Raw genomic sequence first — 118,199 nt, 5'->3', positions numbered from 1 at the left:
TCTACTTGTCCCCGACTCGCAGTGTTCTCACACATTCAGGACCAATAAACCCTAACTGGACTGCTGCTTCTGAAAGCCCGACAGGGGCCTTTGGCAGTACCCCGTGTGCACTTTTCAACTTAGTCGATGAGGGCTGAAAAGGGAAACAATTTTAAGTCAGCGATGGAACAATGTGAAGTGGAGGGCATTCATTTACAGAAGCATTCATTACAACAGCCCCTGAGATTTAGCCTCCATACACCCACTCCCCTGCATTGTATCACATAATAGGCCTTTCACTCAATTACTGTGGGGTCCAAATGAAAATGGCAATGAACAATTGGGTGTGCTTCCCAGTTAATAACCTAGTATTACAACACCACAGGGAGCTGGTGGATGGGTCCTGTGTGGACGCTGAAGTAGGTGGTAATATGAATTCTTTGGCAGTGGCAAATGTTCACCCTGAGAATTGCTAAGTGGGGAAAATAAGCTTATAAGAACTGCAGCATAATGAATTATGACATTTGAAAAAATCAGAGGGGAAGCATGGTTATCCTCATACACTGCCAGTTTCTGAAATGAGAACGAGGTGGCGTATAAAAGCAATTAGAAAGGGATTCAAATGGAATTCCTTCTTTAACAAATAAGTTCACTATAAGTTTTTTGCCATGTACTGTACCACCAAGGTCAAATCGTCTCTGAGGCACGTGGGTGTTTTTGGTCTGTTTGGGCACAGCCTTGCGCTACTAGTCCCTGCCAAGTCCAAGAAACCCAGATGAGGGCCAGCAACAACAAACACCTTCCTCATTCAATCACGGCCAGAACAATGGTCAGAAAGGACGCAGAGAATGGCTTGTCATCACAGCCTGGCCTCTACAGGGAACCTGCCGCTTGTTGTCGTCTAGAAGTTGTGGAATGTCTGGATCCTTTGCCAATTACATACCTCTACAGTTTATTTATTTTATTTTATATACCATGTACTATTTGCAAATAATAACTATTTTAAAGGTTTCTGTCACTCCCAACGTCTAACCAATGTTGGTTCCACATATTTTTGTTTGGCAGGCTATCAGGTCATCTCCCATGGCCGGAAATTGTCCTGGTATTCCTCTTTTACATCCTACTCTGTGTCATTTGGAATGACGACAGGAAGGGGGGAAAACTGTTATGATTCCTCTATCTCCCTGTAAGTTCATTGATAAGAGGTTATCTGTGTGCTTTCAGGGGACAGTGGAGACCTATGGTTGTTATCAGACGGTGTTTTTAGACTTCTGCTCATTGTTGCCAACATTACCAACAGGTAATGGATAAGGTTTTATTGAGCACAATAACAGTCTACAAGCTACAGTCACAACATTGAGGAATGTGAGTATTAATTCTGAGATATTTGAGAATGCCTCTCAATCAAAGCTTTGCCAAACATTGTTAGACCACAAAAATAGCCTTAGTCATATAAAGATAACCCTGTCAATGAACACAAGTGTGGCCTGAAAAGAACAACCTTTTTTTAACAAGGGGCAAAAAAGACCACAGTATCTAACTCCTGTTTAAATCCCTCCAGAGCAGGTAGTAGCTGGGTGAACAACAATTCAGTAAACCAATACGTTCAATTAGGGAACGTAAGGATACGCTGAATCTCTTTACCTTACTTTACCTAAACTCAGTGCCAGCTTGTAGTACGCTGAATCTCTTTACCTTACTTTACCTAAACTCAGTGCCAGCTTGTGGTACGCTGAATCTCTTTACCTTACTTTACCTAAACTCAGTGCCAGCTTGTGGTACGCTGAATCTCTTTACCTTACTTTACCTAAACTCAGTGCCAGCTTGTGGTACGCTGAATTTACATCCTCCCTTGAAAATGTTTCCCATTTTGACATTGTGAAATAAAGGAAATGATTTAATGAAATCTATCGGTAAACGATCATGGGAAAGCCATTCCTCAACCCTTTTATCAGTTATTTATTGCTCGTTGTTGGCATATTGATGATTTCACAAAATAATTCAGCGAACAGAGATGTAATAGCTGGACACAATATAAAGAATGATTCAGGAGCCACGGTCCAGTCAGCCTTTCTTAAGGTGAGTGAAATAGCAGGGACGGCAGGAAAACTCCATGATAACCTACCCTCTCTCGGTTCCTCTCTGTGGTCAAATTCCATCCCACGAATCATCTGTGGATGACAGAGTGCTGTACTGCTCTCATCTCCTCAACATGAACCTCTCCAAACGTAGGAGGGCTCTATTTTTCCCAGGCACACACCATACATTATACTGGGAATGGTTCCCAGTCTGCCTTTTCTTTTTAATCTTTGAAATCTCTTTTATGTATGTATTTTCCTTTTGACCTCAGGCCTTTTCATTTTGGTTATGAATTATAAGATAATAACTGGTCAAGCTCAGGCCCATGAATAGATTATTTTCAACCCTTATATTGGAACCCCTCCCTCCAGGTGAGCCATCATTGAGTAGCCCTTTCCTTTAAACAGAAGGCTCTGGCATGAAATCTCTAAACCACATCCAATATCCAACCTGAAACAAGCCCTGAAACCCAATAAATCAATCAATTGCATTTTATAAGATGGTGTGTTACCCATTCAGGAAATGGAGGATTCCTGCTGCTGCTTAGCCACCGTGTATCATGTTGAGTATGCGACTGACAGCACAATGAGTGTGTGTGTGTGCGCTGTGTGTGTGTTTACAATGAAAGTGTATGCGTGCAATTGTGCATGCATGTCTGTGTGTGGCACAGCTCCAGACAACAGAACCCTGTGTCTGAGTCAGTCTCCCATCCTCGCTGCTCTGGGGAGGCCCAGGCCAGGGCCAGTATCTTGGCAGAGGAATGTAAGGGAGTGGGCTTTTCCAATAAAGGCAACTCTCTTTCAGGGCCCTGTGACGGCCTGCGCTTTAGTTTTCATCCTCTCCCTCCCTGAACCCAAGTGGGCCGCTTCATCTCAGGCCGATCCTCAGCCCCTAATGGCTTTACCTTGAGGTACAGAGGCCTGGAGCTAAATGCAGCATTACTCATGTCCTGCCTGGCCATGTTAACTGCGCCACGCACTTCTATCATGTCATTCGGCCCTGCAGTCATTGGACTCAACAGAGCGCTCTGGCCTCTGTCTCTGACCAACCGGCATCATAATGTCAGAACTTTGTTGTTGTGGAGTCACTTCGGAATAGTTCATCTTGACATGAACACAATTTAAGCAGGGGAAGAAGAACTTTCAGTGATACATTGCTTGTTCAATTCAGCTTTTTGTATTTGTCATCCATTCTAACTATGTGTTAGCCTGCACTTTGTATGACATAGCATTTTAAAAACACACCAAAAATATCGGACCCTGGCAGCACTTGTTTCCAGGGTCGATTTTCTCTATAAATCTAAACTTACACTCAATACGATATACCCTGTTGTATTGTTGAGGGCTTACAAGCCTGTCAGCAGCAGTTGTGTGGGGCTGCAGCCGGCAGCAGGGCTGAGTCCTTTAGCAGGAGCATAGAGAGGGAGGTGGAGAGACGGCTGACCTTGGACCACATCAAAGGAGCCAGTGAGTAGTAGCCCTGAGCAGAGCCTCCCTCCCAGCACCTGTTCCTGCCCTGCCGGCCAAGTCAAACACATTATCCCACCAGCCACGCAGCTTAATGGCTTCTGTGGGGACCGCGCGAGTGGAGGGCAATCCAGGGCTGCCTGAACGCATGGTACCCAGGTACAGGACGTACACACACACACAGTACACACTTTCTTATAACACGCACACATAGAGACAAACACACATACAGTACACAACACACTTACACTCTTTCACATACAATAACATGCATGGACACACGGTCACACGCATAAACGCACCTGGTCTCAGCCTAAGAGGAAAGCCCTTGCTTTCCTATTCTGTTGCGCAGTGCTCTGGGGAGGAGAGTGTGGTTATGCTTGGACTGGGATCAATATTGAGCAGAGAACAAATCATCCTAAGAAAAACGGTAAACATCTGTTTTGAGACTTGGCCACCTCTCGTTGGCAATGTCAGGCTTACTTCAACAAGGCTGGGCCCTTTTTTCCATGAGCAAGTGACAACATCTGCAATTTATTTTTTAAAGGAAAATAAAAACAAACCTTGACGCAATGTAAGGCTTGCTTAAATGTCTTGCAGTATGTCTAAACAGAATCAAGGGTGGGGGCAATTTGGTTGTTTCTCTGGCTGGCAGGTGAATGTCAGTGATCATCATTACATTTACAGCACTCTGCCTATGATATATTGACTGTTGGAAGATGCCCTGAGACAGGACCATTTAGGTACAAGACCTTGTATCAGCTGCGTGATTGTACTCTGACAATGATATTTTGATAACCAGACCACACGCATTCAAATAAAAGTAGCTTCTTTTAAATAAAGTTGAGGACCTCCATGCCTCATGTATCTAATTATTGTTATGGCCTCTGTCTAAAAGTGGACCTTATGACACAGGTGGACACTTACCCTGTTACCATGGAGTCCTGGTTCAAGCCCTGTCCTGACTTTTGTCTCAATGGCCACAATAACATTGAATGTTTATCTCACCAAACAGCCTATGCCCCATCTGGCTGGGTTGCCATGATGGCCGGCTCCCTGCTGGCTGGGTTGCCATGATGGCCGGCTCCCTGCTGGCTGGGTTGCCATGATGGCCGGCTCCCTGCTGGCTGGGTTGCCATGATGGCCTGCTCCCTGCTGGCTGGGTTGCCATGATGGCCGGCTCCCTGCTGGCTGGGTTGCCATGATGGCCGGCTCCCTGCTGGCTGGGTTGCCATGATGGCCGGCTCCCTGCTGTGGCACCTATGGGCAGCGGTGTGGTGATAGACTTTGCAGCTTGGCCCCTCTGCTTGCTCAATCTCAGCATCCAGCCACAGGGGAGCCTGAGATCTGGCAACCACCAGAGTTCCTGCAGGTCTGTACTGGCCCCGACGCTCCTGATGGCTTTTCCAGCAGGAAGACGAGGCTTAACGTTTTTTTTTTGGGGGGACTATTGGCCGGCCAGCGTCTGTGAGAGGCAGCACCGGCAGAGGGTCCTGTCACCAGGGCTCAGAATGCGCCTCATATGATTGTTGAACAAGGAGCCGCGTCCATATTTTTTACAGATGTGGTGAGACATGGCAAGGCAGCAAGTGAAGGCCCATGGAATCAGCCAGGAGAGCTTGTTCTGTTCTGTTGCTTCCCCTCCGCAGTTAACCAAACCCTGTTACCACGGTTATACCCTGTGACCAAACCCTGTTACCACGGTTATAGCTGCAGAATGTTCCCACTGGGCACACACCGGTTGAATCAACATTGTTTCCACGTCATTTCAATGAACTTATGTTGAACCAATGCGGAATAGACGTTGAATTGACGTCTGTGCCCAGTGGGTTGTGATTACGCCAGGTCATCAAGTTGCAGTTTTCACAACAATTGATCATAAAAGATGTAAAAGCAACAGTGGCTGTCCTGAGTTGTCTGCATGTAGATTATTCTATATTGTGATCCCCTAACTGCAGGTCCCTCAACTGTCCTGTACACAACCTGCAGATTGCCATGTCCACCGGGGGAGTCACTGACCCGTTAACCCGACCCAACTACGAGGTTGGAAAAACTGTGATAATTTCAACAGATACCTCAGGAGACCTGCATTTGGATTAGCCATTGAGCAGAGGTAGAACATAAAAACACTGTGATACAATGGCCATCGCTATGGAGACCGACCTCAGCCGTGTGTGTCCATCCATCCCAGATTTCCAGATGAAAGGCTCGGCTGCATGGGATTTTTCCGTAACCGTTCTGTTGGTGTGGGAGGCCTTTTCCCATGGAAGGTGGCTGGTGTAGCGGCTAGCCTGTGAATGACATCCGTTCCTCTCGATTGATCGCTTCCTGTATCCCCAAACGCCATGTGAAATAGGCGGATATGATCGCTTCCTGTATCCCCAAACGCCATGTGAAATAGGCGGATATGATCGCTTCTTCATATTCTCAGAAAACATATGTAGACTTACTATTGTCTAACTTCCTCAGTGATTTGCTTTATATTCAAGTAATCCTCAAGAAGCTGTGCTGCGGGTTGAAATATATAAAACGACTGTGCCGCTTAAGTATTGTACCTTACCAACCAATTTGTTCAATGTAGTCCTGGTGTGGATTGAAAATTATTACAATATAATCAGGAAACAAATGTAACTGTTGAAGATGATCCTGACCTTATTATAGTGTTGTGTGAGGCTTAGCCCAGGGGAAAAAATGATATGCTAGTATTTTCTTTTTCTTACATGTTTCCAAAACCCAGTTACTGATTTTGATTTAATAAGGCCTGCTGTTCTCGTTGTGCATGTTGAATCTGAAACATTCTAAACATAGACTGGAACTTGAGAGTGAAACTCTAAAATGTAATCCACAGCTGTGAAGTAAGACGTCTACTGGGTTATGTAATGGGATCTTAAGCACTTACAAATTCATAACATATTATACGAATTGGAATTGGTAACATATCATACGAATTGCAAAATTGCAGGATGTACTGTAACGTATCATATGAAATGGATGACGTTGTGCACAATTTTCGTAGGCCCGTTTTGGCTCCTGAGCGCTACTTTCAAAACTACTGTCTGAAATTAGACCAAAATGCTGCTGCATCACTTTAACCTGGTTGTTTTGATCAAGATATAAATTCTAAGGTATGGTTTAGCAATTGTGGATGGGGGGAACATATCACAAAATAGCTAAAAGAGATCCAGATTATTCTACATTCTTACAACTACACTTAACTAAAATCTAAAAAGTCAAGGGGTCTGAATACTTTCCGAACCGTATACTGAACAAAAATAGAACCCAACATGGGACCAAAACACTTTACATATTTCATGAGCTGAAATAAAATATCCTAGAAATGTTCCATATGCACAAAAAGCTTATTTCTATAAAACAAAATCACAAATTTGTTTACATCCCTGTTAGTGAGCATTTCTCATTTGAAAAGATAATCCATCCACCTGACAGGTGTGGCATATCAAGAAGCTGATTAAACAGCCTGATCATTACACAGGTGCACCTTGTGCTGGGGGCAATAAAAGGCCACTCTAAAATGTGCAATTTTGTCACGCAACACAATGCCACAGATGTCTCAAGTGTTGAGGGAGCGTGCAATTGGCATGCTGACTGCAGGAATATCCACCAGAGCTATTGCCAGAGAATTCTCTACCATAAGCTGCCTCCAATGTTGTGTATGGCATCATGTGGGCGAGCGGTGTGCTGATGTCAATGTTGTGAACAGAGTACCCCATGGTGACGGTGGGGTTATGGTATGGACAGGCATAAGCTACGAACAACGAACACAATTGCATTTTATCGATGGCAATTTGAATGTACAGAGATACCGTGACAAGATCATGAGGCCCATTGTTGTGCGATTCATCCTCCGCCATCACCTTATGTTTCAGCAAGATAATGCACGGCCCCGTGTCGCAAGGATCTGTACACAATTCCTGAAAGCTGAAAATGTCCCAGTACTTCCATGGCCTGCATACTCACCAGACATGTCACCCATTGAGCATGTTTGGGATGCTCTGTACAACAGCGATTTCCAGTTCCCGCCAATATCCAGCAATTTAGTACAGCCTTTGAAAAGGAGGGGGACAACATTCCACAGGCCACAAATCAACAGCCTGATCAACAACCTGATCTGGTCACACCAGATCCTAAATGGTTTTCTGATCCACGCCCCTACATTTATTTTAAGGTATCTATCTGTATTCCCAGTCATGAAATCCATAGATTAGGGCCTAATGAATTTACTTGAATTGACTAATTTCCTTATATGAACTGTAACTCAGTAAAATCTTTGAAATTGTTGCATTAATATTTTTGGTTGGTATAGCTGAGTAGGCCTTTTTTGTTTGACTTATATTATTCAACCTTGGTAGACAGAAATCTGACTGCCATTAATTTGGTCCTCACTCTCCTCCTCTCTTTCAGTCTCCCACTCTGTCGCTCTACCACCTGCCGACTTCTGCACTCTCGAGCACTAACTTCAGGCAATTAAGAAAATAAACAGCACGTCCTAGGGTCCCTGTGGATCATTCATCTACTTTTGCTATTACAGCACATATAGTTGGCCTGGCAAGCTGCTGATTGTCAACAATGGGTAACCAGTAGACACTGGAACTATGTGGCCTCCGTTGTGAGAGGCATGCGTAAATGTGTCAGCTACAATTTAGTCACATTTACCCTCAGTATGGCATGTTGAGATGAAGCTGTTGGGATTAATTGTGAAATGTGGATACTGGTGACCATGGTAACAACAGAACACCCATGGTAGATTTGGCTCTAGATGTTATTTATCATGTGTGGAAATCAAAGAAAATATATCATATTATTTTGCACCTCCTGTTAGCTGTAAAGGCAGAGGTTTCAATGAGCAGGGAGGGATTGGAGTTTGATAGGATGGCGAGAGCTCTGAGCTAGTGCGTATATCCAGACCTTTTCTGATAAAAAAGATCTAATAAGCACTTCTGTGTGTAACATTTCAAAGAATACTGAAACCTGACAAATAATGATATGTAAGCACATTGGGCAAGATTAGAGGTAGACTTGGTGGTGATGGTGTGTGCGGGGGGGTATCACTCAGCCCTGTGATTTTGTTAGATCTTGCTCTCTGTCTGCACATCAACAAAGTTGTTCACCACCAAGCATTTTATGAAGCTGTTCTCTCTGAACGGGAGGGATGTTTGGGTTTGAGGGCAGAGGTTGACGTTCAACTCTAGTCAACCTTGAGGCCAAAGTGGCATCATGCATCTCTGTGGGAAGAGTCTGTTACGTTGCTGCCCCATAAACGGACCCAGTCCATGTCGAATGGTGGAATTTTAATGGTTGCCCTGAGAATGGCAGGTCACAGTCAATCCCTTGACACAGGTCACCTCCAACCAGTGACCCCCAGTTTAACCAAACCCAGAACACTTTCTAAACATTCTCCTCCAGTAACATGTCTGAAAGCAGACCTTGGCACCAGTATAAATATTGTTTCACTGTAGAACAGTGGTTCCTAAACATTTTTGGAGCTGTGATCCATCTAAAGCTTAAGGACTTTTCTTGTGACCTTCCTCCAGGAAAAAAAGGCCATTGTTTCTGACCAGGAACGAGTTGGAATCTGATACCAAAAAGTTGCTAGCAATGGTGATATACAGCACACCAGCATCTTAATAGAGACAAATATAAAACATTACAAAATACAGTATCTGTAACCTGGTTACAATAGCCAACTCTTATCATTGTCACAGCACTGAACCTCTAGGCTAGAGTATGTGCATCTGTTGTCTAGCTAAGAAACCAACCCTGGGGCCTGCACTGCTGCACTGTGAGTTGATGAAGTCTTTCTGTGACAGGGTGGAAATAGTTTGTCCAGCCAAAGACTTGTCAGTCCTGGGAGGCAGTGCACTAAATACCTTGGGAATGGAGCTCAGATTTATAGCTCTGTAACCATTGCACAGCACTACAGCCCCCAAGGGAGGGACCATATAGCCTAAGCAATAAAGTGGATTCATTAATAGGTCTAAATGTTCTCACTCTCAGGCATCATTTCCAGTGGTGATGAAGAGGTAGGCAACCTTTACTCATATCTGACCATCAGTTTGGGAGACCAACTGGCTATTACTCATCACAACCGAGTATGATCCAACACCTCCGTCTTAGATGTTTTATTTTGTGGAAAGCAAGCCGTAATGGTATATTCTCTCTGCCACAAATCCCTTTCCACAACATTGAGAATATTGTTCTTTTTTCACTGATTTCTTCAAGGATTTATGCAACTTGCACACCAAGGGTCCAAGCTTGTTCCAGGAGCAGGACAGAGCTAGGTGTGAGGGAAAGTTGTGCTGGCTGCCAAGGAGTTGCAGTCAACCGGAACATGCCAAAGACCATTTGAAAGTGACTAATTTGGTTTTTCTAAAGACCTGTTGGAAGTGAAATATGTGTCCCCTAATCTAAGCTACTGACAGCTGTCATGCTGAGGTTTCTACACATTTAATGGGACGATTTTGGATATTGTTGGTAAGGTTATTTGAAAACTATTGTACTGTATTTCATGAGCAAAACAATAGTTCTCACAAACAGAGTCCACTTCAAAGAGCTCTCACAATGGAAAACTATACAAAACAATAAATCTTATGGACATCCCTTTGTCTGAAAGACCTCAACTGTAATTTTGCAGGATAAAATGTAATTCTAACATTCTGAATTTGGGTGAAAGAGAGAACTTTGAAAGAACAACCTGTTTGTTACAAGTGACCTAGTTTAACAAACCAACATGTACCTCTAACATGTACCTCTGAATTATATGCATAGAACATCTATGTAGAAGGCGTATACCAAGTCACAAAAAAATTACCAATGTGACTAGGGAAACAAATGTGGTCCATTTCCTCAAAATGCTATTCCATTGTTCTATGTATCGAAATGGCTCAGGAGAGGAAGGCCTCTCATTTCATTTCCTGTTCTCACGTATAAATAATCCTCCTCAGAATGATTTTCACTTGCTTCCCATGACGGTATTAATAAATATAGCATGGCACAAACAGTGTAAAACAGTACCTGGGACAATTCTGTGAAATATTGGAATATTTGGACAAATTAGAACTTATCATTTACAATAAGTGTACAAAACATTAGCAACACCTGCTCTTTCCATGACAGACTGACCAGGTGAAAGCTATAATCCCTTATTGATGTCACCTGTTAAATCCACTTCAATCAGTGTAGATGAAGGCGAGACAACAGGTTAAAGAAGGATTCTTAAGCCTTGAGACATGGATTGTGTATTTGTGCCATTCAGACAGTGAGACAAAATATTTAAGTGCCTTTGAACGGGTTATTGTAGTAGTAGTTGCCAGGCGCACCGGTTTGTGTCAAGAACTGTAACGCTGCTGGGTTTTTCACGCTTAACAGTTTTCCGTGTGTATCAGGAATGGTCCACCACCCAAAAGACATCCAGCCAACTTGACACATCCGTGGGAAGCATTGGAGACAACATGGGCCAGCATCCCTGTGGAACGCTGTCGACACCGACAGCTTGTAGAATCCATGCCCCAACTAATTTAGACTGTTCCTAGTGCAAAAGGGGGTGCAACTCAATATTAAGGTGTTCCTAATGTTTAGTACACTGTGTATAGTCTTTTAGGCAACTTGTTCTAATACATGTTCCCCACACATACAATTATCTGTAAGGTTCCCCAGTCAAGCAGTGAATTTCAAACACAAAAACCAGGGAGGTTTTCAAATGCATTGCAAAGAAGGGCACGTATTTGTAGATGGGTAAAAATAAAAGAAACAAGACATTGACTATCCCTTTGAGCACGGTGAAGTTATTAATTACACTTTGGATGGTGTATCAATACACCCAGTCACTACAAAGACACAGGCGTCCTTCTTAATCTTAGTTGCCGGAGAGGAAGGAAACCGCTCAGGGATTTCACCATGAGGCCAGTGGGAACTTTAAAACAGTTACCTAGTTTATTGGCTGTGATAGGAGAAAGGATGGCTCAACATAATTGTAATTACTCCACAATACTAAATGACAGTGATACAAAATAAAAAATATTCCAAACATGCATCCTGTTTGCAATAAAGTAAAACTGCAAAAAAATATGCTAAGAAATTAACTTTATGTCCTGAATACAAAGGGTTACGTTTGGGGAAAATCCAACACACATCACTGAGTACCACTCTCCATATTTTCAAGCATGGTGGTGGCTGCATCATGTTATGGGTATGCTTGTCATCGGCAAGGACTACAGAGTTTTTTATGATAAAAAAGAAACAGAATAGAGTTAAGCACAGGCAAAATCCTAGAGGACAGCATGGTTCAATTTGCTTTCCAACAGACACTGGGAGACAAATTCACCTTTCAGCAGGACATTAACCTAAAATAAATAACCTAAAATACAAGGCCAAATGCACACTGGACTTGCTTACCAAGATGATATTGAATATTCCTGAGTGGCCTAGTTACCGTTTTTACTTAAATCGGCATGAAAATCTATGACAAGACTTGAGAATGGCTGTCTAGCAATGTCAACAAACAACTTGACAGAGCTTGAATAATAATGTGAAAATATTGTACAACAAAGGAGTGCAAACTCTCTTAAAAACGTATCCAGAAAGACTAATCGCTGCCAAAGAAGTTTCTAACATGTATTGACTCATATGTGAGTACTTATGTAAGTTAGATATTTCTGTCTATCATTTTTAATAAATTTCCTAACATTTCTCAAAACATATTTTCACTTTGTCATTATGGGGTATTGTGCGTAGATGGGTGAGAGAAGAAAAAAATATTTAATCTATTTTGAATTCAGGCTGTAACACAACAAAATGTGGAATAAATTAATACTTTCTGAATGCACTGTAGCTCATGGGAAAGCATGAAGATGCAATGCACAGACTTGATTATTCAACATGACAATATCTGTCCTTACTCAAATAAACTATTTAAAAGAATGTGTCTACCTAGCAACTAGGCTGGCTGACAGAAATAACGAATGAATGAATGAAATGTAACCAACACTGAAAAGTTGCAAACTTTGATACTAGCTGCTCTAATTGTGAAAGCATCTGGATTTAAACGTGTTAAGAGCTTGTTCAGGAGTGTTTGAAGTGCACCATTTTCGTGATGCCACAGATCTCTATCTAATCTGCTTTGCATCTCCACCTGTAAAACGCCAGCAACCATTGTTCAGAGCGTCTCGCTATACATTGGCTCTATCCAGATTCCCGAAAAGTCAGCAGTAGGGTTTAGGATTGTCCAAGTATTCACCGACGGGATCATGGCCTCCTCAGCACTGAATTGCACACCTTTTATGTTGTGTGTTATTTATTGTGCGTTACTTTTTGGTAATATATTTTGCAACGCTGATTTAGAAGAAGATGAACATGCCAAGCATACGTATACGGTGGATATGTTCAACGATGCTGTCCCCACAGCTCCACACTTTGTCATGTTCTTCGCCCCATGGTAAGCAAACGTTTTTTCAAGTTTTAACCTGAATGAATGGATTAGCCAACGTTAGCAGCTTGTAAAGTTATCGACAATGTTCAGATAACGTTACCATATGTCCTTAACAATTTAGCAAGCTGTCTCATTTTCAAATTGTCATGATGGGCAAGCTTCTAACTTTGATTGCTGCTGCTACTAGTAAACGTTACCTAGCTAATTTGCAGCTAACTAGCGTAGCTTTTTGCCGGCTAACTGGTTACCGATATAACTATTTATCTAAGTTAGTCAGCCAGCTTGTTTTTAGTTACACATATGATATGGATGTTGTATATAACATGTTAATCCGTCCTTGCATTTGATGAAAGATCAATGTAATCTGGCTAACGCGTTGGCTATTACTCGAGCGTTAGCTAACATTAGGTAGCATGCTGCTAAATTTTGGGATAGCTATTTAAACTAGCGAACCTTCTAAAGTCACGTTTCAACTTGAATTGTCCCGTACTTTACAATTGTAGTTGACAAAGTCGCTACATGCACAGCGCAGTGTTTTTTCAAAGTGTTCATTTTGCTGCTTAAATGTTTCTACTGTACTGCAGCTTTCTAGCTAACAGTACAGTAGAGGAATAGATAATTTCATGATTCGCTCCTGCTGTGACCGTTTACGTGGCAGGCACTGACTGACGTAAACACGCACGCACTAAAACTGTGCCTAAAAATGTCAGGTTTTTTTAACCCAACGACTAATCTACCTGCTGTAGTTAGGCCTAAATGGGATATAAAATATGTTGTTGTCTTTGCTGACATAAAGGCTTATAGAAAAACGTAGTCCATAATCATGGAAGTAAAACATATGTTTTATATTCTCAGATTCACCACCTCAAAAGTATTTCTGGTCTCCTCCCAATGGTTCCTTGATACTCATGTGAAGTGTCACAGCTCCCCATATACAGTTACAAGCATAGCTGTGGGAAGTAGGGGTGCTGAGGGTGCTGCAGCAACTAAAAAAAAATCTAGATAAAACAAATACATTTTTTTTTTTTTTTACAAAAGTACTGCACAGGGCCTTTACTAGTCGTGTATTAACGAACCGATATAGCCATCTGTAGCGCTGGCCAAAAAACAACAATTCTCTGCTGCATTGTCTTTTCAGGTGTGGTCACTGCCAGAGCCTACAAGGGACATGGAACGAGATGGCGGACAAATACAACAGCATGGAGTCCCCGCCCGCCTACGTTGTAAAGGTTGACTGCACTCAGGACGTCAAGTTCTGCTCCAACGTCCATGGCATCAGGGGGTACCCCACGTAAGTACAGGGGCGTATTCATTAGAGCCGGCGTTTTTCTTGCACAGGCACCCCCGTCATATGTTAGTGTAGCAAATGGGGGATGTGTGAAACTTAATCCTCAGCCTGAAGTGTCCCGCTTGCGTCGCCTCATAAGATAGCTTTTTAGGTGGCGCAATCAGCTAAGACGCTTGAGAGATGACGGTCACGTGTGTTTGTGATGCAGAGGTCTCGTGTTCGCGCCAGGTATGGGCTGAATTGGAGAGAAAGTGATACTCGCTAAGTAAGCAGTGTGACAACCTTTACATTAGCAAAAAATATATTATCATGTCTTGTCATCAGGTGAATGATAATGACAAGTAGAACTAATCAATATTTGACAATGAATAGATTTGGTGGACCGTTTCATTATTTTGTCCTCCCCACAGTTCATTGGAAAAGGAAGTGTAAACTCTTAAGTCTATTAGCTAGAAAGGTATCTTGGTGGTGTAGAGCAGTGGTTCCGAAACGTTTTATAGTCCCGTACACCGTCAAACATTCAACCTCTAGCTGCGTACCCCCTCTAGCACCAGGGTCAGCGCACTCTCAAATGTTGTTTTTTTGCCATCATTGTAAGCCTGCCACACACACACCATACGATATATTTATTAAACTTAAGAATGAGTGAGTTTTTGTCACACACATCCTGGCTCGTGGGAAGTGACAAAGAGCTCTTATAGGACCAGGGCACAAACAATAATATAATAATAATCAATAATTTAGCTCTTTATTTAGCCATCTTACATATATAACCTTATTTGTTCATCAAAAATTGTGAATAACTCACCACAGGTTAATGAGAAGGGTGTGCTTGAAAGGATGCACATAACTCTGCAGTGTTGGGTTGTATTGGAGAGAATCTGTCTCAAATCATTTTCAACGCACAGTCTGTGCTTGTATTTATTTTCATGTGAGTGAGGGCTGAGAATCCACTCTTACATAGGTACGTGGTTGCAAAGGGCATCAGTGGCAAATCGAGCTGTTAAGACAAGGCAGGATACTCTGAGCACAGCCCTATCCAGAAATCTGTCAGTGGCTTCTGATTAAATAACATTTTCACAGGACCGCTTGTTGCAATTTCGATGAGGTTCTCTTATTCAGATATCGGTAAGTGGACTGGAGGCAGGGCATGAAAGGGATAACGAATCCAGTCGTTTGTTTTGGGAAAGTAATTGCGCACCCAGCTCAATAAGGTGCTTTGCTATATCACATTTGACATTGTCCCTAAGTTTGAGTTAATTTACACATACAATGATGGAAATACCTGTGTGTTGTCCTTGTTATTGCAGACAGAGAAGAGCTCCAATTTCTTAATCATAGCCTCAATTTTGTCCCGCACATTGAATATTGTTGCGGAGAGTCCCTGTAATCCTAGATTCAGATCATTCAGGTGAGAATAAACATCACCCAGATAGGCCAGTCGTGTGAGAAACTTGTCATTATGCAAGCGGTCAGACAAGTGAAAATTATGGTCAGTAAAGAGAACTTTAAGCTCATCTCTCAATAATAAAAAACGTGTCAATACTTTGCCCCTTAATAACCAGCGCACTTCTTCTGTATGTTGTAAAAGCGTTATATGGTCGCTGCCCATATCATTGAATAATGCATCAAATACACAAGAGTTCAGGGGCCTTGCTTTAACAAAGTTAACCATTTTCACTGTAGTGTCCAAAACATCTTTCAAGCTGTCAGGCATTCCCTTGGCAGCAAGAGCCTCTCGGTGGATGCTGCAGTGTACTGTTTGCATGCGCGTTACCACTTCACTATGTCTCCCTGTCATGGCTTTTGCGCCATCAGTACAGATACAAACACATCTTGACCACCAAAGTCCATTTGATGTCACAAAGCTGTCCAGTACTTTAAAAAATGTCCTCTCCTCTTGTCATTGTTTCCAGTGGTTTGCAGAAGAGGATGTCTTCCTTAATTGACCCCCCATAAACGTAACGGTCATATGCCAGGCCCGCCAGTTGTGCCAGCCCCACCACGCCTGTTGACTCATCCAGCTGTAACGCATAGAATTCACTGGCTTGTATGCGAAGCAGTAATTGTTTCAAAACATCTCCTGCGTTGTCACTGATGCGTCGTGAAACAGTGTTGTTTGATGAAGCCGTATCTGTATAGTTTTTTTTGGCCTTTTCCCCAGCATTGTCCCAGCCATATCCGCGGCAGCAGGAAGAATTAAGTCCTCCACAATAGTATGGGGCTTGCCTGTACTTGCCACTCGGTAACATTGTGCAATAGAACAGTTTCTTCTTGGACATATAACACACTGTGGCTGAGGAAAGGCACTACTCCCAATATAAGTCATTACACTAACGCCAGTTAGTGTTGGCTTGTGAAACTACCTCTTAACTTCCTCCATACTGGACCCAGAGACATACAAATGGTATCCACAATGGACCCCCTGCAGTACCTCGGACCCCAGTTTGAATACCTCTGCACTAGGGCACACCCTAGCAAAACATTTAAAAAACCTTGCACAATAGAACAGTTTATTTTGCACATATAACACACTGTGGCTGAGGAAAGACACTACTCCCAATATACTGAGGGAACCCCAAATCAATGTAGTTATCATATTTGCGCCTCTTCGATGGTCCAACGTCCCTGTCTGTTGTTCGGTGCTTTCCCGGGTCAGGGGGCAGTAGCTCTTCGGCTGCATCAGATTCAGAACTGTCAGTGTCCATGCCAGCTGGGCTAACAACAAATGTTGAATTACTGATGCTAGCATTGGATGTGCTCGTGGAAGCCGAACAACTTGTGTCGTCAACAGGTGGCAGGTGTAGTACTGCTGGTAGTAGCAGTACTATCAGTAGAGCTGGTATATGTCTCTATGGACGCGGGCCTTACTTTTTTTTTTTTTTACTATCAATTTTCGTGCAAATGGAATGAGCAGCAGCTACATTTGGCTACCTACATACCCTTGCTGGCATTCCCGCGAGAGAGTAACAGTCAGTGCTGCCAACTAATTTTCAGGGTAAGTTGCTAGAGGCAGGTTGATTTGTTGCTAAAAGATGTTGTGATGTCATTGCGTGATAATGTAAAACACATAATAACTTTACTCAAATTGACTGCCATCTCGGCAAAAAATATGATTTGACATTTGTTCAGGTACAGACTCCCACTTTTTTTCTGTTCTTCTGGCTGTACAATTTTGACTGAGACATGTTGATTGATGTTGTAAATTCTGTTCAAGATCAAACATTCGTAACCAACTATATTCATTGGGTTTGGCTCGTCGAACCGCACTACTGCAGCACTGCTGCAGCCAGCCAACAATGATTTGCAATTTACTGAAATTGCTACTGGCCTGCTGCTGCCAGTGCACGAGCTGGGCGCCTGCTGCTGACGTCACGCACAATGCACTTTTGCAGCAGGTGTGTTGGCACTTGTGTTGTGACTGAATGTGTGACAAAGAAAATCGTTTTTGTGTAATTTTAGAGGGAAATGCGTGCATTTTAGCGTTCAAGTCACTTTTCAGAAGTTGCTAAAAGTTCCAAATACATTTTTAAAAGTAGCTAAATTTGTTGCTAGGTGCTGTCTGAAAAAAAAGTTGCTAAATCTAGCAACAAAATTGCTAAGTTGGCATCACTGGTAACAGTTAATGTAATTGGATGTTAATTATTTGACATGGTGTTATTTTGCTGAACACTAGATGGTTTAATTTATTGGGGGGCAGTGAAACGAGACTACTCATGCGAGAAAAAACATCACCCAAATGTATAGCCCTGCTGGAAAATCTAAATGGACTGTTTGAAAATGTGAATCACATTTTTATTTGGCGTACCCCAGTTTGGGAATAGTCGGTGAAGAGAATTTTGCTGTTGTAAAGCAAATTTTCTGCAATTCTACAAACTTTTGTATTGAGTTGAGAGAACATTTAGCAGTTTTTAAGCAAATTTCCTCCAATTCTATGCATTTTGCCAATGCTAATGCTGTGTACCTCTGCTCAAACATAACAAAATCAATGGGCATGTGCCCTCAATTCCCGTATTTAAAGAATAAAATTAAAAATCCCATTCTCAATTCTCCCCGACTGTCTAGTCGTTATTTTATTTGTATTTTTCAAAGATGGTATTATTGAAAAAAATATATAGTTCAATATCTTTTCTGCATGCTTTCATTCTGGTATTGGTCGTTTCAGTTGGCACCAAAACTGCTTTTCTATTCTGAAAATTACCACATAGATGGCACAACTAATAATTTTAGCCGAAACGCGTAGTTTAAAAAAATCTATTGAACATGCCATACAAATAAAGGCATTTTATTTAATTATATGAAGAGTGCCTTGGTCCTCCTTTCTTTTTGATGACCAATTCACCACCTTTTACCAAAGAGCACCTTCTGTCTACCAACATTTACTATTGTGTACCTTAGTACCGCTTCCTTTCCTCCTCTTTCTAATAATTTTCTATACAGAAAAAAACATGTAATTAGCTTGATTTTAGCAATGAAGTCATTTATCTACTTCCATAGAGTTTGATGAACAGTTAGCATGACTTCCAGTCATTATGCGAACGCTGGTTAGCGTTGGCAGCATGACTTCCAGTCATTATGCGAACGCTGGTTAGCGTTGGCAGCATGACTTCCAGTCATTATGCGAACGCTGGTTAGCGTTGGCAGCATGACTTCCAGTCATTATGCGAACGCTGGTTAGCGTTGGCAGCATGACTTCCAGTCATTATGCGAACGCTGGTTAGCGTTGGCAGCATGACTTCCAGTCATTATGCGAACGCTGGTTAGCGTTGGCAGCATGACTTCCAGTCATTATGCGAACGCTGGTTAGCGTTGGCAGCATGACTTCCAGTCATTATGCGAACGCTGGTTAGCGTTGGCTTGTGAAACTACCTCTTAACTTCCTCCATACTGGACCCAGAGACATACAAATGGTATCCAAAATTGACCCCAGTTTGAAAACCTCTGCATTAGGGAATACCGTAGCAAAACATTGTGCAATAGAACAGATTCTTCTTGGATTTCTTATTGGATAAGTTGAGTATACCTCACCATTTCGAGGCACTATTTTGCTACTGGTATAAACCACAAAGAGCAGTGAGCTTCAATGTAGATGGCAGTGAACATTGACATGCATTTAGACCCTAACATGCTTCTAAATGACTCTGTCGGGGGAAAAAAACAACTGTCACAAAGAAAAGTATTAACATTTTATTAGCCATGAACATGACATAAACGAGTTGCAATGTATGTAATGACAACGGAATTTACCAATTTGGTGTATTTTGAGTATGTTGATACAGCAGGGCAGTATGGCCAAGCCCTAGTCATTGAGTTGTATGATCCCATTGATCCCTGTCTTGTTTGCAGGTTGATGCTGTTCAAGCCTGAGCAGGAGGCGATGAAGTACCAAGGCCCCAGGGACCTGCAGTCTCTGGAGACCTGGATGCTCAACACTGTGCAGGAGGAGCCTGTGGTAAGGAGAGAGGTCACCCAAGTGATCTAAATAAAACATACAGTAGGTGATCCTGTATGGCTCAGTTGGTAGTATAGTATTGTAGGTTCGATTCCCGGGGCCACCCATATGTAAAATGTATGCACGCGTAACTAGGTCGCTTTGGATTAAAGCATCTGCTAAATGGCATATTCTTTTTTTTAATCATTATTATTATTATATATTGAAATGGAAACTATTTGAGACTAATGTGATGTGATGGTAGTCTTTATTTGACGTGTGGCATGATGTTCTGCAGCAGCCAGAGACTGAGCTGGAGCCTCCCAAAGCCCCAGAGCCAAAGCAGGGCCTGTATGACCTCACCGCCAGCAACTTCAAGGCCCACATCTCTAAAGGTAACGTGGGGGGAGGACTGGGATTGATCAATACCACAGACGTGGCAACGGTCTCTTTATAGCCTGGTCCCAGAACGGTTTCTGCTGTCTTGCCGACTTGCAATTGTCATGCGCCATAGGAGTTTGCAAGACGGCACACACAGACCTGGGACCAGGCTTGTCTCTTTAGACCTGAACGTTTTATGCAAGTTACATATATAAAGTTTCTACAAAGTTTAACATAATTTAGGTGCCGTCATTTCCTTGAAACCATGATGCAATCCACGCTACATTTATCTCAGGCAAACAGCATGTTTCCTGTCGCTGGACAAGCACAACAAAAGTAAATGGTCATGATAATTGTCCCAATGAAATTGCAGCTCTAAAAGGGATTTTCTATACTGAATAAAAATATAAACACAACATCCAACAATTTCAAAAATAGAAATACTCCTCAGTTTCATTAGTTGTCCGGGTGGCTGGTTTCAGTTGATCCCACAGGGGAAGAAGCCAGATGTTGAGGTCCTGGGCTGGCGTTGTTACGCGTGGTCTGTGGTTGTGACACCGGTTAGTTGTACTGCCAAATTGGAAGCGGCTTATGGTAGAGAAATTAACATTCAATTCTCAGGCAACAGCTCTGGTGGACATTGCTGCAGTCAGCATGCCAATTGCGTGCTCCCTCAACTTGAGACATCCATGGCATTGTGTTGTGTGACAAAACTTCACATTTTAAAGTGACCTTTTATTGTCCCCAGCACAAGGTGCATCTGTGTAATGACCATGATGTTTAATCAGCTTCTTGTTATGCCACGTCAGGTGGATCGATTATCTTGTCAAAGAAGAAATGCTCACTAACAGGGATGTAAACAAATTTGTGCACAAGTTTTGAGAGTTCAGTATTCTTCCCCCAGAATCAGACTTCCTCATTTTGATGTATCTGTGTCCAGTATGAAGGAAGTTGGAGGTAGTTTCACGAGCCAGTGCTAACTAGCATTAGCACAATGACTTGAAGTCTATGGGTGTCTGCTTGCATGCTAGCAGATACCCATAGACTTCCGGTCATTGTGCTAACGCTAGTTAGCAATTACTTCCTTCAAACCACACGCAGAGACATAAAAATGGTATCCATGAGTTCATCTGACTCTGGGGAAGTAGATAAAGGGCCTCATTGCCAAACTCCCCAAAGTATCCCTTTAAGTCTGGTTTTTAGTCTTATGTTAAGGTTGAGAAGAAAAATAAATTATTCCTGTTTTGGAGAAAAAATGCAGGATATGACAAGATCATTTGTAAGAGGAATGTTTATGGGTCTCACATTTAAATCTGGGCAAGATTAACTGACAATTGTGTAATCAGTAGCATTTAACCTCTGTGAGCTCCGTTTATTTTAGTCTCTAGGGCCGCATTGCATAGGCCATTTTTATAGTTGATGTAATTTCTCATGTTATTCCATCAACTCGTAACCCATCCTTAAGCTAAGACGCTCATACCCTATAACTTAAGCTATTATGTACCTCTGTAAAATGCTTTATAATTAGTTTGTTCAGATTGCAGCTATTCCTGGTGTACATTTATGTTTTCCAGTATTAAGTATAATCTCCTTTTCTTCTTTTTTTTCTCCTCTCCACAGGGTCCCACTTTGTCAAGTTCTTTGCCCCCTGGTGTGGTCACTGCAAGGCCATGGCCCCCACCTGGGAGCAGCTGGCCACCAGCTTTGAGCACTCCGACAACATCAAGATCGGCAAGGTTGGTGACAAGTTCCAACCCTGTCTGAGCAACAGCAGTGTACCGGAGTCACTTATCTATGTAACAAGACCAGGACACGGATCTTCTGACGAGTCATTTTGTTTGTACAATGAGATAATACAACCCACTGAACAAATGTTATTTATGGCTGTTGCCTGTTTGTATTGAATTGCATGTTGATATTTCCAAGTTAAAAGCACAACTAGCTATCTTTACCAGCTACAGGCGTTAAATGTAAAGTATGACATACTAGGCATGAGCTGGATATGCTGAATGAATTCTGAATAAACTGGTGTATTGTGTGATTGGCCAGGTGGACTGTACCCAGCACTACGAGGTGTGCTCTGAGAACGCTGTGCGTGGCTACCCCACCCTGCTCTTCTTCAAGGACGGAGAGAAGGTACGTAGTTTGGTTGGCTAGCACACTGAAGACCATGTGTCATTGTGTTCTGTAACACTTTTAAGGAGCTATTGCTTTATCATTAAAATGCTAGTCAATTTGTTAACCCTATCCATTGCTGCTGTTTGTCTGTCCAGGCGGATCAGTACAGAGGCAAGCGGGACCTGGAATCTCTGAAGGACTTTGTCGACAACCAGGTTAAGGCTGCAACTAAGGAGGATGATGTGCACCCACATGCTAACGAGATCCCAGTACCCAGCGCCGAACCTGCCAAAGAGGAGGTGTGTGTGTTTGATTGTTTCTCTCAGGTACCGTGAGGCCAAGCACATGTGCCTTCCAGACTTTAAATACTCCACATGCTATTTTAAAACTCTTAACATTGGTCACTGTTACGCCGAGATCTCATTTTGGGGGCGGGTACCCTGTTGTGTGTGGGCAGCAAGTTTCTTCTCCAGATACTTAATGAGTGAACAAGCTCTCGGGCAGATGTTTTAGCAGTGAGATTACCATCTAGCCCGCTCAGGCCTACGCTGTAGACTACAGTCTACAACAGGCATAGGCCTCTGCTGCACAACAGTCAACTAGACCTAGCAATTATGGGCAGGCTAGCTATTTCCTTCCGCCCATGCCAAGGCATCTCGGATATAGTGTTCAGTGTGAACAGTGACATCAACCTTGAATAAAGACATGGGACGAGTCGTTTAAGGAGAGATCCAAAGCTAATTCCAATACAACACGAGCTCGATTAGTCACGGATGTTCGGTGTAGGAATTTAGGCTACTGGTCTTGTGGACATACACTGCCTTCAGAAAGTATTCATACCCCTTTACTTATTCCACATTTAGTTATGTTACAGCCTAAATTAAAAATGGATTCAATATTTATTTTTTCTCTCTAACCCATCTACACACAATACCAAAGTGAAAACATGTTTTTAGATTTTTTTTGCGCAAAGAAATATAGCATTTAGATAAATATTCACACCCCTGAGTCAATACATGTAATCGCTGCCAAAGGTGATTCTAACATCTGTGAGTCTTTCTGGGTAAGTCTCTAAGAGCTTTGCAAACCTGGATCGTACAACATAAAAATTGTTAAAGTTCTGTCAAGTGGGTTGCTGATTATAGCTAGACAGCCATTTTCAGGTCTTTCCAGAGTTAAGACAATTTACAGTACCGGTCAAAAGTTTGGTCATACCTACTCATTCCACGGTTTGTCTTTATTTTGACTATTTTCTACATTGTAGAATAATAGTGAAGATGTCAAAACTATGAAATAACAAATCAAAATCTAATTTATTTATATAGCCCTTCGAACATCAGCTGATATCTCAAAGTGCAGTACAGAAACCCACCCTAAAACCCCAAACAGCAAGCAATGCAGGTGTAGAAGCACGGTGGCTAGGAAAAACTCCCTAGAAAGGCCAAAACCTAGGAAGAAACCTAGAGAGGCACCAGGCTGATCTGGCTGTGCCGGGTGGAGATTATAACAGAACATGGCCAAGATGTTCAAATGTTCATAAATGACCAGCTTGGACAAATAATAATAATCACAGTAGTTGTCAAGGGTGCAGCAAGTCAGCACCTCAGGAGTAAATGTCAGTTGGCTTTTCATAGCCGATCATTAAGAGTATCTCTACCACTCCTGCTGTCTCTAGAGAGTTGAAAACAGCAGCTCTGGGACAGGTAGCACGTCCGGTGAACAGGTCAGGATTCCATAGCCGCAGGCAGAACAGTTGAAACTGGAGCAGCAGCACGGCCAGGTGGACTGGGGACAACAAGGAGTCATCATGCCAGGTAGTCCTGAGGCATGGAATAACACAAATGGAATCATGTAGGTGTTAAACAAATCAAAATATATTTTATATTTGAGATTCTTCAAAGTAGCCACCCTTTGCCTTGATGACAGCTTTGCACACTCTTGGGATTCTGGCAACCAGCTTCATGAGGAATGCTTTTCCAATAGTCTTGAAGGAGTTCCCACATATGCTGAGCACTTGTTGGCTGCTTTTCCTTAACTTTTGTAGTCCAACTCATCCAAAACCATCTCAATTGGGTTGAGGGCGGGTGATTGTGGAGGCCAGGTCATCTGATGCAGCACTCCATCACTCTCCTTCTTGGTCAAAAAGCTCTTACACAGCCTGGAGGTGTGATTTTGGTCATTGTCCTGTTGAAAAACTAATTATAGTCCCACTAAGTGCAAACCAGGTGGGATGGCGTATCGCTGCAGAATGCTATGGTAGCCATGCTGGTTAAGTGTGCCTTAAATTCTAAATAAATCAGACAGTGTCACCAGCAAAGCACCCCCACACCATCACCTCCATGCTTCATGGTGGGAACCACACATGTGGAGATCAACCATTCACCTACTCTGCGTTTCACAAAGACATGGCGGTTGGAACCAAAAATCTCAACTTTGGACTCATCAGACCAAAGGACAGATTTCCACTGGTCTAATGTCCATTGCTCATGATTCCATATGTGCTATTTCATAGTTTTGTGTCTTCACTATTATTCCACAATGTAGAAAATAGTGACCAAAAAAAATCCCTGGAATGAGTAGGTGTGTCCAAACTTTTGACTGGTTCTGTAAGTCAAAACTGTAGCTAGGCCACTCAAGAACATTCAATGTCATCTTGGTAAGCAAGTCCAGTGTATATTTGGCCTTGTTTCAGGTTATTGTCCTACTGAAAGGTGAATTTGACTCCCAGTTTCTGTTGGAAAGCAAACTGAAGCAGGTTTTCTTCAAGATTTTGCCTGTGCTTAGGTATCTTCCATTTTTTTTTTAAATACTAAAATACCCCCTAGTCCTTTCCGATGACAAGCATACCCATAACATGATGCAGCCACCACCATGCTTGAAAATATGAAGTGGTACTCAGTGATTTTGTTGTTGGATTTGCCCCTAAACATAATGCTTTGTGTTAATTTCTTTGGCACATTTTTTGCAGTATTACTTTAGTGTCTTCACTCTGTCATTTTAGGTTAGTATTGGGTAGTAATTATATTTTTTATCCATCCTCAGTTTCTCCTACCACAGCCATTAAACTCTAACTGTTTAAACTCTGTAAATGGTAAAGTCACCCATTGGCCTCATGGTGAAATCCCTGAGTGGTTTCCTTCCTCTCCGGCACATGAGTTAGTAAGGACGTCTGTATATATGTAGTGACTGGGTGTATTGATACATTATTATTGATACACTATGCAGTGTAATGAATAACTTCACCATGCTCAAAGGGATATTTAATGTCAGCTTTTTTTTACCAATCTACCGATAGGTGCCCTGCCCTGATTTGCTGAGCATTGGAAAACCTCCCTGGTCTTTGTGGTTGAATCTGTTTGAAATTTACTGCTCTACTGAAGGACCTTACAGATAATTGTGTGTCGGGTACAGAGATGAGTTAGTCATTAAAACATTATATTAAACACTATTATTGCACACTGAGTCCATGTGACTTGTTAAGCAAATATTTACTCCTGAACTTATTTAAACTTACTTTAACAAAGGGGTTGAATACTTATTGACCCAAGACATTTCAGCTTTTCATTGTTCATTCATTTGTAAAAAATGTATAATTATGGGGTATTGTGTGTAGGCCAGTGACACAAAATCCCAATTTTAAATTCAGGCTGTAACACAACAAAATGTGGAAAAAGTCAAGGAGTGTGAACACTTTCTGAAGGGACTGTATTAACCAATACATGACCAGGAATGATCCAATCTGATATCACCTCTGTTTTTTTCCTGCAGTCTAGCGTTATTACACTCACAGAGAGCAACTTTGACGAGACAGTGGCCAAGGGGCTGACGTTCATCAAGTTCTACGCTCCATGGTAAGCGCTCTTATATACAGATAGTTAAAAAGAGTGTTACTACTATCTCCCGCCGTATGATCGTGGATATTTATTTGAGTCAGTGGTACTTGTAAGAAGTTGAGGCTAGTGCATTTCCCCTCAGGTAATGGAGCGGCACCCTCGCAGATTAAAGTTCCATCTAAATACTCTACTACTATCTGCCCTGATCTAGGCTAGGTGAAAATAATATCATGGATGCCCGTGTTTTGTCACAGCAGTGCACATGACTAAAAGTACACTAGATGAAAGTACCACTAGACTATTGAGATGCAGTCGCAGAGAAAGAGAACCTCGGTGGTCCACTGACTGGATAACCTGCATAATCATAACTGACTTGTCTCTCCCCCCCACTCCAGGTGTGGCCACTGTAAGAATCTGGCCCCTGCATGGGAGGACCTGTCCAAGAAGGAGTTCCCTGGCCTGACTGACGTGAAGATTGCCAAAGTGGACTGCACCGTGGAAAGGATGATCTGCAACAGGTTTTCAGTAGGTGTTCTACACTGAGTGTACTAAACATTAGGAACACCTTCCTAATATTGAGTTGCAGCCTCTTTTGCGCTCAGAACAGACTCAATTCGTCGGGACATGGACTCTACAAGATGTTGAAAGTGTTCCACAGGGATCCTGTCTCATGTCGACTCCAATGCTTTCCACAGTTGTGTCAAGTTGGCTGGATGTCCTTTGGGTGGTGGACCATTCTTGATACACACAGGAAACTGTTGAGTGTGAAAAACCCAGCAGCGTTGCAGTTCTTGACACAAACCGGTGCGACTGGCAACTACTAATACAATAGCCAGTTCAGACACTTACATTTTTTGTGGCACACAGACAATCCATGTCTCAATTGTCTCGAGGATTAAAAATCCTTCTTTAACCTGTCGTCTCCAATTTTTGTACACTGATTTTGAAGTGGATTTAACAGGTGACATCAATAAGGGATCATAACCTTCACCTTTCATGAAAATGTTTTGTACACTCAGTATAAATTGTAAATTGACTGTCAGTAGCTAAGATATTGCGCGGAAAGAGCAATACTGTAGTGTACTATACTCTGCGGTATAATTAGCAAGACCTTGATTATGTAACTTGACATTCCGTTCATAAACACACACAAGCAGCGCCACCCAGCGCCACAGGAAGTATACATGGTGGGTTAGCGGGGGTTGTGTACTATGGTTCAAAAAGCCATAAAACTGCACAGCCACCTCATCATGGGATTGGATAATCAGTGGTGGTCCGCTAATAGGAATGGTGGATCTCAAGACTCCCTCATGGCCCCTGACTCCCTCATGGCCCCCTGACTCCCTGAAGACAGTCCCTTATAACCATCGCAACCTTTATTAATGGGACGCTCTCTGGACTAGTAGTCTCTTCAGCTGCAACCTGTCTGGCTCTTAGAAGCTCACTGTTAGAATTGATTAAATTAGTGTTACGTTATGACTCACACTGCTAAACAATCTAGATGATTCATGCATAGTTTATAGTAAGAGAAACATTTGCAACCATTATTTCCTTCGGAGTTTGCTGATCTGAAGGAAAGGTGGACGTGATATGGTAAAGGCATTGCAGGGCTAGGTGAGGTAAAGACCATATTGTTTATACCTCTCCATTCCCTTCAAATCAGCAAACACTGAAGAGGTCGGGGCTAGCTAGGGGTTGTTACCTTACGGACTTTGTCTCCTTTCTCTTCTACAGGTACGTGGGTACCCCACCCTGCTGCTGTTCAGAGCTGGTGCTCAAGGTGAGGAGCATCACGGAGGGCGGGACTTGGAGAGCCTGCACAGTTTTGTGATGAAGCAGGCCCGAGACGAGCTGTAGCATTGTCCAAACAACATCCACCATTACTTCTCTCCTCCACCCAACACAGAATATCTGGCCAATGGGAGGAGTCCTCTCACCCACAACGACCAGCTCTTATCTCCCATCGTTTTCCTTTCAGAAAGGAGTAGCATCAACGCACTGCTTTTTAACCCCCTCTGTAATGTCTCATGAGCGAGGCCAGTCTGATTCTATAATAATCCAATAGTTTGTGTGAAATGTGAATATATTTTGTTTGGGCTGCCCAGTCCCACTGTTCCTCTAGAGAGCATTGGCTGGCTCTGCAAACCACTTTTTGCCAGCGGTACTTAAATCAGCCAAACCTTAAAATGCATACCGTTATAGTCATCCCGACACTTGACAACTCAAGCAGAGTCGTCTTAAATAGTGCCTGCTGGTTGTATCAAAAAAAACGTTGGATTAAGCTGACTGAGTTTGTATAGATATAAAATGTTAATGTTCATTTGGTGATTTAAGAAAATCATGTTGACGAACAATCATGAGCCGTTGATGTAATGTTACTGTTGCACAGGGGTCAAAGCCGCGTGACCTCCAGTGACGTTGATTGTTAAGTTGACGGTACTTTTTATCCATGCCAGTGACGGCCTAACTAACTTAACTCTCAGGGACCCCCAGTTGGAGTTCTTGGCCTATGCCATACTGCAATCTCTTATCGGCTATATTTTTCTGACGAATTCCCCCAACTGCTTTTTGGCTATGACAGGAAAGGCTGCATGAAAGTGTTTCATGTTAAACTGCCCATTGTGAGTGAGTGGTCTTCTGTGACATTGCAATTGTACTACAAAAAGTCTGAATGTAAAAGTATTTTTTGGGTTTTCCATTTTAGTGCTGTAAGAGGTTCAGTCCCACGGTCCAATGTCAGGCGCCTCGGGACAGTTTTGGCGTTCTCACTGTTTTATGAACAATGATTGTGATCGTCTGTTTGGCGCACTCGAGTCATGCCTTATGCATGGAATGTGCTAGTTTGTCATGAAAGGAAAACCATATGTCATTAATCCATGTTTGAAACATCCCTCACAAATGGTTTGAGGGATTGTGTCCAACATGGACGACTTAAAAAGAAATTGAACATTCAGAATGTTGCATAGAACAAACGTCTGCTGTAAATGTAATAGATTTTCCAAAGCGGATGAATATTCTGTTGTATTGAGTAAGCCCCATATCAGGCCCCGGGGTGTCACTCAAACACCCAGTGAAGCACAACAGTGACGAGGTAATTTTACTTTGGGGTTTTTGTTTGGTTTACCTCAGTTGCTTGGGATGTCAAAAAAACAAATACCCAAAATATATTATCCACCCATATAATGATCACTCATGACTTGTTTAGTCCATAAATTACGACGACAAAGTTTATTTTCTTTTCTCCATATATAGAATATATCAACCCACAATGTTAGTGGATCAGATTTTTTTTGTGTGTGCTATTCAGGGGCGGTTGAAATTTAAGTGGTCTGAGAATGTGTTCGCATGGAGTTGCTGTGTGAGACAGTTTACATTCAATGCTCAATTAAGGGAAACAAATGCATTCAGAGGCTAACCACTTATTGTCAGTAAAATCTTTATGGATAGTACATGGTCTAGGCAGACTCCAGTGAAGGAAAGCAGTATTTTGTTTTTGTGTGGGTTGTACACTGCCCATGAATTTTGTAAAAAATAAAATAAAATTTAAAAAAGGCAAGTTGTAACATGAGATTTTGTAATAAAATGTCTTTTTCCAAAAATACTATTTTTAATTTGTTTTTTCTCTGTAATATGGCATGTGATTAAGTGGTGCAATAAATAAGCTGAAAATGTACACGTATTTACACACAAAAGTAAGTCTAAACATGACCACAAGAAATGTAAACAGCAGCTTACTAGAGGTATATTTTGTGATTTCTGATTGGTTAGGCACAAAGTTGAATTCTTTTTTTCAGGATTGGGCTCAATTCAGGAAGTGATTACAGATTGTGCAATAGAAATGTAAAGGTAATTTTCAATTGAACCGACATTCAGCGTTTACCGTGAATGCAGAAATGTTGCCTTTGAAATTTCAATCACACTGTAATGCTGAACTTCCGCAATACGGATTGAATAGAGCCCCGATCCGTAAATGAATCGACAGTAGCAATTACTTTGAAATGAACCAAATCAAAATGTCAAACCCAAGCTAATTTCAGAAAGCTGGTTCAAAACATTTGTTGAGCTGGTTTGACCAACAAATAGATTTTCCCACAAATTTTGGGGATATGTTAACTCAGTGAGTGGAATAACATGGAAATGACAGTTTGCGGGATGAGGTGAATGTCATCCTCTTTAGAGCAGTCCATCACTTAAGCCACAACCTGCTACCTGTTGAACCAGCTTGGTGAACACCCAGCATGAGCTTGGCAAATATTGACCCAATGAAGATATTTTGAGGAGTTCACAACTAAAATAGTATGTGGTTGTTTCCGTTCGGCCCATATTATATTTTTGGAAGCCAGGTGAATATGGCGGAAGAACTGAGTACAATCCATAAAGAGGAGTAGGAAATATCTGGATCTTTTTACATTAACTGTAATGTATCGTGGCACACATTTCATGAATATTTCAGCAGATTGTTCATGTTAAAATCAGGCTTTGGTTAGTCAGACAATATACATACATCTCTATTAAAATTGGTGTAGTTAGGCTAATGCTTTTCCCCTGCGGTCCTATAAAAGGATTTCTACATGTTTTGTGTCATTTGACTACATCTGACATTATGTAACAGGTTGGCTGTTAGTATTGAGATAACAGAGTCAATTCCCCGACGCTGTCGAGTTGTTTCGCTGTAATGGGCCATTAGCCGTCTGAGAACTTGAACACCACTTAGTTTTGAAAGGAAGGGGGGAGCAGCACATTGGTCTGGTCCATTTATCAGTTCCTTCCTCGCCCTGAGTATGTGAGATGAGAGGGTAGTACACAACACACACTCACAAACAAGCAGACCCATGATGTCGTGTGCACACAGTCTCCGCTGCAGCCCATGGGCGGGTGACCATGATGACGCGGCAGTTTGGCGGTCGTCAGTGGCAGCCACAGGCCCTCACCACCATGTTCTTGTACTTCTTCAGGATGACATTGGAGTTGTCGTCGAAGTAGAGCACGGAGATGGCGTGCAGCTTGGTGGGGGCGCAGCAGGGCTTGGGCACGTTCTCCGGGTTCATGAGGTGGACCTAGGAGACAAGAGGTCAGAGGTCACATTCCTCTTCAAGCACAGCTTGAAGGATCCATGTCACTTTCCTAACGTGAAGTGCGCACTTGAAACATTTGTTTTACAAATCAAATATACATTTACATCAATGGGAGATTTGCATGAAAATTCAGGTTCCATGAAAATTAGGATATAGCTCTTTATTAGCAATGTATTAGCTCAATTCCTGGAGTGCTCACCAGTGTCTGCACAATGGCATGGTTGGTGGCATTCATATGGGCGTTGAGGGGGAAGGAGCACTCTCCGTCACAGTAGTTGGCTGCGTAGCCCTCAGGTGCAATGATCCAGTCCTGATACAATCACAAGAGGGATACATTTACTATGGCTAAATCCGGGTCTATAATGTGTTCTGAGGCGGCAGAGTAGCCTAGTGGTTAGAGCGTTGGACTAGTAACCGGAAGGTTGCAAGTTCAAACCCCCGAGCTGACAAGGTACAAACCTGTCGTTCTGCCCCTGAACAGGCAGTTAACCCACTGTTCCTAGGCCGTCATTGAAAATAAGAATTTGTTCTTAACTGACTTGCCTAGTTAAATAAAGGTAAAATAAAAACTCTGGAAACGGAATCCTGTGGCAAAAAGGTACTGTGTATTTTAATGGGTACAATATACAGTTCAGTAAAACAGTGCCAGTTCAGCCGCAGCATTGTCAGAGGACATTTATACTCGCATAAGGTCTAAACCCCTTTGGACTGTAGCGTCCTACTTCACAACCTTCAGTCTCAACTGGGTCTCCTAGGACAGATCAGTGCAGAAATGTACAAGTGCCTGTGGAATCACTCAGGCAGCAGGCTGTTTTGCTACAGTCTCTGACTCTCTCTGTGTGTGTGTATAGGCCTATGTGTGTGTGTGTGTGTTGGCATCTTCCCTCTAGATGTCAGTGCTGTCTTAACAGGGGGTTGATTGTTTTGCAGGACCTAGGTGGCTGCATGTTTTCCCCTCCATTAACTGTTCGCGGCCCCTGTTACCCAACACACCCAGTGACCTGACAGAGTTCACAGGCCACTTAAGCTCTTACCAAATGCCTATAAATGCTTCTTTAAAAGGTTATTCAATCGGTACAAAAGCCTGCTTGTTGGTTTGCTTTCACCTACCAAATGTCTTCACTAGGGTTGCAACAATCTGGTAAATTTCTCCAAATTCCCAGGTTTTCCCACAAATCATGATTGGAGGATTCCGGATAGCCTGTTTATTCCTTCCTGATGATTCCTTCTTTCCAGGTTTTCTGGAAAAACCAGGGAATTTTTGGGAAGTTACCATATTTTTGCAACCGTAGTCTTCAATGACCTTCTCCTTGACCTGTGATGTTTGACTCATGTCTGTATCGTTTTGAACTCTCTTTACTCTGAACAAACACATTGTGGGTAATGTAGTCTACCAGTGTGTCACTGCAATTACTGGGGGGGGGGTATTTGATCCTTACCTGCCAGCCCAGCTCCCGGAAGCTGACGTAGAGCTCATGTCTCCTACAGGCTGTCTTCTGGTCACTGCTGTTGTATTCTAAATGGGAAGAAAGAACTAGAAGTCAGGGTTGAATCATATGCCTCCGCTGTCATATATCGTATTGGGTAGTATGACACGTATGGGTGTTACACCAGTTCACAGTAACATGGGTTCATTTGTGTAATGGATTGTTTTATGTGCCTCACATTCACTCGAAGATAAATTCATTTGAAAGCTTGCCAAATTGAATTGGTCGGCTTTTGGGCACATTGGTCGGACGCCGATGACAAACATGTTTATAACTGCCCTCTTCTCTCCGCAGTTTGTTTGAATTATCTCGTCCCACCCAGCCGCAGAGTCACAGAGTTAGCGACTCAGCGGGTGTCAACCACAGGTATGGTGTTTCAGAGGGGAAGGTCATTGCTGGCACTGGCCGGCGTTCTGAAGTTAAAACGGGTGACTCAGACTTTCCACTGACGACGTTGAGAGTCCACCTGCTGATTTTTTGTTGTTGCGTTTGTCCCCCTCTCCTACTAAACAGAGAGAGTGTGAGGAGAGCTATGATATCGGCACAGAGTGGCATTACTTCCTGCTGTAGGAGCTCCCTTAAAGCCAACAGTGGGCAAACCATGCCAGGCTATATGCCATACAGTCAGGGGCCCAGGTGGGCATCAGGGGTGGCAGAGAGGACCATCTCTTTGTTCGTGTGTTTGTCAAAATAATGGGGGACAGGGACGAGTCACTCACAGACCCCTCCTGCCCTGTCTGTTCCCCCCTGGAGACCGGGACCCAGTCATTAAACCAGTTTATTTAGTTAGCTGGGTGTGGAGTGGTGAGTTGAACTAACTCATGGCCCTTACTGTACTGTGTTATGACCAAGTGGCTCCACTCTCCGATTTATCAATGCAAGCGAGCAATCTACACAGTGCAGGCTCCTAACAGGCCGCCAAAATGAACGCTTTTATTTGTTTTGTTTTCAGCCGACCCACTCAGCCGCTGTTATTAGAGAGCCATAATTTGGATTCATAGGCCTCCCGGGTGGCGCAGTGGTTAAGGGCGCTGTACTGCAGTGCCAGCTGTGCCACCAGAGATTCTGGGTTTGCGCCCAGGCTCTGCCGCAACCGGCCGCGACCGGGAGGTCCGTGGGGCGACGCACAATTGGCCTAGCGTCGTCCGAGTTAGGGAGGGCTTGGCCGATAGGGATATCCTTGTCTCATCGCGCACCAGCGACTCCTGTGGCGGGCCGGGCGCAGTGCACGCTAACCAAGGTTGCCAGGTGCACGGTGTTTCCTCCGACACATTGGTGCGGCTGGCTTCCGGGTTGGATGCGTGCTGTGTTAAGAAGCAGTGCGGCTTGGTTGGGTTGTGTGTCGGAGGACGCATGACTTTTAACCTTCGTCTCTCCCGAGCCCGTACGGGAGTTGTAGCGATGACACAAGATAGTAGCTACTAAACAATTGGATACCACGAAATTGGGGAGAAAAAAGGATGAAATTCAAAAAAAAAATATAAAAAAATAAATGTGGATTCATAACTGTAATGACATGATGTAATTACTAATTAGATTGAATTCACATAAACATAACAAGCCCAGACAAGTGTGCCTGCTCCCAATGACGACCCAAGGCGAGCAAAGAGAGAGAGTTGCCCTGAAACACGGTAATTAAAAATACCCGCCACTCGCTTCCCATTGGAACAGGAAACACTTCAACATAAGTGCAGCAGTCACCTGACTCGGGGGTTAACTCAAGCCAAGGTTGGAAAACAGAAAATGTGGCATCTGGTCATAAGGTCAGGGTTGAGAGGTCATCCTGGCTGTTACCGTCAGAGACACTCAGGTGTTTCCCGTGTTCTTTCCTGTGTGTGTGTGTGTGCATGTGTGCGTGTGCGTGTTCGCTGGGTGTCTACTGATGGTTTGTGTAGCTATGGGGGCGATAAAGGAGGGGTGTAGCTACAGTATCTGTCCTAATGCAGTGCAGGGCGGCCATAGGCTCTGGGTCAGCCTGCCTGCCTAGCCCGTCAGCCCCCGGGCCAGTCTGGGTTCCCCGCCACCTCGGCTGTGCCTCTGCAAGGTAAATATTTACAGAGATAAATCTGCCTCTCACTGAGGTCCTGGAGCCGGTTTCGAAAGGGTACTTAACCCCTGTCCCCTGGGGCTAGTGTTCCTCTCACATGGCATGGTGTGACCTAGCTACCTGCCTCCTCACACACAGGCCCCGATGGCCCTGTTTTACGGCCCAGACATTCAGCTCCCAGCCAAATCACAGGGTGGGGACCGTGTCGCGGGACCATGTCACTGAACCCCCGCCCCCTGCCCTGGGCAGCTGCTTTAACAAGCACCCTGGTACAGTTTGACATGTAACAGGACAATGTCTGAAAGGACTAAGGGGAACAGAGGACTTGGGTGACCAGGTGGAAGTTCTTCTGAAGGTTGAATACACACAATAAAGTAAATAAAAACACCATGCTCTGAAACATACTTTGTGTATGTGTATACGTGCATGCAGGCACACACACAGACACACTCTAACAGACAGGAATACACATACACCTTGTTTCCTTGCACCTCTCTGTCTTTATAACCATCCGTATTTACAGTCAAGCTGATATTTACTGTTGACTTTCATTGAGCGAGTGTAAAGGCCAGAGTTTTGGTACCCATAAACCACCTCTCCCCTTCCTGCCTGTAAAATGTAAATCCACCACAGTTACCGCTGAGCATGGATCCCAAGGGGCTTTCATACGCTTCTAACCTGAAAAACCTGGCTTCCTTATTACCATAGACGACAATTCAAAAGGGCCTTAAAACAGTGGAGCTAAAGGTGCTGACAAGGGAAAAGTCAATAAATAACATTTATCCCTTGTCATTCCATAAATATAGAAGTCAATGGAGCCAATTACAAAATGATCACTACACTGTTGCCGGGGGGGAGTGACGCATGTACAACATTAAATGGGTTCCTTCCACCAAAAGCCTCAATCTCCAGAACTGAACACAGTAATTTCCATGGTTTATTCCCAAAACTTTCTCAACAAACAAAAAAAAAACAGAGGCCATTTTCAAAACGGCCCCTTTTTACAGTAGCAATTACACAAGCTGTGCCTGTCGAGAGGTAGTGATGGAACGATGGGCTAATAGGCCGCGGCGTTCCCAAAAGAACAGGGTTTTCCTAAAGAGAGAGCGAGAGAAGGGGCTAGCTTCTTCAAACTCCCATGAAGACTTAAAAGAGAATGTGACTGTTGTCTGTCTGTGTCCATGCCGGGTTTTTTCTCCCTCCCTCCCTCCCTCTTCCACTGAAGTTTATCTTTCTTCCTGTCTTTCATCAGGGAGGTTATTAAACCCTCAGCAGAGCTCGCCAATGTCTAATTACACCAACAGTAAACAAAGGGAGACTGGAGGATGAGAGGCAGAGATGAAAACACACAGCTGGACAGCGTCGTGTTATTAGAATTCTTTAAGCAATACTGTTAACTTGGTCAGTCTTTTAGCGAGCGGCTAATGACTGGCCTGGGTAATGACAGGTCTGGGACAGGTCTGGGGCCACGACCGGCTAGGCTGCAGTGATACTCCTCCTGGATGGTCGTTAAAGGGCCAAGCCCGGCTTCCATTACCGCCCCAAACCCCAAATTACCTTTAAAAGTGTCGTACTGTTCTTTTTTTCTCTCTCTCTCTCTCTCTTTCATTTCCAAGCGTACAGTTACTGTACAAACTTCCCCTCTCAAAGGAACTCAGTATGTAGGTGTGATTTCATTTGTCGGATAGGGTTTTCTGCTTGTGTTATCGTAGGCTAACTAACACCAAGACACCTACATGATGAGCCCATGGCTATTTGCCAAAATCCATACTAGCATACCACTTAGAATGAAGCAATATATTGGGCATGTATTTTAAGTGGCATGCTAGTGTGGATGTTGGAACAGAGCTCATGACTTGGCTGTTGTGTTCTTAAGCATTAAGCATACTATTATTCTGGTGTGTAGCTACATTGATTTGTTAATATGAATCGGAAACTGTAAAGACGGGGCGATGGTGGTCCCATCAGATGCTAAACAATGCACTGTCCCTATTTGTTTCTCCCTCAGAGCAGCACAGAAGGATGCTCCCTTTATCCATCCATCCTTCCTCTCTTCCTCAGAGCCTGTGAAGTGAGTGAGTGATGCGGTATTGGAACCATATGCCTCACTAGTCTGCCTGATCATCGCCACTTGCTGTTGCAAGGGACTCGCAACTTCCTGCGCGGGATCTAAATATTTACGCTCCAGACATCCCAAGTGGCGAGGCCGAGGGATTGATGTTTTGGGTTACATAAAGTCCAATCCTTCAGGACACGTTGGTTCAACAGATTGTCCTCATTAGCTTGAGCACCAGCAGACTGGTCTGGGAGTCTGTTCTGTTCCGTTCTGGGAGCCTGTTCCGTTCTGGGAGCCTGTTCTGTTCTGGGAGCCTGTTCTGTTCCGTTCTGGGAGCCTGTTCTGTTCCGTTTTCCTCTGTCCTGCTTTGTTCTGAGGGTTTTTATCTGATGGACACCGCACTACTGAGAATAGCATGGCCATAATGTAATGTCTAGAACTCTAGACTCTACAGCAAAGCAGATATGGCAGATTCTTTCCAGAATGATTGGTGTGATGAATTACAGAGCTGGAACCACAAACTAATAACTTCAGACTCCCATGATAACAATGAGAACTGTTTAGTGGACTATCCTGGCTAAATAAAGATGAACTATGATGTGTTCCAGAAAAGGAAAAAAAACTGTAGAACTCCAATAAACATCATCCAACAACACCTCTAACCTTTGGATGGTATCGCCATCAAAACAGATGATGTGAAACTGAGGTGGTGAGGAAAATCACTTGAGCTACTATTGTAACGTTGACGGTTACGAAGCTGAGTAGCTGACCCCGTGACCCTAGCCATAAGGGCTTAGTATTAGCCTGGGCCTCATCTGTCAAATTAGCGCTGGGATCAGGCAGATATTAGTCACAAGCCCTCTGAACCGCAGCTCTTCCTGCTGTAAAAGCACTGGCATCCCCCTCACAGGGCCAGCTTTATGTTCAGCAAAGGCTAACGTTATGCTAGTGTTATGACGGAGCCAGGGGATGATGGCTGATGAGTAGCCGGATTAGAGCCTAATTTAATTTGCCTGCATACCTGTTCATAACATCAGCCGCTAAGTATGAAGAGGGGGCAGAGGGCAGGTACTGTAAAGTGCACTCTCAAATGATGAGGTCATGCATCTAGGGATAGTTTCCATCTCTCGGACTCTATTTTGTCCGATGTCCCCGTCAATGACAGCACAACTCACCATATTACACTGAAATCCGGTGCTTCGAGAGCTTCCCTGCTCGGCTTGCAGATGTTTGGATATTGTCTTGTGCTTTGTGTGAGTGTAAGGTGTGATGTTGTGGGATAATTGTAAGGTGCAGTTGGGTTTGATTCAAATAAAATGTAATTGTTTTGGTCTCATACACATATTTAGCCAATGTTATTGCGGGTGTAGTGAAATGCTTGTGTTCCGAGCTCCAGCAATAATATTTAACAATTCACAACAATAACAGTACACACAGATCGAAAAGTAAAATAATGGAATTAAGAAATATATAAATATGAGGACGAGCAATGTCAGAATCAGGAGTACAATTATAGTGCATTCGGGAAAGTATTCAGACCCCTTGACTTTTTCCACATTTTGTTACGTTACAGCCTTATTATAAAATGTACAACATTTTATATTTAGTACTTTGTTGAAGCACCATTGGCAGCAATTACAGCCTCGAGTCTTCGTGGGTATGACCCTACAAGCTTGGTACACCTGTATTTAAGGAGTTTCTCCCATTTTTCTCTGCAGATCCTCTCAAGCTCAGGTTGGATGGACAGCCTCGTTGCACAACTATTTCAGGTCTCTCCAGAGATGTTAGATCGGGTTCAAGTCCGGTCTCTGGCTGGGCCGCTCAATTCAGAGACTTGTCCGTTGTGCTGGCAGTGTACTTAGGGTCATTGTCCTGTTGGAAGATCAACCATCGCCCCAGTCTGAGGTCCTGAGCACTCTGTTGCAGGATCTCTCTGTACTCCGTTCATCTTTCCCTCGATCCTGACTAGTCTCCCAGTCCCTGCCACTGAAAAACATCCACACAGCATGATGCTGCTACCACCATGCTTCACCATAGGGATGGTGCCAGGTTTCCTCCAGATGTGACGCTTGGCATTCAGGCCAAAGAGTTCAATCTTGGTTTCATCAAACCAGAGAATCTTGTTTCTCATGGTCAGAGTTCTTTAGGTGCCTTTTGGCAAACTCCAAGTGGGCTGTTATATGCTTTTTACTGAGGAGGGGCTTCGGACTGGCCACTCTACCATAAAAGCCTGACTGGTGGAGTGCTGCAGAGATGGTTGTCCTTCTAGAACAGGGGTGGGCATTTCCAGTCCTCGAAGGCCTGATTGGTGACAACGTTTTGCCCCAGCACCAGCTAACACACCTGACTCCAATAATCACCTGATCATAACCTTCAGTTTAGAATGCAATTTGATTAATCAGCTGTTTTTTCTAGGGAAGGAGACAAAGTCTGACACAAATCAGACCTTCGAGGACTGGAGTTGCCCACCCCTGTTCCAGAAGTGTCTCCCATCTCCAAAGAAGAACACTGGAGCTCTGTCAGAGTGACCATCAGGTTCTTGGTCACCTCCCTGACCAAGGCCCTTCTCCCCCGATCGCTCAGTTTGGCTGGGCGGCCAGCTCTAGGAAGAGTCTTGGTCGTTCCAAAATTCTTCCATTTAAGAATGATGGAGGCCACTGTGTTCATGGGAACATTCAATGCTGCCAAAATGTTTTAGTACCCTTCCCTAGATCTGTGCCTCGACACAATCCTGTCTCGGAGCTCTACGGACAATTCCATCAACCTCATGGCTTTGTTTTTACTCTGACATGCACTGTCAACTGTGGGACCTTATATAGACAGGTGTGTGCCTTTCCAAATCATATCCAATCAATGTAATTTACAACAGGTGGACTCCAATCAAGTTGTAGAAACATCTCAAGGTTGATCACATTGGAAGCAGGATGCACCTGAGCTCAATTTCGAGTCTCAAAGCAAAGGGTTTGAATACTTAGTTTGTAAATAAGGTATTTCTGTTTTATATTTGTAATAAATTTGCCAAAAAAATCTAAACATCTGTTTTCGCTTTGACATTATGGGGTATTGTGTGTAGATTGATGAGGAAAAACATTTATTTAATCAATTTTAGAATAAGGCTGTAAAGTAGCAAAATGTGGAAAAAGGTAAGGGGTCTGAATACTTTCTGAATGCACTGTATATATGTATGATGGGATGTATAGACATTCTAGAGAGTATGTGGATAGAATATTTAGTATATCTGTAGAATAGAATATATACATAGAATATAGACATATGATATTAGTATGTAAACATTATTAAAGTCACCAATGTTCCATTATTAAAGTGACCAGCGATTCCATGTCTATGTACATAGGGCAGCAGTCTCTAAGGCAGGGGTGTCAAACTCAAATACCCAGTGGGCCAAAATGTAAAACCTGAACAAAGTCACGGGCCAACATTGAACAAATTAACCTTTTAATATGGACCCAAACAAGTTTTGCTTTAACATTGAATATGGAACAAGCATCGCTTATTACCATACAATATATAATTTAATAGTGGAGACATGCAAAATCGAATTTCAAATGAAAAAACACATCAATGGCATTCATTTATTAAATAAATAAAATTTAAATAAAAATTGTATGCCTCTTTTCTATTTGCAGCCTTCTGATTTAAATACCAAAAAACTTTTTCCACTGGCTAATAATTTTACAAATAAAATGATAATAAATCAATCAACCATTCAAGCCCATGCCTTGTAGCAAGAAAAAGTGCATAAAGAAAACGTTAATTATTGCACACTGGTCTAATCTGATGTGCCCAAGCCAGATACCTGGCATCTCTTCTTGGATGCTAGTTCATCAATGTCTGGGCTCAAGCTCTGAGCTGAAGAAATCCTCAGTATCGAGCGAAGATGTTCATCAGTCAGACGTCTCCTGTGAGTTGTTTTGGTCATCTTCATCGAGGAGAAAAGTTGCTCGCATAGATAAGTGCTGCCGAACATGGAGAGCATCTGAGCAGCTTGGGTGCGGAGCTGAGGCATTGTGTCAGGGATGAAACGTGGAAACTGTGCGGCGCCCACAGCATCATACTTTGACTTCAGCGTGTCGTTGCACTGGAGTTCAATCAGCTCCATTTGGATGTTGGTTGGTGCATTTTCCACATCAACTGCGAAGGGATTACTAAGCAGTTCAAACTTGCATTTCTGGGCATCGAAGTCGGCAAATCGCCGGCTAAACTCAGCGGCGAGAACACTGAGTTTTTCAGCAAACTGAGCGCATGGGAACACGGCGGTAGAGATCTGCGCTTTTATGGATTGGCAGCAGGGAAAATGGCAAGGGTTTCCTTGCAGCATCTGATTCTCCCACAGGCACAGTTTAGTTTTGAAGGCCCTCAATGCAGCGTACATGTCTGTGATGATGCGCCCCCGCCCCTGAAGCTGCAGGTTCAGCGCATCGAGATGGCTCGAGATGTCACAGAGAAAGGCCAGCTCACACAGGAACTTTTGCTCCCGGAGCTCTGCTGTATCCTTCCCTTTGGTTTCCAGGAATTGACATATTTCCTCACGCAGCTCGAAACATCTGTTCAGTACTTTTCCTCTGCTTAGCCATCTCACGTCTGTGTGATACGGCACGTCTGCATATTCCGAACCACACTCCTCCAGAAAAGATTTAAACTGGCGGTGATTTAGACCTTTGGCTCTTATAAAGTTAACTACCTGTGTTACTGTGGTCATAACATGTTCCATCTTTAGGGCTTTGGCACACAGTGCTTCCTGATGTATGATGCAGTGGTAAACAGTTAGCTCACCTGCACAGTTCTCTTCCCGCATCTTCTCCCGAACCATGCCCACCAGTCCACTCTTTTTACCGCACATCGCTGGCGCACAATCTGTCGTTGATCCAACGAGTTTATCCCACGGCAGCTTTATTTCAGTTACACATTTGGAAACCTCCTCAAAGATTTCCTTTCCTGTGGTTGTGCCATGCATTGATTTGAATCCTAATAGCTCCTCAGATTTGAGTCCACTCCACGGATGAAGACTGACAGCTGAGCAGTATCAGATGTGTCGCAGCTCTCATCCACAGCGAGGGAGAACGCAACAAAATCTTTTCCCTTTTCCATCAGCTGGTCATACAGATTGGTGGCAAGATCACATGTGCGATCAGCTACTGTGTTCCTGCTCAGGCTCACGTTTGAAAATGCTTGTTTTTTCTCTGGGCATACGAGGTCACAAACCTTCATCATGCACTTTTTCATGAACTCTCCCTCATTAAAGGGCTGGGCTGATTTTGCGATCTCTGCTGCCACTATATAACTAGCCTTTACAGCAGCCTCGCTTTGTGATGTGGCTTTTTTAAACATATTCTGTTGTGAAACCAAACTTCTTTTCATCTCCTCTACTTTCTGGCTCCTTTGAGTCATGTCCAGGTCCTTGTATTTGTCATGGTGTTTCGTTTCATAGTGTCGTCTAATGTTGTACTCCTTACTTACAGCCAAGTTGACTCCACAAACAAGACAAACAGGTTTGTCTTTTACATATGTAAACAGATATTCTGCCTCCCACTTGTCCAGAAAGCTCCTGTTTTCTGCCTTTCTTTTCGCCATTTTTGGGAAGGGTTAGCTCGCTGACAGTTGTAGCGTCTATGTTGCTATGACTACTGCCACAGAGGAGAGAGCGTTTCTGGGTCCTGTCCTGATTGGCGCGCGAAAACAGCAGAGCATTATGGGATTCGTAGTATTAGTGGTGAATGCGCTGTATAATACCGGCGGGCCAGCTCTAGTAGTAATTTGGTATTGTCTCGCGGGCCAAATATAATTACCCCGCGGGCCAAATTTGGCCCACGGGCCAGAGTTTGACCCCCATGCTCTAAGGTGTAGGGTTGAGTAACGGTGCGGTAGCAGGCTAGTGACAGCTATTTAACAGTCTGATGGCCTTGAGATAGCAGCTTTGATGCACCTGTACTGACCGCACCTTCTGGATGATAGCGGGTGAACAGGCCATGGCTCGGGTGGTCGATGATCTGTTTGGCCTTCCTGTGACATCGGGTGCCATAGGTGTCCTGGAGGGCAGGCAGTGTGCCCACGTTGATGCGTTGGGCAGACCGAACCACCCTCTGGAGAGCCCTGCGGTTGCGGGCAGTGCAGTTTCCGTACCAGGTGGCGATACAGCCCAACAGGATGCTCTCAATAGTGCATCAGTAAAAGTTTGTGAGCGTCTTAGGGGCCAAGCCAAATTTCTTCAGCCTCCTGAGGTTGAAGAGGCACTGTTGCGACTTACTCATCAAACGGTCTGTGTGGGTGGACCATTTTAGATTGTCAGTGGTGTGTACGCCGAGGAACTTGAAGCTTTCACCTCCACTGCAGCCCCGTCAATGTAGATGGGGCCATGCTCCCTCTGTTGTATCCAAGAAGTCCACAATCAGCTCCTTCGTTTTGTAGACTCCGTCAGGGCCCTCGCCTCCTTCCTGTAGGCTGTCTCGTCATTGTTGGCAATCAGGTCTACTACGGTTGTGTTGTCTGCAAACTTGATGATTGATTTGGAGACGTGCCTGGCCACGCAGTCATAGGTGAACAGGGAGTACAGGAGGGGGATGAGTACGCACCCTTGTGGGGCCCCTGTGTTAAGGATTAGCATAGTTGAGGTGTTGTTTCCTACCTTCACCACCTGGGGATGGCCCTTCAGGAAGTCCAGGACCCAGTTTCACTCTGCGGGGTTCTGACAGAGGCCCCCATGTTTGATAATGATCTTGGAGGGTACTATGGTGTTGAATGCTGAGCTGTAGTCAATGAATAGCATTCTTATATAGGTATTCCTCTTGTCCAGATGGGATAGAGCAGTGCGCAGTTGCGAAGGCGATTGCATCGTCTGTGGATCTATTCGAGTTCTATGCAAATTGAAGTGGGTCTAGGGTGTCAGGTAAGGTTGAGGTGATATGATGATTAAAGCACTTCATGATAACTGAAGTGAGTGCTACGGGGTGATAGTCATTTAGTTCAGTTGCCTTTCCATTCTTGGGTACAGGAACAATGGTGGACATCTTGAAGCAAGTGGAGACAGCAGACTGGGATAGGGAGAGATTTAATATGTCCGTAAACACTCCAGCCAGCTGGTCTGCACATGCTTTGAGGACACAGCTTGGGATGCCACATTCGTCTCGTGTCTGAGCGTTGGAACTGCGACCCCACTTTGTCTCTGTGCTGACATTTTCCCTGTTTGATTGCCTTATGGAGTGCATAACTGCACTGTATTCAACCATATTCCCAGTCAACTTGCCGTGGTTAAATGCGGTGGTTCGCCTCTTTTTGCACGAATGCTGCCATCTATCCACGGTTTTTGGTTTGGGTAGGTTTTAAAAGTCACAGTGGGAACAATATTACCTATTCACTTCCTGATGAAATCAGTCACCGTGTCAGTGTACACAGTTGAAGTCGGAAGTTTACATACACCTTAGCCAAATACATTTAAACTCAGTTTTTCACAATTCCTGACATTTAATCCAAGTAAAAAGTCCCTGCCTTAGGTCAGTTAAGATCACCAATTTATTTAAGAATGTGACATGTCAGAATAATAGTAGAGAGAATGATTTATTTCAGCTTTTATTTATTTCATTACATTCCCAGTGGGTCAGAAGTTTATACATGCACTCAATTAGTATTTGGTAGCATTGCCTTTAAATTGTTTAACTTGGGTCAAACGTATCGGGTAGCCTTCCACAAGCTTCCCACAATAAGTTAGGTTAATTTTGGCCCATTCCTCCTGACAGAGCTGGTGTCAGGTTTCTAGGCCTTGCTCGCACACGCTTTTTCAGTTCTGCCCACAAATGTTCTATGGGATTGAGGTCAGGGCTTTGTGATGGTCACTCCAATACCTTGACTTTGTTGTCCTTAAGCCATTTTGCCACAACTTTGGAAGTATGCTTGGGGTCATTGTCCATTTGGAAGACTCATTTGCGACCAAGCTATAACCTGACTGATGTCCTGAGATGTTGCTTCAATATATCCACATCATTTTCCTGCCTCATGATGCCACTCTATTTTGTGAAGTGCACCAGTCCCTCCTGCAGCAAAGCACACCCACAACATGATGCTGCCACTCCCATGCTTCACGGTTGGGATGGTGTTCTTCGGGTTGCAAGCCTCCCCCTTTTTCCTCCAAGCATAACAATGGTCATTATGGCCAAACAGTTCTCATTTTGTTTCATCAGACGAGAGGACATTTCTCCAAAAAGTACAATCTTTGTCCCCATGTGCAGTTGCAAACCATAGTCTGGCTTTTTTATGTCGGTTTTGGAACAGTGGCTTCTTCCTTGCTGAGCGGCCTTTCAGGTTATGTCGATATAGGACTTGTTTTTCTGTGGATATAGATACATTTGTACCTGTTTCCTCCAGCATCTTCACACAGTCTTTTGCTGTTGTTCTGAGATTGATTTGCACTTTTCTCACCAAAGTACATTGATCTCTAGGAGACAGAATGTGTCACCTTCCTGAACGGTATGACAGCTGCGTGGTCCCATGGTGTTTATACTTGTGTACTATTGTTTGTACAGATGAGTGCGGTACCTTCAGGTGTTTTGAGGATGAACCAGACTTGTGGAGGTCTACATTTTTTTCTGAGGTCTTGGCTGATTTCTTTTGGTTTTCACATGATGTCAAGGTAGGCCTTGAAATATATCCACAGGTACACCTCCAATTGACTCAAATGATGTCAATTAGCCTATCAGAAGCTTCTAAAGCCATGACATCATTTTCTGGAATTTTCCAAGCTGTTTAAAGGCACAGTCAACTTAGTGTATGTAAACTTCTGACTCACTGGAATTGTGATACAGTGAATTATAAGTGAAATAATCTGTCTGTAAACAATTGTTGGAAAAATTACTTGTGTCATGCACAAAGTAGTGTCATAACAAACTATAGTTTGTTAACAAGAAATTTGTGGAGTGGTTGAAAAATTAGTTTTAATGACTCCAACCTAAGTGTATGTAAACTTCCGACTTCAACTGTACTTCAATGTTATTCTGACAGGCAACCCGGAACATATCCCTGTCCCCGTGAACAAAACAATCTTGAAGCATGGTCAGACCATTGTTGAATAGACCTTAGCACGGGTGCTTGCTATTTGAGTTTCTGCCTATGGGAAGGGAGGAGCAGAATGGAGTCGTGATCTGATTTGCTGAAGGGGGACGGGGAAGGGCCTTGTATCCATCCCAGAAGGGACATTAACAATGGTGTTTTTGAAGCACGAGTAATACAGGCAATGTGTTGATAGAATTTCAGTAGCATTTTCCTCATATTTGATTTGTTAAAGTCCCCAGCTGACTTTATGATTGATGTTCCAATAGTGAATAATATGTACAAATCGAAAGAAACTTTCCACATACTGAATTGAGCGAACAAGTCAAACAAAGCAATACCCATTCCTCACACTGTTATATACTTGTCACACTACTGAGCTGTAATGAACTAGCCTGGTAACGCATCCACCATAATTGCTGGAACCACGCTGGAAAGGACAATGTAGAAAAAATAAATCCAAGCCAGCACAGTACAGTTTGTGTCGGTACTCAGCACAATCGTTTGAGGGTTTAAGTGGGAGTTAGTCAAACTATGGACCCACCTGCTGGGCTTGGGCCCCTGGAGCCTCCTTCCTGGGGCTGTGTGGGGCGGTTGCGGTTCTTGTTGCGGTTCTTGTTGGTGGAGCGGGCGGTGCGGATGTGCACCTCGCTGACTTTGAAGAAGGCCACCATGAAGGGCTGCTTCTCCAGCGCTCCGTCACGCCCAACTAGCCCCGCCTCCTTGGAGCTAATGCTCCGCCCTGTTTTCCAGAGAGGCCAGCCATCAATCACTTGGACATACTGAATGGGCTACAGTTTACTGAGAGTAGTCTACCTGGAAGAGTATCATACACTCTACTGATATATTTGTGAGAAATGTCTGTATTTTTCCTTTGATGGATGTTTTGTGTCAAATAAATGTATTTGATTTGCAAAGATATCAACCTTTTCATTTCAGCACATTGTGACACATAGAAAAACACGTATTGCCCACTACTGTTTACATTTCATGATGAAAATTCTAAAGTTAGTTAGCATGTTTCCAATGCTAGCTGTTAGCATATGTTTCTAATGTTAGCCGTTAGCATATGTTTCTAATTTAGCATTGTGCTCACCACTGCTGGTCTCCACTCTGATCTGGAGGCCCATGTTGTTGTGGGGACTCATCACCCACAGGTTACTGGTGGCCGTGATGTCAAACTCCAGCCAGCCCTCCTCGGCCGCCCACAGCCTGCGAGACTCCAGCAGGAACAGGTCTGCTTCCCTGGGGACACGGTTCACAACAAGGAGCCATGACTGAGGGGCAGCTAGCAGCTTTCCCATCTTCAGACAAGTATACAAATGTACATCAAAGACTGGTACACTACCATAACAGATACTGTATCATGTCAGTATGACTTTCATGTGTTCTTACAGCTTCCATTCAGGGATTTTGGCACTATACACTAGGATAGCTAATTCCTATACTGTAAACATGAGTAAGATGCCTTCTGACCTCAATGGGACTTCCTGGTTAAATAAAATATGTTAAATACATTTTTGGCATGCTTCTGATTGACATTAACTTCTGCACATCAAGAGTCTATGGGACACTTGACTTGACTTTGTAATAATATATAATATTATATCAACCAAAGCGACTTACAGTATTGTGTGCATGTTCTACCAACTGAGCCACATAGGACATTTTTGTTTTACATTGTATAACATTCCTCTACTTCGTAACATCCCCCCCACCACCATCTCCTGCCCCACTGTATAACTGTAGCTAGGTCTCAGGTGCAAAAGACAACAACCCAATGAAAGAGAGAGAGAAGAAGAAGGAGAGAAAAGAGGTCTGTCCCCATCCCTATTACTGTAAAGACACAGCGCAGGTCCGCCGGGCGTTCCCCAGGCCACACATCAAAGCCCCACAAACTCCCAGGTGTTCCGGGAATGCCCCTGCAGTCATGCATCGGCAGCCCCTCGTTATTGCTCATTAATGAGAGTGTTTCTGAGGGCTTCCATATGAGGCCATTCCCAATGCCCCCCTCAGGTAGTTCACACGTTTGGCACAGCGTGGGTCCGGAGGGTCAGTGCTGACTCATTCTGATCGAGGCAGCCATTTTAAAGCCTGTGGACTGGCAGGGGGTCCATCTGGGAGCAGCAGGGGGCGTGGCACTAAAGCCCTATTGTAAAGCCTCTTATTGACTGCTTAAATGAACTGGAATAATAAGGTCATATGTCAACGTTTTGTGTTTTTTGGTTCCAATAAATCTCCTTTACTGGCCCTGTCAAATGAATGCAGTTAAAAACGCACCATATCGGCCTGTTGTTTAGACGGCTTGTACTGTTCTAACATACATTCAGCTTTAGACTGGTGACAAGACTTGTAAACAAAATAATTACGTCACAGTTCTCAAGAACACCATGCTAAATGTGCACTGACATATTGGGTGTTGTTGAGAGAGAATATGAAACTACGTAGTAATGTTATTTAGAAAGGAAACAAACACATACCAGTGCATGTTAACCTGACATTTTTTGCACTGACTAAGGCCACATTCTTTGCAATCAACACATTATCTGCAAGACCTCGCATTCCTTGCGTACTGCCAAACAAACCACCCCAATGAAGTGAATACTGTAGTATAATTCTACAGCCTATCATTATTGCTGAGTGTCATAACAGAAGCCTTTTTAACTGTGAACAAGGGAGGAGGAGCGGAAAGCCCCAGAGTTTGTAGACCGCCTGCATGACTTTAACAACAACTACCAGAGACATTACTGTTGCAAATGAATCCTTACGTAAGGATTTATATTTTTTGCTTATCTTGTGGCTTTTTATGAAACTTCAGAGAATGTATTTTGGCAATGATATGCAGTTGCACCTCTGTTCAGCCCTACTTGCAAGCTTTCACTACACCATCTGCTTATTAAAGATTAGGAGCTATAATCAAAGCAATTATAACTTCCAAGACTTTAACAACTTGCAAATGAATCTGTTTGTCAGCAAATGTGTTCTGCAAGCCACACAAGTATTTATAATTTGCAAGCACAAAGCGAGTTTCTCGGAGAGCCCACGAACCAAACTATATAATTTGCTTCAAGGTAAAACCTTGTCCTACAATAATACAGTAATTGGAGATATTGGCCCCTTTAATCTCCGAAATATCAAAACATTTTGATAAAAATGTCGGCAGCAGAGCACAAACTGTCTATTGTAAAGATAAAGGAATGTGGCAAACAAGTACCTCATGATAGACATAGAAACGCTATGGGGAAAAGAAGAATCCAGCAAAAATGCAAAAAGAGCAACTGTCTTTACAACTGTAATTGAATTGAGGACTTGTAGACTTGTAGACGACCAGAAACGTATACGGCAAATGTAATAATACAACTACATGACTACACATGAGTAGGAAAACAGAGGACAGACCCCCATCTTACAAAGCCAAGGGACAAGCATTTTGGGACATATTATGCAACTTTTTGTGGCTTTTGAAAAGTGCCTCAATGAACAACTGCATAATCTTACATCGTCTCCTATTGGTCACTGTTTAAAAAAGTATATAGCCTCCAGCTATCTCATTGGCCGTTGTCTCTGCGTGGGACGTCTCTCCCAGCAGCCACAATGTAAATGTTTGGCCTTGCTACTCTTTTTTGGACTAAAGTCAGGCTATTTCGGTAAGGCGTTGTGGTCATGCCTCATTCTACAAAAAATACATGGCAGAAAACCAGAGCTGGAAGTCTGTCTCCCACAGCGACAGAGAGAGGAGCCTGGACTAAATTCACCAACACCCTATCAATTCCCAGGCCGGGAGAGGATGCTGCCTACGCTACACTAACATGTAATCAATGGCTGGAGAAGTGCATGTAGCTAAGTCCTCCCTTTGCATACAGTATACTTTCCCCCTCATCTGGACAAGCTCAGGATTGCCTAGGAGGACGGCATAGCAGGAGGTTGGGAATGGGATGGTCTCACATCATATCTCAGTGTTCACTTAGTCTTAGGGTCTGGTATTGTATTGTTCATGTCATCCCAGTGTTAGACAGCTAATTGGAAGCACAACCAGATGGGACTAGAGAGAGGATTCCATAGCGGTCTGCCCGTGTTTTATGGAGGATTTTCACTCAGCAGCCCTTACAAATACTATACTACTATACCTCAAATATATGTGATAACATCTCATCGCTGCAGCACTTTCAAACAGTACAACTGACAACAAGATAACCCTGATATAAACCCATTCATATAACACTAGCAAGCACCAAGCTATTTGACTGTGAAAAGGGATTGAATATATGATCATATTCTCACCAGATTGACGTATTCTAAAGCCTGGACTGTGAGTGAATGCTGGGGGTATCGGTGTGGCTGTGTTACCTGTTGGGGTGCTCCTGTACCACTTGGTAAACGTTGAGCAGGAGGGTCTCGTTGCGGAAGGTCCGGCTCACACACTCCTTGTAGAGGCGGAACTCGGAGGCGGTGACAGCCTCTCCCTCTGGGATCTGGGACAGGTTGAACTTGAACTCCTTGTGGTGCCGTCTGTGTGGCGACAGCTCTCTATCGTCCTCCACTATCAAACACACACAGGGCAGAGACACAGGTTAGAGCCACACGCACATACTGTAAATCAGATCATTGGTTAGACCTCGCTGAGACATGCAACAGTCAAACCTAGGGATTCAACTGAACAGAAGAGATAGCTGAACGCAGGATGACTTTTGATGCATCTCGTATCCCTCCACACCCACTAGTATACAATGTCAAATGAATCTTAACCATTCTTCATTAACATAGACGCATAGTATTGGGTTTCATATTGCAAAGTCTGTGGATGTAAACATATCTTACTTTGAGTTGTCTAAATAATTGAGGCTAAACACAAAAAAATGATATACCGACAGGAAAAGGTGACCAACTATATACAGTTACAGTTTTCTAGATTTTAAAACTATTCCCCTGACTTTATTGGGATTTACTGACTGTTGGATGTTAACATGTAACTCAGCTAGCATAACAAACAGGGCTTGACATGAAGAGGCCACACAGGGATAGTAAAAAATGTTTTTAATAGTAAAAACGGACTTCCGCCTGCTATACTGTAATGCGGTTAGTTACTTAGGCGTTCCATGTATTCCTATGCAGTTGAGTGGTCAACACAGTATCTCATTCACAGACACAGCACTGAGGTACACCATAAAAGGGTTTCAAAGCATCACATGTGATTTATGCATATGAACTAATAGGGCTGTGGCTTACAGCTTCCTAAAATAAATTCCCTGTTATTGTCTGAAGTGAAAACCCATGATTTCAGGGCTGTAAACTCAGTCTGTGTTCCAATGACCACTTCAGAGGCTACAAATGACAAAAATCAACTATTGCCTCCCAACAGAGCTTCCCTCTTTCAACTGCAACATGCGTTGCAATAATAATGCGTTCCCCAGGGAATTGGTTCCCATTTCGCTCGGGGACTTCCCCACAGTTCAATAGCACACAGAGAGAGAGAGAGAAGCAAGAACCACAGTGAGCTCCCCTGCACACCGATGGCATCCGTGCCACTAACCATGCTCAGTCTCACACACACATAGACACACACACACCATACACACAATCACCGCTGTAGTTCCCAGGACTGGCTCCACTGCCTGTGTGTTTCCCGCCACATAAGTACAAGTCCAGTCGGGATGGAGTGTCCTGTCCCGCTCTCCCGTTCTGATTGGATTTCCATGCGGCGTTCCCTTGTGAGGTGCAGACACAGAGCCCACACTTCCGCCACGCCAGCCCTCCCCAACAAATCTGAGGAGTAAATTAAATGGTAGAGCAGGGATGTGGAGAGAGGGGGAGGGCCAAGGGAGGTACTATAAGGAGGTTCAGTACTTCAGTATGGAGGCTACATGAAGAGACTTTCTTGTGGGACAGTAGCTTCTCTCCAAGAGACATAGGAGTCCCCCCGCATCGCCCCTCTTCAAACAGGGGTCAAGGGTACCCCGTACCCATAGTACATCTTGGCATATGTGTTCCCAATTAGGGAGGAGAGACACTTTGGAGGGTCTCACAGAGAATAAGGGACAGTATGAAGCGGGACCCCTGTTCCCATCCAACTACTGAGGCTTCAATTGACTGGCTAACCTTGGCCAGTCCGCCCCTGGTAAGACAGCAGGAAAGCTCAATGACGAGCTGCCCCCTGGAGACACACAGAGAGATACTCACTGCTTTAGGGGTTTACCAGAGCTTACCCCCTTAGAGACTAGCGCGCATTCTCACTCACACACGCACACGCACACACACACACACACACATCCCAGAGCACACCATGGAAGATGGGGGAGCGCGAGGACGTGGAGGAAGATGCGCCTCACTTCACCTCAGGTCTCATCTGCAGCCAGCCAGGACTCACAAGGCCAGGACCCCACTTAAGCCTTCCACTGGCGCCTAGCCGAACTCAGCTATGCGAATAGAAGGAGTGTGCTCGCATACACCCTTAAAAGAACGTAGCTTGAAAAACATGAAAAAAGCATCAATAGTACTGTTTGTTCAGCTTGAGACGCCATAACCACTTCTTCAAAATAGTCAGAATTAATCTAAGATAACTCAAGAAATATGTCATTAATTGTGACGTTTTTGCTGAGGAAGGTCTTACACACGCAATTTTATGTCTAACTAAGATGTTTGGTTACATCTAACGAAGATGTTAAGGAAATCACAAATGTCATGGATATATTGGAACTAGTGGATATATGGAGGCTTAATCAAGCTAGTTGTCTTGATTACATTTTTATGTCATTCTCTCTGGTACCAAAAGTTTTAAAAGTTTTGATAGGGCTCAGAATGCAGTTGGACCATCACATAATTAGCATATATATTACTCTTACAGAATTTCCACGTGGGCGAGGATATTGGAAAATGAATCAAAGCCTATTGGATGACAACTTGTTTTTAACCAGGACAGAAGAATTTATAACTGCCTTTTCTGACATAACATACAGTGGGTCAAAAAAGTATTTAGTCAGCCACCAATTGTGCATGTTCTCCCACTTAAAAAGATGGGAGAGGCCTGTAATTTTCATCATAGGCACACTTCAACTATGACAGACAAAATGAGAAGGAAAAAAATCCAGAAAATCACATTGTAGGATTTTAATGAATTTATTTGCAAATTATGGTGGAAAATAAGTATTTGGTCAATAACAAAAGTTTATCTCAATACTTTGTTATATACCCTTTGTTGGCAATGACAGAGGTCAAATGTTTTCTGTAAGTCTTCACAAGGTTTTCACACACTGTTGCTGGTATTTTGGCCCATTCCTCCATGCAGATCTCCTCTAGAGCAGTGATGTTTTGGGGCTGTTGCTGGGCAACAGGGGGCGGCAGGGTAGCCTAGTGGTTAGAGCGTTGGACTAGTAACCGAAAGGTTGCAAGTTCGAAACCCCGAGCTGACAAAGTTACAAATCTGTCGTTCTGCCCCTGAACAGGCAGTTAACCCACTGTTCCTAGGCCGTCATTGAAAATAAGAATTTGTTCTTAACTGACTTGCCTAGTAAAATATATATATTTTTTAAAACACGGACTTTCAACTCCCTCCAACGATTTTCTATGGGGTTGAGATCTGGAGACTGGCTAGGCCACTCCAGGACCTTGAATTGCTTCTTACGAAGCCACTCCTTCGTTGCCCGGGCGGTGTGTTTGGGATCATTGTCATGCTGAAAGACCCAGCCACGTTTCATCTTCAATGCCCTTGCTGATGGAAGGAGGTTTTCACTCAAAATCTCACAATACATGGCCCCATTCATTCTTTCCTTTACACGGATCAGTAGTCCTGGTCCCTTTGCAGAAAAAAACAGCCCCAAAGCATGATGTTTCCACCCCCATGCTTCACAGTAGGTATGGTGTTCTTTGGATGCAACTCAGCATTCTTTGTCCTCCAAACACGACGAGTTGAGTTTTTACCAAAAAGTTATATTTTGGTTTGATCTGACCATATGCCATTCTTCCAATCTTCTTCTGGATCATCCAAATGATCTCTAGCAAACTTCAGACGGGCCTGGACATGTACTGGCTTAAGCAGGGGGATACGTCTGGCACTGCAGGATTTGATTCCCTGGCGGCGTAGTGTGTTACTGATGGTAGGCTTTGTTACTTTGGTCCCAGCTCTCTGCAGGTCATTCACTAGGCCCCCCCGTGTGGTTCTGGGATTTTTGCTCACCGTTCTTGTGATCATTTTGACCCCACGGGGTGAGATCTTGCGTGGAGCCCCAGATCGAGGGAGATTATCAGTGGTCTTGTATATCTTCCATTTCCTAATAATTGCTCCCACAGTTGATCTCTTCAAACCAAGCTGCTTACCTATTGCAGATTCAGTCTTCCCAGCCTGGTGCAGGTCTACAATTTTGTTTCTGGTGTCCTTTGACAGCTCTTTTGTCTTGGCCATAGTGGCGTTTGGTGTGTGACTGGTTGAGGTTGTGGACAGGTGTCTTTTATACTGATAACAAGTTCAAACAGGTGCCATTAATACAAGTAACGAGTGGAGGACAGAGGAGCCTCTTAAAGAAGAAGTTACAGGTCTGTGAGAACCAGAAATCTTGCTTGTTTGTAGGTGAACAAATACTTATTTTCCACCATAATTTGCAAATAAATTCATAAAAAATCCTACAATGTGATTTCCTGGATTTTATTTCCTCATTTTGTCTGTCATAGTTGAAGTGTACCTATGATGAAAATTACAGGCCTCTCTCATCTTTTTAAGTGGGAGAACTTGCACAATTGGTGGCTGACTAAATACTTTTTTGCCCCACTGTATGTGGGTGATACAACCTTCCCAGCTTTGCAGATTTTGCTGTGAAGAGACAAACTAGAAGTCTAAGTGTTGTTGTTCATTAGTTTACTCCAGTTGGGGGTATGTAGAAAATGGTAAAAATAAAGAATGGAAGCTACAATCTATCTGCAATATTAAAGCTGATCTACCCCCCCCAGGGTATTCCAAATCTCACTTATCAGCCATGGGTTTAAGATGGAGGCTTGAAATGCAATTGATGGTCCGTTGAGCACTTCCATCTTGTTTAAACTGATCTGGGCTCTAGAGGGAGAAGGCATGAAGGGGACGTTTGAGTTGCTTCTCCTGAGAGTATTCCAGAAGCTGTAGCATTAAGAGAACATTAGCAACGTCTTGCTAACAGTAGGTGAAATACAGTAACATGTGTAGAGTCAATAGGGGAGAGTTAGGGTGGACGGACCAGATGCACACCTCCAGCACAGAGACAGTGGTCACATGCTGTAGCACAACCACAAAATGTGGTCACAAAGCCAGTGCGAGTGTATGCACCCCCCCCAACACAGACACACACACACTCATAACCCCCACACAAATGACTGCATTTACAAAGGACCGTTGATTTAAAAAATTGCGACTATAAATGTCAATGATCCTGCTGCACTGGACACCTGAGGTCTTTAGTATCCACATACAAACACACACCACCACGCACACACACACACACACATACAGTGGGAAAGTACACTGAGCAGCCCTAGAGACAGTGGTGACCTGTGAAAGTATGCTGTAGACGTGAGAATGGAATGTCTCTGATGATTCACTAAAACCTGGTGGGCGATACGACCGAAGGAGAGAGAGAGAGACACACACAGAAAGGGACAGAGAAAAAGAAGGGGGGTCTCGGAAAGGTATTATTGCTGTCTGTTCTCTTGTTTCCACCTGCGCAACATGTGGCTTCAGTGTCCTGGTGCTATTGCCATTAGCCCCCACACAGTATGGACGCTCTAGTAGTAGGAAATGACTGAGGAATGACTGAGGAAACTAAATGGGACATGCAGGGAGGGAGGGAAAGAGAAGGAAACTAAGAAAAGAAACCAAAATCAGGAAGATTAACTTAAATTAATTGAGGTCTGTTTTTGAATGCAGGAAAAGTAAAGGTTAAGGAACCACAGAAAATAAGAAAAAGAGAGGGAGGGAGCTGAGAGGACAGAGGAGAGAGTGTCTGCAGTGTTAAGAAGACCAGACTGGCGTTGAGGGAGAGGTGGGCGGGTGGCTCTGTGGTCAGTGGTCAACGGCGTCTCTCACTCTAAATGTTTTCCATCCAATCCCCTGGAGAGAGCCCGGCAGTCGCCTTCCATTTAATCCCTCTGGCTGCATCCAGTCCTTTCCCTCAACCGCCCGCAACCGCAAAGAAAAACAAATGCCGTCTCCCCCACAGCACTGCTCCTCGGGGCACTGGCTAGCTAGTAGTTACACACCTCCACTACCCCCTCCCAAACCACGGGGGCGCTGTAGCAAAACGTGGTGGTTAAACACCAAATCTAAACAGCACCTGTGCGACCCAGATAACAGGTCTCTGAAAGCTCAAAGCAACTTTGGGGGGGCCGTGTGTTTTTTTAATAATATTTTTATTTCACATTTATATAACCAGGAAGGCCAGTTGAGAACAAGTTCTCATTTACAACTGCGACCTGGCCAAGATAAAGCAAAGCAGTGCGACAAAAACAACACAGAGTTACACATGGGATAAACAAAAGTACAGTCAATAACACAATATAATTTTTTTTTAAATCTATATACAGTGTGTGCAAATGTAACAAGTGTCAAAGCCAACGAGTTTCTGCTGAGTAACGGTTTGACAACATGAGGGTTAAGGGGAGAGCTATCTCAGTAGTGTTCAGTCAGGGTTGCCCAAATCGGCAGGGGAGAGGGGTTTTCTTGGGGTACCACCACTCTGATGGAGAATAAAGCGGTTTGGATCCATTTGGATAATGTTGTTTTTAAAACCCAGTTTCTAATTATAGCTGCAAACTATATAGCCCACATCTCATGTTTTCGTAGAAGTAGAATGTTGATTACAAATCCATGACATGGAGTGCAGAGAACATAGTTTGTCACATTTCGACTGTGAATAAACTACACTTGACCTGAGGCATGTAATATGCATTATTGTTAGCCACAATGGAAAACAACTTGGAACTTTACACAACCCAAAACAAGAGCTTGGGTTAGAATCCAGCCAACAGTTCAGACTGTAAATCTACTCAACAATCCTCTTTGTCGTTAAGTCTCTCTAATTTGCCATTCATTCAGGAATGAGCTGCCATACCCACATTGCATAGCTGTGAACTAAAGCGAGATAAAAAAAATAATAATAAATCGCACAAGCCCTTCAATTAAATAGGACTTCTTTGCACCCTTTCAGACAGACCAGATGCAAAAAATATATTCTAAAGACGCCTCCAATGATTAAACCAATAAAAAGGAAGCGCAGCCCAAGGCATGTGAAGAATTCATATCGTGTTTATGTAATTATATTCTCTCTTGCCTCCATCTCAGATTTGATGGCTCCTGGGGGGGGGCTCTCACACATCCCAATGCCTTCCCGCTTTCACTAATTGCTCCAGTGTTCATAATTAAAGGTTTGTTCGACTCCTGTTTCTTGGGAAACTCTCTGGGCTTCACATGGTGGGCCCAATTCTTCTAGAACCGCAGCACATAACAAAACAAAGCCAAAGAAAAATACATTTCTCAAAGTAAAAAAAAGGAAAAGATCTGCTCTAGTCTAAACATAAAAGCTCCTGGGCTTCCATTCAACTTCAAACTCTATTTGTTGGTATTAGGAGCCATGCAAAAACTAATCTCTTGGAAAAACATCCTTTCTTCTATAAAAGTTGAGACTTTTCGCAGTATCCTCTCAGCAGGATACTGTTTGGAGATAGTGGTTGTATCCATCTGCCTAAGGAGCTGCCTGTGGCGCTCCCCGAGGGGCCGCCACGCTCCATTTCCTCCAGGGCTTGTTTCCACGTCCTGCTGGCCTGATGGGGTTTGTTGTAAGGCAGCTTGGAGGCAACTAGATAGGGTTCAAAGTGTGGGGGTTTGGGGGGGTCCCTGAACACTTGTCCGCGTCTCTGATCCTCTACTCTGACCGGAGCCTGCATCAAAGCCTGCCCGCCAGAAGACACCGGCCCAGGCATGTGTCACTGGCGGGATCGGGGGTTTACGACGGAGCCGTACCTGCGTGCACAGACACATATGCACGCACACACACACGCACACAGTCTCAGCCCCCACACACCTCTGCCCCAATGTCAGAGTACACAAATGTGAACATGGATGGGCAGACCACTCCACCATGGCGAGGATATGAGGCAAGGAGACCATCCTTTGCAAAGAACGTCCTACACCATCTGCACTAGAAGAAGAGCCTTCAAGCCAAGACTGGCCAGCTATTGGCCCATCAGCCCACCAGGTTACGTAATGACAACACTCAGGAAGGAATTCTACATTGGGACATCAGTCCCCATTAGAATCCTATTCTGACTATAATCATAATCCTTTAAAAAGGAATACTGAGTCCGATCCAAACCCCTGACAGGCAGCGTCTAACGTCTACTGTCCGGGCCTATTTTTCCACCGGCAAGTCCGTCAGCGCTGCATTCCACACGAATGCCCAGAAAAAAATTACATCTGGACGCACATCTCAGGTTTTAAAGTCCCGGGGTAGTCAGAAGGCACGGGTAATTTGTGATAATTGCAGCTTTGCGGGGGCTCTGCTAAAAGATGTCCGGGTGCTGCCTGTCCACGGCATTGAATGTAACCAAAAGAGACTATCAGGAGCCCCAATCAGCAGACTGCTGAATGGTAGCAGTCATCCCCCTCATACCTGTGTGTCATTGGGAGATTTCATTCCCATTTCTTCCACAGCTCTCAGGACATAACTACTGTACACTGCTGAGAGGAAATGATTTTGTGTGTGTGTGTTCATGTGTGTGTGTTCGTGTGTACACTACAGGCCTCAGGTGTCCACAGAGCAGTCTCATTGACATTAATGGTCAGCAGTGATTTTTTTTCAACATGCCTTGTAAAAGCAGCCATAATTCTCTACCCAATGTGAGCCAATGACCTGTCAACAAATAGGGTAACATCTTTTTTATAATTGAGAAGGAAATTCCATAAAAATCGTGGCAATGGTCTGGAAAATAAACACTCACATTCTTTTCCACTTTTTGACTTATAGAGACATGAACGAAAGCATCAAAAGTACAGCTAAGGTACAGCTGATATAACAGTGTTAGGACAGACTACAGTATAGTCTACTGCTCTGCATTGGCAGTCTCACAGAACGGGATCTTCTCATACCATCCTGCATGTGTCTCCTCCCTGACATCCCAGGACAGGGGCCGGAAAAACCGCTGGATGCTTTCAATCACACACAAACAAGAAAATAAACCCAAGCAAACATTGGTAAACAAAGTAAGAGCGATATAAGGTTCTTGGCTGGTGGTTCTACACAAATGCGAGAGCGACAATACTAAGGTCAGCATCACTATTATCCAACATATTGCAATACATATTACAGACATGCATAGTATACACATAGAAGTGTTTACATGGCTCTCATCCTGTCCTTACAGTTCACTGTCCCTTGGTAGCCATAGGATACAGGGGCAAACCATCTGTGTGGGCCAGAGGGGTGTCCCAAACTGCCTTTCACTTAGCCCAATGCATATCTGCTCTCTGAAGCTACACCAAATACATTTGAGACTCATAATAATCGTCAGCTAAGAGGATACCATCAATGTCCAACTTAATCGGAGAATCAATGGCCATCCGATTTGGAGATCTTTAAAAAAGCCTCTGATCTCATTTCTTCCACTAATGTCGGATTCCTCTGTCCTTGATGTTTCGGTCAATTTCCTCTGAAATTTATAGGCTACTGACGACGAAGGCTACTTCTTTCCTATGGGCCAAACTACTGACCCTCTATAAAAAATGGCTCCCTTGCTACTTCTCAGTTTGGCTTCCATTAGTACAAACTAAATATAAACAGAGATGTACTCCGTTGTTTTTTTATGTACTTCTCCCCCAAATATGTACACTTGTAATTTTCACGACTGTTCTTTTTTCATACTCTGCCAAGTCTGTGATTATTATTGTCAAGGTTTCTTTTTTATTGGCCTTTCAGGCTTTGTGGAATGCCATTTGAGAGCTGGTCCCTAGGGAGTGTGTGTGCGCGTATACGTCTGCACACATGCGTGTGTATGCACATACATGCATGCGTGTGTACTGTATGTGTATGCGCACACATCTGTGTGTGTGTGAGGGGGCAGCGGGACCGGGTGGGGAGACCTGCTATAGTGATCTGGTGTCTGCTGTAGCAGGTGTGTGTCTGAGCGCTCGGCGGGCCTCTGCACTCCGATTTAGAGGAGGAAGCTTGTGTCAGACGGACGAGATGGATTTCTCCTGAGGGATCCGATAAATAAGGAAAAAATATCTTTGAAAAAGGAAACGCAGCTGTTTCCAAAGGAGAAGTCAAAATATTGGTGGCTTGCATTCCACAGTCGCAAGTTAGAAGGCCAGGGTATCTCTCTCTCTATCCCCCCTCCCTCTCTCTCTAGTCTACACCTCCTTTCCCTCTCTCCCTGACTGGTATGAGGGTTGAGGATCAATGCTATTCCCATTGGAAACTCTGAGTAGACCACAATGCCATTCAGTGGCTCAAAACAAGAGCACATGATCCGCTGATGAATCAGAGCAGCTCCATTGTTCCCCAGTGTTTAAAAAAAATGTAAGATACACAAATTAAACACAGCGACGTGGTCAGGGCCGGAGATCGTACTAAAGGCCTGAACAGAATCTAGGATAAGTACTACAATAAGTACCTGCACAAGTCTGTCAGTAAAAATGTCAGCATGGTAGGCAACATTACAAGAAAATATTGTTTGGGGTTCTCAAGTAATTCACCAGCCATCTGGACATGTAATACCAAATGAAGGTGCTGTGGCCATGAAAAAGGATCAACACTCCCTCTCTACTAATCGACAGAGCGAAACATGACACAGACATAACCATGGAGACCAACTAACGGGGGGAATTCCCTACCCTGCTTTAATACTGGCCATATGATTTAAAAACGCACTCCAAAATGGAGGGTCCCCCCAAAAACACTTAAGTGCTCCCATAAATCAAAAGTTCCAAGTTCCAACCCTCCAGACCTGACAAGTCAGACAGAGACAGGACAGCAGGCGAGCCCCGCTGAGAAACTCAGCTCACACATTTTCTATTCTATTCATTAGCAGCCAGGATTTAGGATACATACCTCCCCAGGCTACAGGACAGGAGTGTGAACATTGAACAATACAGGGTGTTTTGGGTCCGAGGGCGGGTAAACAGTCTGAAAGCTGCCTAGACAGTGACCTGACTAGTGGAATGTGCCAGTGGGAGTGTGGCTATGATCTCCATCCCTCCCCTCAGCTCAGGGAGCTCCCATCTCGCTTTGTTTTCGTGCCTGTATCATGTTTGGAAAGACAGCCCCTCGGCTCGTCTGGCCCTCATAAATTTGTCAGCGGCGGCACGTTTGAAATAGAGGGGCTGCTTGTGGAGGTTGGAGCGGTTGGAGTGTTCGGAGCACGGGGAGGCCCTGATTCTCCCTGTGTTGTTGTTTCAGGCACGTCCTCTTTAGAGCTCGGACCGGGAACACTGAACACGGATGGGTAGCAATGGTCAACCCTGTCCTATCTCCACCCGCAGACGTCTTCCATTGAGTGTCCTGACCCCTCTCCTTCCTTTTGACCCTTCCAGGCCACAGAAACACTTAAATCACCCATGGCCCCAGTGGCCTGTCCCTCTCAGCTCTTTGTATCTATGTCTCTGTGCCACATTTGGGTATGCCCTCCTTTGCCTTTTGTTGGCTGGAGATAAATCCTGCTCTTTTCTGTATTGGACAGAACAAAGCTCCATGTTGGAATGTGACAGGCAGCCTGTCACATGAGTTAGACATGACGTTTACACACGTACATCTCTTCTTTAGTGGCCGTCTCTGTTGACCATGTTTATTGTTAAGCACATTTTATGAAGTCCTGATCATTCGGATAGCTGCCTGAAATGACATCTCACAGAGTAACCAATATCTACCATAACCTATCATCCTAACGTCTGTGTGTGTGATTTACAGAATGACACAAATGCAATTTCGATACCTCCCTGAATCAATTTGATATCAATGATATCAGTTGCATCTCTTCTGCTGTCTGCAGCATGTCAAGATTGAAAAGCAAGCAACAAAGGAGATTGATGAGAATACACCTTGGGCGTGTGTGCGTGTCTATGTCTGTGTGTAGGCATACGTACCTGCACCTACGGATGTGTTTGTACGTATCTGTACGCTACTGGCCAGGATAGCGGGAGGGCATTCATGTGTGTGTGTATATTTCACAGCTGCTACGCTGTGTTGATATCAGTGCTGTGCTGATTCAGGAAGCGCTGACGCCACCCAGGCGTCAATAACTCCTCAGCAGGGGAGGTAGTAAAGGCCTAAGGAGCAGGAGAGGGGGTGTTCAGAAAGAGGGGCGATGCTGTTTTCACCCTCCCATCAATGGCCTTTGCCCCCCCCCACTCTGCTTAGAGAGCAGGTGAAAAGGGAATGTATCACTTGTTACACCAAACGTGTATCATATAGGATAATTAATTTAGAAAATAGTTCATTCAGCAAACTGGAAGCAACATTTCTATCACCAGGGTAGACTGTAGTACTCCTATCTTTATTTCTGGCCTAGGGAATCCTCTGGTCTCTCACACACACTCACTCTCACACACACTCTCTCTCACACACACACACACACACACACACACACACACACACACACACACACACACACACACACACACACACACACACACACACACACACACACACACACACATACACCAGGTTAATTATCTCCTCACTAAAGCCCTCTCTAAAAGAACCAGCAGGGAGTCAGAAGGTCAGAGGTCATAGCAGAAGCAGGCTGACTGTACTCCACTCTCTTCTTGGCTTCTGACACCACTGCAACAGTTGCAAGAATGAGCCGTAAGGGAGATTTGGGTCTGTCCTCGAGATATAGAAGAGCAAACATTCCTGCATGCTAGCACACGACGTGATAAATGGGAGAAGAGCGGCCCGTAATCAGATGTTCCGTCGCCGTCATCTGCGCTCCTTGACAGATGGTTAACTGCCGGAGTGTGCCGTGTATCACGCTCTTATCTCCTTCCGCTCCCATCCCACACTGTCCCAGCGGGAATAGGAATGTCTGTAGAATTTTCAGAGCGGGACTTTGAAAAAAGAAAGTATGGAACATGGCATTCTTAACACGTATAAAGTCCAATCGTGGCAGCCATCTTGTCAAGTTAGAGAGTGATGGCGTGAGAGGGAGCGATACCATCAGGTTTTTTAAGAGTAGGGTGTGACAGAAACTTATTTGAGTGTAAACGGAATGCCTTCTTAAAAAGTGTTATCTTTCGACCTTGGGGTCATCTCATCTCTGTTGTGTGTGTGTTTGTGTGTGTGTGTGTGTGTGTGTGTGTGTGTGTGTGTGTGTGTGTGTGTGTGTGTGTGTGTGTGTGTGTGTGTGTGTGTGTGTATGTGTACGTACAGTGGGGCAAAAAAGTATTTAGTCAGCCACCAATTGTGCAAGTTCTCCCACTTAAAAAGATGAGAGAGGCCTGTAATTTTCATCATAGGTACACTTCAACTATGACAGACAAAATGAGAAAAAAAATCCAGAAAATCACATTGTAGGATTTTTTATGAATTTATTTGCAAATTATGGTGGAAAGTAAGTATTTGTTCACCTACAAACAAGCAAGATTTCTGGCTCTCACAGACCTGTAACATCTCCTCTGTCCTCCACTCGTTACCTGTATTAATGGCACCTGTTTGAACTTGTTATCAGTATAAAAGACACCTGTCCACAGCCTCAAACAGCCACACTCCAAACTCCACTATGGCCAAGACCAAAGAGCTGTCAAAGGACACCAGAAACAAAATTGTAGATCTGCACCAGGCTGGGAAGACTGAATCTGCAATAGGTAAGCAGCTTGGTTTGAAGAAATCACCAGCAATTATTAGGAAATGGAAGACATACAAGACCACTGATAATCTCCCTCGATCTGGGGCTCCATGCAAGATCTCACCCCGTGGGGTCAAAATGATCACAAGAACGGTGAGCAAAAATCCCAGAACCACACGGGGGGACCTAGTGAATGACCTGCAGAAAGCTGGGACCAAAGTAACAAAGCCTACCATCAGTAACACACTACGCCGCCAGGGAATCAAATCCTGCAGTGCCAGACGTGTCCCCCTGCTTAAGCCAGTACATGTCTAGGCCCATCTGAAGTTTGCTAGAGAGCATTTGGATGATCCAGAAGAAGATTGGGAGAATGTCATATGGTCAGATCAAACCAAAATATAACATTTTGGTAAAAACTCAACTTGTCGTGTTTGGAGGACAAAGAATGCTGAGTTGCATCCAAAGAACACCATACCTACTGTGAAGCATGGGGGTGGAAACATCATGCTTTGGGGCTGTTTTTCTGCAAAGGGAACAGGACGACTGATCCGTGTAAAGGAAAGAATGAATGGGGCCATGTATCGTGAGATTTTGAGTGAAAACCTCCTTCCATCAGCAAGTGCATTGAAGATGAAACGTGGCTGGGTCTTTCAGCATGACAATGATCCCAAACACACCGCCTGGGCAACGAAGGAGTGGCTTCGTAAGAAGCATTTCAAGGTCCTGGAGTGGCCTAGCCAGTCTCCAGATCTCAACCCCATAGAAAATCTTTGGAGGGAGTTGAAAGTCCGTGTTGCCCAGCAACAGCCCCAAAACATCACTGCTCTAGAGGAGATCTGCATGTAGGAATGAGCCAAAATACCAGCAACAGTGTGTGAAAACCTTGTGAAGACTTACAGAAAACGTTTGACCTCTGTCATTGCCAACAAAGGGTATATAACAAAGTATTGAGATAAACTTTTGTTATTGACCAAATACTTATTTTCCACCATAATTTGCAAATAAATTCATAAAAAATCCTACAATGTGATTTCCTGGATTTTATTTCCTCATTTTGTCTGTCATAGTTGAAGTGTACCTATGATGAAAATTACAGGCCTCTCTCATCTTTTTAAGTGGGAGAACTTGCACAATTGGTGGCTGACTAAATACTTTTTTGCCCCACTGTATGTATGTATGTATGTTTAAGATTCAAAGTGTTCTCTAAGGCATTTCCTGCACATAGGCCTACTGCAAGACAGAAAGTAGCCTTTTAAGGGCCTGAACTTAAAGTTTTAAAATGAGGGGATAAATGTAACCATAAACAAACCATAAACATTATTTTGGCTTTCATAGGTTTTACGTATCAAACATATGATGCTTCCACTCTTAACATGGGACCAATAAAGTTCCAATGAAGTGCCCAAGATACACAAACGATTCCGCATATTGAGTTACCGCATTTAAAGAGCTTCCTTTTCCGCTGTTTGGACTGTATTGGACATGAGGCTCTTTGGCAAAACATACAGCCGCTTCATAGAAACAAACAGTTTGATAGAGGAAACGTCTCCAGAGTCTGGTTGTTGTAGCTTTTCTAGACCGTATGGAATTGTATTACAGAGCTAGGTGTTAAATCATAACTCCATCCTTTTTGATGTTTATTTATTTGTATCTCTTATTTTCCTTCAATTTCATGGCCTAGATACTTAGTATTTTATTCCACGACAGCACATCTCCAATGCGTCACTTCATTTACTCCTAAAACACTGAACACAATGCAGGAATGACACGGTTGATTTTGTTTAAGGGGTCTACAGGAAGTTGTTTAGAGGCTTTCACGGGTATTGGCCAAAGCCGCCCTTGTATCAAACAATTAACTCATTGATCATTCCCAATGAATTATTTCATCATGCCGGAGCTTTGGGACACGTTCTGGTGCAAAAAGAACACAGCTTACCTGAGATTGAGCTGCTCAGAAATGCACCCAGGCATCGTAAGACAGGAAACACACATTTTAAAAGGCTGGGATTGCGAGAGTAAGCCTGGTATTGTCTAGACCCGGGTAATCTCCTGAAACCCCCCCAAGAAAACCCTCTGTCTCCCAAGTCACCTTTCAAGTGTGGGAGACTGCTGGTGTGTTAACACCCGACGCGGGTGGCTATTGACTTAGCTAAGAGGGGCACTGACAGATCCTTCATTGCAGTGCAATGGGGTGTGGAGAGGGGGATGAACGTAGGTCGGGTTAGGGAGGGTGAGGACCGGCTCATCCGTGAATCATGAAAACCACGGAAGGAGGGCGGCTAAAAAAACCAACAGCTGCCTAGTCCCGGCAGGTGGAAAATTAAGTTCCAAACAAGACAACTCCTACAAACAGGGATGGATTTTCCTGGATTTTGCTCTTACTTACTGGAAGTCCCCCTTTAGAGGAACTCATAGACAAATATAGAGTTATGAGGAGAAACAGGAGATGGGAGTTTTGGTAGTTATCTCATGCCAAGCAATGCTCGGGAAGACCTTCACCTGTCTGTGAGGCAAAGTGAATCCATCAGAAATAAGTGAAATTGACATGAGAACAACATTTGAAGTTCCTGTTCAAGCAGCACACAAACTAAACCAACTCTTATTGGACATTTCTGTACATTGGCTGAAGACTATTTTGACACAGCGGCCATGTCCTACATGAAAAAGCGAATTGACTGTTTTTAGACCATGTTTTCTCTTCTTCATGTTTTCTTTTCTTCTGGTCAGAAAATGACCAAAGCTTGGTGATAAGTTGGTTATATGAATCAGCTGTGTAGTGCCAGGGCAAAAACCAAAACGTGCAACCAGGAAGTGCCCCAGGACCGAGTTTGGGCCTGGTTTAGAAAACAGTGTTTCACAGAACATGCGACTCAGTCACTTTCCTAGAAGACAGAATGACAGCTCACTCCAAGGGAAAGTCCTTTCTCACAGGACTAAAGCTATCATCTTCAGGCTGACTAGAGCTGCCACTGACCGGCTGACCGTGGCTACTACACAGCGGTGCATTAAGACAAGTCTGGACTTGTGGTACAACATGATAGACTATGACTCATACTGTACATAGTGTAACACTGTGTAACTGCACCATGCCAGCACCAGGGTAGGGTACCCACCAGGCAAACAGAGTGATGACGATGATCAACACACTATTTTAGGGAATGAGTGGGACGGAAAGGAAGGGATGTTTCTGTTAAACTAATTTAAGTTCTTTCCTCTTACTTGTGATGAGTCAATATGGGTCGTTGGCATGAGTGGTATTCTCAACGAGCGGATGACTAAACAAGACCTAAACATGAGTCACTGACGAGGAACAGAACGTCTGCTTCACACTGGCCACACATCAGACAGATGCTGTAGCACCGTAGTGTTAAGGGACTCCTAAATCCATGACCCCCATGGGAATGCCCAAAATGAGGTCTCTATTAGTAGAGCTGGGTGTGCAGTGGATCAATTGAGACCTACAATGCAAACATAAAAGGTCAATCACCATATTCTCCAACACCGATCAAATCCGACGGTTGTCCCTATACGATACAGACTGAAGGCAGACTTGAAAGAAACGAGACCACCCAGACAATAAGCAGCATCCAGTGGTCTGTTTCTCGGCCATCCATCAGGAAACCATAAAATATAGAGGAAAGCGCATTAAAAACTAATCCGATGACACACAGTAGTCATGCAATGCTTTATTCGCAAAGCAGATGGAGCACCTTGGCCTGTCTAGCATTAATTAGAATCACATTGGAAGAGGAAGCCATCTTCTCCAAGGCAGTAACTAAGTAGCAGTACTCTTGTTCTATTGGGATGGCAACTTAATCCCTGGGTACAATGAATTTGAGGGAATTGTGAATTGATGTATGGGAGATTATTAATTTAAGTGCATACCCAGATGTGCAACAGCAGCAAAAACCCAAACTAACAGGGACTCGAAACCACTCACCACACTCCAACAGCGGTCAATAGAGTCACCGAGTTACTTGAGAGAGAAAAAAACACCCTGCAATATCTGTTTTTCATCACTACATGATGCAACTTCACCATTGAACACTCCAGAGGACGATTAAAAAAGGAAGCTTTCGCTGATTAGTTTGTTACACGCTCTACTTTGAATTGCATCTCATAATAATCACTTGTGGAATTGTGTGGTTAGGTTTTAGTTTTTTTTTTTTTACAGACTTAAAAAAAAATCCCTCTTGGTTCGGACACTTCCGTAGTATTCTCAGACTCAATAATGACAATATGCAAAGAATGGCATCCATCAAGTTTAGCAGCGTTGACCGTAGTCTGGCAGCGCCTCTGTTTATCTTCACGCAGGCTGTTTAGACGAGCACTGTAAACACTCGCGCGGCTAATGGAAGGAGAGACCGTGGGCTTTTATGTTGAACTGTTTATGATGAAAGTATCTCTTTATCGTCCAGGGTCTAATTAAAGAAATCCAACGAAGCAACACAAACAATGCAACACAGTTCACATATTAAACCGCAATTTATATGGTCAATGCCAGGAATAGGTTTACATAAATACCAGCGTGCTGGTTGTTGTTTTTTGTATTTAGTTTGGTGTGGATAAGTTTTTAATTTTCCTCCATCAGATTTAAATCATTGAACCGATTGCACAACATTGAGGAATCAGCATTTGGACCAAATTAACCAATGTATCTCTGTGCGTAAATGATCCTCCATATAGACAAGTCCATAGACAAACAAAGTTAGGAAGCCTAGAGATTAAAAGCGTTGGGCCAGTAACCGAAAGGTCGCTGGTTCGAATCCCCCGAGTTGAAACATCTGTCGGCGTGCCCTTGAGTAAGGCACTTAACCCTAATTACTCCTGCAGGTCGCTCTGGATAAGAGCGTCAGCTAAATAACTCAAATGTAAATGTTACAATTAAGAGAATTTCTGATATTTCAACACAGTAAATATAACATGTTATTTTTTATCGAGCTGTCGTTTTTACCACTGATGAGGACTGAGAAGAGTTTAGAGGAGATCTGTCCCTGTGGTTGGTGGGAGCACGCGCAATGTTGCAGGCAACCACGGCCCAATACAGGCTCATTGGAATATTGTTGCCACTGGATCGAACACCTTGTGAACAACAATTCACAAGTAGGCTGCAAAGGAACACTTCTGGTCTCTATTTTTTTCAGCCTCTGTAGAATTAACTTCACGATACTGCTTTTTACGCACGAGTGTAGTCTACGTCTCCAATTTGCATTTGGATTGCGATTGATATTAAGGACGTATAAACCATTACTTTATTTGACTATTTTATAACTCCGAATTAGTTAAATGACTATAGTTGAATACATTACATTTGTAATGATAGAATAATTAATAACTTACCCAAATTGACAAAGCTCATCACCATGTCGGCGTCATTTAGGAAGGCATTCTCCTGATATGTTGCCAAAGGGGGACCTTGGGTGGTGTACATGGACTGGTACTGTTCCAACATGCCCTCCACTTCGTTTTTCTCCTCGCTGGATATCGTATTGTAAAGATCCAGCATGAAGAGCGGAGCGGAGTTGTACTTTCCACGTGACAGATGAGGTCTGGGTCTGTGTGGAAGTCCAAGGATGGAGAGGATCTCCTTCTGCATCTCTCTCTTTTCGTGAGTCCGCAACCGCCGGTGAATGAAACTTGGGTGTACCTCGTTGTTCCCATCGAATAAATAATTGCTACCTGCAATAAGGAACATGCAATAAGCGCTCCACCACAAACCCACAAAGGCAAACCAACAGCTTGTCATTGTATGTCCAGTTTCTAGTCAGTGTGTCTCTGATGTATGGTTTCAATAAGTTTCAATTGTTTTTCTTCAAATTAGCTCCTTGTTCTCACTGAAAGCTAAAGTAGCTCCTTTGAAATAAATCGAGAATCATTCACGCATTATGCAATATCATCCAACAAAAAATGTTCGTAAAATTGGTCTTCATTATTTCTGAAAAGTCTCCAAGTCCACAGCTCGGCTTTCTGCGTCAAAGGCAGCATGTAAAACAACTTATGAACGCTTCGGTAAGTCCAAGTCAGACCCAGTCAAAATTAAAAGTTACACGACATGTTTTCTGGTAAAAATATAACTCTGAAAGAAACCATTGTACTCTACTGTATGTATTTAATTCTTAAATACAATATTTCCCAATGTTGCGTGGAAGAAATAACCCCTTAACTTGAAGTTTCCTCAATTCCACCGGTTGAATGTGTATCTGCAGTGTATGAGTCTGAGTTCTGAGTAACGGGCATTAGCAGGTAGTAAAGCGCGTGTAGCCACTGTACCCGCCCAGTTAGTGCGCGCAGAGGATAGGTGGGGCTGACGACATTTGATTTACATGTAGAAAGTGCCCATCAAAAGCTGTACATCTTTTCATACGCATGAGAAATTAAAAATACTTGAATTCATATTTATGACCATTTGTCAGCAATAACCTTCGCACCAAATGTAAAACTTTCTTTGCCCGAAAAATAGTGATATATACTATTCGAATAACCTGGACAGGTCATAACGGTCTTATTTTTAAGTAGTTAAAAGGTTTGAGACACTTGTTTCTTAAAGGTCCTCAAGGACTTTCTTTAGGGAAAACTACTATAGTCCGTTTGGAAATAATATTATATTGGTTATGCACGACCCCTGACGATGAAATGAAAAACAGCAACATCTCAGACACGTTACAATATTACTATAAATAATCATTATTTTTACATTTATGCCTTTATGCAAATTGTATCAAATTGTGATCCACGTTTGCTTAATGACTCCGTTATACACTTGCTTCAAGAGACAGGGTTCAATACCACACATGGTGCTCAAAATAACACTATTATATTCCAATAAATGTGTAATGCACCAGACAAATGTAAAAAAACAACAACAAAAAAGCTAACTCCATTATTCATATGCACTATATAACTGAGCAACATTATGTCACTGAGTCTTGAGCCTAGTTAAATAAAGGAAAAATAAAATAATAATAATAAAGTACTATTTATTTAGGGTGAGGAGGGGGTTGGAGAGGGAACAGAAGAGAGTGCCCCCACACCACCACCACCCCCCTCCATGTTGTGTCTGTCTGTGGGCCCAGATCCCTCTGATAGGAAGGCAGGGTGTCCTTATCTCTCTGCAGCCTATCTTATCTGTTGGGAGCTTGAAGAGCGTAGCAGCATCAAAGCCACATCCCCTCCCCCTTCCTCCTTCCCCACTGGCTGAGGTCCAGGCGAAAGAGAGGAAGGAGACTCCCAACAACTGCCTACAGGACTGGGGGGGAAGAGATGAGACAGACAGACAGCCAGCACAGTGGGGAAAAGTAGAGATGAGACAGACAGACAGCCAGCACAGTGGGGAAAAGTAAAAGAAGTCTGGCTGTTATATAAGGCTACCTGCTCACTGTTTTGGGCGTAGAGATTGAACTCGTCTGTTTGCAGCCTTGTAGAATGAACTTTTAGAAAAGTAAGAATGAAAAATGTATAAAATTCATTACAGAACCCTTCTACCAAGAACCATTTGTCAATAATGCATTCTTTGCTAGTAATTTAGTAAAACGGAGGATGACACAAAAAATATACTATATTGGACCAAGTTGACTGTCTTAATATTAGCTTTATTTACACATCATCACATCTAATTTAGGCATGCCACTCTTACTGTATTAGCAAGTAAAATACATAATTGTAAAGACATGCCACGATTAGTGTCTGGCTATTGACGAATATTCAACCTCAAACGTCCACTTCGAGCGGTACAAAAATTGAATAGGAAATAACAATGTGTGTGTTTGTGTGTCTGTGTGTGTTGGGAGCAGGTGATAGCTGGGTGTATTGGCCGTGGGTGAGGAGGCAAGAGGAAGCAGAGGGAGGGCACACAGGCTAAACAGGGGATGTTTGTCCTGTCATCATGGCGTCTAGACAGAGCCTCTCCTCACCCTAATTAACACACACATGATGGGTCACACTCACAACCTGAGGAGAGAGATTGGAGTCCCTCATACACAGGCTGGTCTCATTGCAACCTGTGGATATACAGTATATATATATGTGGATATACCATACAGTATACACACACACACACACACACACACACACACACACACACACACACACACACACACACACACACACACACACACACACACACACACACACACACACACACACTGCCTTAGGGTACTACTTTCTCTGCTTCCAAGCTAAATCATCTCTCACACATATGCATGTGCGCACAAACACCCACACACACACACAGATAATTGAGGGGGAGCTGTCCACCAGAGGAATGTTCACTCATAACACCAAGTTCACTTGGACTGCTAAATATTCCACACTAATTATACAGACATAAACATGTGGGAACACACACATACACACAGGCATAAACACACTCACAGTCATTCTTCGCACAGTAATTATTCCTCTAAACATGGCATTTCCACACAAAAATATCCACACCACCATCTTACTACAGTATAGTCTGGTGGTAGACCCAAGACCCCACACAACCATTGTACAACTCCAACCAGAAACAATGCCAGTATAGTGCTGGTGCTTTTGATGCTATTGCTGCTTTCCAGTCTTTGTCTTTCAAAGGTTTTGCTTCTTTCAATCAGCCTCCATACCCCTACTAGCCCTCCCTCTAATTCCTCTAGATATGAGGGTGGTATACCAACCACAATTGTCGAGCGTAGTGATTTAACTTTAAAGAACCTTTGGTATGTGGGGGATCATTATGAAATAGACTGTACAGATAAGCAGCTGGTGAGGTTCTGTCATTGTTTGTATGACTTTGTCATTTGCCCCACGGAGGTTGTATCTGACACACCAGTATGACACCGTGTGATGCAAAATGGTGGGAAAAAGGTGGACAGTCGACTAATAATCCATTATGAATGAGTTTTTTCTAACCATTAGTAAACCATGTATACGTGTTTACCATCTATAAACCATTTAGTGGACCTGGTATCATTTATAAATCATGAAGAAAAAACTACGTACATATACATTATATATACAAAAGTAGTGGATTCGGCTATTATAGCCACACCCGTTGCTGACAGGTGTATAAAATCGAGCACACAGCCATGCAATCTCCATAAACAAACATTGGCAGTAGAATGGCCTTACTGAAGAGCTCAGTGACTTTCAACGTGGCACAGTCATTATTATATATATATTTTTTAAATGTTACCTTTATTTAACTAAGATGCCACCTTTCCAACAGGTCAGTTTGTCAAATTTTTGCCCTGCTAGAGCTGCCTTGGTCAACTGTAAGTTTTTTAAAATTCATTTTTATTGAACCCTTATTTTACCAGGTAAGTTGACTGAGAACACATTCTCATTTACAGCAACGACCTGGGGAATAGTTACAGGGGAGAGGAAGGGGGATGAATGAGCCAATTGTAAACTCGGGTGATCAGGTGGCCATGATGGTATGAAGGCCAGATTGGGAATTTAGCTAGGACACCAGAGTTAACACCCCTACTCTTACGATAAGTGCCATGGGATCTTTAGTGACCACAGAGAGTCAGGACACCATAACGTCCCATCCGAAAGACAGTGCTGTTATTGTGAGGTGGAAACATCTAGGAGCAACAATGGCTCAGGCGCGAAGTGGTAGGCCACACAAGCTCACAGAACGGGACTGCCGAGTGCTGAAGTGTGTAAAAATTGCCTGTCTTCGGTTGCAACACTCACTACCGAGTTCCAAACTGCCTCTGGAAGCAACGTCAGCACAATAACTGTTCGTCAGGAGCTTAATGAAATGGGTTTCCATGGCCAAGCAGCCGCACACAAGCCTAAGATCACCATGCGCAATGCAACGCGTCAGCTGGAGTGGGGTAAAGCTCGCCGCCATTGGACTCTGGACCACTGAAAATTGGAGTGGTGAATCACGCGTCACCTTTTGGCAGTCCGATGGCCAAATCTGGATTTGGCAGATACCAGGAGAATGCTACCTGCCCCAATGCATAGTGCCAACTGTAAAGTTTGGTGGAGTAAGAATAATGGTCTGGGGCTGTTTTTCATGGTTAGGGCTAGACCCCTTAGTTCCACTGAAGGGAAATCTTAACGCGACAGCATACAATGACATTCTAGACGATTCTGCTTCTAACTTTGTGGGAACAGTTTGGTATAAGCCCTTTCCTGTTTCAGCATGACAATCCCCCTGTGCACAAAGCATGGTCCATACAGGAAAGGTTTGTCGAGATCGGTGTAGAAGAACTTGACTGGCCTGCACAGAGCCCTGACCTCAACTCCATCAAACACCTTTGGGATGAATTGGACCGCCGACTGTGAGCCAGGCCTAATTGCCCAACATCAGTGCCGACCTCACAAATGCTCGTGGCTGAATGGAAGCAGGTTCCCACAGCAATGTTCCAACATGTAATGGAAAGCATTCCCAAAAGAGTGGAGGCTGTTATAACAGCAAAGGGGGGACCAACTCCATATTAATGCCCATAATTTTAGAATTAGATGTTCGATGAGCAGGTGTCCACATATGTTTGGTCATGTAGAGTACATAGTCATACACTATGTAGTCATGTTTACAACTCTCCTTCCGTAGCCTCCAACTGCTGTTAAATGCAAGTAAAACTAAATGCATGCTCTTCAACCGATCACTGCCCGCACCTGCCCACCCGTCCAGCATCAATACTCTGGACAGCTCTGACTTAGAATATGTGGATAACTACAAATACCTAGGTGTCTGGTTAGACTGTAAACTCTCCTTCCAGACTCACATTAAGCATCTCCAATCCAAAATTAAATCTAGAATCAGCTTCCTATTTTGCAACAAAGCATCCTTCACTCATGCTGCCAAACATACCCTTGTAAACCTGACCATCCTACCAATCCTCGACTTTGGCGATGTCATTTACAAAATTGCCTCCAACACTCTACTCAACAAATTGGATGCGGTCTATCACAGTGCCATCCGTTTTGTCACCAAAGCCCCATATACTACCCACCACTGCGACCTGTACCCTCTCGTTGGCTGGCCCTCGCTTCACTCTCGTCGCAAAACACACTGGCTCCAGGTCATCTACAAGTCTCTGCTAGGTAAAGCCCCACCTCATCTCAGCTCACTGGTCACCATAGCAGCACCCACTCGTAGCACGTGCTCCAGCAGGTATGGCTCACTGGTCACCCCCAAAGCCAATTCATACTTTGGCCGCCTTTCCTTCCAGTTTTCTGCTGCCAATCTCCCTCAGCTTTAAGCACCAGCTGTCAGAGCAGCTCACAGATCACTGCACCTGTACATAGCCAATCTGTAAACAGCCCATCCAACTACCTCATCCCCAAACTGTATTTATTTATCTTGCTCCTTTGCACCCGAGTATCTCTACTTGCACAATCATCTTCTGCACATCTACCATTCCAGTGTTTAATTGCTATATTGTAATTACTTCGCCACCATGGCCTATTTATTGCCTTAACTCCCTTATCTTACCTCATTTGCACTCACTGTATATAGACTTTTTCCCCCTACTGTATTACTGACTATGTTTTGTTTATTCCATGTGTAACTCTGTGTTGTTGTATAAGTCAAAATGCTATGCTTTATCTTGGACAAGTTGCAGTTGCAAATGAGAACTTGTTCTCAACTAGCCTACCTGGTTAAATAAAGGTGAAAAAAAATAGGCATACTTAAATAAAGTGTTACTAGCGCTTTGAGGAGAATTTCCCGCCTCTTCCTGTCCCTGAGCTGAACGTGGTTGCCCCGGCGACAGACTCAGTCTGGATGATTGGCGCTCCATGGTCCATTTCGTACTGCAAGGCCAAGCTGAAGGATGGGGCATCATAGACACTGTAGAGGGCAGAGGAGCGGTCTGCACGCATGCACTGCTGGGGGAAGGTGCTGATCTGCTCAGCTAGCTCCAGAGCTGCCTGCAGAGCTGAGACACACACACGCAAAAACACACACACAAGATATGTAAGTGAGCATCGTAAAGAAACAGACTCATGCGGAGGCAAATAAGCACATACATGTACACACATACACACCACCAAGCGTACATTCATTACACACCACCAACTGTACACTAATCAAAATCAAACTTTATTTGTCACATGCGCCGAATACAACACCTTACCGCGAAATGCTTACATAAAAGCCCTTAACCAACAGTGCAGTTCAAGAAAGAGTTAAGAGAATATTTCACAAATAAAATGACGTAAAAAATAATAACAATTAACAATAAAATAACAATAATGAGGCTTTATTACCTTTATTTATTTTATTTTATTTAACTAGGCAAGTCAGTTAAGAACAAATTCTTATTTTCAATGACGGCCTAGGAACGGCGACAGACTCAGTCTGGATGATTGGCGCTTCTGCCTGTTCAGGGGCAGAACGACAGATTTGTACCTTGTCAGCTCGGGGGTTTGAACTTGCAACCTTCTGGTTACTAGTCCAACGCTCTAACCACTAGGCTACCCTGCCGCCCCAACACTTTATACAGGGGGTACCGGTACCGATTCAATGTGCTTCAATGTGGGTTACAGGTTAATAGTAATAACAAATAGCGAGTAGCAGCAGTGTACAAAACAAATGGGGGGGGGGGATCAATGTAAATAGTCCGGTGGCCATTTGATTAATTGTTCAGCAGTTTTATGGGTTGGGGGTAGAAGCTGTTAAGGACCCTTTTAGTCCTAGACTTGGTGCTCTGGTACCGCTAGCCGTGCGGTAGCAGAGAAAACAGTCTATGACTTGGGTGACTGGAGTCTCTGAAATTTTTGGAGGCTTTCCTCTGACACCACCTGGTATATAGGTCCTGGATGACGGGAGGATTGGCCCCATTGATGTACTGGGCCGTCCGCATTAGCCTCTGTCGCGCCTTACTGTCAGATGCCAAGCAGTTTCCATAGCAGGCAGTGGTCAGGATGCTCTCGATGGTGCAGCTGTATAACATTTTAAGGATCTGGGGACCCATGCCAAATCTTTTCAGTCTCCTGTGGGGGAAAGGTGTTGTCGTGCCCTCTTCACGACTGTCTTGGTGTGTTTGGACCATGATAGTTCGTTGGTGATGTGGACAACAAGGAACTTGAAACTCTCGACCCGCTCCACTACAGCCCATCGATGTTAATGGGGGCCTGTTCAGCCCGCCTTTTCCAGTAGTCTACAATCAGCTCCTTTGTCTTGCTCACATTGAGGGAGAGGTTGTTGTCCTGGCACCACACTGCCAGGTCTCTGACCTCCTCCCTATAGGCTGTCTCATCATTGTGGGTGATAACACTGTTGTGTCGTCAGCAAACTTAATGATGGTGTTGGAGTCGTGTTTGACCACGCAGTCGTGGGTGAACAGGGAGTACAGGAGGGGACTAAGTACACACCCCTGAGGGGCCCCAGTGTTTACGATCAGTGTGGCAGACGTGTTGTTGCCTACCCTTACCACCTGGGGGTGTCCCGTCAGGAAAGTCCAGGATCCAGTTCCAGAGGGGGGTGTTTAGTCCCAGGGTCCTTAGGTTAGTGATGAAATTTGTGGGCACTATGGTGTTGAACGCTGAACTGTAGTCAATGAACAGCATTCTCACATAGGTGTTCCTTTTGTCCAGGTGGGAAAGGGCAGTGTGGATTGCAATTGAGATTGCATCATCTGTGGATCTGTTGGGGCGGTATGCAAATTGGAGTGGGTGTAGGGTATAAGGGAGGATGCTGTTTATGTGAGCCTTAAGTGTTACTTGCCTCGAAGTGAGCTTAAAAGGCATTTAGCTCGTTTGGTACGCTCGCGTCACTGGGCGCGTCTGGGTTTCCCTTTGTAGTCCGTAATAGTTTTCAAGTCCTGCCACATCCGACGAGAGTCAGAGCCGGTGTAGTAGGATTCAATCTTAATCCTGTTTTGAAGCTTTGCTTGTTTGATGGTTCGTCTGAGGGCATAGCGGGATTTCTTATAAGCGTCCGGATTAGTATCCCCCTCCTTGAAAGTGGCAGCTCTAGCCTTTAGCTCAGTGCAGATGTTGCCTGTAATCCATGGCATCTGGTTGGGATATGTACGTAGTCACCGTGGGGAGGGCGTTGTTGGTGCATCTATTGATGAAGCCAATGAGGTGGTATACTCCTCAATGCCATTGGATGATTTCCAGAACATATTCCAGTCTGTGCTAGCAAAACAGTCCTGTAGCGTAGCATCCGCGTCATCTGACTTCTTCCGTATTGAGCGAGTCACTGGTACTTCCTGCTTTAGTTTTTGTTTGTAAGCAGGAATCAGGAGGACAGAATTATAGTCAGATTTGCCAAATGGAGGGCGGGGGAGAGCATCTCTGTGTGTGGAGTAAAGGTGGAGTTATTTTTTCCTCTGGTTGCACATGTGACATGCTGGTAGAAATGAGGAGAAATGGATTTAAGTTTGCCTGCATTAGTCCCCGGCCACTAGGAGAGCAATCTCCATAGACAAACATTGGCAGTAGAATGGCCTTGCTGAAGAGCTCAGTGACTTAACGTGCCACCGTCATAGGATGCCACCTTTCCAACACGTCAGTTTGTCAAATTTCTGCCCTGCTAGAGCTGTCCTGGTCAACTGGGAGTGCTGTTATTGTGAAGTGGAAACATCTTGGTGCAACAATGGCTCAGCCGCGAAGTGGTAGGCCACACGAGTTCACAGAACGGGAGTGCTGAGTGCTGAAGCTTTTCGTCTGTCCTCGATTGCAACACTCACTACCTAGTTCCAAACTGTGTGGAGTAGAGGTGGTCTAGAGTTTTTTCCCCTCTGGTTGCACATGTGACATGCTGGTAGAAATGAGGTAAAACGGATTTAATTAAGTTTGCCTGCGTTAAAGTCCCCGGCCACTAGGAGCGCCGCTTCTGGGAGAGCGTTTTCTTGTTTGCTTGTGGCCTTATACAGTTGGTTGAGTGCAGTCTTAGTACCCACATCAGTTTGTGGTGGTAAATAGACGGCTACAAATAATATAGATGAGAACTCTCTAGGTAGATAGTGTGGTCTACAGCTCATCATAAGGTACTCTACCTAAGGCAAGCAATATCTTGAGACTTCTTTAATAGACATTGCACACCAGCTGTTATTGACAAATAGACACACCCCCACTGCTCGTCTTACCAGACGTAGCTTCTCTGTCCTGCCAGTGCATTGAAAAATCCCACCAGCTCTATATTATCCGCGTCGTCGTTCAGCCACAACTCAGTGAAACAATTTACAGTTTTTAATGTCCCGTTGGTAGGATAATCTTAATTGTAGGTCATCGATTTAATTTTCCAATGATTGCACATTGCCCAATAGAACGGATGGCAGTGGAGGTTTACCCACTCACCTACGAATTCTCAGAAGGCAGCCCGACCTCCGCACCCTTTTCTCTGTCTTTTATCACTCAAATGATGGGGATTTGGCCCTGTTCCCGAGAAAGCAGTATATCCTTTGCGCCGGACTCGTTAAAGGAAAAAGCTCTAGTTCGAGGTGAGTAATTGCTATTCTGATGTCCAGAAGTTATTTTCGGTCATAAGAGACGGTAGCAGCAACATTATGTACAAAATAAGTTAAAATAAGTTGGTTAGGAGCATGTAAAATGTCAGCCATCCCCTCGGGCACCATTCTAAACATTCACACCACCAAGCGTACTCATACACACCACCAAGCGAGTGTTATACACAAACACACGGGATATATACCCTCTGTAGTTAGTTTCAATAATTACATTAGCATAGGAAACTTGGCAGCTATTCAGTTACAGCTACTGCTGGTGCATCCTCCCTTCCTCCTGCACTTCCTGCCTCTCTGTGCTTGAGCCAAGCCACTTTGTTCCCTGGGCCACATGAAAGCACTGGATGACATCCAAATCTCCTATGGAAGCAAAGGGCTGATGTGAGTGATGCCCAAGTGCCCCCTCTCTCTTTGAGCTATCTCTAACCAAAGTGATCAGCCTCAGAGTCCAATTAGTCGGACTTGGCTGTGGGAATGACTTCCGAAAAGACTTAACTTAATCTTCTAATGTTTTTTGAGGAATTTTAACCAGGAGAGCACATGAAAAGGCTTTTCATAGGGATGAAGGAGTTGGAGTTCACACATTCATAGCAAAAAAGCCATTTTGGAAATTATACATAGTCCAATTCAACTATCATTACTCAAAGAATTTGATGAAGTTATTCGTAAGGTTTATTCCAACCAATGAAATGGCATATTAATTTGATAACTCTTGAGTAAAATAGCTTACATAAATCTGTCTAATCTACCACAGCCATTACATTGGAACAGATACAGTGGGGCAAAAAAGTATTTAGTCAGCCACCAATTGTGCAAGTTCTCCTACTTAAAAAGATGAGAGAGGCCTGTAATTTTCATCATAGGTACACTTCAACTATGACAGACAAAATGAGAAGAAAAAAAATCCAGAAAATCACATTGTAGGATTTTTAATGAATTTATTTGTGGAAAATAAGTATTTGGTCACCTACAAACAAGCAAGATTTCTGGCTCTCACAGACCTGTAACTTCTTCTTTAAGAGGCTCCTCTGTCCTCCACTCGTTACCTGTATTAATGGCACCTGTTTGAACTTGTTATCAGTATAAAAGACACCTGTCCACAACCTCAAACAGTCACACACCAAACTCTACTGGCCAAGACCAAAGAGCTGTCAAAATTGTAAACCTGCACCATGCTGGGAAGACTGAATCTGCAATAGATAAGCAGCTTGGTTTGAAGAAATCAACTGTGGTAGCAATTATTAGGAAATGGAAGACATACAAGACCACTGATAATCTCCCTCGATCTGGGGCTCCACTCAAGATCTCACCCCGTGTGGTCAAAATGATTACAAGAACGGTGAGCAAAAATCCCAGAACCACATGGGGGGACCTAGTGAATGACCTGCAGAGAGCTGGGACCAAAGTAACAAAGCCTACCATCAGTAACACACTACGCCGCCAGGGAATCAAATCCTGCAATGCCAGACATGTCCCCCTGCTTAAGCCAGTACATGTCCAGGCCCGTCTGAAGTTTGCTAGAGAGCATTTGGATGATCCAGAAGAAGATTGGGAGAATGTCATATGGTCAGATGAAACCAAAATATAACTTTTTGGTAAAAACTCAACTCGTCGTGTTTGGAGGACAAAGAATGCTGAGTTGCATCCAAAGAACACCATACCTACTGTGAAACATAGGGGTGGAAACATCATGCTTTGGGGCTGTTTTTTTTTCAAATGGACCAGGACGACTGATCCGTGTAAAGGAAAGAATGAATGGGGCCATGTATCGTGAGATTTTGAGTGAAAACCTCCTTCCATCAGCAAGGGCATTGAAGATGAAACGTGGCTGGGTCTTTCAGCATGACAATGATCCCAAACACACCGCCCAGGCAACGAAGGAGTGGCTTCGTAAGAAGCATTTTAAGGTCCTGGAGTGGCCTAGCCAGTCTCCAGATCTCAACCCCATAGAAAATCTTTGGAGGAAGTTGAAAGTCCGTGTTGCCCAGCAACAGCCCCAAAACATCACTGCTCTAGAGGAGATCTGCATGGAGGAATGGGCCAAATTACCAGCAACAGTGTGTGAAAACCTTGTGAAGACTTACAGAAAACATTTGACCTCTGTCATTGCCAACAAAGGGTATATAACAGTATTGAGATAAACTTTTGTTATTGACCAAATACTTATTTTCCACCATAATTTGCAAATAAATTCATTTTCTGGATTTTATTTTCTCATTTTGTCTGTCATAGTTGAAGTGTACCTATGATGACAATTACAGGCCTCTCTCATCTTTCTAAGTGGGAGAACTTGCACAATTGGTGACTGACTAAATACTTTTTTGCCCCCACTGTAACAAAACTTCAAAATGCAGTTAAAAAAATACTTGTTCAGAGTGAGGAGAGGAATATTACCAACAAAACCTCAAGAGAGGGCATATTTCTTACCTTGGCCATCCGGTACCACTCTGTTAGCCAATCCGAAGGCTAAGGCCTCCTGTGCCCCAATGGGTCTTCCAGTCAGAATCAAGTCCATAGCCCGGGAGAGACCAATGAGACGGGGGAGCCGGACTGTACCCCCATCAATCAAGGGGACGCCTAAGGTGACAAGGGAATCATCCATGAGTGACATTCTAAGGAGGGCTGCAGGACTTTACAGAGTGGTTGACTATTCTAGTCTTAATGTTGCACACAGACATACACATACGCTTATAAGTGGGTAGGTAGACTGTGAGGGAGTTTATCACTCATGCGTTCCACCCAGTGATGTAGTGTTAAAAATATATATGGGAGTAAACGCTGACCGTCGTTCGTGGTGAGTAAAGCAATGCTCCTTATACTTTTAATGCATTTTCCGCAAAAGGTGGGTAAACGCTCGTGCAAAATTAAAAAGCTGCATAAACAGTGTTGTCATGCTTTTACCCTCCACTACACACACTCCTGGTTGCACCAATGTATGACTTAAAAATTAGTGTTTTTCCACCAACACTGAGTGGCTCCGAAAATGTCATAATTCATATACAAATTAAATCTAAGTTTATTGGTAGCGTACACATATTTGTAGGTGTTATATCAGGTGCAGTAAAATGCTGACGTTACAAACTCCAACAATGCAGTAGAATGTCTCGCAAATACAATACTAATAAACAAATAATCAAAAATCAAAATAAGAAATCAAGATATGACAGTACGAGTCCAAATAATGATCCAGAGTAGCTAAATTAAAGTTACCATATCCACCAGCATATCCACCAGCCTGAGAATTCTGATAGTCGGATATTTGCGGAAGCCCTTGTGGCCGTGAGGCAGATGGAGGTAGAGTCTTACTGGCCTCCGAAGCACAGGAAGCTTGTGTCCTCAAGTCCTGTCAGTCAGAGATTCTGCTTGACCACCCATTATTAAGAGCATATGAGTCCAACATATTTTCATAACCTGAAATCATCTTTCTGGGTTTTTGGTGGGAGTTCCCCAGGGGAGAGTTGTGGAAACACTAATTCTATTCATTCATACTCCCCGCTACATTCTCGGAGTCCTTCAAATAAATCACATTTGAATACATTGAATACCAGTGTTAATACATCTGCAACCAATCGAGAGGCCTCGGGTCAAAAACTCAGCACATATGGCAACCTGACACAAGACAGGTTCTTAGGGAGGGAGCTCTTTGTCAGCAAATACATATTTCCCTGTCTCTACCGGTCAGGTCGATTCCGTTGAAAATTCCTATGAAAGAGTGTGCTGCCAATAGCCCAAGGTGAAGAAATCGGACTTCAATTCCATTATTTAAAAAAACATTTTTTAAATTTTTTTTTTTACAAAGGCATCACAACATCGCATTACAGACTTTAAGTCCATTTGTTACATTTTCTCAAACAGGATGGCTAGTTTGAGCAATTCCACCCCACATACTGATGAGTCCCTCTCCCCCTCGCAAACACACACACACACCACAACCCCCTAGTTTCTCTCAGGGCCGGAGGCTAGATTAGATTGTGGCGCAGAGAGCCTCTTCAGTCCGTGTCCAGAACTAACAGGCCAGATTGGAGAGAGAGGAGCCAGGTTGGGCCAGATAATCTTTAGTGCTGTTGGCACCGTGCTATCAGCCCTCGGAAGGGTCCTCTCTTATCCAGCAGCCGCCTCAAAGCCTGCTGATACTCTCCCTGTCTGTCTCAAACTAGTCCTGTTTGCATTAACACACCAGCCTATCCTTTGTTCCCTATGAATGGAATCCAGTGTGTTCGGCAACGTCCCCTTGAAATCGTCTCATTCTTTTTTAAAACTTTTTTTTTTTTTGGGGGATCTGAGAAAGAGAAAGGCCATTTTGTGGATATACCAGAACTTCCTTTAATTCCTCATCTATTCAAAGCAGATAAATCCATCTAGAGTCATACCAATTTTAACAGTTTTTTTTGCGTGTGTCAGCAGAGCCCATTGTCCAATAATAGATATAGGTGGTTCTCTTCCTGACTGTCAGCCTTATCCTCTGCATTGCAGGGGTAGTGCAGGAGGATATGCCTTTTACCACTTTTTTATCCAATGTTTTTTTTCTAAAACGCTGCTATGCTGGGGAGATGATGGTTAACCATTCATATTCCAATATCATTTCTATGTATGCTGGTTGCAACAATGGCCTCACTTAGGGCTGTGTCTGTCATGACATTTTGTCAGCTGGTTATTGCAAAAGACTGCTTATAAGTCCTGTGCCATTATTTTATATTATATCATGGCATTGTTGAATACTTGTTTCTGATTGGCTTGAAGGGCATTATGTATATCTGCACGGTAGAATTCAATGGCTATAGTTCATTCTTACATGTTCTATGTTTGAGCTGCTTTTGAAAGAAAAAGTAGAATTGAAATGTGTTAAATTATAGCCATGGTATAAAAGGGATAATCAACTCGGGGCTCAATGCGTTCTCTGGAAAACAGTGGAAGGTCAGTTCAACTCCGCTCGCACATCGTGGAACACACCTTCCGAGTCGTTCATTATTTTACATTGAACGCATAGCCCCTCGATGATTATCCCTTACGTATATGATTTTATAGTAATACGAATATAATTTAACTTAGCTGATATTTGAAGTGGCTATGTTGAGTGTAAAACGTGATCATTTGAAACAGGTCCCTAGATGTATAGTTATTTGGCAACTTTAGATGTGAATGATACAAACCTTAGAATGTCTTTTAAATCAAAACATTATCTATTGATGATTTGAGAATGCAGCAAAAAAAAGAAGCTTGTTCCTTGCCTCAGGCTGAACAGCTGTTCTCTCATCAAGTGATCATATTTTCACCCATCAGACTATTCTCAATTGAATCTTGTCTTTACTAGTCAAATTTGTTTCGATTTAGAATGGCCCATTATCAAATGGGCAGGAACAAGGGAAAAAAGACATGTCATCCGTATGGTACACTGGAATAGCGAATGGAGGCCGCTTGCTTTCCCTCCGGACCGTTTTTCAATGATGCCCGGGTAGGCTACTTAGGTTTTATAGTGGAGCATGTGCTTAATATGAGCAGCTGATATATGCATATAAGAACACTTTCACTCCATGTTTGAGAAGCATGCTCTAGCTGCGCGACAGGTGATATTACGCCAAAACCCTGCAGCTACCCAGTGCTTGATTTGGAACATCAATAGTAACATGATTTCGCAACAAAACATATTTTACTAAACTGTTGACAGCCCCTCTGCGCGCTCTAGAAAGGAATAGAGAGAGTAGGAGATGGAAACGCACAGGGGTGAGATTCTGTATAGCTAAAGGTAATGTGTCAACCAATTAATTCTGAAGAAAAAAGGCCTATTCCTAGGCAATTCAAAAACAAATGCACTATAATTGTAGGCCAACTCTGTAAGCCGCCCTGCACAATCAATGAACCAACAGCATTGCCTAGGGCTATACATTCTCTCCCAGACTCATGGATATACATCTTGGAGCATAGCATAAGGTAACCAGTCCATCCTGTATGAATAATAATACAGTCCACACTCAAAGGCAATAAATCAAATTTGTTTAATTTTGAAGTATAGGCTAGACCAATTATGTAGCAAAAACATCTTAAATCACTTTAGTTTTTCTGGCATTTTAATTCCGTTTTTTTTTTTGGGGGGCTCATGAGCCTACTCCGAAGCTCTAATGTGGGTATTGGTGCTTTGAATGAATCATCACCTTAGAAAGCGCTGTCCATTTCGTTGCATTATTGAAACAACATCCACAACAACCATGTTTTACACTCAGTTTCAACCTGCTGTTGAACATCTTTCTTCAAATTTATCATCAGTGAGGTGAGTTTAAAAAGCACAATACTGTTTTGATGATAAGAGTTTTGATTTGATTTTCAAATGCATTGATGTCAGAGTGATTAGAGGGACAATAGAGCCCGGAGTACCAGACCATTAAGACCTGAAGGTTGTTAGCAAGTTGGGCAAGAGGAGATTAACGTGACTCAACGGTAACATGGAATTTTCCTGCGGTCATGACTCATGACTGCCGGTGTGGCGGTAATACAGTCACCGCAACAGCCCTAGCCTCACTCTCATTCATTTGCTTCCTCTTGGTTCAAACACCACATCTATAGGTACAGTAAGACTGCCAGTACAACAGTGAAGTGTTGAACTCTGTGAAACAGTTTGGGCAGACGACTGATGTTTTTTAGTTTGAACTGAGCTGTGCTGGAGATACAGGCATCTGCACCACTTCAAAGCAAAGCTGTCCACAATGGACTCTCATGAGGGTTAATGTGATTAAGTTCGATGCGGATTAAAGATTTCCAGCCAAATCCGTACGGAACGGATACAGAGATGAGAACGTGAACCTTTAACGGAGGTTCACTGTGAAACACTCCGACACTCCATCTTGGAGAAATATTTTGGGCTTAATACACTGTCACAGGATTCCCTTTTTGTTCAGCACATCAAAGAAATATTTGGATGTTTTTTGGTGTCTGCGAGTTCATTGTTTGATGAAGGTCTCCCCATGGGCTCTGAAGAACGCACAGGACATTCTGAGAACTAGAGTTTAACTCACATCCAGTAAACCACAGAGACGCACAGTGCTGCAGGTGCCTTTCTAGCCACTAGCCAGATCCTCTAGTCTTAAGATTGGGGTGTGGTCTTTCTAGTCTCTCTGCAGGCTTGGGGTCAGGTCCAGTCCAGTATCACACACAGTCTCTGGCAGCTGTATCTCACCCCACCACCCCATCCATCTCACTAATTGGATCTTTTAGCGCAGCCGGAACGTCCCGGAGCCAAGGTCCAGAGGTTATCCTGCATTGGGCCAAGGACAGCCAGGAGGTTCGAAATTCAGGTTCTGCTAAGGACTCCCTGTAGAGGTTAGACTAACTGTCCACTCCTGTGCCCATGCACTGCTTAGAGGGGAAGTATTCAGCCATGCAGCTTCACGTAGCAGAGCTTTTGAATGGTATCCCCATGTCATCAATAACAAGTCATCGGATAGTTGTTTGAATTGGCCAACATGATGTCAGCTTTGGACCGGGCTGTGCTCTAAACATGTGGGCTATCCTATAATCCCTCGTTTTGGCCTTCCTCGTTTTTCCACACGAGATGGGGCTCCAATGAATCATGTGACAGGAAGCTGTCACTCACTTGTGTCTTCCATTGGGCCACATGACATAGATTTGGGTTATTCATTCAAACCACAGGGATCCCTTGGGCTGATGTCCAAGTGTTTCTCCACCAAAAACGCTAACAGAATTCCCCCATTAAACTAAAGAGATGCAACAAACCTACCAGAGAGATAGACTACAGAGGAGTAGAGTTACTTTTGATGAGTAGAGCCTTACTGCTATACACTCCAGGCTAACTACAGAGTGGAGGAACACAACGTCCACAGCTGATAACTGGGTATGGTCAAAATAACAATTACAGTGCTAAACTCACATCCAATTATAGAACGAGCCACAGTGGCCAAACTAAGCTGGGGAAACGACTGGGGAAAGTGTTGACAAACAACCCAGGGGTTTGTGGAATGAGGCATAGCCGAGATGGTGTGGTGGCTGAACATAAGCAGCTGAGAGGAAATGTGCCTCTGCCGCCAACAGTGTCAAAACCTCACAGAGCACACATGCTCCACTCTGGGCTGCTTAAGGAGATCTAAAGTGAGCGATTAGTCATTCCCCTTTCACCAGCTCAATTCGGTACGTATCAAGGAAAGGAGACAATTTGAGGATTGAGGAAGCCAATAGACTATTGCGATTTACCCCTAATGTCATGCACTTAGCGGCGTCAGTATGATATATGATGTGATGTGAAGAAGACGAGACATGGTGGCCATGCCCCTGCCACAAGACAGTCTGAACGGTGGCACTGGCTCTGGCCCTAGCTCTGGTCGCAAGTCAGGCAAGGGCACTGCCAGGATGCTGTTTAATTACAGAGCCAAAATGATAAGCCCCATTTAGAGAAAGAGACCCAGGATCTACCCGCTGCCAGTAAATTATAGTACGACCGGTCCTATTTATAAACACAGAGGTCATATTTTTAACCCCGGAGGCAGACTGGTATCGAGATGGGAGATGCTACTACACGCTACATTCATTTCCTCTCCTTCTGGTTATCAGAGAGTTCAGCATGTACAGTACTGGTGCCTGTACTTGCAATGCTTTCAAAGGCCATGGTCATTGCTGCTATCGCAGTTACTGAAACCCAAACAGGAGAAAGCTAAAGTGATAACGGCTTGAAATTCTGTTGCTGTTGAAAGGAAAATGAATCAGGCACTTTGTAACAATTTTGACTTCCACTGGTGGGCTAAGGGCTGCAACCTCACACAATTACATGGCATACACACACACTAGTGGGTGGGGGGGTGTACCAGGCTCAGGGAGGTGGCTAGGGGTCATCTCGTAGGTGGGATACACATACCAAATCTGCGACAGAACACCCCCATGACAGCGCTCTCCTCCACCACTCTCAGGTCAGCCAACAGAGCCAGCTCCAGCCCTCCAGCCACTGCGTAGCCACTGACCGCTGCTATCAACGGCTTGGACAACACCAGTCGGGAGGGACCCTGGGAAGCACACAACATGACACACACACCCTGAGCGAGGCATGAAAAGAATACACTCCCTAAACAAGGCTGCAACTAGACTTCCTGCACAAACATACTCCCACAACAAGGAAGGACCTTGGTCTTTACAAGAATACAAGAATACACAAGCTTGAAAGACTGGCAATAGAGATAACAGATTATATACAGTGCCTTCAGAAAGTATTCATACACCTTGACTTATTCCACATTTTGTTGTGTTACAGCCCAAATTCAAAATGGAGTCCACCTGTGGCCAATTCAATTGCTTGGACACGATTTAGAAAGAAACACACCTGTAAATATAAGGTCCCATAGTTGACAGTGCATGTCAGAGCATAAACTATATCATGAAGTCCAAGGACCTGTCTGTAGATCTCCAAGATAGAATTGTGATGAGACATATATGGGGAAGGGTATAACACATTTTCTAGAGTGTTGAAAGTTCCCAAGAGCAGAGTTGTCACCATCATTGCGAAATTGAAAAAATATGGAACTACCCAGTCTCTGCCTAGAGCTGGTCGTTCGGCCAAACTGAGAAACTGGGCAAGAAGGACATTGGTCAGGGAGAGGTGACCAAGAACCCAATGCCCACTCTGAGCTATAGAGTTCCTTGGCTAAGATGGAAGAACTTGCCAGAAGGACAACCATCTCTACAGCACTTCATTAATCTGGGCTTTATGGGAGAGTGGCCAGGTGGAAACCACTCCTGAGAAAAAGGCACATGACAGCACGCTTGGAGTTGGTAAAAACGCACGTGAAAGACTCTGAGAGCATAAGGCAAGAGATGATGTAGTCTGATGAGACAAAAATGTTGCAAAGCGCTATGTCTATAGAAAACCAGGTACAGCTCATAACTCGTCTAACACCATCCCTACTGCGAAGCATGGTGGTGGCAGCATCATGCTATGGGGATGCTTTTCAGCGGCAGGAACTGGGAGACTGGTAAGGATAGAGGGAACAATGAATGGAGCCAAATACAGGCAAATCCTTGATGAGAAACTGCTTCAGAGTAAAAACAACAGACAGGGGGGCAAAGATTTACGTTCCAACATGGCAATGACCCCAAACATACAGCAAAAGCAAAATTTGAATGGCTTCAGAACAAGAATGTGAAAGTCATTGCGTGGCCCAGACATGAATACCATTGAAAATCTGTGGAAAGACTTGAAGATTGCTGTTCACCGCTGCTCCCCATCTAACTTAACAGAGCTTGAGAAAATCTGGAAGGAAGAATGGGAGAAATTTAATCAAATTTGAATTCAGGCTGGAACACAACAAAATGTGGAATAAGTCAAGGGGTAAGAATACTTTCTGAAGACACTGTATGAAAGACATACCACAACTGAACTATTTACATATACACACAGAGGGGTCAATAATGACAAACAGATACATTGAAAGTTAGGTTGTGTGTTATCAGTCATCAACGGTTCTGTGCACACTGATCGCGTGTGAGGGTGATGCAAAGTCAAGGAAGGTTTTTGCAGATGCGCGCACCATAGGAGCAGGACCTTTGGTGACATCTTGCTCCAATTTGAGGGAGGCAGTGTGATGGGCCAGCTCTTTCAGATCGTAACCAGCACAGAAATTCCCTCCTGGAAGAGACCACAAAATTACAAAGTATGGCAGCTGGCAACTGAAGAGGAAGGGAAAATGACGAGGATGAAAAAAAACACAACAACTTGAAGAAGAGAGGCAGGGCTGCAATTTAGAAATGAATGAGGAAATATGGCTGGCTGGCACACAAATGGTTTTCTGCTCTTGGCGTGGGCTTAGTCTCTCTTTACTGCACAATGCTCTCATTAATGGTAGAATAACGCACCCTGACCAAAGCCCCTTCCATTGGATTCATGTGGTAATTACAACATTACCCAGGAGGCCTACAAACACTAAGTCACAGGCGCTGAGGCGGAGGGCTGTAAAATGGTGTGACTGCTCTGTTTCTAACTGTAATGAGACTGAGGATGAGAAATGTGCTACAACACCCCTCCACTGAGACTAGCTTGATTACAGCAGCAGTGGATCCGAGGAGGAGTGTTCTTTAAAAGGCTGTGTCTGTGTAATTATATGCCGGTGCTTTCTGGATTTGATTGAATCTGTACGAAGACATATTGTAAAAGGACTATATCAGGAGATATTATGATATCGTTTTCTGTTTTTAAAACTGATGAGAGCATATTGTAACTTCATGGTGAGTTTAGAATCAGAGAAACAAGCTAAGAACCAATATGCAAATTGTGTAGTGCACACAACTCTTTGGGAAAAGCACTTAAAAAGTATTTTATTATTGATATTAATGGAAAAGTTGAAGTAACATACCCATATCTCAAGTTTGGATTTGGCCTCACGTGACAACACTTTATCGTATGTTCTCTACAATGGGGATAAAATGGCCTCATTGAAAGGTGCTACAACAGTGACCTTTGCAGCTATTTCAGCAGTTAGCAAACCTTCAGATTCCCCCATCCCCCTTACTATAAAAACAGAGAAATACGATTCCAAAAAACTCAAAATATGTGCCAACAGATTCAAAATTCTTATAACAGAGGTAATTACTCATAATTTAGTGAAAAGTACTGAAACAATTCTCCCAAAATGGCGATGAAAATGATCATGTTTTGGACTAATTTGGACCAAATAGCTTCCTTATGGCTGCACTGTTAGTATTCCAGACTGGACATGTCTAGCTGTCACCTCCACAAGTAGAGAGATTAGTATTTACCAGGGCAGTACCACATTTCAACCTACAAACTGGATTTACACTCCAATTAACAACGATGGCCAGCACAGGAATCCAAGTGCACTCTGCCAGATTCGTCCATTATGTTGGTCAAAGTTAAGCCAAATAACACAAGGCAATTACCAACACACTATTTTCAGTTCAGCGCCGAAGCGACCAGCAGCCGTCATTTCTGGGTTACAGCTTTGAGGTGTTTAAGCATTAACATAAAGCCTCTCTGCCGACGCTACACTCTAAGAGAGGAGAATTGATCCTGGTTGAAAAAATCATTTCCATTGTGGGAGTTCATTTGGATGGAGTGAGATGATCTTTTGGAGAGGTATTAAGTGTGTATAATTCTCGCTCCCTGGTTGACACAGAGCAGGGCCCTGGAAGCTGTGAGCATACATATGTTAATACAGACACTGCGGCGGCCGTCATGGCTGGCTCTCAGGACCCCTGTGAGCCCATCTCCTGGATGCTGTTAAATCAGGGATAATTAGGCAGTGTGAGCGGGGGATGAGGAGGAGGAGTGGAGGATGTGATTCCCACTCATGGCTTCTAGCGCCTGCAGTTAGCCGGCGAAATGATTCAAAGTGAGTTTGCTCTCTCGCCCCAGCTGATTGGGCAGCATTGTTCTACATGTGTAATTAAGGATATCTAAATAATTGGTGACTGTTTATAGTGTGTTATTGGGAGCCCGCCCACATAATTATATTCTGCCGAAATGATAAGGAAGTCATGTTCTTAAGGGGTTATTATGAACACCTTGATATGTAGGAATAAGATATATACAGTGCCTTCAGAAAGTATTCATACCCCTTGACTTATTCCACATTTTGATGTGTTACAGGCAGAATTCAAAATGGATGATTATTTTTTTACCCATCTACACACAATATCCCATAACAAAGTGAAAACATGTTTTTAGAAATGTTTGCCGAAGGCACTGTAAATATAGCCTGAATGTAAATGTCCTTATTAGCATTCTGTTGTCAAAGACATACAAAATATACCGTTTCCATCCAATAAAAGGGGTGTAATTGCATCTCTATGAGTTTGCTGTCTACTGTTCTGTATGTCTGGGGGAGAGTGGGATGTCATGTTTTGTACGTGTAACTGTTAGTGAGCCGTGGAAAGAAAATACATCAGGTGTCCGCAACAGGCCAAAACCATCCTGTGAGCGTTTTTTTTTTAATTAAAAAAATAATACATTTTGGGTCAAAAAACACTAAAATCACCAGAAATTCAGCTAAAATGTGTTAAATTTAGGAAATCTGTTCTGAAGTATTCCCCCCCCCCAAAAAAAAATGCCTTCAGAAAGCATACCCGGTGAATTATTCCACATTTTGTTTACAGCCTGAATTCAAAATGGATTATTTTTTCCCACACAAATGACACAAAATGCCCCATAATAAAAAACATGTTTTTAGAAAGGTTTACAAATGTATTGTAAATTAAATACATAAATCCAATTTACATAACTATTCACACCCCTGAGTCAATACATGTTAGAATCACCTTTAGCAGCGATTACAGATGTGATTCTTTCTGGATTAGTCTCTAAGAGCTTTGCACACCTGGATTGTACAATATTTGCACGTTATTTTAGACAGCCATTTTTCAGTCTTGCTATAGATTTTCAAGCAGATTTAAATCAAAACTGTAACTAGGCCACTCAGGAACATTGTTTGCCGTCTTGGTAAGCAAGTCCAGTGTATATTTGTCCTGGTCTTTTAGGTCTTTGTTCTGCTAAAAGGTGAATTTGTCTACCAGTGAGGGGTGGAAAGACTTAACCAGGTTTTCCGCTAGGATTTTGCCTGTGCTTAGCTCTATTCCATAAATGTTTATCCTACAAAACTCCCTAGTGATTGTCAATGACAAGCATACCCATAACATGATGACAGTCACCACCATGCTTGAAAATATGAAGTTGTACTCAGTAATGTGTTGTGTTGTATTGTATTTGCCCCCATCCAACACAACAGTTTTACTTTAGTGCCTTATTGCAAACAGGATGCATGTTTTGGAATATTTGTATTCTATACAGGCTTCCTTCTTTTCACTCTGTCATTTTGCTTAGTATTGTGGAGTAACTACAATGTTGTTGATCCATCCTCAGTTTTCTCCTATTACATCCATTAAACCCTGTAACTGTTTTAATTGGCCTCATGGTGACATCCCTGAGTGGTTTCCTTCCTCTCCGGCAACAGAGTTAGTAAGGATGCCTGTATATTTGTAGTGACTGGGTGTATTGATACACTATCCAAAGTGTATTTAATAACTTCACCATGCTCAAAAGGATATTCAATGTCTGTTTTTTATTTGTATTTTTACCCATCTACCAATAGGTGCCGTTCTTTGTGAGGCATTGGAAAACCTCCCTGGTCTTTGTGGTTGAATCTGTGTTTGAAATCCACTGCTCGACTGAGGGACCTTACAGATAATTGTATGTGTGGGGTACAGAGATGAGGTAGCCATTCAAAAATCATGTTAAACACTATTATTGCACACAGAGTGAGTCCATGCAACATAGTGACTTGTTAAGCAAATATTTACTCACTAACTTATTTAAGGATTGCCATAACAAAGGGACTGAATACTTATTAACTCAAGACATTTCAGCTTTTAATTTTTAATTAATATGCATAAAAATGAAAAAAATAAACATAATTCCACTTTGAAGTTATGGGGTATTGTGTGTAGGCCAGTGTCACAAAATCTCAATTGAATCAATTTCAATATCAGGCTGTAACACAACAAAATGTAGAAAACGTAAAGGGACGTGAAAACCTTCTGAAGGTACTGTATGTGATCGTGTCTCAATGTATAAAATTATTGTATTTTAAAAAATCATCTCTTTTGGTGCTTAGTTATGGTCAACTTGCAGTGTACACATCATTAGAATTATGTTCCAGCCCTGACCATCCGCTACGACAAAAATCGGCTTGTGGCTGAATCTAGTTGCCTACTACTGCAATATATCATCATCAGCCATGTCTCTGGTGTTGTCATAGAGACCCTCTTTGCTTGTCTCTATGTGCTAATGTCATGGGCGGGATCTGAACCGAGGTCTACTGCAGAAGAAACCAACATCTTAACTATTGGTCCAAGAAGAAATTCCCTCTTGGGCCAAGGGCTAACAGATTTTGAAGTCCCAGGCGGGGCTACCTCATCATGTGCCCATGAGCAACTGCTACATTAACCTGCTGACCTAGCCTAGATGCCAGTCAGTTTCTGCTCTCTTGCCAACTCTTTCTGGAATTATCATGCAAAACACGTTTGACTTGACAATGGGGTAGGCAAAAGCACAAACAGATCTGGGACCAGGCTACTGCTGACCTGCCATCAGAGGCTTTGCTGAGTTCCTGTCTGTAGTGTGCAAGGTGTCTGTCTAACCGTTGCCATGTAGCACTGCTACGGTCAGGGCGGGGTCGCTGTCGAAGGCCGTGAGCTCGTCCAGCAGCCGTCCAGCAGTCTCCTGGTTCACCGCGTTCCGCACCTCGGGCCGGTTGATCGCCACCGTGACCACTGACCCCCTCCTCTCCTTCACCACAGTCCGCCCAGCGACTGCACAACAATGGGAGAGAAGAGAAGTGAGACCGCAGCACTTAGAAAGAAATGTCCCCAAAGCTGGGACTGGAATAGATCATGGCTGAGGATGAAGCTCTGTGGCAGAGAGCGTACAGTTGACTTGACATATTTACGGTAAGAAAAAGGGACCGAAATCAAGGTAGTTGCATTCAAAATAACTTCAACAAAAGAGATGAGAGATCCAACATCACCCCACCCATCCTACAATCATACAAAGTAAACAGTGTGAGAGCCAAAACACAATTCCATATAATATAGTATATGAAATAGTGTGACTTAGCGTTATTCGATATTGACTATTTCATATTCCAATTAAAGGGCCTTGGAAGTCAGGACAGTAAATTGAGTGTGCAGAACTCCACACAAATTATATCCACATATCCTAAATGCATGTTTTGTAACAAAGTGATACATAATGGCGCATGTTTTGAGAAATATATGTCTCAAATATTTTATGAATATACTAGGCTCCACATTCCACTCTGCCGCATGTCCATGGTCTGGTCTGAAAGCAAGTATTTGCTGCCCTCGGCTGCCAGAGATATGCCATTGCATATGACAACTGTGTTCTTCGACGTACTACCTTTCTCTGATTCCTTTCCGGCTGTAGTGCTGTAAGGGCTATTTTTCTCAGAATACTTTTTTCCAAGTAACCGGACTAGGGCAGTAGCAGCTCGCCAGCTCCGATTTCTAGCTAACAAAGCACGTGTCGTACTCTGACACGCTCGGAGAGTCATAGTTGTGATTGACAAGCACAAATAGAAACTTCTGAAGCTTACAGGAACTAAAGTAGCCCTAATTCAAAAGTGAATGTCCCTTATGCACATCTACAAACAAAATAAAATGAAAAATGTCTACCCCATCAACAAACGTTCCAATGTTTACTAATAATGTGCAGCACCTTGCAAGTTCCCCCCCAGAAACAAGGCAAGCTGTAAGTAAGGTTCTGCACATGATTGGAGCATGCAGGGGTGTTAAACACAAGTGCAGACAGGAGAGGGCAAAGTTGAGCCATTTCTTGCACTGCAGTTGCACATTCCCGCACAGATGTACATTTTCTGTAGAAAATAAAGTTCTTAAGCACAGATTTATATGTGTTAGTTAGAAGTACAGTGCCTCTCTTGACTAAATCTACCTCTTCCCAGAAAAGGATTATGTTATCATCAAATCATGACCATTTTATTTATCCATCTTCAGTCAATAATTGTATACAGTAACAATTTATACTATTGTGTCTGTTTACAGCAAACTATTAGGTCTTTCCACCACACATTAAATTCAGAGCTCACAACTTTTTTCAGGTTTCTTTTTTAATAAAAGGAGGTTCCTCTTGCATTTATACAGTTTAAGGCATCATGCACACAAAAAAATAAACGATACAAAAGCGTACTCTTCTTCTACCTAAAATAATAACAGGCTAACTTTTTTATAGATTTGCTGGTTAAAAATATGTCTTTACAAATATGGCATTAGCTGGCATGTCAGTGAATCTAAGCAGGCTTTGTGCCCAACCATAACCTGCTTTTACAGTATTTGTAAACATGACTTCAGCAAAATAGATCTGAGATTAAGAGTGTATGCTTTGAACATTGGCAAAAGTCCCCCAGAAGCATGCGGTTATTTGTCCTAAATGATATGTACAATGCAGGTTTACCTTAAACACAGATATTCATTATTAAGATAAGATTCAGACATTAAACAAACATTATGAACAATGACAGACAGAACATAATGTCTTTATATCCTATCCCAGAGTCCCAGTCATCTTTGATCAAGGAAGACACGTGGAGGTGGGAAGGATTTGGCTTTGGCACAGTTGTGTCCAGTTGTGCTGTTGGATCTACTATACAACGTTGAAAACCATGGATAGATACTGTTCATAAGAAACCTGGATCCAGCCGTCTTGGTCTGTGTCGTACCTCCTGAACACGTCGGTCAACCTCTGAAAGTGACAAAGAACATTTTACAGTAGATCTTGACTTAGACATACTAGCCAGTACAGATGCCATTTTGGTAAATAAACATCAATGGCCTGTTTCCCAGTCACACATTAAGCCTAGTCCAGGACTAAAAAGCATTCTCAATTGAGATTCTACATTGAAAGAGTTTAGTCAAGGACTAGGCTTAATCTGTGTCTGAGAAACCAGCCCAAAATACCATACTGAGCCAACACAAAGTCCAATTTCAACATAGGCTGTATATACTGTACACACAATATTTTGACAAAACAATGTAGGCTACATAACCAGTGCTATGTGCACAGGAAGCCCAGTAGGACGGTTACCTGTAGAACAATACAACACTGGATGAAGTCATCAAAGGCCACTTGTCCCTTCCTCTGCCTGTCAAACTTCTCTATGAGAGTATTGTAGAACTGGTCAGAGAGGCGATACCCTGAGGAGGACAGAGAATAGTCAACATCACAGAAACACATCTGTTCAACAACCCTTAACCAATTTGTAACATGCATAGGGCTTTCACCTGCTTACTTCACATACAGGACTAAGAACTACTACATTTCAATAAGGGTAGAAAACAACAACATGCATGTGAGGCGAACAATTAATATCGTCATACATCTACACAACTATTTTGGCACATATCTTTATCCAGGCTCATGCATGTTAACCTTACTTGATCTTACAGAAAGGCATTAGAATATCGGATCTGACCTTGTGAACCACAGAAATGAATGTAACTGGTATAGCGGTTGGCCCGCCACCAGTATGGTCAAATAGAGAAGGCATACTTTGCTCACCGAATCCAGTCAGTGCCTGCTTAAGCTCGTTCTTGTCGATGAAGCCCGAGTTGTCTCTGTCGTAGGTGCGGAAGATGTTCTGCCAGTCCGTGATGTACTTCCACACTCCGGCAAACTCGTTGAAGTTCACCCCTCCTTTGTTCTCCCTGTCAAACATGGCTGTAAGACAGAAGTCAATAGAGAAGATATGAGTGAGAGCAAGAGGTCTGTTCAGAAGGGTGCAATGTTACAAAACAATGTTCAGATAGAAATACATTTTGTAGAATATGTATGTTTTTTCTGTCTTAGTCTTATAGAATCAGGCACCATGTAAACTTTATTCATTATATTTCTCTCCTCAAAATTCTGAAATGTTACCACACTGAATAGACCCCTGAGAAACACCACCTAAGAAGAAGGGACAGCTGGGAAGTGTAGTTCAATGCTAGAAGGCATAACGTCAACACACTGGACTACCATAGCATCTGTTATGACACAGAGTTAAAGAAATCTTGCCCGTTTGAACTTTCCCCTGCGGTTTAATCCAATTACATCCTAACAAAGTGCTTCACCGCATGGAAGGCCCAGGGCTGGTCGGCTGGATGGCCATTTGAATACAACTGATTTACTGTGTACAGTACAGTCAGAGTGGGAAGCAATGGTGGATTATTGAGATTCAAAATAACAGCACTAAATATAAAACTAGTTGTATCTTCTTAGTATATTTTTCTATTCATATTCAGCTACACTTGGACTAAAGCAGATTCCAGCTGGTGAAAGGGTAAGTGTGTAAGCCAATCAATAGTCAGTGGATGGTTATAGATAGATGCCTTAAGAAATAAAAAAAACACCTCCTGTTTGTTAGAAAGAAATGCTCCTCATTCCCCCTTTTACCAATAGCTGCATGCTTCCACTTAACTGGGGAGATGGGTTGAAATGTGTCACTGTGCACCAACGTTAATGAAAAGGGTTGTTATGGGGATAACGTATAAAACAATGGTAGTACACCAGGTCAGAACAATATAGGCTTGTCATTGTGCAAGTTTGTTTGTGTGTCAAGGGTCAAAGAGGGACAAATACTCACATATGATTGATCGGACTGTCACTGGGTTGAAAGGTGTCCATGTACCTACAGAGAGAAGGTAAAAGATTGTTGAACAACAATGACTCTCTAAGACATTCTGCCACAAAAAGTTAAATTGCACAGGACGGCTGTGCCAAGTTAATTAATACATTTGGACTTTAATGAACTAGGCTATTTATAACAGAACAAGAAGAAGAGGGAAATAGGCCAAGTAAAGAGTTAGGAGGACTTAAGCAACCATTCTGTTCTTATCTTGGGTATTCTTTTTACCAAGCCAGTATTTTAGGTAACAGAGGAGAACTGCTGGAGATTTATCAGGGTTTCTTAAACCTTGCTGACTCACCATCTAAACCTTTTCACTCTCACTGCTCTGAGGGGGGAGAGAAAGCGATAGAGCGAGAGATAGAGGAGGCTTTGCAGTCCAGTAAAGTGAACCACTTTTCACATTAAGCCTTTCCTCTGCAACGACAAGCCTCGAACAGATGTCTCCCACTCAGGCCGCTCTGCCTCCTTATTCCGACCTGGGCTAGTTTTACAGCTGGGTGGGACTGGCTGGGATTTGGTCTGGGCCAAGGAACAGACATGAAGCGTCTGGACTACACCCAGAACAGAGAGGAATGGTCAGGTCTCCAGCCAGACTCCCCATTCTCCAGCAGCTGTGAGGTCAACAACAGTGACCGGCCATGTCCGAGAGAGGTGCCCTGTCTGTTGGTCAAGCCCCCAGACGGGCACCACAGGAGTGTGTGCGTGTTTGCGTGTGTGTCGAGGCTGCCCCCACCCGGCCTGTGAGACAAAGCTTCCTCTGTCCAGCACACACACTGGACCTTCTCACTGCGCTGCCCAGTGCCCACTCATGACGAGGTTGGGGGAACAGGGAGTGGCACATGGAAGAAAAAAACAGGGTGACCGCAAAACTGCGCCCCACAGGAGAGGCTTAGTGAGAGCGCTCTAACACACATACACACACCTCGAAAGGGCCTCACACAGGTTTGAATTCACACAGATACACACACTCATTCACTAACTACTAACTGCTCCAGGCAGGCTAAAACAGCATGTGCAAGGTTGAGCTCAACCTTGAGATAGAAAATGACCACCAGTTCCCCTCCCCTCACCCCTGTCCTACATGCAGTACAGGCAGGGTGCTGAGCAGGGACCCTCTTCTTCACAGATGCCAGACAATCTGCCCCGTTGCTATCAAAGCCATACATGATTGTTTTGTGTTATTATTCTGCCTTTTGAAAAATGTTCATGAGGCGATTCAGGAGTAGTCAATGCGGGAGTTTTTCCCATTAGTAGATGGGCCTATATTCCCTTGGCACGTAGATTTGCCATTGGAACTACTCAGCACAGTGAATGCAATGCTGCCGATTTCAGCAACTACTTGGCTGGTTGCTCCGAAAAAAATAAATAAAATCAAAGCACATTAATCTCAGTCGGGGAGGAGAGGCACATTTTGACAGGTGGTTGGTGCAGAGCGGGGGCTCAGAGGACCGTTAATATGGAGCGCTAGCTAAAAGACCCCGACACCTATAAAAGATTCCCTTTATTGATAGACTGGCGATGTACAACGGGGGCCATCTGTTTCTCATCAGGGAGCGGCACTGTCACAGGGTCTGATGGAGAGAGGACGTCAGCCCTGAGAGGACGAGCAACAGCTTATAGTGGTAACACTATACAGTCTGCCTGAGGGGAGGAGAGGGATATCAAGGGAAGGGGTGAGGGGAGAAGTGGGAAGACAGGAGGACAGGATCGATAAGAGAAGAGAATGGAGAGGTGAAAAGAGCAGGGGGGAAATCAGGAAAGAGGGAACAGAGAGGTCTGGGGGTGTCAGCGTGATATAGTGACAGCACCGTGGGCATGGTCAGTGAAGTGCATGGCCGAGAACAGGGCACAGCTTGCATTCAGTCAGCAGCCTGCACACAGTCTCACTGGCACAGCCAAATCATGACACAGCCCTACTAATGAACACGACTGGACTGACTGTGTGAACACTGCGCCTGCCTGCCTTCCACACAGCTTGGGTCATCAGTATTCTGAACCAGGGATACTACCAGATAACTGCTCCTTTCATCGCTCTTGGGCCTCAACACTTTTTCACAGTGTAAAAAAAAAAAACTGTTTGAGAGAAGAATGTCCATTCAAACCCTTTCAAAACCCTTTCCGCAGAGAGACCTTGACCAATTCAAAATGTTGAGGTACAGAATACATGTTTGTTGTAAAGATGATCCCAACGTCTGCTGTGCTGTACTCTAGTAACTAGCGCCCTAAGCTACAAAACACGATGTTCACTCATAGCATTGATTCAATCATGAGCATATCTCGCCATCCAGCCCAGTGGAAAGACTAATGTCATGTTGTGCTTGTGGCATTGGCTAAGCCACTCCGCTCTGTCATATCTCAACAACAAAAGGGTGTTGAGTTAATTATCAGGTGGCACATGTCGTCAGCCATTTCCTGTCTCATTCAGGAAGTACTTTCCCTTTGTCACCAGACAACCTTTCCATCTGTTTTTTGAGGTAAAAACAAAACTTCTGTGTCAATTTCAAGTTCAGACCACCAACTCTCCTCAGCAAGCTTCTCTCTGTCCCTCGCCAGGTGTTGAAATGAGAGGAGGTGTTGAGGTCTAGAGGAGAAGGAAGAGACGTACCGTTCGATAAGGCCTGCTGGAGCTCTGTGTCTGATATCACACAGCTCCTGTCCTTGTCCACTCTGGGGAGGAAACACACAATTAGATACAGACACGCAGACTGTATCAAACACACAATGCAGCCCAGCTGAAACCCTACCGGCGCTACACTGTAAGCCCCTTGTCAGGATCTAAACACTCCATTCAATGGGAGTGTGCGGGCTGGGCTAGGGACAGGACGATGACTTGTGGGGATGGTGGTCGTTTTACACTCGCCACCATCCCCAACATCACAGATCAGTGAAAAGTGAAACCAAAACTAGCCAACATGTTTGGCATGACAAGCATAGGAGTTGGGTACCGTACAGCACAAACAGATCTGGGATCAGGCTAGCTAATACTGTATATTGAGTGCAATGCCAAAGAAAGGAGACTTCAGATACTTTCTTCATCAAGAGAAAATAGATCAGAGATGCAATAAACTTTTTTTGCTTTGAATTTACAATACACATAAATATCTTATTGCATTCTATTGTACAATCTCAGAACCCACTGCCTTTCAGTATAAAGCTATGCGCTAGGCCATCTGTTATAGAAGTGTAACATCACAAACTAATTAGCCTAATTTTTTAAATTGTGTTCCAATTGAATAGTATTAGAATGGTACAGTCGTTCTGTTTAGACGTGGAAGACGTTTTGTGAGAGTTGAACATTAACACAAATTAGAGGCCTTGCCTTCCAGTTCTGGAATAACCTCCTCTGTGAAATGTAGCACAATCCTCCAATGACTCACATGTTCCTTAGCAACCTCCCCAGACCAACCTACCAACAACACACCAACCCAACTGCAGGCCACATAGAAATACAAAACCTGACTTTCCATGAAGGCACGCTTTGTGACTTCCTCCAGAATGAAAGAAATGGAGTGCTTGGTCAGACGGGGGACGTACCTAACCTTAACCAAACACTTTTAGAGTAGAGTCTGTGCTGTGCGTTTGTGTGTCTCACTGCTCAATCTCACTTACTTTGTTACCCCTCTTCAGGTTTGACTTACCTCACTGGGTTTTACATAAAATTAGGTGAATTGAAAGGGCATCATTAAAATTGCTTTCCCTGGCCTTAAGCAGAACCATCGTCCCATTTTCTGAATGGTGCTCAGAACAAATCCCAAACATTAGTTGTACACATTAGTACTACAAGCAGCACAGCAGCCATTGGAATCGTAACATTTCAACAGCCTGTCTCAGTTTTTCCTATGGAGCTATTCAAGTTATGACATGCCTGGCGAAACTTAGTTTTCCAGTCAAATGGTTTAGCAGCTTATCTCATGCTGGCTCTCATGGTAGGGGGAAGTGGAGGTAGCTCTTCTGAACACAAAGCCGATTTTCAGACAAAATTATCCTAAACATTTGTTTACTCACTGATGGCAGACAGTGTAAGCAATTGTTTGTCTTGTCACGTATCAGATGTTGATCTATGCCTAGATGGATCCTTTGCTGTTCTACTCTAGGCTATGTATTTGGCTGTGTTTACACAGAGTCCAATTCTGATCCTTTTTTCACCAATGGGTCTTTTGACCAATCAGATCAACTCTGAAAACAATCTGATGTGAAAAGTTCTGATGTGATTGGTCAAAAGGTTAGAATTGGGTAGCCTGTGTAAACTCAAGCCTTTTTGGCCTACATTTGACATGTCATGTGGCATTACACTGGCCATGGACTAGTGAGTTTTGTTTAGGTCTAGTGACTACTTGTTTGTCATGGGATCATGTCATGGAATCTAATGATCATATAGGCGGAGTGGAAAAGGATCATTCTATGACTCAAGCCTAATAAAATGCTAAGAAAAGCACCAGGTTGCTGGTGACTAATGGATTTCCATTAGTTCCAACCCCAGTGTGTTGCTTCAGCTCAGGCTAGGTACACCTCTGAAGTGTGGAGTGTATGGAATACTGATAGACAGATAAGACCAAGTTTTCTAGGTTTTGCCTCCTTATAAATTATTCTCCAAAGTGTTTTGTGTTTTACAAAGTGTTTTGCTGCCTGCAGCATTTTAATGTTGTGAGAAAGCAGAGCACCATGGATCCTCTGCAGTATTACATAACTCAATACCAGGGACTAACATGAAGCGAGACATCTCACTCACTCCTTTCTTCTGGTTGATATACAGTCAATGAACTAAGAAGACCAGGCCCAGCTGTTAACGCATTGGTGAATATGGGAGAACCACCCATTTAACAGACCGGTGACAATTTTTTCAGAAACGGTCATGAGTGGGACATCTTCATTTATCAACCATCTTCGCCAATACTACTACAGATAGGGGAAATTAGATCTTCCCTCTTTTTCTACAACGTTTTGCCAGCTATTGTCAGTTTTAAGTAGTGGTAGATTGTCATGTCTGCTCTCTTGTCAGTCCCTGTAAAATAAAGTGTATTCAAAACTAATTTAATAGAATAACGCACCATCACAATAGAAACAGATTGTAAATTATGAGATCATTTTAATTAGCTAACGTTACATGACTGACATTGATCATATCTACGCCCTATACTGGTTGTAACTGGTAACTGTATAGAATACAATTGAAAAACAAGGCATTGTATGTGTGTGGTAGGAAAATGTCATATGCAAAAGTAAATAGAACACTGACAGGCAAAATAAATCCTGATATTTGAATTTCTTAAAGAAAAACAAAAAATAAGTCTGTCAAATGTAATCACCGAACCACGGCTATAATACTACGACAAAAACACTAACTTTTTATGCATACCGAACATAAACTGCTATAGTATTATAATCTCTGCCCATTATGCCCTGTGGCAGCAGTTTTCAAAATGAAGCTCAAATCAATGCGGAGTACCGTTATTTCGATAGTCACGAAAGACGTCTTTCCACTCACCTCTGAAATATATTCCAAAGAAAACCTTGATCCGTCGCCGGTTGTTGTTGAGGTTGTCCTCTATACGGACTACCTGTATGATATGCCATTTTAAAAGCTTTATAATTGGTGTTGTGAAAAATATGTGTACCCTGTACTCGTTTCAATCTGACACTGACATTCTCCGCGCAGAGGCGTGGCAACTAACTCACCACTTCCCGTAAGAAAATGTGGAAACGTCATAGGGCTACCTCCTTAGTGGGTGACTCCACTTTCACTCTTTTCACGCCACTTCAATACAAAGTGATTAACGTAGCAGGTTATGAGAGTAATAAAAAGTCACTTCGGTATCGAAGTGGCGTGAAAAGAGTTTCCCACTTCCACACGTTTTTGATTGGTCTTCTGCCCGGCCAAATGATTTACCAAAGCTTTCTGGTGTGAAATTCTAAATCACGTTATTGCACGAGACGCACTACAGGTTAGACTGCATGTTCTCCCTCACAGCAGTTTCTAAAGTAGCTACCTAATTAAACGTTTGAGTTTTAAATGATTTCCAACATAATCTGATGTTCACTTAGCTAGAACTAAAACATGTTCAGCCTACCATCTACCGCTACTATATTATCTAAATTACAGACTGATGTGTTTATCAGATCCATGTATTTATTCTCTAGATAAATGGCTCTGCTGTTAATCTTTTTGGACTACTGCACTCTCCATGATTGGTCAAAAACCTAAACGTCATCAAGCTAGCTGCGTTTGGCGCGAATTTCGATAACGCTGCTCTCTGAGGAGAATCTGCCTGTAACGTTAGCTATCTAGCAGCTGACATCAACCCTTTTATTGATCAATCTGATCTTTTTACGTTCTACACCAGGTTCTAGACACCAAATTGCAAAACAGTATTTCTGCATGAATTGAGGAAAGATGTTTTACTATCCAAACGTTCTTCAGAGGCACACCGGTTGCTTTTCCACTATTTGGTGAGTTGCTCTCTAGCATTAGCTAGCTAGCTAATATTAGCTAGGCTAGCATCCTCTTAGGCTGAGTTTAATATTTTGTAGCTTGTGAATCTCAGTCAATGTAATGTGAGTATGCCATCATCATCAGTGACCTTTCCGTTTCTGGTATTGTCATGCTGTTTCTGTGTTTTAGGTTGGCAGCCACCAAAGGGATCAGGATAACACGCAGAGAGCTTCTGAGGGTCAACGTTGGGCGGACATGGTAACCACAATCCTTCTCCCTTTCTATGTCTGAGGGAAAATATTATGTCAAGTGATCAACCCATGGTCCCTGCTTAGCTAGTCCCTGCCCCAGTATCTCTGCGTTAGAGATGTCACCTATGAAGTGTCTCCTCCCTAACACCCATGAAGCTCTGATTCAAACTCCCACGCATTAACGTTATAATGTAAAAATGTTTTGAAAAAACTCACAAAATATGGTGTTTCGCTGAGAAACTATCTTAATTTTCTCCTGTTACATCTGGAGACACCAGAGGAGACACATTGACATCTCTAACACAGAGATACTGGGGCAGCTACTCCCCAAACATGTCCCTATTTTGTGCCATGGCCATACACATAATTTGTGAATGTGATAGTAATCTGATGTCAATCATGTAGCTATGGTGGTGTATTTGCAGTGAGGACATCATGGATTACGTGACGGTCCAGGTGGCTCCACTCTGCCCTGGTCTCCCTCTGCCTCGCTTCTCCCTCTACCTGTCCTCCCAGCTGCAGTATGGGGTGGTTATCGTCTACCACCGCCAATGTGGTTTCCTTCTGGGTGAGAGAGAGGGGAAGGGTTCAAATGAAGGGCATACAGAGATTACAGACTAACGCCATGTAAAGAGATGCTTGTCGAAATAGGCCGGTAATCAGAGACACTATATCAGGCCTAATGGCAAGACAAGCTACAGGACCAAGGACACTGATTGAACTGAAATGCAGCCTACCGGTTACTCTCCATCCATACACACTCATTGATACAACCTGAGACAATAAAGTATACAACCACATTGTTGCTAGAGGTCGATATGAATGATTACGCTTAGATATACTCACTTATCATAACAGGCAACTCGATAGTCTGATATAGCCTCCTAAGCAGCCAGACATAAATCATGCTAACAGATACACAGATCCACTATCATATCGTGTTCAGGGTCACCAGCTTGTACAGAACCACGTGTTCAGAACCGCAGCTGTCCAGTCAGGAGGATGTATTTGTATGTATGCATGCCATGGAAGGTAGCCTAGCGGTTAAGAGCGTTGGACCAGTAATCGAAAGGTTGCTGGTTTGAATCCCAGATCCAACTATGTGAAAAATCTGTTTTAAGTGCCCTTGAGCAAGGCACATAACCCTAATTGCTTATGGATAAGAATGTCTGCTAAATTACCTCACCGCAAACTTTTTCTCCTTCCTTTTAGAGGAGATCCAGCAGACCATTGAGCGCCTGGTACGCTCTGAGAGACACGCACGCATCGACCTGGCTGACCCTGACAGGTGAAAAAACACACAAACCGTTACCCGTATGTCCCATACACACATGCCCCCTTGAGTTGTCAGATATAACTGTCACACATACACTGAGTGTACAAAACATTAAGAACACCTTCCTAATATTTAGTTGCACCCCCTTTTGCCCTCAGAAAACCTCAATTCGTTGGGGCGTGTCGAAAGAGTTCCACGGGGATGCTGGCCCATGTTGACTCTAATGCTCCCACAGTTGTGTCTAGTTGGCTGGATGTCCTTTTGGGTGTTCGATCATTCTTGATACACACGGGAAACTGTTGAGGGTGAAAAACCCAGTAGCGTTGCATTTCTTGACACACCGGTGCGCCTGGTGCCTACTACCATACCCCGTTCAAAGGAACTTCAATCAGTGTAGATGAAGGGGAGGAGACACTAAAAAGGAGTTTTAATCCTTGAGACAATTGAGACATGGATTAAGTATTTATGCCATTCAGAGGGTGAATGGGCATGACAAAAGATTTAAGTGGATTTAACAAATTACATCAATAAGGGATCATAGCTTTCAGCTGGATTCACCCAGTCAGTCTATGTAATGGAAAGAGCAGGTGTTCCTAATGTTTTGTACACTCCGTGTATATTGACAATAATAATGGATTGGACTTATGTACTGTTTTTTTTATTAGGTCAAAAGATACTGTACATTGTGTACATTGTATGGCGTTCACCACCAATGTGTCGCCTGGGTGATTCATGTCAGCCGTTTTGTAGCCATGTTGTAGTAATAACATTAGCACCCTTCCCTCCCCAGACAAGCCCCAAATGTCCCAGACTCCCTGTTCCTGCTGGAGGAGGCCGAGGGGGCACAGGACCCCTTCTTTGGGGTGATGGGCTTTGAGCACCTGCTGCCTAGTCCCTATAGGATCCCTCAGGTATACAACCATTTCTACACAATTTTTACCTAGTTAACACATTTCCAGCGGTATGTCACTACAAAAATGTGTAACCCCCATACTGCCACAGTCAATTCCTATGTACACACAGTACACAACCTTTTCAAGACACATATTTAACTTTACCCTCATTGAGTCACCTTGTGAGTTGATAATGCATTTATTGATTGAACACTGTTCTAACAACACTCCCTCTGTGTGTCTCGTTCATTCCCAGCCATGGCAGCTGATGGAGAGCATTACTCCAGAGCGCCCCATAGGGGCCAGTCCTGGAACTGCACCAGAGGACGGAGGTGAGACTGAGTGACAGTCTTATTTGGGATGGAAAATCCTCAGCAACAAATCTGCATTACTAATGTTTGTTGCCCTCTGTCTCTCACTCTCAGGTTTCAAATCCCCTCCTGATGCCATTACCCTGAAAGAGAAGGAGCAGCTTGTCATCGTTGCTGCTGAGGTGACCTGAATATAGTGTTGTAATATACTGATAAAAGTACATAGAAAGGCTATTGTGTATATTTATAAACCTTTACTCACTTTGCATATTAAGAGACCACATCAAGGAATTTGGATCCAAAAGGATCTTTCCTGAGCTCTCAATCGTTCCTGAAGTTGAACTCGGTCTCCCTCTGCCCTTCTCTCCATAAAGTTTGAAGGAGCTGAGCTTCCTGAAGCCACTGGCAAAGAGATTGACATGCTTCTGGAGCAGCAGGACCAATTCCATGACGGTGAGAGAAGAGAGGGAGAGTAAAGAATAGAGCCCTGCACATGCCTGCAACGTTCAGGCCCAATTGCTTCTGCCAAATTGAAGGCCTTGCCGAACCTGAAATCAGAAATAACTTCCTTCATTATTATCCATTATCTGCTGGTCTCTGTCTGTCCTCCCCTCCCTGGGCTAGTGGTGCGTGTTTCAGCAGTTTATTCACCAGCACCTGCCTGCAGTTGCTAATAACAAGTCCACAACCGCCCGACTACACAGTGCCTTCAGAAAGTATTCACACCCCTTGACTTTTTCCACATTTTGTTGTGTTACAGCCTGAACATTTCAAATTGATACAATTGAGAGTTTTTGGTCACTGGCCTACACACAATAAATACCCCATAATGTCAAAGTAGAATTATCTTATTTGACATTTTTACAAATTAATCAAAAATGAAAAGCTGAAATGTCTTGAGCCAATAAGTATTCAACCGCTTTGTTTTCAGGAGTAAAAATGTGCTAAACGAGTCACATAAGTTGCATGGACTCACTCTGTGTGCAACAATAGTGTTTAGTCACAAAAGACCAGGGATGTTTTTTTAATGCCTCGCAAAGAAGGGCACTTATTGGTAGGGAGATATAACACTATACTGGTCCATTAACCAGATTGGTGCACATTCAACAAATATGATTTAACAAAGTGGATATTCGTCAAATCTGTCATGATTTATGTATTGTAACAGGCCCACAATGTGGTAACTTAAGTCCAATTTGGATATATTTGGCTGTTTTCGATGCTGGTTAGCTTAGCATAGCTAGCATATGGAATTGGTGGTGGTAGTCAGTTGTTTTTAACTGTAATGCAGTTAGTTGATTGGTGACGATGACATGAACAAGTGTTGGGGTTGACATCCATACAAACATTACACTCAGATTTTTACCTCAATATGAAATACACATATAAACAATAGACTAAATGTAGGCACATTTTGCTTGGGGGCAATGAGGATATTCAGGATCTTTCCCCCACGTGTTTCCATGGCAATTATATTGTGTTGGTCAAGATTGATTTACCTTTTTACCTCATCAATCACTACCCTGCATCCGCTCTGCTGCTAGTCTGCCTGTATAGTATCCACAGCAACGGCTCCGCTTTGGGCTGCTCAATGACGAGATGCAAAAGAGCAGTTAGCGAGCTACTTTTCATCACTTTAAACTCCGGAACATTCTTATTTTCCGTGAAATAATCTCTCTTGTCGACTCGGACAATGGTCACCACGTTATGGTCTTAGTAAGATATGAGATAGGCTACTGTGCAACAGCATGAGCAAATTGCTCAGACCGTATCCTAGTAATTGATGAAAAAACAGGACTTTGTAACATATTAGGACCCGTAAGACCGATAATGAAAGGGAAATAAGTGAGTAAATATAAGTTTGCGTAAACTGGTGTGTGTGTGTTGTACAGAGCTAGAAGAGAGGGAAAGGGAGAGAGAGGGAGAGAGAACCAGGGACATGGAGTCAGGCATGACCTCCATTGACCAGTAAGTTATATGGAATAATCATATTTTCTGACAGAGCACGTCACCTTGATCTTCTATTATCTTCCCATGTCTTTTTTAAAACGTACTCTTTGTTGTATTGTTTTTCTTTCTCTCTGTGTGTGTGTGTCTCCAGGCTGAAGGTGTCGGTGGTGGTGGGGGACAGTATGTGGCTGCTGGACGAGGAGACCGGCCTGCCCATGGAGGTGCCTTTAGAGGTCATTCCCATGGAGATGACCCCCCCTCCTCAGGTGGCCATGCCCTCTGCCCCAGACACCTCCGAGAGAGCGGGGGAGTCAGCGAGTCAGTCAGAGAGGGGGACGGAGAAAGCGGCAGAAAGTTCCTGTGGCGAGGTTTGTGTGTGTGTGTTCACACTTTTCTGTGTGTGACTCATCATGAGGACTCAGGAATCCAAGCATCCGTATGAACAAGATATTTCTGTCCTATATTTTCTCCTGCCAAATGTGTGGGTGTGTACAGGCTCCTCTCAGTTTGATCTATCCATTACCCTCCCATCTGCTCTCCTCCTCTCTTTTCTTGCCTCTCTCATCCCTCTCCCTCTCTCATCATCCCAGCTCCCCCATATAGACGCTCCTCCTCCTATGAGGCGGGGTCGCAGGCGCCAGCTCATCTTTGCAGACCCTCAGGTGCAGATCTCCCAGGATACCATGCGGGTGCAGATCGAGGACACTAAGGCTGAGACTCTGCTCCTGGTAAAACTCAAGCCTTCCACTACTTATCCTTCACTAATCTTACCAGAATTGTGTTCATTGGGGCATGCAACAGTAACGTTTTAAAGGGTTTGCAACTGGAAACAAAAATGTAAGTTTCTTATTGGACAGGTCCAGGTAGTCCCTCCCTGTTTCAGTGGGTTTTCTTCCATTTGGTGCTTAATGAAAACCACCCACATCAGTGATTACTTCAAAGAAAATAAGGATATAATCGTATTCTCATTGCTTTGTCTGTGCCTCCTCAGTCTCAGGTGCTGATAATCTTTCCTGCCCAGAAGAAGCTTCTCCCAGCAGAGCTCTACACTGCCCCTTCTGGCTGTGAGTATATGACTCCTTTCCTAAGATGGTAGTAATATGGTCATTTAGTAGATGTTTTGATTCAGCCAGCAGCATACCACCTTGCATACCACTGCTGGCTTACTTCTGAAGCTAAGCAGGGTTGGTCCTGGTCAGTTCCTGGATGGGAGACCAGATGCTGCTGGAAGTGGTGTTGGAGGGCCAATAGGAGGCCCTCTTTCATCTGGTCTAAAAAAATATCCCAATGCCCTAGGGCAGTGATTGGGGACACTGCCCTGTGTAGGGTGCCGTCTTTCGGATGGGACGTTAAACGGGTGTCCTGACTCTTTGAGGTCATTAAAGATCCCAATGCACTTATCATAAGAGTAGGGGTGTTAACCCCGGTGTCCTGGCTAAATTCCCAATCTGGCCCTCAAACCATCACGGTCACCTAATAATCCCCAGTTTACAATTGGCTCATTCATCCCCTTCCTCTCCCCTGTAACTATTCCCCAGGTCGTTGCTGCAAATGAGAACGTGTTCAGTCAACTTACCTGGTAAAATAACAGATACATTTTTTTTTAAATCTAAGCAACTCATAGTTCTTATATAGTAGTAGAGTATGTGTATGAATCCAATGTAGCAATCAAACCCATAACCTGGATGTTGCCAGCACCTTGCTCCAACCAACGGAGCCACCTCACAACTGCCACACCATGAGGTTATAATGATGATTTCAGTCTTTTCTCTCTCTTTCCTCGACGCAGCTCTACTGCACCCTGACCTCCTGTTGCTATGGAAACAGTGTGCCGTCCTCACTACGCTTCCTCGCACCGGGGAGAGAGGCAGAGAGGAGGAGATTGAGGAGGAGGGCAGCTCCGAGATGGAGAGAGTGAGGATAGAGGTGGAGAGGAAGAGGATGGACTCTAGCATGCGAGAGGTGAGCGGATCTACAGTACCAGTCAAAAGTTTGGAGTCACCTACTCATTCCAGGGTTTTTCTTCTATTTTCTGCATTGTAAAATAATAGTGAAGACATCAAAAATATGAAATAACACATATGGAATCATGTAGTAACCAAATAATCGTTCTAAATATTGAGAGTCTTCAAAGTAGCCACCCTTTGCCTTGATGACAGCTTTGCACACTCTTGGCATTCTCTCAACCAGCTTCATGAGGTAGTTACCTGGAATAGATTTCAATTAACAGGTGTGCCTTGTTAAAAGTGGAATTTCTTTCCTCAATGCATTTTAGCTATTCATTTGTGTTGTGGTAAGGTTGGGCGGTATACAGACGATAGCCCTGTATGGTAAAATACCAACTCCATATTATGTCAAGAACAGCTCAAATAAGCAAAGAGAAACGACAGTCCAACATTACTTTAAGACATCTAAAATTTCTTCAAGTGCAGCAAAAACGATCAAGCTCTATGATGAAACTGGCTCTCATGAGGACCGCCACAAGAAAGGAAGACCGAGTTAACTCTGCTGCAGAGGATAAGTTCATTGCAGCCTCAGAAATTGCAGCCCAAATAAATGCTTCATAGTTCAAGTAACAGACACATCTCAACATCAGCTTTTCAGAGGAGACTGTGTGAATCAGGCCTTCATGGTCAAATTGCTGCAAAGAAACCACTACTAAAGGACACCAATAATAAGAAGAGACTTGCTTGGGCCAAGAAACATGAGCAATGGACATTAGACCGGTGGACTGATGAGATTTTTGGTTCCAATCACCATGTCTTTGTGAAACGCAGAGTAAGTGAACAGATGATCTCCGCATGTGTGGTTCCCACCGTGACGCATGGAGGAGGTGGTGTGATGGTGCTTTTCTGGTGACATTGTGATTTATTTAGAATTTAAGGCACACTTAAACATGGCAACCACAGCATTCTGCAGTGATACGCCATCCCATCTGGTTTGCGCTAGGTGGAACTATTAATTCGTTTTTCAACAGGACAATGACCCAACACACCTCCAGGCTGTGTAAGGGCTATTTGACCAAGGAGAGTGATGGAGTGCTGCATCAGATGACCTGGCCTCCACAATCACTCAGACCTCAACCCAATTGAGATGGTTTGGGATGAGTTGGACTGCAGGGTGAAGTTTGACACCATATTCTTCTAAATTACCAATGCCGCCAGGGGACACTTGAGCAGGACATTTGTAAGAAGTAATTTACATAATAAAGACTTGTGGGTGAATTCAAATGTACCCAAGGGAGAAGTTGAATAAGAGAGTGAATACTGTTAATAATATCTCAAATGACTCAGAGAGCCTGGAATAACAGCATCTAGTCTACACTGCTTCGTTTTTCATGTATACAGACAGTTCAGAAATGTCTGAAGTCTAGATGACTGTCTTTTCTCTCCTCTTGTATCCCCAGATCCCACGAGAGTTGCTGAAATCAGGAGGAACAGCCCCATCTGAAGCATCAGGTCAAACATTGTTTTCCTGTCAGTTACTTGAAATTATAAAATGACGCCCACAGAACTAGAATAAGATTCTACTTCTATGATGATGCCATTGAAATGTACATACAATCATTTTACTGCAGTAGTGTAAAGTACATAAGTAAAAATACTTTAAAGTACTACTTAAGTAGTTTTTTGGGGGGTATCTGTACTGTATTTTACTCTTTATATTTTTTTACAACTTTTACTTAATTACTACATTTTCCCTAAGACCCAAAAGTACTCGTTACATTTTGAATGCTTAGCAGAACAGGAAAATTGTCCAATTCACACACTTATCAAGAGAGCATCCCTGGTCATCTCTACTGCCTCTGATCTCGCAGACTCACTAAACATAAATGCTTCTTTTGTAAATTATGTCTGAGTGTTGGAGTGTGCCCCTGGGTATTCATGTGTGTGTATATATATTTAAAAAAATTGTGCAATCTGGTTTGCTTAATATAAAGACTTAAAAATGATTTATACTTTTACTTGTGATACTTAAGTATACTTTAGCAATTACATTTCATTTTGATACTTAAGTGTATTTAAAACCAAATACTTTTAGACTTTTACTCAAGTTGTATAGTACTGGGTGACTTTGACTTGAGTCATTTTCTATTAAGGTATCTTTACTTTTTCTCAAGTATGACAATTGGGTACTTTTTCCACCACTGCTTTACTGTTGCATTTTGATATCTGTTTGTGTTCTATGTTTTCAGCCGAGGTTCTTCTAGACGTGTCCAGAGAGGACAAATCCCTCGAGCAGATCACCCCTGTCAGCAGATGGTGATATATGTATTTTTATATATATGTATGTGTGTGTATATACAGTGGGGAGAACAAGTATTTGATACACTGCCGATTTTGCAGGTTTTCCTACTTACAAAGCATGTAGAGGTCTGTAATTTTTATCATACGTACACTTCAACTGTGAGAGACGGAATCTAAAACAAAAATCCAGAAAATCATATTGTATGATTTTTAAGTAATTAATTAGCATTTTATTGCATGATATTTGATAACCTACCAACCAGTAAGAATTCCGGCTCTCACAGACCTGTTAGTTTTTCTTTAAGAAGCCCTCCTGTTCTCCACTCATTACCTGTATTAACTGCACCTGTTTGAACTCGTTACCTGTATAAAAGACACCTGTCCACACACTCAATCAAACAGATTTCAACCTCTCCACAATGGCCAAGACCAGAGAGCTGTGTAGGGACATCAGGGTTAAATTGTAGACCTGCACAAGGCTGGGATGGGCTACAGGACAATAGGCAAGCAGCTTGGTGAGAAGGCAACAACTGTTGGTGCAATTATTAGAAAATGGAAGAAGTTCAAGATGATGGTCAATCACCCTCGGTCTGGGGCTCCATGCAAGATCTCACCTCGTGGGGCATCAATGATCAGGAGGAAGGTGAGGGATCAGCCCAGAACTACACAGCAGGATCTGGTCAATGACCTGAAGAGAGCTGGGACCACAGTCTCAAAGAAAACCATTAGTAACACACTACACCGTCATGGATTAAAATCCTGCAGCGCACGCAAGGTCCCCCTGCTCAAGCCAGCGCATGTCCAGGCCCGTCTGAAGTTTGCCAATGACCATCTGGATGATCCAGAGGAGGAATGGGAGAAGGTCATGTGGTCTGATGAGACAAAAATAGAGCTTTTTGGTCTAAACTCCACTCGCTGTGTTTGGAGGAAGAAGGATGAGTACAACCCCAAGAACACCATTCCAACCGTGAAGCATGGAGGTGGAAACATCATTCTTTGGGAATGCTTTTCTGCAAAGGGGACAGGACGACTGCACCGTACTGAGGGGAGGATGGATGGGGCCATGTATTGCGAGATCTTGGCCAACAACCTCCTTCCCTCAGTAAGAGCATTGAAGATGGGTCGTGGCTGGGTCTTCCAGCATGACAACGACCTGAAACACACAGCCAGGGCAACTAAGGAGTGGCTCCGTAAGAAGCATCTCAAGGTCCTGGAGTGACCTAGCCAGTCTCCAGACCCGAACCCAATAGAAAATCTTTGGAGGGAGCTGAAAGTCTATTGTCCAGCGACAGCCCCGAAACCTGAATGATCTGGAGAAGGTCTGTATGTGGGCCAAAATCCCTGCTGCAGTGTGTGCAAACCTGGTCAAGAACTACAGGAAACGTATGATCTCTGTAATTGCAAACACAGGTTTCTGTACCAAATATTAAGTTCTGCTTTTCTGATGTATTACATATGTCATGCAATAAAATGCAAATTAATTACTTAAAAATCATACAATGTGAGTTTCTGGATTTTTGTTTTAGATTCCGTCTCGCACAATTGAAGTGTACCTATGATAAAAATTTGACCTCTACATGCTTTGTAAGTAGGAAAATCAGCAGTGTATCAAATACTTATTCTCCCCACTGTATGTATTTTTGTGTGTGTGTGTGTGCATACATACATACATATGTGAGTTAGTGAGAGAAAAAACAAGAGGATGTATATAGTTGTATCATTATGTAGTTGTCCTGGTTGGATAGCGCTGAGACTTTGCCCATTTCTATCCATAAGTGTCACTTTTAACTAATACGGACTGTTCAGGTCTCCTATGGAAGAAGCCCCAGTGCCTATGGAGGCTATAGAAGAGGAACATGTGGCTCTACCAGACAGAGAAGAGGAGACAGAAGGTAGAGAGGTCACTGCAGAGGGCCTGTTGAGGTGTAGTATTACTAATCACCCATCTATCTATATTCTAACATTTACATTTGAGTCATTTAGCAGACATGCATATCCAAAGCAACCTAGCATTAGTGCATTCATCTTAAGATAGCTAGGTGGGACAACCACATATCACAGTCATAGTAAGTGGGGGGTTTGTCAAGTGCAATTGTGTTGGTTCAGGAATTGGATGGCAAAAGTGGGGAGGCTAGCCAACAGCTTCTAACTCAGTCATTACTGCACTACTATTCTATCTTCTTTATATCTATTCTCTCTAACTGTGAAACTCTGGGCAGTGTTTTTCACATGGCTATCATCTCCCTCTGCTCCTTTCAGTGTAGTGTCCTCGTACCTCCTGAGGTTTGGGAAAGTCACCTTTTACTCTCTGTTGCCCCTGGAGGCAGACCGCACTACTGCAGCCCACATTCTCTCCAAACTGCTAGGTGAGAGCTGACAGAGGAAAAATGGATATCACTTGTGGGGCTATATGCATTCCAATATTGTTTTACTTAACTAACAACATGCAGGTATTTTGTTGTGTTGTGTTCTGTTGTGATGGTCCAGAGCTGGTGTCTGCTGGGGACCTGGCTGTATGTCAGGCTGAACCCTACAGCCCCATCACAATCATCCCTGGACCACTCAGCACCGTGCAGGCCTGAGGAACACAAAGGATGTCTCCACCAGCGTTTGACTTGGACAGGATTTCACAGCAGCTGAGTACCGGCACCTCAAATGTTCTACTGCTTGAGCTCCTGTTCCTCTTATGGAATATTAGCTTAAAAGTATTGTGGAGCTCCTGCACCTAATTATAAACAGTACCCAGCACGAGCACCGGCACCTATTTCAGTCCAAGTTAAACAGTGGTCTCCACACACACGGGATGTGTGCGGCCATACTTTTATAACAGAGTAATAATGTTCATGTCCCAAATATCGTTCATACGAGATCATCACCTCAAACTGATTTGTAGGACACACCCAAAACGATGACCTCTTGGAGTTAACATTTTTTTGTAACCTTTATAAGTGAAACCTTTTTATAAGAAGTAAAATTACTGAAGGGAAAATCTTTTTTTATTCAAAGTTGGTATTTTAAAAATTAATCTATTGAATAGCGTATTTATTATTCATATATTTAACTGTACCTAGCAGATATTTTTATACTAATTTGTCAACTGTCATACAAGTTGATATTGTTGACACAGTTTTTGTTTAACCTTTGGTGGTTTTTGTATCTTATCAAATGTGGTATGATGTTGCTCTGTTCTTACGTTGAAGCATTCAATGTATTTTTTAAATAAAATGCATGTTTACTCATTAATAAGCCTCAAATGTAATTCTATCAAGTTAAAATGGTGCCATTATCTCCGTCATTTGGGATCTACTCAATAGATAGTGTTGTCCAACATGGACTCAATTTAAGACCACATCTGAGATATGAAAACATCTGACTAACTTTGATTTGGGGATGAACTATCCCTTTAAATTTGTGGTCAATCAATGATATTACAGTGGGATAGCCTTGTAGTTTGCTACACTGATGCATTTTTGAGGAATAGGCTGCAGGGGGCAGTAGAGGATCATGAACAAGTCGGTCACCAACTCCCCAGCAGAGGTTTACTCTGGACTATGACCTCATCGCTCTCTCCTGGATTGAAGTCATTGTGCCTAGCTGGCATAATCATATCTGATCTCATGGCTGAATTACTCAATACAATTAACTGTTGGTTAGAAGGAGAGGGAGTTGTGCAGCCTGTATCACACAGCACAAGTCTGTAGCCTCAGGTTGCAATATGCAAAAGAGGCAGAGGTCAATGCTGTGGTATATGGGTTAATGGTGACCTCAGCCTGTTTCTCTGCTGAATGCAGACCAGACCAGAATAGGCATGACGGAGTGTCCATGTTTGGGGAGCGAAGGCATGGCTGCTGGGCCAGATATGTTTCATGTTCTAGCTCTGAACTAAGGAAACTGACATTACCCGTGTAAACCCTTAACCAAGATAATTATTGGTACCTTTATTTTACAAATGTTTTTTTTTTTAGATAATTTACCATTTACTTTACATATTCAAAGGTGTTGGGTTAAATGCATTCCGTTGTACAACTGACTAGATATCCCCATCTCTTCCTGCTAAGGCCAAAGGTAGCTGTCACTGCACTGTGCAACATACCCACTGACCAGTACCCACAACATCAATGATCAACTCTGCCATTGTCACTTCAGAAGGCAGGGCACTGAAATTCCCTGACATTGGAAAACAATTATGTCCATCTGTTGGGTTGTTGTAACTAGGGGATAGGTTTCTTGTGAAACCCTGGTATGTCGCATGGGTGTTAGTCCCCATCGCTGTAATGGGGACAGAACACACATGCATATAAGAATTATCAGGGGGAACAGTTTAACGCTTTTTTTCATGCTTACAATGTGACACCACACTGCCAATATTAATCGATCCAGACTCACTGGCAGAGAGATGGGGAGGCATTGAGACAAGCTGATCGGAACAATCAGTTAGGGTCAAAATATTTACAAGCGGTCAGCCAAAGTCACTGCATATATAACAAATTAACTATGTTTAAAAAAGAAAAGGGCATTTTGAGATGTGTGGTAACATGCCCTTTTGACCCTAAAGAAAGAGTTAGCTCTTAAGCTTGTCAATTTGGTATGTAAAGAGGATCGCTAGGTGTTCACACACACCAGGGAAATCATTTTGAACATTCTTTAAGTGCAGTCTTTGTATTTTGTTGCAAGCTTTGACCTACAATACATTCACC

At 43.4% G+C, this 118,199-nt stretch overlaps 5 protein-coding genes across 9 annotated transcripts; 2 read left to right on the top strand and 3 right to left on the bottom strand.

The window, feature by feature from the left end:
• Window positions 1-12,598: 12,598 nt before the first annotated feature.
• txndc5 (thioredoxin domain containing 5) lies at window positions 12,599-29,327 on the top strand. 2 transcript variants are annotated; one of them, XM_024392709.2, is made up of 10 exons: window positions 12,599-12,975; window positions 14,108-14,260; window positions 19,604-19,709; window positions 19,990-20,083; window positions 21,690-21,805; window positions 22,119-22,205; window positions 22,343-22,486; window positions 25,956-26,038; window positions 26,416-26,545; window positions 27,755-29,327. In XM_024392709.2, the coding sequence occupies exons 1-10, from the start codon at window positions 12,788-12,790 to the stop codon at window positions 27,875-27,877; spliced, it is 1,224 nt and encodes a 407-aa protein (XP_024248477.1). In that variant the 5' UTR covers window positions 12,599-12,787; the 3' UTR covers window positions 27,878-29,327. The 2 variants fall into 2 exon arrangements, with proteins under 2 accessions (XP_024248477.1, XP_024248476.1); XM_024392708.2 differs by having other exon boundaries at window positions 12,603-12,975; window positions 19,987-20,083.
• Window positions 29,328-29,439: 112 nt separating this feature from the next.
• Window positions 29,440-69,769, bottom strand: bmp6 (bone morphogenetic protein 6). Its single transcript, XM_024392710.2, has 7 exons — window positions 68,873-69,769; window positions 50,090-50,282; window positions 46,839-46,987; window positions 46,287-46,484; window positions 32,535-32,611; window positions 31,295-31,405; window positions 29,440-31,077 (listed from the first exon to the last, which is right to left on the bottom strand). The coding sequence occupies exons 1-7, from the start codon at window positions 69,276-69,278 to the stop codon at window positions 30,928-30,930; spliced, it is 1,284 nt and encodes a 427-aa protein (XP_024248478.2). The 5' UTR covers window positions 69,279-69,769; the 3' UTR covers window positions 29,440-30,927.
• Window positions 69,770-75,036: 5,267 nt separating this feature from the next.
• Window positions 75,037-95,187, bottom strand: zgc:101569 (uncharacterized protein LOC449822 homolog). 2 transcript variants are annotated; one of them, XM_042308878.1, is made up of 7 exons: window positions 94,862-95,187; window positions 94,084-94,254; window positions 89,463-89,560; window positions 87,800-87,944; window positions 81,370-81,519; window positions 79,157-79,302; window positions 75,267-75,405 (listed from the first exon to the last, which is right to left on the bottom strand). In XM_042308878.1, exons 1-6 carry the CDS (start codon window positions 95,013-95,015, stop codon window positions 79,193-79,195), a joined length of 828 nt encoding a protein of 275 aa, XP_042164812.1. In that variant the 5' UTR covers window positions 95,016-95,187; the 3' UTR covers window positions 75,267-75,405; window positions 79,157-79,192. The 2 variants fall into 2 exon arrangements, with proteins under 2 accessions (XP_024248480.1, XP_042164812.1); XM_024392712.2 differs by lacking the exon at window positions 79,157-79,302 and having other exon boundaries at window positions 75,037-75,405.
• A 366-nt stretch (window positions 95,188-95,553) lies between these two features.
• On the bottom strand, window positions 95,554-103,872 carry LOC112227807 (programmed cell death protein 6). 2 transcript variants are annotated; one of them, XM_024392714.2, is made up of 6 exons: window positions 103,630-103,872; window positions 100,750-100,811; window positions 98,100-98,144; window positions 97,028-97,195; window positions 96,563-96,672; window positions 95,554-96,220 (listed from the first exon to the last, which is right to left on the bottom strand). In XM_024392714.2, the coding sequence occupies exons 1-6, from the start codon at window positions 103,716-103,718 to the stop codon at window positions 96,122-96,124; spliced, it is 573 nt and encodes a 190-aa protein (XP_024248482.1). In that variant the 5' UTR covers window positions 103,719-103,872; the 3' UTR covers window positions 95,554-96,121. The 2 variants fall into 2 exon arrangements, with proteins under 2 accessions (XP_024248482.1, XP_024248483.1); XM_024392715.2 differs by having other exon boundaries at window positions 95,555-96,220; window positions 97,037-97,195; window positions 103,630-103,848.
• Window positions 103,873-104,309: 437 nt separating this feature from the next.
• On the top strand, window positions 104,310-116,742 carry rec8b (REC8 meiotic recombination protein b). Of its 2 annotated transcripts, none has more exons than XM_042308664.1 (18): window positions 104,310-104,591; window positions 104,764-104,832; window positions 105,251-105,393; window positions 106,038-106,113; window positions 106,892-107,012; window positions 107,251-107,326; window positions 107,420-107,487; window positions 107,680-107,758; window positions 109,198-109,273; window positions 109,407-109,623; window positions 109,846-109,983; window positions 110,247-110,319; window positions 111,045-111,217; window positions 112,662-112,713; window positions 113,451-113,517; window positions 115,309-115,425; window positions 115,762-115,868; window positions 115,953-116,130. In XM_042308664.1, the coding sequence occupies exons 1-18, from the start codon at window positions 104,536-104,538 to the stop codon at window positions 115,979-115,981; spliced, it is 1,737 nt and encodes a 578-aa protein (XP_042164598.1). In that variant the 5' UTR covers window positions 104,310-104,535; the 3' UTR covers window positions 115,982-116,130. The 2 variants fall into 2 exon arrangements, with proteins under 2 accessions (XP_042164598.1, XP_024248481.1); XM_024392713.2 differs by having other exon boundaries at window positions 104,311-104,591; window positions 115,990-116,742.
• Window positions 116,743-118,199: the final 1,457 nt, after the last annotated feature.

The sequence above is a fragment of the Oncorhynchus tshawytscha genome, linkage group LG29 (assembly GCF_018296145.1).
Source record: "Oncorhynchus tshawytscha isolate Ot180627B linkage group LG29, Otsh_v2.0, whole genome shotgun sequence".
Classification (NCBI taxonomy): domain Eukaryota; kingdom Metazoa; phylum Chordata; class Actinopteri; order Salmoniformes; family Salmonidae; genus Oncorhynchus; species Oncorhynchus tshawytscha.
Note: the sequence above shows the minus strand (reverse complement) of the source record. Positions and strands in the feature narration are given on the sequence as shown.

Bases quoted from the DNA above. Each gene is read 5' to 3' on its own strand.
- txndc5 (XM_024392708.2), top strand. From the start codon at position 12,788: ATGGCCTCCTCAGCACTGAATTGCACACCTTTTATGTTGTGTGTTATT. The intron at 21,806-22,118 runs GTTGGTGACAAG...GTGATTGGCCAG, and splicing joins ACAACATCAAGATCGGCAAG to GTGGACTGTACCCAGCACTA. The intron at 22,487-25,955 runs GTGTGTGTGTTT...TTTTTCCTGCAG, and splicing joins CCGAACCTGCCAAAGAGGAG to TCTAGCGTTATTACACTCAC.
- bmp6 (XM_024392710.2), bottom strand. From the start codon at position 69,278: ATGACAAGCTGTTGGTTTGCCTTTGTGGGTTTGTGGTGGAGCGCTTAT. The intron at 46,988-50,089 runs GTAACACAGCCA...CCGTGTCCCCAG, and splicing joins GTACAGGAGCACCCCAACAG to GGAAGCAGACCTGTTCCTGC. The intron at 32,612-46,286 runs GTGGGTCCATAG...CTTCCCATTTAG, and splicing joins CAGGGGCCCAAGCCCAGCAG to AATACAACAGCAGTGACCAG.
- zgc:101569 (XM_024392712.2), bottom strand. From the start codon at position 95,015: ATGACTCTCCGAGCGTGTCAGAGTACGACACGTGCTTTGTTAGCTAGA. The intron at 89,561-94,083 runs GTTAGACAGACA...GGTCTCTTCCAG, and splicing joins AGCAGTGCTACATGGCAACG to GAGGGAATTTCTGTGCTGGT. The intron at 75,406-81,369 runs GTAAGAAATATG...TGTGTGTCTCAG, and splicing joins AGTGGTACCGGATGGCCAAG to CTCTGCAGGCAGCTCTGGAG.
- LOC112227807 (XM_024392714.2), bottom strand. From the start codon at position 103,718: ATGGCATATCATACAGGTAGTCCGTATAGAGGACAACCTCAACAACAA. The intron at 100,812-103,629 runs GTGAGTGGAAAG...TTTCCTCCCCAG, and splicing joins CTTTGGAATATATTTCAGAG to AGTGGACAAGGACAGGAGCT. The intron at 96,221-96,562 runs GTAACCGTCCTA...TGTCACTTTCAG, and splicing joins AGTGTTGTATTGTTCTACAG to AGGTTGACCGACGTGTTCAG.
- rec8b (XM_024392713.2), top strand. From the start codon at position 104,536: ATGTTTTACTATCCAAACGTTCTTCAGAGGCACACCGGTTGCTTTTCC. The intron at 104,592-104,763 runs GTGAGTTGCTCT...TCTGTGTTTTAG, and splicing joins GGTTGCTTTTCCACTATTTG to GTTGGCAGCCACCAAAGGGA. The intron at 115,426-115,761 runs GTGTAGTATTAC...TGCTCCTTTCAG, and splicing joins ACTGCAGAGGGCCTGTTGAG to TGTAGTGTCCTCGTACCTCC.